The following is a 105723-nucleotide window of genomic DNA, read 5'->3' as shown; positions in this document are numbered from 1 at the left end:
GTTTGCCCAGAAATAAACAAGCCTACTTTCTTGTATTGCAAATTATTTCAAGTGAACTTTTTTCATAATAAGACTTTTCTGATAAACAATATATCTCGTTTGTTTAAAAAGAATTCTATTAGTTAATATGAAAACGATATGAAATGTAATTTATTCAAACTGTAAATGGATAGATTATAACAAATTTTGTTACGAGTTCCAACTCCAATGAGATACCGAAGTAAAACAAATAGAGGGCAATTTATTTCCAGAGAGCGTGTTATAAAAATCAGAAATTCTCTAGTCTGAGGGAATATTTAAGACTGTTTCTTCAGGGTTGGACTGTTTCCTTAAGAAATCGTTCTGGAGGGTCTCTTTAAAGCGAACCGAGAATAAAAACCAGTTTTAAAAACAATAATAACTCCAAAGCAATTGAGAAGTTTCTCGATTTTTTTTTTTTTAATCCTTACAAATCCTTAATTATTTCCAGAGGTACAATTACGCAGATTCACTTAAATGTACTGAGAAAAATAGAAGTTTACAACAACTGTCTTTCATGTTTGCAGTCTAAGTACTGCAGGGATTACACTTCAGAGGTATGTCAATCTTCAAAAACGTTATTTTTGCAACTTTTAACCCCCATTTAACATATAACACTAACCGAAAGGATTTGGGTTGTGAATTGACCGATATTTAATTGAACTTCAAAGAAAAAAATCTGGTGTAAACCCCGCGTTACTTCCTTTTACGTCTATAAAATAATCGATTTTTTAATAATTTAAAAGAATGGGTGAGAGTTAGAAGCAAAACTTTCTAAATGAATGGCTTTTTAGACATTTTCCTACAGATATGATATTATAGTGTATGTAGAGCATTGTACTTTCAAAGTACAGAGAAGGAGTGTTTTTAATAGCGTCTGTGATCTAAACTTGCATAAACTTGTGTGAAACTTAGAACGTGTATAAAAAAAATCAATAAAGTAGTGCATTAGAGTAAGTAAGAAAACACTTCAAATGATTGCACTCCTAGTTAGATGCGAACCGATGCGAAAAAAAAAATGTTTTAGAGATTCATTTTCTAAATATCGACAATTTTAACATGATTCAATAGATTATTCGCTGAATATTGCTAATAGCGTCAAATTAAAACCTTAGTCGAAAAATCAATTTTTCGCCAGATTTGTCACCAAAAGCTTGGCGATAGATCGCCAAATGGTCGCCACATTATAGCTTCACTCAAGTGCGCAATGAGTGCACCGATTTGCGCCCAAAACGTGTAAAAGACAGATTTTGAAACATCCGAATGCAATCATAAGAGAAGGTGCACAACTACATCCCACTCAGGATCTACATGCAAAAATTTCAACCTTCTATGACATACTGGTTTTGAGTTATGCGAGATACATACATGCGTACATACACATAGACGTCACGAGAAAACTCGTAGTAATTAACTCGAGTATGATCAAAATGGATATTTTGGCTGCCCATGCGCTTTCAAATGCATACGCGCGTAAGTACAGGCCAAAAATCCACTCAACATTCATTATGGGGTGAGTAAAATTGGAAATTTGGGCCGGAATTTGAGGGGGAAATTTTTCGCGATTAAAATAAATACTTCCTTTAATATGTAAACGGAAGTAATAAACTTGTCAATCCTAATTAATTGTTTGAAAACAAGTACAATTAATTGCTGTAACTGCTCAATTACGCTGCATGATTTTCCCCATTAAAAACTTGTCATTTAAGTTGCTACAATACCAACTACTGATTCAGCTTTACGAAGACTTTAGAATCATTTTTTCGTAAAGAATACACTTTTTGTGAGTTTCCCGCTCCCTCAAGTCAGGGATTATTATTTCACAAATGTGTTATAATATCCGCTTTTAAGAAAGGTATCTAGCCAATGAAACAGCTAATTTTTATGCCTTTCGTTTTATTTACTTGTTTTAACTTTTAATTTTCTTTTATTACAAGTTTTTAACCAATGTTACAAGTTTTGTCACAAGTCATTAATATAAATTTGAAATGGCTCGAAATGTTTATTACTTGGCAGAACCTATTTGGCATAAAAGTGACACGCGACATAATTCCCCGGTTTTTGAACTAATTGGCGTATGAACCTCCTGTCGAGGCTCATGGCTCTCTAAACTACACTGGTGTGCAAAAATTAAGGACGAGACGGTTTTTTCAATATAACTTTGTACAAAAACTTTCCAAATCAACACATTTAATACCGTAAGATCCCCAATACGTAAGGACATGTGTAATGTAAGCAACACTTACTAAAAGAGAAATCAGAGGGATAAAAGAAGCTTTATTGAAAAAGTAGCATGGAGCGCAAGGCGACTGAAGGCCGAAACATCCCTGTGATGGGTGTCCAGGAAGAAACATCCGGTCTTTAGTAGGGGATATGATCTCCCCCGACTGCTAGGCAGGTTTCACAGCGTCTGCCCATGCTGAGAATGAGGGTGTCAATGAGTTGTTGAGGCATTGCTGCCCATTCGTCTTGCAGCGCCAATCGAAGCTCCCGAATCGTTACTGGTGGTAAAATACGAGCTGCCAAGCGTCTGCCTAGAAAATCCCATACATGCTCGATGGGATTGAGATCCGGAGATCGTGCCGGCCAATCCATACGTTCAATATCCTCACTCTCTAAGAGCTGTTCGGCAGCTACTGTGCGATGACATGGTGCATTGTCGTCCATGAAAAGGAACTGCGGACCCATAGCGCCTCTAAAAAGACGCACATATGGAAGAAGAATCTCGTTACAATAACGGGTCCCGTTGACTGAACCTGCATCGAAGATGTGAAGGTCTGTACGACTACCAAGCATGATGCCTCCCCATACGAGAACACCGCGACCTCCATGCCTGTCCCTTTCAATGATGTTCCAGGGATGATTGCGGCTTCCCCGCTCTCTCCAGATGAGTATGCGATGAGAATCGCTACTCAGACTGAATCTGCTCTCATCTGTAAAGAGCACTCGTCCCCATTCAATGTCTCTCCAATTCCGGTGTTCTCGGCACCACAGAGAACGCCTTCTCCGATGGGCAGGCGTTAGAGGTACACACCGTATAGGGCGTCGTGCAAACAGACCACCACTGTGCAGTCTTCTGGCCACGGTAAAACGCGATATCGGTCGTCCAGTCGCCTGTGTCCTGTGTCAAGCGATTTCTCCCGCTGTCTGCCGCCTGTTTCTTCTATCCTGTAAGACAATATAACGGTCATCTGCGGGTGTGGTTCCTAGTGGACGACCACTACTGAACCCCCGGATAGCTGTTCCTGTAGTTTGAAATGTTGTTCTCCAAAGTCGTGAAAAGATGCTGTGAGCAATTCCGAACTCTGCAGCCACACTTGTCACAATGCGACCTTCCTCCAACTTCCCAATGATTCGACCTCGGGTAAAAGCATCCAGATGTCGTCTAACAGATTGATTATTCACCTTTTCTCGCTGAGGCAGCAACTCGGTGTGATTTTAACTGCTATACGGCGTGCAATCTCTTTTCCAGAAATACTGATCTTACACCGACATCATGCTTTATACTACTCAGACACTCCCCCATTACGTCTGCCTGCATATCTGCGCATGTGCTACCGTATATCACCTTACTTAATATCCTGATTGGTCTTTCTGTCCGCTCTGCCTCTTCGTTCAGCTGATATGCTAATTTTTCGACTTCGTCCTTAATTTTTGCACACCAGTGTATGTAAGGGAATGTGGGGCAAAATGAAAAATGGTTAAGATCACTTACTTTTTACAGTATGAACAAACTGGAATTTTGTTCTAAAATTCATGGTTCATAAAGAAAGAACAATATATTTTACAATAAAACTTGCACTGAACATTATTTTTTATTTTTTTAGCTGTAACTTAGTACCTCCAAAAACTGGTAGAAAATGTTCACTTTTTTTTCCATGAGGCAAAGTGAAAAAAACGAAGTTTTTTTCAATTGAAAGATTTTTTAAATTAATTGTTAAAGATATTTTTGATCAAATGAAAGTGAATAAAAGAATAAATAAATAAATAAAAATAAAAGGAAAGATAAACAAATAAAAAAAAATAATTAATTAATATACGAGAAAAATAGTGAATGAATAAGAAAATAAGTGAATGAATGATAAATAAGGCAATTATTAAATGAAGGAATGTAAATGAAATAATTAATAAATAAACACGCAAGTGATTTGATAAAGGATTAAATAAGTAAACGAAATGAGCTATTACCACTTTGCCCGTCATGTACTTGAATAACTGTACAAATTGTTTAAAATATAAATAAGCTTAATATTAAACAACTAAATACTGCACCGAATATTAGTAGATCTCATTTAATATTTAAAACGTAAATAATAAGAGCTTCATCATTTAATAATAACAAAAATAATTGTTTACTTACAACCAACATGAGCATCAATGTTTAAAAATTGTTTTTATTATCTTATTCTTTGATTTTTAGAGGTAATTTTTTCTTGACTAGAATAGAGTACACAGTTAAAATATTATCAGATAGGTGTTACAAAAAGGGGAGTAAATATTTCACCATTTCACTTTAATGGATTAAAAGCCTCAAATATTAAAAACATTGGAATGTGTATTTGAAAGTAGCTTTCATTTCGTGTTCACAGATTTTATCATTGCTAATAAGAGAAAATATATCATTTAAAAGAAAAATCATCAAAAATTTTTGTGATAATGATCTGAAATTAATCGCAAGAAAGGAGCATACTTTTTTCGAATTATTAAAATTTTGATTCTCAGTTTTCTAAATTATTCTCCGGCTATTCTAAAGCATGCTTTGCAATTCGATTCGCCCTAATAATCCCCCATCCTCTTGGAAACTTCAAGTGGAACAAAAACCGGTCTCCTCGTTAAAAAAAAGGAACAAAAACTGATTCGAAAAAGTGGGTAATCAAATAAAAATTGCTTCGAGCGCTGCTCACGAAGCGTTGTGTTCCTTTTCGATTTACTGTCAGAGCAGCACGTGCGGCGGCAAGTTCTACTTTTTTTCGCGCTAGATTGTTCGAAAGAAAAACCGGAAGCGGCGACAGCGGGAGATTTCGGACGCTCACGATATACATTGGATTTATAGTCGTGGTGGACAGCACTTAGTTTTGATGTAAACAATGGCGCTCAAAAATTTCATCTTGAAGAGTGTTGTGATATGTTTAATTATAGTAATCAGTCATATATGTGCGGCAGACAGAGATCCAGAATTATACGATATAGGTGTTGGAATCGCAGATGTCACAGGTCCTGCAGCTGAAATTAATATGGTAAGTAGTTAAGTGCTTTTAGAAAAAAATTTCATACTTGTTACCTAATATGTACAGAGGAAATCCCGATTTTACGTTGTTCATTTCATATGTTATCCCATTTCCAACATCATTTTCTGATCGTCCGTGAAAATTGCTGTATTAATAATGTTAAAATATTCCGGATTTGACGTTATACTTTTTCAGAAAATCCGCTTATTGGGCCATCCCACTGAAAATGACCATTTTGTCCCGCAAGTGACACTTCGTATATTTCATTATTTAAAAGGGTATTCTCATTATTTAAAAGGGTAATGATAAAAATTTTATTGCCTAATAAAATACAATTGAATGTGAGTCCTTAAGCAAAAGATTTCGTCATTACTTTTTTAAATAATTACTTTTAATGAAAATGAACCGTTACGTGCAAGACCCCCTCACGTGATGGACACTATTCCGGCGGAGCACATAAATCGGGTTTAAACTATATAACCGGGCAAGACCAAAATTGGAGAACGTCGATGTTAACCAGTGATTCATTAGAATTGTTTGATCTTTAGTCATTGCCTTTGGCAGAGGGGCCCACCTGGGAGCGGGTCATGGCACAGACTGCGTCATTAAAATTTTTAGTGGGGGCGGGTTGAGGGGCATTTTTTTTTTTCTTTTTGGAGGGTACTTGCTTTTGAAAGGGATCTTCGCGACATTTAGGGGGGGGGGTGCGCCCTTGCTCTTGGGGCTGAGCTTGTCTTTGGGGTGTGAATGTTTACATTCACCGGCTAATGTTAGCAGATTTCGGATTTTCACAGAAACATATAATGCATGGATGGTTATAAGGATAAGATTACTTTGATTTTAATGTAAAAAATAATTGTTTTCACTTTCTCATTACACAAGCATACAGCAACATAGAAATTTATGCAATACCGATGAACCTTTTAAACACTCGCAAGCTTTTGGACTAGCTCTTTCGTATGATAATCATCCGAAGAAATTCCTTTTAAAATATTTAAAAAAATGATAGAATAATAGAAAATCATATTAAAATAAATTGTAGCTACAATTTCCTTTTTGAAAAAAAAAAAAAGTTAAAAATTATTTGTTGAATTTTTGAAAAGTTCAAGCTTTATTGCAGTTTAGTACTTTTTTTTGCACTTAAACTTCCATAGTTTCAATCAAGGGCGCCCATGTAGGCGGAAAGGGGGGGGGGGCTCGAGCGCCTCCTTTGAAATTAGAACTTCCTTGCTTTTAGTACTTTTTCCTTTGCAAAAATGTAAAAACATTTCTTCTCCAGCCATTAATGAATAAGTTATTAAATATGTCAAATTGTGATGACTCTAATCTGCCCCGGTTTCCACGTGGAAAATATCCAGCTAAACCACGGGGAAAATATTTGAGCCCCCCCTTTCAACTTTGCATATGGGCGCCCATGGTTTCAATTAAGTATGTTCAGTTTACTAAGGAAACAGTTGTGGGCACTATTAAATGTTATAAATGTTATATTTATGCTTCACAGTTGAAAATCATCTTTTAAGATCATTGGCGCTGCAAGGAAGTAACCCCCCAGAATTCTTGGTGCTAACACATGCTGTCAATCCCCGATAAGGTATTTGATATACCTGTAAGAACTGCTATGACCAACCCCTCCGCCTTTTTCCGCTCAGAAGGTAAATTCTGGTTGTGTTGGTGTCTGAGACCGATAGTTTATAACGTTGTAAAATGCAATATTTAAAAACCCCACATCAAATAGATTGAGCACATTTTTAACCCCCGACACACAAAGGAAGGGGGTTATAAGTTTGACGTGTCTGTGTGTGTATCTGTCTGTGGCATTCTAGCGCCTAAACGGATGGACCGATTTTGAAAAACTTTTTTTGTTCGAAAACAGAGCTGATCGAGAATGTTCTTAGCTAGGTTGCTTCTTCGGATGACATTAATTAAGGAAGATATTAATTAATAACCTCAAAAAAGTTTTTCGCGACTTTTTCAGCGAAAACATATTGAAACATTTTTAAATTTAGTACCAAAATAAAGAGTATTTTTTTCTGCGTCTGATAGAATGTGTTTGGAACTTCCATGTTATATGGAATTCGAACTATAACGCTTTTTTAAAGCAGATTTTAAGTACGGCTAAGCTTTTATTCAAGGTTGGTAACCGAATTCATTGTTGGCCGACAAGGAAATTAGAAGCAATGATTTAAAATTTTTGTCTGTTGCCTGTTTCTATTTGTTAATAAATAAAATACTTGTAATTGATTTCAATAGTATAAGGCTTTTAAAAGGATTTTAAATTTTCCCCTCTTGATTCTATATTTGCAACCCAGTCGGGTTTTTTTTTTAATTTTAGTTACTTGTGTATGTTTATTAAGTAAAACAGATATTAAGTTAAAATAACAGAGACATTCAATAAGAAAAGGAGATAAGAATGTGACGAAGAGTAGGTATTAAATAAGGGGGAGAAAAAAAATTAAGTAGTGTTGGATGCACGCGATATCTTATATAAGTGTATATGCATTTGACAGAATTTTATAATCTTACTGCATTAATAATATACGGTTAGACAGATGAATGGATAATGGGGTGGTTTCCTTCAGTCAAAAGTAGTACTTTTAGTCATTGAAATGGATAGAATGAGCAAAAAAAAAAAAAACAAGGGCACAGAAAATACTTTCATTTTCCCAACAGTTTTTTTTTTTTTAATTATTTTTTTAAATGTCCGATTTTTCAAACAATCCGTGGTCTTTATGACGTCACAAATGATGCACTTGGCCGCATCTTTCTACTACGTTTCCACGTTATGATAATCAAGCAGCGAATTAAAATTGCGCTCTACCCTTGCTATCAACCATAACGTTGCCAACACACGTGTGTAAAGATGAGAATTAAATGTTTTGTTCTGTGAATGGCAACACAGAATGGCATTTTATCATTTGTGATGTCATCGCCAAGAAATGTAAACAATAAAAGCTCACCGATTAAAGTAGTTTTTTAAAAATATTGAACTTAAACAAATTATTTAAAAAATTGTCAGATCCTATGTTTTTAAGCATGCTCTTTCAGAAAAAAACACTTTTAAAATTTTGGAAACGACCCCATAGTGAAAAAGATCTCGTGCAAGATTTTATAATTTTACAGGATCTAATTTCGAGCTAAAACATAAACAGATACCCATACATAAATAGAAAACCCTAAAAATAAATAATAAAAAGTACCGTGGTGTTTTCCTTTACTCTCTCTCTCTTCCTTCCTTTTTTCAATGTCAATGTCATTCTTTCGTTATTTTTACTCTGCTAGAAAACTTTAAAAGATCTTTAACCAGTCATTCTCCCAGGCATCCATTTAATTTTTGTGATGGAAATGAGTTTCTTTTTACGATTCTAGAAACCTCATCATTTAATCACACATTTTTAAAAATGTATGCAAGCAAAGAAAAAATGAATTGATTCTTCAGTTGACATGATTTTCTTACGCATTACACACATGTTATTAGAATGAATCTTGTCAGGCTTTAATGCAACAAACAAATGTAAATTGTCTACTAAAAAAAAAAAAACAACTATTGAGGTTTTTTTTTTTTTTTTTTTTTTTTTTTTTTTTTTTTTTTTGTATTCAAAAAGATTTTCAAACGCAGTGGCATTGAAAAATTATGACGTGCTTGCGTAGTTTCGCTTTTTATCGTCAAGCATTCTTGAAATACTCCTTTTGTGTTCATTATTCTTAATATCTTTTTTTTTAACTGATACTTTTCGCTACATTTATTTCATCAACCTCATACGTCTATCCTATGCTTCATTTCGTTACTTGTCTGTTTTATCTTACACAAGTTCGTCACGGAAAAAAGGCGCAAAAAATACAAGAAGGTATTCATAAAAGAATAATAATGATTTATGCCCTATAGTTCCCTTTTCCTTCTTGTTTCCACTAATTGTGGAATTTAGTGCAAAAGTTGGATTATATGTTGAGGAGAAAAGGTTTGGATTGATTACAAAATACGTTTTTTTATCTTAATAACCGAGTCAAAAAATATACCAAACACATTTTTAAATATTCTCTCTGTTTCATTTCTCAGCCTAAGATCCAAGGCACAATGGATGGGGCAGCAAAAAAAAAAGATAACTGATTTGTTTTTCGGTTTTTGAGCTTTCCATTCTAAACTTTCATTTTAGGGAAAGTTTAACGTAGAAAAGGGCGAAATAGCAAAACACGGAAATTAAGTTTAAAGAACGCTTGACCTTTCTGCAAATGCAAAAAGTGTACGAGTGCATTTCTGACTGTCTACTTAATCCCTTTTAAATTTAATTTCAGATAGACAACATTGAATAAACCTTTCTCCGAGCTTTATTCCGAAGACTTGAATTAGATACACAAATAAAAATTGCAATTTTTTTCATCAGTAGGAATTTTCTACATTTTTGCTTTGTTGTTTCGAATTAAGTCATTATTTACTTTAATATCATGTATTAATGAAACTTGTTGATAATTTTTTTAAATGTCATATTGGTATGTTTATTTGTACCATACACTATATTGTTCTCTTCTTTGCAACTCCAACATGGTAATAATGGATAATGAGAGTGGTAAGTTAGAGACACTGTCTTACCCTACCTTAGTGAAGAAAATGATACAAATGCTTGCATTAATGAAAACATATTAAGTTCGTAATGTTTTTAGGGATAAGTATTTTTATCTTTTTGGTTGATTTTTACAGCTTTTTAGTAATTAAAATTTCTCTTTCGAAAAAAAAAAATTACGGTTATCCAAAAGAGAAAAAACGAAGTCAAACACTTTTTCTTTTTTTAATCAGTAGGGTATGGTAAATAACTAAAATTTTTCCCTTTGCCCTGTTAAAATTCTACTCCAAAGAAGAATTGTATAACGTAAAAATGTCTTGATGAATACTAATGAAGGGAAAAAAACGCTGAAAGCTTTAAAACATTGAAAATTGTTTATTTTAAAAAAAAAAATCAAGGTTTTTTTTAAAAGAATGTTTGAAAATTCACATACTCTTTCTTTTATCAAGAAGACATGAAGAAAGCGATCAAGGTATTTTCTGTTCTGCACAGACATTTTCTATGTTCATGTTTTGTCTCTAGTTACCCCGGCCCTTTCTCCCGTATGATGTCCCGTCATAACTTTCCCGTAACGTTATGAAGTCCTTAGTAATTTTCAGCAAAATGAATTTCACTCTATCGATAAAGCGATAAAATATAAATCACGAACCATGTTGAAATATTTTAAAGTTTTAATGTAAGAAATACAGACAGCATCCACTCGTCCACTCGTGGGAAATCTATCGGAAATATCTTTAGGTCACTGTGTCAGTCAGTCGGTATTTTCGTTTCGAAAAAAAAAAATGCTTACAATCCATGCTTCAATGATTATTCTCTATTTAGAATCAGTATTTGCATGCCAAATGTTGAAACTTATGATTTGGAAGAAAAAATTACTCTTTCATCCGGAATGGCTAAGTCGTTGTTATTCATACATGTAGGTTTCTTTAAGTTATTTGTAAAGAGGAAAGTTTTGTGCCAGGCTATTTAAATAGACTTTTTTGCCCAAGCTAATACTAATTAACTTTGGTTTCCTAATCAAACTATGTTCCTACTTCTTTACTTTTTTTCCCTCTTAATGTCATAGTCTTATGATCAGTGGTTCCACCGTTACGTATGAGACAAACTGGACTGTCTTTTAATTTGCATTTTTTATTCGAACATTTGTCGGAACTCAACTCCAAAATCAGGCAACGTCCAAAAAAAAAAAAAAAAAATGCTCACATCGCGAATAGATCATTGACAAAAGCACTAAGTCAGAAATGGTGAATTATTTTGTAGTTTGCGCACTGAATTTGATCATTTCGCGATGCGGCAAATCAGTAGTGATCCAAGTTCGATTTCACACCTGTGGATGAGCCCTACATCGATATGATGACGAGCAAACTATTAAAATATTTTTGCCACACTGGCGAAATTTTTCAAGCTATTCATAAAGCTCATATGTATTTGTGTCACAAATGAATAAAATACATGGAACAGGAACTACATCAGAAACACTGTAATGCCTCGAAAAGTGTTTCAGCTGTATCTTTCTTTCTGTGAACAATGTTACTTGAGAAAAAAGGGTACAAAAAAGGCAGTCGTTGTTAAACCAATTCTTACAAACGCATTCCGAAAACGCGGATAGGTTGACCTCATTGACATGGAGTCAAGGCCTGATCGCGAAGTTACTGCATTTTTCATAACTTGTTGCATTATTTATTATTTTATCCTGCTTGGGCTTGTAGCTCAGCAACTAAACCACTCAGAAACTTCGAAATTTCACAAAATGATTTGTTTAATTTCAAAATACAACTTAAAGCTGAAAAATTAAATTTTTAAATAAAATTATTATTTCGGTTAGGATGAAAAACAGTAAATTTCATGTCATTTCCCCATTAAATGCAAAACCCATTGTTACAAAAATTCATTGCCTTACAACAGCAATATTAATAGCAATCATAGTGAAAATTTTGAATCAAGGCTTCTCCGAAGCAAGCATAAAATTTATTCACTATCATTGCTCTCGTAGAATATTTATCCTCATCTATGCCAATAATAGATAACGGAGATAAGTAAAAAGACATAAGATCTTTATCACAAGTAACTTGTATGTTGTGAAACATAAATTAGTTTGGGAAGCCTTTAATATTCAATTAAATTAACACAAATAAATCCTAGAGAGGAGCAAGGATTAATTTTTAGTGTCACTTGCTTAACGTTTTTTGTACCTATATAGGCTTTCTTCCCTTTTAGTATGGAGCATTTATATGAAAAAATAAGGTGAAATTTTGTGATGGTAACATCACACTATTTCTGGAATACATTTATATTAAAAAAGAATAAAATAACAAAATTATTTTTAAAATACTAAGCACTTTTCATAATGTACTCAAAAGGTCAAAATAACTTTTCTGGAAAAGAATGGACAACTTAAGTACTCCTGTGGTTTTCAATTAATCCAAGAAAATGACACCACAAACGAAGAAAAGTGCGGCTCAAGTCAGGTAGAAAATTTCTTATCGTTATCCAGCTTTCATTCATAAATTTGAATGTTAAAACATGCACATTTTTCTTAACGGGAAAGTTTGGTTTGAAATGACTTGAGCCGCACTTTTCTTCGCTTGTGAAGTCTTTATCTTGAAATAATTGAAAACTAACGGAAAACTGAAACTGTCCTTTCTGACCAGGAAAAGTTGTTTTAATTAACAATAATTATTTCACAGTTAAAACCATGGCGTCAGAGTCGGCGTTAATCTCATTTTCAGATAAAGGAGTCGGAGTCGAATGTTCCAGAATCGGAGTCAGTCATTTTTCCTCGGTGTATAAATTTTTGCCAAAGCTACGAAGTCAGAGTCGAAGACCAGGAGTCGACTAATTGTTGAGCACAGGAGTCGGAGTCGGAATCACACGCCCCTAAATTATCGGAGTCGGAGTCTGGCGTTTGTCGTCAAGAGCTATTTCCAACAAAATTTGTTTGAAGTAAATCCGCCTTCAAGTACAAAATCTTCATTGACTTTCAGTTTCCCCGTAGGGGCTAATATTAAAGGATTTGAACTGTTCAAAATTGAACGGAAAATTGTTCAAATCAAAAAGATATTTTATATACAAGTTTTTCATCAAAAGCTTTTTCCTACAAAGTTTGTTAAAAGCAAATTCGCCTCACAGTTCGGAATTGTCTTGAATTTCCCCGTAGGCGCTAATGTTAAGTTCTTTTGAACTGTTCAAAATTAAACAAAAAATAGTTCAAATTAAAAAGTCAAATATAGGAATGTGGTGTCCTCGCCGAGATCTTTCGAACCAAAAGATTTTTGTCCGAATCGGACGATTCACTCAAAAGTTATTGGGGGGGGGGGGGCAGACAGACAGACCGACAGACATTTTCTCCCATGTTAATACCGTACTTTCCAATATTTAATTTTTCGATATTTATTCAATTATTTTCTTTATTTTTGAATTTTTTTTGTTTTTTGGAATATTTTCAAGATACATTAAGCGTTCTTCCATGCTTTTTTCTTCTTTCTCTGACTTTTACTGGGAAAGTAGGCTAAAAAGTAAAACTACACTTGGGGCTTCCCCTTTTCAGGCAGAGCCTTCGTGAAGGCATAAAAGTGGTGTGTATAGAAGGGTAAGGTCGGCAACCCCTTAACTTTTGCAACTGCATATATGAGCATAAAGAGATAGAGAGTGGATTCAGCTTCTGGTTTTGGAGGGAGAAGGAAGGTACTATAAGATCTAAATCTAAGTGTTAGCAATATCAAGTTCATCACGAATTAAATATTCACTCAGAAATAGGGAGTTTGGCGGATACTCTTTTCCAGTAAAAAATTTTAAAATTGTTACTCCCCATTTCCCGTAAAACTTTTGAAATTGTAATTTAAAAAATGCAGTTTCAGAACATCTTTGGTAATTTAGGTGCTCTAAAAGAGAGGTTTGAGGACAATGCCCCAGCAAAGGTTTCGAAATTGAAACTCTAAAGACGCAATTGTAGCTTCGTAGATTATCTTCGTCCATTTTAGGGAGAGGAGGCTACTGGGGGGGGGGGGGCTCTCCACCGGAATTTTTTCAAAATTATAGATCGAAGCAAGTAATTTTAGACGATTTTTGGCGATAGGGGTAGGAGAGATTCGATGCCCTCTCCGGAAACATCGAAATTGAAGCTATAAAAACGTAATTTTAGCTGATTTTCAAAGATCTTGTTAGAATTTTCGGGGCCCACTCTCAGAAAATTTTCGAAATTGAAGGCAAAATTTAAGACAATATGTGATGCTATTGGCGAAAATGGGGAGAGGTGATTTTTGACGTTGTCGTTTTAAAGACTAAAAACGGAGGTTTTTTTTTTTTTTTTTTTTTTTTTTTTTTTTTTTTTTTTTTTTTTTTTTTTTGAGCAATAGGGATTGTTTCTTTTCCCCTTCCAGCTCTACTCTTACTATTTTTTTGCGAAACAATTCATCCAAGTATTTTATTTATAAATCATATTTTTTGAAATAATCTAGACAAAGGCCATCCATCTAGTTGCTGCGCCATTAGCGATAGCCATTCCTGCCAACCCCTTTGTACACCACTGATTAAAATGGAACTAATTAAGAAATAAACTAGTATCTATTTTGTTAAATGTATTAAATGGAATTTTGCTTTGTTTTAGTACAAAGTTTCCAAATGTTGTTTAATATTAAGATATTCGATGTATTTGAGCATTTGTTGAATAATTTACTTTTACTCTTTATATATATAACGATAATTTCTACAAATTCTACTGAAAATTTTCAAAGAAAACATAGTTGGAAAAAACTACTAGATTAAAATAGAAGTTTTACATGTTTTGTTTTACAATCTATGCTGCGATAATAAGAATGTATTATTTTTGTCCAACAGATGGGGTACGCAAAGATGGCACAGTTGACGAAAGGCATTCACATTCGACAATACAGTAGAGCATTCATTATTAGCGACAACAGCTCAAGGGTTGTCATCATTACCATAGATGCTGGAATGGTATCTCACATCGTCAAAGCAGAGGTAAGAGATGTGTTGGAAAAAGGATGTTCTCTCTCGTCTCCCAAACTGTTTCCCTTTCGTTTGCTTTTTTAAAAAAATGAGCTTTTTCGTTGATAAAATAAAAGCCTGTGAGATGTTAAGTTACAGAAGTGTATATCAAGCTGGAAAGGAGTTTACTATACAAAAGATAATCCAAGATTAACGTAATAAATTCTACATTCCGTCCTTTCTCAACCTTTGGGTTACCAGTTATCTGCAGAGAATATTGCGATTTATTACGAGTTTACTTTTACTAAGCAATGAAAAAGCGCGTTAGAAATGAAAATATAAGATTATTTATCTTAAGTGTAAATATTCTTGGCAATGTTGATAGCGTAAAACTTTTATAAAGGTAAGAATATAGTGCTATAATCAGGGATTTCGTAACATTTCCGATCCGCCACACCCTTTGAAGAACTGGAATTTTCTCACAGCATCCCCATCGTGTAATATATATGGACACCGTGAACACTTTGGAGCACCCCCCCCCCCGTCTCTCCTGGGGCAACACAAGGTGCTGCGGTATTGACTTTTAGAGCCCTTGTACTGTAAGGGGTTGCAAAGTTTTTCACATAATATTTGGGCGTTTAAGCACGTCGCAACACTTTAAAAAGTTGAAAAACGATGCTGTATTTTAGGAAAGGGTAGCCTATACATTGATTTGGTTTTAACTCATACAAGTGAAAAAATACATGCATAAAATTTTCCTTTTATTTCATTTATTGTGAAGTAAACATGTATAGGATATGCAAAAGAAGCAGTCGAAACCTTTTTACAATGAAATAAGCAAAAATGGATGACAAAGTGCATACATGTACAAATAAAATCGATTTAAAATAAAGGGTGTTTTTTTAGAGGTAGAGAACTTTAGATTAAAATAAAACACAGTTAAATGTTGTTAATTGCCATGAATGTTGCTTTATTCGAAAGATGATTCTTTGCCATTTTTATTTAAATATGATTTCTGGCATATGGTCACCTCGGCTGGCTCGGAGAAAGTCCAATTGGAAAGTCCAATTTTCTCACTTTTTGCAGCAATAGAGGCCGTATGTCAGTAATAAGGTCGCGAATGTTATCTTCCAAGGCGTCAATCGTTTGTGGCTTATCGGTGCAGACCAGAGACTCCACAGTCCACATAGCCCCACAAAAAGTAGTCCAGCGGTGTTAAATCGCATGATCTTGCAGTCCAATTCACGGGTTCATTACGCGAAATTATTCGTTCACCGAACGTCTCTTTCAATAAATTAATTGTTACACGCGCTGTGTGGCATGTTGCACCGCCTTGTTGTCTACTCATGATGAAATGGCAAACCGAACTGAACACAAAACAAGTGACAGCTATCAAAATGGCACACATATCAAACAGTGTTGCCAACTTAAAGTTCTATACCTCTAAAAAACACCCATTATTTTAAAAAAAAAAATCTATCTTTTTAATTAATTCTATTTGCACACGTATACACGTTGTCACATATCTTTACATATAAACATGTATCGAGTTTATGAGTAAAAGTATATAAGACAAAAAATAAGTAAATAATAGACTTATAGTTCCATTAATTATCCGAGGATGACTGAAGTGGCTCTTTTCAGATGTCTCACTGGAAAGGACTGTCTCCGAGACCATCTCTGTTGAACAGAGTGGTGAATTCCCCAGAATGTTCTTCATGTGACTTCAAACAGTCAATGACTTTTGAGCATTTACAAAGTTGTATTGTGTTATCTCAGTATGAGGACATTGTCAAAAAATATTGGAGAGCTCTTGAACTAATGGCTCAGGCACCGTTTAAAAAATAACTTAGTCGCATTACTAGACGTTCAGAAAAAGGTTAGTATACCTTACGTGGTTTAAATCGCTTTTAGTAGGACGCTACGATAATTTGGAGACGTTCGTCTCATGTAAATAATCTTCAATACGTATCGTACCGCAGTTTTAGTATGAATAAATGGTTATGGATCGATGGTTACAAAAGATCGACTCTGGCGAAAAGTTGAATATACAGTCAGTTATAAGCACACACCAAACAGCTCGCATACGCCTTCCAAACTAATGATCTCTAAAAAAAAAGTGAAACTGCTGTCTCTTCATTCAGACATATTCTCTTCTCTCAACATATTCAACTTATCAACAATTTTCTCCACGTAAGCGATAGAAACTTAATTTCACTGATGTTTTAGACAAAAATAGTTGAATTTTACACCAAGATACTTTTATTAAATCTTTTTAACTGTTAAAAAATAACTTTTAAACAACCAAATCAAAGAGTGCATATTTTCAAGCATTCTAGATCAAAAGCTCTTTCTTGTTAAGGAGGTAAAAGCTGAACTTGAATTCTTCGAAGTTCAATGATTTTCCTTCTTTCCAATGTACTTACTCCACCAACGTGCGTCTTAGAATCTCGCCCGGAGTAGATCGTTGCGCAATCGCAAAGGGAGAGAGAGGGGAAAATTAAGGGTGCAACTCTTTTTCTGATTGACATTATGATCCAAATTGATTCGTAATTTCAAAACAAAAGATACTTCCGGAGATGTTTTCGGGTCATTCCTTTTCCTGTTCCGAGTCAAACCGGTTGTTCTTCGAACACCAGTCATCATTTCGCACGTGATGTCCAAATTTTAGGTGAGAGGAAAGGTTTCACTTCCGAAATTCTAGACTTTTCATTTTGGACATCGGGTGTCCCAGTTATGGATGGGGCCAGTGGGTCGATCGAACCAAAGAAAGTGGACTCATGAGACGAAGAAAGACATTAAAACAGAACTTCTTTGATTCCTTGTAAAATTATTTACCTAAATTAAAAATGTTTTCGTTTCGTTGTGCACTCTGCGGTATAATACAGACAGAGTTTTTACTTTATGAATATATATATATATATATATATATATATGTAACACTATCCTTACTATATAAATGCGAAAGTGAGTTTATTTGTTTGCAATGTTTTCGCGCTGTAACTACTCAATGATCATCATAAAATTTTATATAGATGTTGTAACGGGCGCAGAATAGAGCATATAGCCTTTCATCCAGAAGACTTTAGCCAAGGGGATGATTGTGAAGTCACAGTCCCTCCTCTCTCATTCTTTGAAACAACAAAATTATATGTATGAACACACAACCAAAGACCTAAAGTTGTGCTTTTCGGTCTTTAATTTGGAAAAATTTGGTATGACCCCACCCCATAAAAAATTTCTCACTACGCCGTTGATCATAAGTATGAGTTAATGAATTTATCTATGCATACTGATAAAGTTACGAATATTCAGAGCTCATCGTTAGATGTACTCAGTATAATTACAATAACACATTCCCTGAATAAATATAAAGATTACTGATTGCATGTACTGTTTCAAGGATGTAAGGCTGCAATACTTAAGTCAAATGTTAACAGGTTACTAACTGCATCTGTTCGATCAGGAAATTCGGGACTGTTGGACTACTACTACAAACGACAATGCTAAAAAATAAAAAATTACCTAATGTAAGCTTTATGTTAAAAAAAAGAAAGAAAAAGAAAGAAGACAAAGAGTCGGCATGGCAAGAGAGTACAATTGAAGAGCAAAAATGTGATATGCTGCATGACGTGAATTTTTCAGGAGACCAATTTCCAACTTATTATTGATCAAAAAGTCACTCCTTGTCGACTTTGATCGAATAGTCACATTTGGGTCATTCTCCAGAAAACGTAACTTTTGAACGCAGATATTTTTCCATTTCGAAACTTTTTTTTTTTTTTTTTTTTCATTCATACATGAAAGTGTTAACTACTAGGAGTAACCATAAACAATGACCCAGCTAAGTTCCAATTATTTTACTCATAAATAAAAAAAATATTTTAAAAATGCCTTGTTTACGTAGATAAAAAAAAAAAAAAACTTTTAATATCTAAAAATCGAGGCTAATTTAATATCAAAGTAGTAATTTTGTTAATTGAGCGAAACATCAGCTATTTTAATGATTAGGGGGAACATAATATTAAGCTCTCTTAATTAAAGCAAGGCTTAGTTAGTAGTTTCAAATTTATGTTAAAAAATAGTATTTAGTAAATTTGAGGATATACAGGCAATTTATAATTTTGGTAGAATGCCTATTTATTGATGTATAACCCCTATATCATTTATTTTCACATCAGAAATAATGGCATTGATAAAATCAGCCACGGAGATTAGATTCGGGGAGGTGAGGAATTTTTCATTAATATAGGCCTAATAGATACATTTTTTCAGGGAAATTTTTTTTCATCGTTGCTACAATCTGTCCATGTTAAGCATATGAAAACGTGTTCACTTCCTTTTTTGCATTAATTTACATCTCAAATTCAAGTTCACGGAGGTGAGAAGTCAGAGTAACCACACTTAAGTTTTTAAAGCAAAATCTATATCTTCTTGTTTTTCGACAAAAATCTCACAGCTTCAACTATCTCTAAAAATAAACAAGGGGGCTCCCTTGTATTCTGGAAAATAAAATTTGATGTCATTACTGCCACGTGGTAATGAGGAATGGCATTTTGCGTTTAAGTAACGGAGGTGAGAATTTATTGTGTGACATGACTTCTTGTCCTACTAAAACGAACTAAAGCACATTAAATAATTAGTATTTGAAACAGTTGTGACAGGAATAATAAATAAATGAGTATATACTTTTAACTAAACAAGTTATTAAGCAACATAAGCAGTCACACCAGGTGTGTGACATGCCACGGAGGTGAGAATTCACATGTAGAGAACCAAAAATATACTAAAATCAAAATTATTCTTAAAAAATTGTTGGCAGGTTTAAATAGATATATTTTTGATGAAATTAAAAATCACTGTTAAATGAATTATTCCTTAAAGTTTTTACTGTAAAAGCCGTGTGACAGAAAAGTTACACTTTTCGAAGAATGAGCCATTTCTGCCCCGGGCCCTTCAATTCCTTTCCACCATTTTTTTTTTTTTTTCAAAAGAACGTTCGAAAGGAAAGAACTCGGAACAACTGATATGATAAAGGAAGATCCAGAGACCGCAAGAGGTTTTTGAACGTAGTTCAGCGAACTCCCCAACTTGGATACACTTCTCCACTGACCCGGATGGGGCCCGTCAATGACCTTTCACATTGACCTAGACAGCAGAGGAAAGGAAATGTCTTTAACGATTCGGAATATCGCTCTAGTTTGATCCAAATTTGATAAACACTTCCCAGTTTCGTGATCACATGGAGATCATGCAAAATAGATAGTTGAACATAAACTATGTTTTCCAATGTTTGCTTCAAAAGAAGTTGAAAGTTTATTTTTTAAATAATATTTTTGGTAAGCAGGCTAGGGGGTCAGGGGCGCAAGTCGCTTAGGGTGGTCTGGAGAGGCAATTTCCCTACCACGTAGGTTTGAGAAATCAGCGTATTTCAATATATGCTGAGTGGTTCTGTTGTTTTTCGGTGTAATCTGCATTGAGTTCATTATACCTTTTGAGCTCACTTAAGCCTGTCATTTAGAGGGGCCAGGGGAGTCAGTTGCCACCCTGGATAGGAAAAATTCATGTTTTTGCATAAAAAATGGCGCGATTTTTACTGCTTTCAGAAAAATTTTGCATGTAGTAATATATACATCCTTTGCTTCTATATTAGGGAAAATTCAAACTAATAAGCCTACCCTTAATCCCTCCCCTGCCTTTGAGAAATCAAAGTATTTCTATGTACGCGGCTGTGGTTTTTGTTATTTTTTCAATTTCATATACACTGAGTATATTATATCCCCCCCCCCCCAGGAATAATTTGAAATAACAGACCTGATTGTAAGCGAGTATTTTTGTAACTTTTTTTTTTTTTTTTGTATTGAGTAGATACGGAATCATTAGGCTACCAAATCTTTTACGACATTCGATTGCAATGTAGATGCAATATTATTTAATATAGTTCTTATATATTGCCATAACTAAAAAATTGCTTCTTAGAACAAAATGTTTTATGCTCAATTTTATTCGCTTGCGAATAATTTTATAAGTGCTTTACTCTTAGATAAATAACTCTGAGTCCTTTATGTGTCCGGAGTCCTAATAATGTCATGATTGGCCTTATTTGAGCTCCACTGTCAGCGAGGGATCGGGTAGTGCAGCGGTTCCCAACCGGTGGTTCGCGAACCCCTGGGGGTTCGAAAGATTTTTTCAGGGGGTTCGCGAAATAAATACTGTAATGGCGGAGTTTTAACGTGCCTGTTTCTGATGAAGTCTCATTTTCAAGCGGTTTCAAGCAAATTTTGCTCCTTTTTTATTCATTTGTCTCTCGCACATTCGATACATTTAGCATAAAAATATTTGCATACTTGCTGACACGTTTTGCATTTAAAGAATTTAGTCTGTCATTGCAAAGCGTGGGTTTTAGCGCTTTCATTGAGAATGATAGTCCTGAAGCCAGGCTGAAAAAGCTCTTCTTATGAATACAATGTCCTTAGATAAAAGAATTTGAAAGCATTCGTTTCCTTAGAAGCTTTTGATCGGAAAAGTTGATTTAACTTGATGAAAACATTATATGGAGCATCTGCGAGCGTCTCAAATATTTTCATGTTTAGTTTCTTTACCATTTGACGCCGACGAAGAGCTATTGCTCTTCTCATGTGTTGAGTCAAAAATGCATAGAAGTGAGATCGCACAGTTGTTTGTTACTATAAATACACAGACTACAATTTACTTCGAGCTTTATTGTCGAAAAAGATTAAGAATGGCTAGCAACCCAAAAATACCACTGGAAGTATGGAAAATTAATTACCTTAGAAAATTTTCGTGGGTGAAAGTTTGGCAGTGTGAGGTTTTCGCAGTAAACAAAAAATCAACGGAATCAAACCATGCAACTTAATTTGTGCTATACGTAAATAAGGAATTTAAGAAATCTGTGTAAAAAAATTTCTTTTGTAGTAAGTGAGTTTAAAAATATTTGTTTTGTTAAAAATCCCCTTTTGAGTAAAAATTAGAGTAAATGGGTATATTGAAAAATAGGCGCTTCTCTTATTTTTCAATATACGCATTTTACTTCGCACTTACAACATAATTACAAGAAAATTCTTCAGCAATCATACGATTAATGCGCGCAGTATATCCTTATCAAATCGCTAGGCTCATAGTCCTTTTCAAGAAGACAGAAACCTAGAGATCTTTCTCATTTTACTGGAAGAAAAAAGTTCATTTAGTTAATCTGAGGCAGCTCCCTGAAAGGTAGTTTAAAAATAATTATTTAATTGACTTCTGATTTAGTGATAGAGATAAATGTAACCTTGTGTCAGAAAAATTTCAGCCATACTTTGAGCCTCTTTGTTCCACAAAAATTCCATTTTTTTCCCCAAAGTTGTTTGAAGTTCAACACAGAACAATCACTGTGTTTAGTTTTTGGTGAATTTGTTTTGCATTTATTTATTAGCGATTATTTTTGTTCGTAGCAATATTTGTAATTCTATATTTTGCAATTATGTTTTCGTTCCTGTTGTTCACTATGGAGTAGCATCAAACTAAAAAAAAATATCCCAAACTTTATTGTCTCTGTGTGTGTGTGTGTGCACGCTTTTTTTTTTTTTTTTTTTTTGCTTATTACTTATTACCTAGTACCCAAGGGGTTCGCCAACTTCTTTCGGAGTTTGGAAGGGGTTCGCAACGGGGAAAAGGTTGGGAACCGCTGGGGTAGAGGATATGATCCTGAGCAGCAAATGACTGCATTGCCCTTTTTCCTTTCCGTTTAAGTAAAAATAATTTTTTTTTTCTTACTTTGTTAGAACTTTTTGGCGTTTTTTCGGAGTTGGCCTTATTGGAATCCTATGTTTCTAACGAGACCAAATTGCCTTTCTTTGTTAGAACTGCTGAAAAACATGATTGAAACTTAAACTTTTAAATATAATTATTTTTATAATCTTTCCTGGGTCATGTGATGAATCTTCAAAATTTGGAGCCAATTCAAATCAAAATGAGCGAGATACTAGGCCATGAACCTTAGAGTGACCTTATTTGGTGCACTTACCTTGTATATTACTCCCCCGAAAATATATAATTATTCCTTTTTTTTCTTCTTCACGGTGTTGAGAACATTCTTCCAGGTATGACGAGTGCGTGGAGAAACATCCGCAACATGAAAGAAAGTTCAGTTCCTTGTATAAAGCTACAAGCTCACCGTTAGGTGCAAAACGGTAACCACTGACCGTAACAGCGGGGGGAAAAAACAGAAGTTCGTACCAAAACCTGATATTTTTCTGTTAAAAGGCTTTGTAGCCACTTATATAGATAGTCTGAAGCTTTATTTTCAGTGACCTTCCTTGTCAATTAAAAATAAACGAGATTTTCTTTCAGTTTTATAACAATTTTGAAATTTTTTTTGAGCAATCACGATTGCTTATTGTTCTCATTTGACTGTTTTGAATTCCTATGATTTTATTTTCCCACCACCTCCCTCTGCCAGCACCACCCATCGCGTCGACCGGCCTCACGATGCTGCTCCTCTTGCGAAAACCGTCTCCAGGTTGCCTCCATATCCTACACACACACACGCATACACACAAACGCCTACAGCCTACACACACATACACACACTCAGCCTGCGCACAGACACAAACACACACTCCTACACACACATACACACGCTCATGCCTGCACACAGACACAAACACATATGCCTACATACACACATGAACGCTTACACACACATACAGCACTGCATACACAACACGCACACACATGCTTATATACGCACACACGCACCCACACACATGCGCCTACACAAACACACACATGCGCCTACACAAACGCACACGCGCATTCATACCACACACGCTCATGATTGCGAAAAACATAATTAGAATTCAAGATGCCAAAAATTCAAATTAATATTTTTTTTTTTTTGAGCAATCACGATTGCTTATTGTTCTCACTTGACTGTTTTGATGTCCTATCATTTTATTTTCCCACCGCCACCCTCCGCAGCATCACCGTCGACCGGATCCTCACGATGCTGCTCCTCTAGCGAAAGTCGTCTCCAGGTTGCATCCATATCCTACACACACGCGCATGCATGCACAACTACACACTCACACGCAGACATACACACAAACTTACACACACACACACCTACACACATACACATACACACACGCATACATACAGACACCTACACATACACACACACACAAAAACATACACACAACTACTCACACATTCATGCATATATACAGACACTTACACATACACACACACACAAAAACATACACACACATACACACAACTACCCACACATTCATGCCTGCACACAGACACAAACACATATGCCTACACACACATACACATACCTCCCCTCCCACACACATTCATACACACAACTACCCACACACTTATGCCAGCACACAGGCATAAACACACATGCCTACACACACATACACATATCCCCCCCATCTACACACACATTCATACACATAACTACTCACACACTTATGCCTGCACACAGACACAAACACATTTGCTTACACACACACATACACATACCCCTTCACACAACACACATACCCCTACACACAACACACATACCCCTACACACAACACACATACCCCCACACACAAACACACACGCCTACATACACACACTCGTGATTGCGAAAAACATAATTTGAATTCAAGATGTCAGAATTCAAATTAATTTTTTTTTCAAATTAAGATGACTTTATGTTTTAATTGTTCAAGGGTTGGAACTTTTAATAGTGACAACTATTTATTTTCATCTAATAAAAAAGTCATACATGCCATCAAGTTTTACAGTACTTCAATATAGTCATCAGCATTGTGCACAACCGATTTCCAATGCTTTTCGAGTTGTAGGGCACCTGCAGTAGCGCTAATTCTGCTAAGTCTCTGGAACAGTTTTGAAGCTAATGTTACTAAGCGGTCCGTTCATTTTATTAAGTCAATCACAAGGACTAATGTCTTAATGACTTTGATGTATATTCCGACAGCGAACAAATGACCCTTGTCAATCATTTGAGAAAACGAATACCTACATTAGTTAAAATAGGTAGAGAAGGAAGAAAGGACGCGTGCCATTCTTTGGAGTTAAGCAACATTTTGGCGATTTGAAGAAAAAAAAACTCCTAGTATGCTTTCGTTATGTGATTATTTTAACCTGAAAGATTTAAGCTGCAGCAATACCTGCATTGAGCTGGCGAAAAAGTAAAAGTGACAAACTTTGCATTCTTTATTGGAACCCTACTCTCGCCAATTTTCAATTGAAATTAATTAAAGGAGGCGTTATCTCTGACCAATGGCTGCTGAAAGAAGTAAGACCAAGACCCGCCCCTTTACGTAGGATGTGACCTGTCCGTCTGTCTTGACCGCACAAAATTAAAGTGTTTCACCTCTTTGGCTAATTTTTTAAATTCCTAAGTGACGTATTCAAGCTCTCCAACCAATGACGCACTTGTAAATTCCGTTCCAACTTTCCTCTCTATATCTCCCTTTCACGAAAATGGATAATTCTGAAACGAGGTGGAGCCAAGGGTCAACTCTTTGCGGTCATACTTTATTTCCTTCGGTGAACGAGCCACTTCGTGGTTGTGGCATCCGCTTCAGAGCTGTTCCAGCAGTTCCTGCGGCAGTAGACCGTTAAATTCCTACGTTTAGCAGAACAGCCGCAGCTCTCGATGCCCGGGGACTGCCATATAATTTTACACGGGCTGTACACAATACTGGTGAGTATATTGAAGTCATGTAAAAACTTAGTGAGTATGGATCACTTTTGTATTGGATGTAAATAGAAAGTTGCCACTATAATGTTCCAACTCTTGTTTTAAACACGAAAAAGTAATGAAGAAACTGGGAGCATAAACAACGCGATGCTGCGACGTGCGTCGCAGATCCTTGAGAAAGACTGCAGACAGATTCATAGATGTGAAGGGGAAAAAAACTAAAATTTTTAAATAAAACTGTCTTAAATTTCAGCTAATGACGATATGTACCGTATTTTTGGTGCAATCAACAGATGGTATGCTCTCGCATTAACGTCTTATTCTTAATTGTTTATCGGTTCCGATTTAGACTTGACAATTAATCTAATGTTAATTTATCTTGCAAACTATTTTTTGATTTTTGATTTGCGTCGCATACTGGATAAAAAGTTCTGCTTCTGGGATGGAGAACAAATGTTTGCCTAGTTAAGCATGAATTCTACATCTCAAGCAATAAAACAAGCACTGAAACTAAAGTTTAGGTACAGATGTACCTTAACAAGGACTGGCACTATGCTAAATTCTCATTACAGAGGGCGCAATCGAATATTTTCATGTTTAATGATACTAAGGTAACGGCACTAGTAACAGATATGCTTAAGATAACACTCTCAGGTTAACTCAATTTTCTGAACCTTTTCATTGTATTTAAATTTTTAAAACTTTTTTTCTCCCATGCAACAACATCTCATTTGACGTTTGGCTGCTTCTGGATCCTCTGAATTAGTCAATTCTATTTTTATTTGCTGAATTTAGAAGAAAGCTCCGAAGCCCAGTAACAGACACCGAAAAATCTTATGATACTCAGTAACAGACAGGTTAAAAGGATGTGGAAATAAAACTACGTGGTAATTAGTCTTCTTCGTAATTCTTCACCTCCTTTGAACTCGAAGCTGGATGCCAAAATTTCGTGGTTTCGTTATAGGTTTTTTCTGTTCTCTGCTTTTCTTCATCTTTTCCTTTGCTTTCTTTTTCTTGATATCTTCCTGTCTTTCTGTTATTGAAATCTTGCTTCAGCCCGTATCTTCTTAGCCTCTTCTTGTTCCTGTTTGTATTTTTGTTTTTTCAACACCTCGCTTTGACACTCTTGTGAACTAATAATTGCTACTTGTGTTCCACTGTTGCTGTTATATTTTATATTTACACTCTTGGCAGGAGCAGAAGCAGCGGGAGTCCGAACAAGGGCTTTTCTGAAGGAGCCTTTGAGTTTTTAGCCATGGCTGAAATACATTGGCCAGAAATTCAAAATACGTCTTGCTTGTCATCCATCCTGAATCCGACTTAATCCCGTCCCTCCAAATCCTCAAGCATGGGGTGTACTGAACTTAATGCTATTTGGGATTCTTACGTATTTATGGATCACTGTTGGTGGTAGAAGATGCCCAGCAGCGTTTGCAGTGAATAAAGCTGTGACACATTCTTTTTCATCATTGTTCACAACTTGGTATACATTTTTGTCACCTTTAATTTCAAGCACTCAGGATCCCTTTGGATTGCGAAAAAATGCAGTTTCGTCGCAATTAAAAATTTGGTTTGAATTTTCTAAAATGCCAAGGTGATTGGTGTCTTTTTCTTTTAAATAGTTCTGAACAACTTAAACCAGTTGCCTAGAAACTTTTGTGCGGGACAATGTGAGGTTTTCATTGGTCCTATGAGCGACTGAAGGGTTCCCGTTTAAGAAAACCATTATACCATGATTTCCCAGATCTTCCATCAGTAAAATAGTTATTTCTCCTCAATTCTTTTAAGAACAGCTACACACTATCTAAAAATTCTTCTTTTATTGTCAGAAACCCTGCTTTAGGTGATGAGATTATCCAGAGTACCAGTATTTTCTCCTCGTTCTTTGAAATCACTGGATTTGAACCCATCATGCTTATGCTAAAATAAACTCCTTTTACTTGGTTCAAAAGTGTAACTCGAGGGACTCTATTTTTCCTTACTGAAGCGTCAACACTCATATATTACTATTTATATCCGATACGGGTGTTTGCATCTGTTCTTCACTGTAATAAAATTTCCTAGCAGGGGGAGGGGGTCATCCTGAACTGAAAAAAAAGAGGTGTATTCACTATTCTCAGGTTCCGAAAAACATGAATAACAGACACCCTTTTGGACCAGTAACAGACACCCTGTCTGACACTAGTCAAGTTGTTCGATTTTCAATATTGAACCTGTAGGCACAATCAAATCAATGAATAATCTCTTCTGGAGCAAAAAATAAAAAAAGGAAAAAATAAAAAAAGGCTTCGAAGACCAATAACAGACATGGGTGTCTGTTACTAGAAAAACGAGTTTTCTGGGAATGAGTAACAGACATAGATAAAACTCACATTAGAACTTAGAAGTGAGTGTACGTGAAAAACGATGTGAAAACCGAAAAGAGCATAGTTCAAAAATTATAAATATCCTCCAGCATGCACTCATATCGACATTTTACAATGAAAAATGATGGTTGAAAACACTCACCTTCTTAAGCTAAACAGCTAGCTTCGTGGTAGCTATTTATAACCTTCCACTACTGCCACGTAAATACCAACTGACTCACAAAATTCACTCTGATAACACTGCATGGTTGCACCGTATTCATTAGCCACAGTAGCATAAGTTTAACCCGCCTAAAATTCTTATTATTTAAATCAAAACTTGTGACTGTCTGTTACTGGTGCCGTCACCCTACTGTATCTCTGGAAAGTAGGTATTCTTTGTCTTTACTAATAATAAAGCTGAAAGTCTCTCTGTCCGGATCTCTGTCTGTCAGGATCTCTGTGACGAGCATAGCTCCTCGACCGTTCTGCCGATTTTCATGAAATTTGGCACAGAATTAGTTTGTAGCATGGAGGTATGCACCTCAAAGCGATTTTTTAAAAATTCGATTTTGTTCTCTTTCTATTCCAATTTTAAGAAAATTTTACCGGGCAAATTATCACAATGTGGAATAGTAAATTACAAAATTATCATAACGTGGAACCGTAATATGGGCGAGCCATTTAACATAGCAAAGTTGCAAAAAATTCATCATCCATTATTTGTAAATATACAGGCGAACCAAATGCCTTTTTAATTTTCTACTACGGGCAAAGCCGTGCGGGCACCACTAGTAAGGGAATAAAGCGAAAATTGGTCTAACGATGAACCACAAGAAAAAGTTATTCAGATTACATTTTAGTGCCAATTGCTAAGAAGGTGAAGAGAGGGGTGGTGGAGTCCTAGCGAATGCTTTTAACTTTCCACGTAAGAGGTGTTTCTGAAAAGTAATGTAAGGATTTTGTTATAAATTGCCGTAGAGCTGGCTCTCAATTTAACTGATGGTCATTAATTTTTAGCTCCAATCGCTCAAAAAGGTCCGCTTTGATATTTTTAAATAACTCAGTGCATATATAAGTAGAAGAAAGAGTATATATATCCGAAGAGTCATGAAGAGTTCTTAAAATCGATCGGCAACTCCATTCAAATATTTTGGATGTAAACTCAGATGGTATAGAGAGAGAATTTAAAAAAATCTGACTCATTATTTGCACACATTTTAGATTATTTGAAAAAAAAAGAAAAGTTAAATTGCTTAGATAAAATGCTGCCTTTATTTCAGGTCGTCAAAGCTCTTCGTGAGAAGTTTGGTGACACTTACACGGATGACAATGTGTTAATAACAGCCACTCATACTCATGCGACTCCCGGAGGATATCTACAGTATCTTTTATATTTGATACCTTCTCAAGGATTCATTCGCCAAACTTTCTTCAGTTTAGTGCAAGGCATCGTGAAGGTAAATAAACTATTTTCATTTTTTGCGCCAGTGATAATTTAAATCACCTGTAGTTTACTGTTTATCAGTTAAACACACGCCAAGTTTTCCTTAGAAGAGCAGAATGTTTTCTCTATCAATGAAAGTTTTTAAATAAATCTTAAGTTAAAGGTGTAGTTCCTGTGCTGTAAATAAATCTGAAAAATGCATGCAAAAGAGCTCAAAGTAACTGCATTTATTGCGTATATTTATTGTTTATTTTTTTTTCTATGATTAATTTTCAAAGTTCTACTGCCACAAAAATAATTTATTAATATTTTCTAAAGATTTGTATGCCATATTTTTTTGTCAATTCTTACTGCTTGTTATTCGCCAAGAAAGAGAAATGAAATGTATTCTTTCGGAAGAAACATTTGCCGTCCAAATCATTAGGGCCTGAAAGTATGTTGCTCACTTCCAAATTGAAAACAAGTCGATGCTATACTCGCTTACAGAAAAGATCGACAGAAATTAGCTAAGATTGCCAGAAGGTTTGATACTATGCTATTTTTGAGGATTTTCTTTAGCATTATAAAAAATAGATCAAGTATTTGCATTCGAATTCTACTTGGCTCCAATTTGTTCTTGCCCAAGCCAAACGCGTGATTGAGGTCGCCAAATGGAGAATTTTTTGTTTACATATAATCGATCTTTCCCGCTAACGTAGTATAGATCAAATACTATCGTTGCAAATGTGATAAACTTTCAGGAAGAACACGTGTTGATGTTCTAATTTCCAAGAGCAAATATGAAAGAGAAACACAGCGCTCAAGAGCGCTTTTCTCCTCCTCGCTTCATAAGAATGGTTCTATGTAAAAAATGCTTATCAGCAAATTATATTTTATATAGTTATATTAATGTACTTCTGTGTTATACATTTATTATCTAATAAGGAGCAGAAATGAATGTTGTCTTTCCGCAATTTATTTATTGATTTATTTATTTTAAACTATTTTCTTACGAAGAGACCCATAAAATTTTTAACTTGAGTATTCATTAGTTCAATAATTTATTTTAGCACAATTATTTAAATTTAATCATCCATTAATTTATTTATGAACATACACACACAATACAAGTGTAGTAATATAGTGTAAGTGTGTGAAATATCATTAGTACATTAATGTTTCCATTTGAGCATGTTTTGTTGGTTTTTAAAAATTTCAAGAATAGTAATTAATAAATTTTCATATTTAGGTCAACAGTTTGAAAATAGTAAATTATCCATCGTGATTCGTGTTTCGGGAAATAGATTTTAGAACGTTCGACAATAGAATGAAAATTAAAAATTCCGGAGGTGTTGAAAGCTTAATTTTTAATAAGGAATTTTCCAATTTTAACTTATTTATCTAATTTTTACTTCTGCTTTTCCACATTAAACAATGAATAGTTCAGACGCGTTTTCAACTCTTATCATATTATTTCCCTACGATGGCTAAGAAAGTAATTACGAAATGAAACTAAAACAATGAATTTGTAACCTTCTTTATGAGTTCATACAATTCGGAATTTCAAAATGATTTTCTCTGTGAAATGTCACATTATTGATGTATTTGTTTCGCCATTGTGTTTTAAGAGAAAGAGCTTTAAATAAAATGCATAAATCTACTGATTCAATGATTTTTTTTCCTTCCAAATTCTGTGCTGTAAAAGAAAATCGCATGTTGCCTTCGTATATATTTTCACAATTTTGAGACATTAGTATTGTCTCTCTGTTTTTCTTTTAATTGAAGCAAAACATTTTCATTAAATTTACAGTAAAATCGTTAAAAACTAATAAATAAGTAAATACATTGTAGTTCATTACAAATCTTCTGTTTAATGTTTAAAAAATCGAGCAAAGCCCATCTTACGTAAAACGAAAATATCAGAAATTTTGATTAGTATGAAAATTTAAAGCTTGTGATTATTTTTTGCACCCAAAATAATATCTCCATGCATTATATTTTGCCCCCATACTCGTATATTTAAGTGAAAATTTATGTGAAATTCTTACTTAACATTGAAATAAAGAGGGAACAAAATGGCGTTTCAAAAACTTTGCTTTTCTGTGCACATTAACAGCAAAATACATTTCGAATTATAAAACTTACCCTTCTTTCATAATTAATAATAATAAAAGATGATTACTGTTACATTTAAACAAAATTTGCCATTAATTACAATTTGTGTGGAAGGTCAGTTGTAGGTTGTTGCTACATCACCTCAAAAATTTGAAAACCGTGTCTACATGGATTGCCAAGCTGAAGGAAGTACTATGTTGATGCAGTCTTCCATGAAGAATATTTATCGAAGTGAAACAGATACATGTTCAACAGAATATTTCAACGAGTGCGTGAGGCAAAACTATAGTGAAATCAACACTGTTGAATCGTGGAATTATTTGAAAAGTGTGTCATTTAAATTACAATGAACAACGCGTTCTAAATTGATTTAAATTTTGCATAATTATGTAAAACAGCAAGAAAATAGATCCAAATCACATTTTTAAATAAACCGTAACATATTTAAAATTTTTAACTAATTTTTCTCTGTCCTGTTTGCTAAAGGAGAATATAATATTAAGGTTCTAATTTTTAATTAAATTCTTGCATAAAGAAAATTTTCGGAACATATCTTTTTCGTTACATCTCGGGAAAAGCTTAACGCACCTAAATGAATTCCTAATAGTTTTGTAACAAATTACTGGAAATCCATTTTTAAACTTGTTTCCCCCTTCAAAACCATTTTCTCCCAATTTCTTGAGTATCATTTCTTGAAAAGTTTTTGTGTTATTCCGTTTTGTTTCTAACCTGGTTGTTTCTCACCGGGTCTAGCACTTGGCTAGAAAAGATCCACGTGCCTAAAAGTCCTCAGAAAGAGTTCACAAGTAGAAGAGGATACTTAAAATTGTCCTTCTCATCCAAGTATATGCAGGGTAGAATATGATTGCGCTATTGTTGGGGCAAATCTAACCTGGCAGCATTGGGAAGGCTACGTAGATCCTAGCCATATCGATAAAATGCTGCTAGGTTAGGTTTGCCCCAACTATAAGCCTACTCCATGTTATGTTTAGGGCAGGATGGGTACACCTAGCAACGCAGCTCGTACACTGTTAAAACTGTGGATTGCATATGGTACCTTTTAGGGTGAAACGCTGTAACACCAGCAGCACCTCTGTAAAAATGCCATTTGGTTCCGTGTGAAACCCTTAGGGGAGGCTGCACCGTTTTCACTAAACGGTGCCATATGCATGCAACCCGCAGTTTTAACAGTGTGGCTGACATTTCAAGCGGGTCAATAACAAACCTAGTTATGGTACTTCGTTGCACTAGCAACACTCCTTTAAAAGTGCCACTTGGCTCTGTATGAAACCCTTAGGGGAGCCACAGAGAACTAAACGGCACCCTTAAGGATACCAGAGGGGTGACATAAGGAGACAAATTGCATCTGCAAGGGGGATACTGCTGGGCTGCAACGTTTCACTCTAAATGATTCCATATGCAACCCATAGTTTTAACAGTGTGGCTAAGACATTGTAGAAGCCTGTCTTAACCAATGCTAAGAATGCCACTCGAGCTGCCTCCGCTATTCCACTTATGTACTGGAGGAGTCTTCTTTGTCTGGAGATTTAAAAATTTTCGTCTTGAGTAATTCTCAAGAAATGTCAAAGAGCTGCTGCCAAAAGGCCATTCATTAATTACGTAAGGGTTCCAATGGGAGGGGGGTTTGAAAAATCTCTACATACCCTTACTTTGGGGGGAGGGGTGAAAAACCCAATCTTACGTAATATTTTCCAAGTCGATATTTTGATGGTATTGAGATGGGGAAAAATGTCTGTCGGTCTGTCTGTCTGTCTGTCCCCACCAATAACTTTTGAATGAATAGTCCGAGTCGAACAAACTTTTTTTTTGTTCGAAAGATCTCGGCGAGGACACCTCATTCCCATATTTCGCTTTTTGATTTGAACTATTTTTTGTTCAATTTTTAACAGTTCAAAAAAAACTTAACATTAGCGCCTACGGGGAAATTCAAGGCAATTCCGAACTGTGAGGCGAATTTGCTTCAAACAAACTTTGTAGGAAAAAGCTTTTGATGAAAAACTTGTATATAAAATCTTTTTGATTTGAACTATTTTCCGTTCAATTTTGAACAGTTCAAATCCCTTAACATTAGCGCCTACGGGGAAATTGAAAGTCAATGTGGATTCCGTACTTGAAGGCGGATTTTTTGCAAACAAATTTTGTTGGAAATAGCTCTTGACGCCAAACTCCAGACTTCGACTCCGAGAATTTAGGGGCACTTGACTCCGACTCTTATGCCCGACAATTAATCGGACTCCGACTCTGACTTCATAGCTTTGGCAAAAATTTATACACGGAGGACAAATGACTGACTCCGATTCTTAGATATTCGACTCCGACTCCTTTACCTCAAAATGAGATTGAATCCGACTCCGCAGCTATGGTTTTGACTGAAATAATTATTGTTGATCTGACTTGTTTTTATTTTTACGCTAAAGTTTTAATTTAGGTATTCAGTTTTCGGCGAATAAACTCGAAGTCATTTATGTTTCTACATAAAGATATGCGCAAAAGATTTTTTTTTTTTTGACAATGAAAATTATTTCTTTAAGTTGACATTTTATTGTTTTTATTTATTTTGGTAAGTGCATGGCAACAGGGGAACAAGAAGCGATTTTTTTTTTTTCGATATGATGTATTTATTTTAGTGAGAGTATTAATTTTAATTATTATTTTTCTGTTTTGAAAGCTGTTAAAGATTTTTTAATGGAAAAAAGTGTATTAGCTTCTTTGTTTAAAAGTTGCTACATTTTTTTTACGCATTTAATTTTTTTAGATGAATGAGGAATATTTTATTCCTAGAAATCAGCTTAAAGTATTTAAAAAATATGTTTGAAAAAATTTGCGATTTTAGCTATTTTTGAGAATAATGATCAGGTACTAGAATGTAGTATGGGTGTACGGGAAAGTAGGCTCGTCTAGTTCTAGACAGAACTTCTTGTATTTGTTTTACAAAGAATGAATAGTGTAAAATATAATAAAAGAAACGCACTATGTATGGCATGTTTTATTCTTAATTAGTATCGCATCATATACAAAAAATATCAAAAAAACAGTCAGTCTAAATCCTAACTTTTTAGTAAATATTTCTTTATACAAAAGGGTTTAATTTAATAATAATGAATTTAATTTTGATTCTAGTGATGTAAGATTCGTTATTTTATTATTTTGAAAAACGAAATGGAATCTTACGTAAGAATAGGGGGAAGGGGTTTGAAAAATCATACGTACCCTTACATGGGGGGGAAGGAGTCGAAAATTGCCAAAATCATCTTTACGCAATTAATGAATGGCCCTCAACATGTATTGGCGTCCTCTTTTGCTAAAGAATCAGCAATTTTTTTCTCTGTAAAAAATAGTAAAAAAGCAGCCGAAAACTTTGTACTATGAAATGAGTAAAACAACAACATCGTGCATAAAGTACAAATAAAGTAATAAATAGTAAAGTTAATAAAGTAAATTTTTAACTATATTTGATTACTTTATTTGTACTTTATGCACGTTGCTGTTGTTTTACTCAATTTATTTCTCTGTTTTATATACAGTCCCACGTGAGAAATATTCCACTGTATATAAATTCAATGACATTGATTGAGAAACATCACTCTCTTTTTTTTTTATCTGAACGGTATAATCTTTCCCAAAGATGTCTCATTCATCTATTCTTGCCCATATTTCATTAAATAGTCCTTTCGATGTTTCAGAGCGTGGAAAGGGCTAACAACAACTTGCAGCCAGGATACGTTTACTGGAACGTGGGTCAAGTGAACAACGCCAGCATCAACCGCAGCCCCACTGCCTACCTCAACAACCCCCCGGAAGAGAGAGAACGGTATTATGTTTTACAATTTTTCAAAACGCATGTAACAAGAACTCGTTACAAAAGAATGAATTTTGAAGCAAATGGAGATGGTAGCTGAGTTTTTTTTTTTTTTTTTTTCCCACCAAACTGAGGAAGTTATGTGCTTTTAATGTTGTCGCGAGAGCGAAAGAGCCGGAGGGAGGGGAAACATTTTTAAATTGGTAATCCTCTCCAATGAGGTCGAGAATGCAGCAAAAGGGCTAAAAGGGCTCACAGTATCCAAACGGGTTCTTTTCTCCTATAAGGGACCCCTTCACAGACTTCACGATTGTACTTCACAAAATATCACGATCACAAAAATGTACCTTTCACAAAGTTATTAACATTCATTTAGATAAAAACAGTATTTTTCCGCCATTGAAGCTTTAGGAAACTGATAGGTTTTTTTTTAAATAATTTTTTAGGAGGGATTCTCATTCTCGTCTGTCTCTAGTATTTGAGGGGGAGATGCGTCATATCAATTGGGAAGATGAGCACCACTGGATATCGGCAATAGAAACAAGCAACTTAATTTCTTATTAATGAAGTCATCTCATTTTTTAAGATTTGTCAAGGCTATTCAAAACTTTGTAGACTAATATAGAGAGGAAATCAATGAAAAAACGATGATATTTATTGTTCCAAATAATCTTTAAGTACAAGGAACATCGATTCTAATTTGCAGTTTAAAATTAAACGTTTATTTATTAAAAAGTACGAAAGATGTATTTAAATTAATTTATGTACTTGACATGAGAAATTTTTAGCAATTAAAGCAACGGGCAACGGAACTACTTAAATTAAATGTTCATGAAGACATTTCCACGGCATTATCTTTTAAAGTAATACTTTATGAAGATTCTAAATGTAAGACAACTTTTATCACCTTAAATTTTCAAATACCTTGGACTTCCAGCCAGGGCCCGATTTACCTCCAAAGCTAGGGGAAGCTTAGTTTCACTCCTTATGTTTCCAGTTTAACAGTAAGGAAAACTGGGCATGTAAAAATTCGGGCATGTATCTTTTAGACAAACATATCCGGCAGGGCATGTCAAATTTTAAAGATTTTCTAGCCTTGCTAGGTATAGTAGAAGCAAAAAATACTCAAGAAGATCGTCCGTATTTGAAATTTAAAAAAAAATTATCTTACCTTATACACTTTATATCTTCTGTATTTGAATCTTTCTTTCATGGAGAAAATGAGCAAGCTAATACAGAATACTTTCTTTTTCCTGTTATTTGACGTATTATCACGCAAGATATTTCACCGCATAAGGCCCCCCCTAACGACACTATAAAACACAGATCGACTAATCACCGCCATTTTGAAGCAAGAAAACAAGAGCAAACTACTATATTGGCACAGTTATCGCTTTTTTTAGATTTGGTTAAAACGTATTGGCTATTATAACGTTTTATATTTCTCTTTCAATTTAAAATAAAAATGATGACTCACATTTCAAAAAAAGAAAAAAAAAACATTCAAATGAAAAATTCAGAAAACAATTTCGTTAAATTTAAGTTAGATAAGCATAACATTCATGGTTGTGACAGTTCAATAAGTTTGAATGAGTGAAAGAATTATGATATTTTGTTCTAATTTTCAGATTTGGCAGCAATGTTGATAAAACAATGTTCTTGGTAAAATTTACAGATGCAAATGAAAAACCCTTGGGCATGATCAAGTAAGAGTTTTATACATATTTTTTTTCCTCTTAAAATTGAGTTTCTTTTTAAATTTGTGTAGAACTTTTTTGTGCATTTAAAGCTATCAAAAAGCTTTTTACTTTTGCAATGGTGTCTACTGTCTACACATTTAAACACATGGTTGTACTATCACGTAAAATTTTCCTTCGATAAATTCCCACCATACAAGACTAAGCGTGTTTTTGAACAAGCATCTGTTTGTGTTACCAATTACCAGGTGGTAAATATCCTGTGAAAACTATGATTTTTGCAGAAACTTTTACAGTTTAAAATTGCTTAGGTTTTTTGCAGGTTATTTTTATTTGCAATTCCAGAACTTGAATACGCTACATGGCGGTGATTTAAGAAACTACGGAAAGAGGTTTCAGATAGCTTATGGTGCAATGTAAATACAAAGGAATAGAGAAGAAAAACCTCAGAAACACAATAAAAAATTGCTATTATGCACTGAGTTTAAAAGCAGGTTATAAGTTACGGTATTTGTTTGTTTCACCTCTTTCAACCGCCATTAGCCAGAGACAGAGAGCAGTGCCTTCTATAATTTACAGGAGTTGTGAATTGGATTGTGTGCATAATCAAAAGCGCTGTTGCTTAAAAAAGCGTGCACGTCCTTGTATACGCAGTAATTTTTGCTTGAGCAAACATTTTGCATAGCTTGAGCAATCTTGCGAGATTAAAATTCAATCCATCCTCAAGCTACTTGCACAAGCGTCCTAGCTCGTCCAAAATTAGTCTATAGACTCTCAAGGTTGCTTTTACAAGAATGCTTGTCAAGAAAACTTGCGTGTTTACTGCTATCTTTGCATAACTTTTCTAAATCCGTGAAGTTGCTGTATAATAAGTTCGCTACTAAGATGTCGTTTTATTACGCCACTATGCAACTTCTGGGCTGTCGTATGATGAGACTGCACTATTCTAAGGCTGTTGTACAATTTTGTTATTTTGAGACTGCTTGCAGCATAAAAAATTTACTTATCAATTAAATTTGAATTTATGACTCACTTGTTGCGTCGGAACCCATTTTTCTAACATTGAATGCTATTTTAAAAGGACATTACATCGTGGTTTTTATACTATGATTTAGATATGATTGTACACAGATACTATAGACACATGTTTTAGAAGGAAGTCTTATACCTGAGAAATATTAATCAGAATCTATGAAAACAATTTAAGTAAATTAAAACTACTTTGAGGTCGTTTTACACAACGGGATTCCATTCTTTTGAGATCATTGTTTTAACGTGAATTTGCTGATAGGGAAGTCGTATATTGTAACTCTTACTTTTTTTGGTAACTAAACTCACTAAGTCGCTTCGTTCCGGACAAATTTCTTGTTTTCTGCTTATCTTTCTAGTTGGTTTGCCGTGCATCCTACCAGCATGAACAGCTCCAATCATTTGATTAGTGGTGATAACAAAGGTGCTGCATCCCTCATGTTTGAAGAAGCAGTGAATGGCTACTCAGCGCTGCCGGGGAAGGTATTCTCCTTCAGTAGCATTGCTAACTGCTCTCATTTATAAAATCAATGATATTAATATTGTTTATATGCAGAAATATGACCTTTCTTATAACACCATTTCAGGGCCCATTCGTTGCAGCGTTTGCTCAAGCAAATGCCGGAGATGTCTCACCTAATATTTTGGGTTCCCACTGTCCAAGTGATCCTAATGATGTCTGTGATATTGAAACTAGTACCTGTAGAAGTGGTGTGAGTAAACGCAAGAATTTAAAATAAAAAAAAACATTTTATATTTACATGCTATGCTACTGCTTCCTCTCAACCATTTTATCTGAAAAGCTATTATTTTTTTCAAAAAACAATTATGGTGAAAGTTGAGTTCGGTTTTTCAGATAAAAATTTGCTCGAGTCCTGAATAATTCTGTTCTTCATTGTGTTGCTTCAGAATGCATCAACAATCTGTCAGAGAGAGAATTCGAAAGAGATAAATTTGATTCGCACAAATCAACCCCAGTGGTATTTTATAGAACTAGCAACGAAACGTTTTCTTGTGTAAATTAGGAGCATTATTAGTTATTAAAGTGCACGAAAATGTTTGACCACGTTTGTTTTAAATAATTTTCCATTCCACAGAAATAAATGAAGTGGTAGCGAATAGGTCACAGGGCTGTGGAGTAGGAGTCGGACTGATTTTCGGTTCAAAGAGTCAAAATCAGGAATCAAAGGCTTAAAACTTCAAGAGTCAGAGTCTGTTATTATTCCTCAAAGTCCGCAACTCTGTCAATGCTTTCGTATTCGGAGTTGGTCTGATTTTGGGGTAAAGGAGTCGGAGTCAAAAGCTCTAAAATTCCAGAAGTCGGAGTTGATCCTTTTTTTCTCTCTCTGCAGTCCTAATAGGTCATTCAGGTAAAACCATGGTCTAGTTTATGTCTTTGATTTCCCATTTATTATTTCTGCACAAAAATAACTCTTAATTTTTAACCATGCAAGTTTCTGATAGTCTGTATTTATTTCAGAAAGAACGCTGCATTGCACTGGGTCCAGGAAAAGACATGTTTGAAAGTACATGGATCATTGGCCGTAGACAGTATGATACGGCTATGGTGAGTAGGAGTACGAACTAAAATGGGTATGTTTTGTAATTCTATTATGATGAAAGTGGATATCAAATCGCTGTGGGCAAAATAACAGACTTGATACTGTAGTGCCCGACTTCGTGTCTCGTGGAAAATCGGCAAGTGGCCATAACTGGTCCAGAAAAGACTCTTTACTTCCTTTTTCGAAGTAAAGGAAGTATTGTATTAGCAAAAAAAATTTCACCTCAAAATTAGCTTTAATTTCCATTTTGCTCGCTCCCAAATGAATACCGATTTTTTTTTTCAACCCGATCACACGTGGATGTATGCCTAAGAACGTATAAGCACCCGAAATATTCATTTTGACGATCCGCGAATTAACTACAATGAGTTTTCTCGTGACGTCTGTATATACGTATGTATGTGCGTATGTACGTACGTGCGTATGTATCTCGCATAATTCAAAAACTGTATGTCCTAGAAAATTGAAATTTGGTACGTAGACTCCTGGTAGAGTCTAGTTGTGCACCTTCCCTTTTGGTTGCATTCGGATGTTCCAAAGGGGGTCTTTTACACCTTTTTTGGGGGAAATCATTGTTAATTTCAGTGCAAACTCAAGTGGTGTTATAATTTGGCAAACACTTGGCGATATATCGCCAAGCTTTTGGTCACCAAGTTTTTTCGCCAACTTGGCAACAAATTTGATGTTTTTTTTTTTTTAAATCTGGTTTTATTTTGGCCACTAATGGCGATATTTAGAGAGTTCACCATTGAATCACATTAAAATTTCCAATATTGGGAAAACTAATCTGTATAAAACTTTTTTTTAACTTCAGTTTCAAGAAACTTGGGGTAAAAATATTTAAAGTTTCTTTGCTTACTCCAAGGCACTATTATCATTAAATTGGCGTAAAAGGAAGTCATGTGATTCATACAGCTCGTTTCTAATTACATTGTTTCTCATAATACCAGGATTTAATTTACGTGGGAGCTCACTGGAGATCAGCTCCTTCACTCCTCTTCGACCTAATGTAAATGTTTCTATATTAAATGGAATTCGGGTGGTTTAAGAATGAAAAAAAAAACGGAAGACTCTAGGACTGCCGCACTGATTTTTTAGAAATTAAATCCTGTAGGTGTTGCGCCAATGAGAACTGAAGATATCGATTTCAGTACTATAAAAATATCATCTCCGCACTAACCAACTAAAACGGGGGAGGGGGAGAGAGTTTATTTTCAAATAACATTATTGATAACGCGTTTATTAAAATTATTCAACTGATCAGCTAAAAATAAATTGAAAATGGAGTACAATTTATTAAATATTGGTATCGCGTGTGGCTCGACACGATTTTGGATTGGTCCGACATGACATTTTCTCCTACTTGTTGATTGTTTACAAATCTTAAATTTTTATCTTTATATGTCATAGACGCAGCTTTTGGACGACTTAAATTTGATTTTAGAAAGATGTAAAAAAAGTTATCATTGAAGAAATTTTAAATTACAGTACAGTTTGCTGTCTTTTTGACGGCAATCAGTTTTTGAATACACGCTCTAATTAAGACACGAAAATATCTATCATAAACAAAGAAAAAGCTCCTTGTAACTCCGAAGTAGTACTTGTGTTCAACTTTCGATGCAAACTTCTGCCCAAAAACGTTGTTTGTTCCTCTATTACTCATTTCAAAGTTCCTATTTCATTCATATCTTTTGATTCAAATGGCCTCTAATTAAAGTATTTTCTAATTTCAAAAGGTGAAAATAACTGTTTTTCATTCATTTTTTAGGCGTTATTTGAATCAGCTACTGAAAGACTGAGAGGACCAGTTTTGTTCATTCATCAGTACATCGATATGTCGAACATAGAACTCTCGGATAACGAAACTATAAGAGTAAGTAAACATCTTCTGATTTACATGAAATACACTGATTTGTTTTCCGCATGAAAATGATTTTCTTTCATACTACCGTAAAATGGTACAACTTTGTACCAAGGGGGCAACAATGGGCCACTGTTGCATTGCTGATGATTTTGCTGTCTAATGGCCTTTTTTCGAAATTACGAGCTCCAAAAAAATTCCCCAGGTTGGGTAACCATTTAGGTAGCTAAATACGTTCTATCAGAGATTGCCACTGTTGTTGTATATCTTAGATAACTTTCGTTCTGCGTGCGCGATTCGACTCACTCGTGAGAGAGCAAAAGATCTCCTTTGGACAAACCACTTATACTATTTTCCAAGATCTGGTAAATTCAGATTTGCTTTACTATTTTGTCAGTTATGAGTTAAGCCACTTGTTGACTTAAAATGTTTCATAGTGTTTACAAGCTCTCAATTTTATCGAAAATTAGAGAACCCGACAGACGTTGTTCTGTTCAAACTTTGTAAATTGAAAAGTTGGAAAATTTCAATAAACTATCAAGTGTTTGAACCGTTTTGTTGAAAAAAAAATAAGTAAAAAGAAAATGTTTTAAGCTGTTTGGTCTCAGAATGCGTATATTTATTACAACTTGATTTATCTAATACCCACTGAGCAGTTATTTCGCTAACTATTTTTTCTGTCGTACTTGATGGTTTGTTCCTTCAGCCATACTCAAAGGATGATAAGCGTTCTCAGATATTAAGTGTAAAAAACTATCTACCCATTTAGAAAATCCCGCTGCAACATCCTTCATATGAAAAAGAATAAAACAATCGAAAGGATATCGTTTAAAAAAAATGATAAAGGTAAAACCAGTTCTCTGAGTAAGCGAAAATCACTCCCCCCTCCGCCTCCCCCCCCCCCCGGATGTACAATAAACACATTCTTCAATCAAAGTGACGAAACACTCTTTAAGAACGAAAAAGAATTCTTTGCAATTTGAAATATTTCGCCAAATAAACAAAAAATACAATAAATTACATTAACAGTAGCTTTTAAATGTAAACAAATGATTACGCAACTCTATTGTTTTGAGCCAAAGTCGCCAAACCAGCAATTTACTGTAATCCAGCGGATCAGAGAGCGAAGCTAACTCCGACCGATTAGCGGTCCGATCTTTTGAACGAAAACTTTTAAGACTTCAAATATTGCCTAATTTGTTCTTTCCACCAAAGATAAAGATCTTCCACTGCACTGATCTTTTGTGTACAGAACTATCCTGTTGTAATTTATCTGGACGAAAATAAAATTCGTCTCTTCTTTAAATTCCATCATCTTTTCGTTTAATAATGTACTGATTAGTTAGATGATCCTTATTCTTGACATTGGTGCCAAAACTCAGATGGATTTGAGCCGAAAAACAAATGTTGCTATACGGTACTTGCTATAGGTTGCTATAGTCTCTCTCTCTCTCTCTCTCACACACACACATGACTTCTTCCCAAATTAAAAACTGGATTGATTAATAAGTGGATAATTGTAGTTTTAGATTATGGATATGGTTCCAGGTTTAAAAGGAAATATTTAGTAAATTCTCAAGCCAAAGAAAAAAAAATTCTGTAGGACATGATTCTGATGCTGAATTTATTAAAGTTGAAGATGTTGATAGGCTGCATTTTTCACAGAAGACTGGATCGAAGGACATTTTTTGAGGTTTTACTACATCAATTCCTGTTATTAAATTTGTTATACCTATTCGCAACTCCAGAGCTCGAATACGCTACCTTGCGGTGGTTAACAATACTACAGAAAAGGGTAAAACATTCCATTCCACGTGTTTTCTTTGGGGTAAATTACAGGCTTAGACAGCTTGTGGTGTAAAGTAATTTCAGAAGAATAGAAAAGAAATCTTCCCACAAATACGATGAAAAATTGCTGTCATTCACTAAGCGTCAAAGCTAGTTATAAGTTACGGCATGCGTTTGTTTTACCTTTTTCATCCGCAATTAGACAGTGGCTGCAGCGTCCCATATAGTTTATTGGAGTTGCGAATTGTCCTTTGGCCACGGGTTAGATATTATTTCAGTTCTCGCTCAACAATAGGTTAAAATAAATATTAATCGTTTGGAAGATATTACCATCCAATGTTTTAATTAATTAATTAATTAACAAAAACGTTTCTGATTCGATCCATCGCGCTTCGAAACCATGTTTGTCACAACTTAATTACATCACACAAAAAATTTGATAAAAATCGGTCCAGCCGTTTAAAAATCTTATGGTGACAAACTTCCGCACAGAAGATTTTTATATATTAAGATAATGGCAAGTAAAAGACAGAAGAAAGCTTGGGAGTCGCCCTATCGCCCGTATTCATGGGAGTTTTTGCAGAAGGTGCTGACTGAAATCCGAACCAAATATAAACTGAGATAACTTTAAAAACTACTTATTTTGATGAGATTTGAAACGTAAAATATGATTTCACTTTCAGTTTTCAAAATTTTATTTGATCTCGTTTAAAACTTGTCTGACCTACGTATTTTCTGAGACTAGATATAGGTACCTAGAGGTATAGTACCTTCTGAGTATAGGTATCTAGCCTTGGTGAGATTTTTCTAGTTTTCAAAGGTTTTCTATGTCAAAACCTAGGAAGACAAAAAAGAACATTTACCATGTTGAACTTGATTGATCACTCAAGCCGACAAATGATGATTAAACCTTAAAATGTTTTTTAAAAAAGGTAAATGATGGACTCTAATAAAATTCTTTATAAAGTTTCAAGCAGAGGGCAACTTGTAGCCTCAGACAACAATAGGTCAGATCAAGTTTTGAATGTGTTTTCTAGGTTAAAATGAGGTGGCCCATAGTTTTACCCCGTAGGAGTATAACTATGGGCCACGAGAAAATCCTCTTTATACCTCTTTATTCCAACTTAGATTTTTTTTAAACATTTTCTTTTTACCGGACTGCGCGTGCGCGACGCAAAGGAGGGTAATGTGTTTATAGTCTATGTATGTATATCTGTTCCTATGTGGCATTCTAGGGGCTAAACGCCTTGGTCAAATTTGGTAATTCTTCCATCAATCGATTTGTCTTAATCTTGGGAGTGTCACTAAACACATGACAGTAATCAAAATTCACCATATCAACAACCAGTTGCCATATTTTGTCAGTTCGGGATCGGCGCACGTTTGGTGTTGCACACTGTGTCGCACGCTACCTGCGTGAGACAAATGCAGGTAGTTTTCGCTACCTGAATTTTTTTTTTACTAAGTCTGCTAATTGGGATCTCAGTGGCCGAGTGGTCTAAGCGATTGCTTCTCCCACTTGAGGCGGTGGGTCAAGACACCCTCGCTCCGGATGTACTTTCCCCTCTTTCTGATGTAAATTCTTTCATGTGTTCTTTATTTGTATTCTGTACTGTAATAAAAAGTATATTATGCGTAACGAAGGCAAGACACTCAGATTGTAGTCCTCATCAAAATAAACCCGAGCAATAAGCACCAAAAGAAAGAAAGTCTACTAATTCGATTTTTATCACTAACATGTTTCATTTGTTTTTGCCTTGATTCAAGGAACTGAGTTTCGCGACGTGTACTTTCTTGAGAGGCTTTTTCAAGACAAATCATAAATTAAAAAGCAGAATAGAAGGATCATAAGTCGGGGCTCATTCAAATTTTACGGAGTTCCTTGAATCAGAAAGGAATCGGTCCCGACTGTTGATCCTTCTATTCTGCTTTTGAATTTATGATTTGTCTTATCTGTGTACGGTTATAAAACTATTTCAACGGTGTAGTTATTCAGTAGTGCTTAATAACATTTTAAACTACTGGACTTATACATTTTTCTTTTTAGTTTTTTTTTTTTTTTGGTTTTTACGCAGTCGGGTTTTGTTTTTAATTAATAATTTTTTTTTTGAAATATGAGATATATAGCTACCATTGCTAAAGTCCTCAAATTTCTAAATCAAAAATGCACTCGGAATTTTCATTGAAAACATCGAAAAGTGGCCCATAGTTGGACCATTTTACGTTAATTCTGCTAGTTTGCTTACAGCAGAAATTTCTACTAAAGTTATTTTGCTCTTTACAAATATAATATATCGCTCCCCGGCAAGGAAAGTGACAAAACTCAAAATTTGTGAAAAACGTACTGACTACTGAATTAAAATTTAAATTTAATGCTCTTTCTTACCACAAAATTCGCATAAAGTTAGCTTACATAACTGGTGCGTGGTGGCGTAAAAACGATATCATCAATAATGACACATCATTAAAATTTCATAATTTATAAGAAACCATTTTCCATCTTCAAGTATGCATCATTAATTTAGAAGACAGTAAATACTAACCTCTAAACATCACATTAAAAAAAATGCGCATATTGTAAGATTATATATATATATATATATATATATATATATATATAGAGTTACTTCCTTTGCCGGCGTGCAATTATATATAAAAATTAAAAATTTGGGTAATTCAAGTTTAATACGTTTCACCGTTTTCGTAAAGGAAAAAAATGATATGCAAAGGCAATCTATTTTTTATGCTGCTATATGAGTAGAAAATTGTATCAACGTAAGCTTATTTACAAACAAATGGGTCAATACGAGTTTAACTCATTTCATGATTTTCCTGTATTTACGTTGACGCAGTTTACTTCTCAGAAACAGGATGTAATTAAGTAACTTAAGCATGTAAAGAACATTTCAAGCTTCACTTTCGTAATTTGTAATCATAAATTTGCTTATGTGGCTTTTGTGTGAAAAAATGTGTTGAAACAATATGATAACTAACCAGACTACTGAAAGAGTCGAATAAGAAAGCAATCTTACTTTTTTTTTTACTGGACAGAGGACTACATGCAAACCTGCTATGGGATACAGTTTTGCAGCTGGAACAATTGATTGTCCTGGAGAATTTGACTTTTTGCAAGGTAATTAAATTTCACAACTTAACACCTTCTTTAATTTGAATTTAATTATTCATCTTCAAAATTCGTAGTTTTGAATCTTGTGTCTACCTGCAAGTTCTGACTTTAACAACTAGTGTAATTACTTGTTTATGTTGGTTCCAGAAGGAATGTAATGGTTGCATTTATGCCCCGAAATAAAGTTTGAAAGTATACAGGGTGTTTATAAAGTCTTGCACTCAGTGCCGGATCTGAGGGGGGGGGGGGAGGGGACATTTAACCCCTTCAATCGGAATTATGAAATATTAGACCAAAAATGTTGATATTTGGTACACAGTGTACTGTGGTAAAGGGTATCTTATAGACAAAATTTTGAGTTTGTAGGAGAAAGATTAAAAGAGTTATGGCACGTCCAATATTCCGGACTTATATTTTTGAAATCAATATTTCATATACAAAAACGATAAAATACCGAACAAACTTCATTAAAAAATGTTCTACAAACGATTATGAAACATAATATAAGCGTTTGAAACGATTAATTAAAGATTATATATTTTTAAAAAATCAGGAAAAAAACCTCGCTTTTCAGATGAAAATCCATGGTTGGAAAAATGAGCCACTCTCTTATCTCTAAATCCTTATATGTCAGTGTTGTCAATCCCAAAACGAAAAATTATTTCACAAGATTATAATAAGTAGAATGTAAAGAGTCAACTACGAAAAAAATCAACTAATTATATCAATTATTAAATGATTAGCAGCTGTTTAAAGTGTATGTCCGGTATACCGGACACCAGGCCTGAAGGGGTTAAATATTACTACTGCGCTTGATGCAACAAATTTGTGAATAAATTATTCTTGAAGTAAAAACCACAATGATTTTTATTTACGTGAATCAAAATAAACTGCATGTATTTCTCAGCATGTGTTCCATTTTTAGGTACGACAAAGAGTTCAACGCTGTGGAACATTGTAATTGATTTCATACGTCGTCCTTCAAAAGCTTTGAAGCAATGCCATTTTCCAAAACCTATTCTGCTTGCAACAGGAGAGGTAAACTTGAAACATTAAAATATTTTACTAGTTCAATTTCTATAATGTGCAAATTCGTTATTTTCGACATTGAAATTTAAATTTTCTGAAAATTTTTCGAAGTTTAGTTCTTGATAGAAAGCGATGGAAGGAGCGCGATATTGAGACAGCGTTTACAACAACCTATTAGGGTAACTTCACCAGTAATATACAAGGGTCCAGTAACAGACAGTCATAAGTTAAGATTTACATATAAAGAATCTTTGGCGGGTAAACTGTTGTTGCTGTGGCCCATGAATACGGTGCAACCATCTAGTGTTATCAGAGTGAATTTTAGAAGCCAGTGAGTATTTACAAGGCAGTGGTAGAAGGTTATGAACAGTCATGACGAGGTCAGCCCGTGTTTCATGTTCATTTGAAATTAATTAGGCTTTGGTTCTAAAAATATAGAACTTTTGCACATTTTGAAGAGAAAAAAAGGAATTTTGTGCCTTACTCATCCATTCATCCTCCTGTCTGTTGCTGGGTATCTTCAGATTTTTCGGTGTTTGTTACTGGAAATCGGACCTTTTTTTCAAAATGGAGCAAATGAAAATAGAATTAACTACTCGTAATTCAGAGGATCCAGAAGCAGCCAAACGTTAGATGAGATGTAGTTGCATGAGAAAAAAATAGTTTAAAATGTTTAAATACATTAAAAGTATCAGAAAATTGAGTAAACCTCAGAGCGATGTCTTCAGCATGTCTGTTACTGGTGCCGTTACCCTAGGTGCTGTTGTGATTTTGAAGAAAAATGGAACTTGGAACGCAGCAGTATTTCGTATCTCGTAAGTCTTGTTTTCAGTAATATAAATTTAGTTTTTTTCTCCATTGGGATACAGAATAAATCATTGTTGGACAGTTCCATTTTGATAGAAACATTATTTGTTGCACAAAACACCCCATAAAGAGTCTGAAAATGTTAAAATCTTGTTTCATTGACTGATATTTATGCAGAACATGGGCTTTGACCGTGGAGAGATGGCGGATGAACTGGAAATGGACTGATTCAATTTGTAATAGGTAGAAACAGTGAGATCGCGCTAGCAGTTAAACCTTGACTGCTTGTGCGTTCTACGTTAACGTGAGCTCGCTGATCATACCTACTGCAAAATGAATTGGTCCGTTTCCGCTTCCAGTTCATCCGCCATCTTCTCGTGGTTAAGCTATAATACAATTAAAGTTTATATGTTCTCAGAAATATTATTCAACCCTTTACAGGGCCATTTTTCCCTAGTAATGTAATGTTAAAGTATTCTTAGGATTGAGATTAATTCGCAAAAAGATATCCATTTAGCTTTTTACCTAATATCTTTTTTTTTTTGGTTGGGAAGAATGTTTGACTCCGTCCATTGAGTGATATACAAAGGTAGAGAGAGCATATTCCGCTTTGAATTTCTAATTTCACATTAAATTACATTTATAAAATATGATTTACAAATACTTAAATCTATAAAAAGAATTATGAAAAAAATATTTTTTGCATCCAAAAATTTAAGAATTTTTCCTATTACTTTCCATGAGATTTCAAAAAGCAAGAACATAGTGCAACATTGCAAGCTGTAAAAACGTCTTTTCATATGCTTTAGTTGAACACAAATGGCAACACTAGATGTTTTTTTTTTTTTTTGAAATTAGCTTATGGTTACCAACTTATCTTATGTTTTCTCTCTGCTCAGGAAACTTACAGGCTTGCGTTTGCCTTGCGTTTGTCCTTTGCGTTTACGACTTGAAAAGCCAGAAATCAGTTGTCGAGCAAACCGAATTCGAGAACCACTACTTATTTGTAGGAAAACGGCTTCTCGTAGACATTCAAAACTTAATGAAATTGGATGGAGAACTCCTCCCACGGCTTTATAAAGGGTTTAATAATCTTTTACGGCTCACTAAAGGACTTATAAAATGCATCCGTTACTGAGCAAAAGCAAATATTTAGATATTGTTAATGGAAACTTTCAAAATTTAGTTGCATACTCAACACATCCTGACTAAAGCCTCTCTTACTATTCTTTTAAGATAATATATATTGTACCCACACACATTTATTTATAAATTTCACCTTTCAAGCTATTTTTATGTGCAATTTAGGTGTTTCCACTTTCCCCATAAATGCTGTACTGAACCCCTGTACTCTTTTAGGGTGGGTGGAAAATAATTGTTAAATCTTCATATTTTTTGGAAAACTAAATGTTGATATAAATTACATTTTCGTGTGTGAATATGAATTCAGCCGGTAGAATTACTGTAAGCGGGTCGCGTTGGCGTATTTTTTCAAAAAACTGCCACATTTGGCACCTACGACTCAATGTAAACAAAGTACGACAATGTAAACCAAGGAATTTATCCAACGAGAGTTGATCCAAAGAAAAGGGGCGGAGCTTCGAATTGCTCAAACCATCACCTTGGTAACTACAACTGTTTATTAACCTTTTTCTTTCTCTGATCGCAACCGTAAAGTAACAAAAAAAAAAGCATTAGAGCTTCTTTTTTCCTTTTTGAAATATTGCAAAATATGGAAAGAAACAAATGATTAAGTCCATTTTTTATAGAACTATATTATTTTTCTTACTTTGAAATTAAGTTTGCAGAAAAGGCAAATGAGAGATAACTTTTTTCAAGATGTTAACATAAACGTGGGAAGATAAGGCTCAGTATCTACAGAGATGAATTTTTGAGACATTAAAAGAAGCGTGTTTAGCATTCGATACTAAGCTTTTACAAGAAAGCTAAAGTACAACGCATGACAAAAATGCGAAAAAAATGTTGAAATAAAAATTTGCCGATACTGCTCGTTACGTTCCCATTGCAGTAATATTGCACTCATTTTTCCCTTTAATTTGATGAATTTTTTAAATAAAAAACATATTGAGAAACGGAGGTGTAGGAAAAGAAATAAAATATCATGATGTATGAGAACGAAAAAGTTTATGACGTTATGGTGTTACACTTTTTATCAACATGTTTAATTTCCTAAGGAACATTAAAATGAAGCATAAATTTCTACTGAAATGTTACAACAGTAAAAGTTGGATAGAACACGACATTGATCTGAAATAATCTGAGAAAAAGCCATTAAAAATACTTACTGTTTAATTAATACTTTAAAACGATGTGCTAAGCAAGTTAAATCCCACCAAAAGATCCATTCAGAGATCGTTATCATAACTAAAACTATAATTCTAACTTACTTAATAAGTTATTGAAATAATTAATAACTTTTAACTTTAAGATAGAACAATAAAACATGAAGGAAACAACTTACTGCGAACACATTCCAAAAAAGTATTCAAAAGGTATGAATCACTAATACTTTAATCTATAACTTAAAATGTTAAAAGTGACAAACATTTCGCGATGTAAAATTTCATAAATTGTTTCAAAGATTTAAAAATTGAAAAAACACTATGTTGCCAATTTTCAGAAAAAAATTACCTCTGAGAAAATGAAAAATATTATTCTATGGAATTTAAAAAAAAGATTTATTGGACAAATAAATTACAATTTTGTAAAGATGAATTCTGAAATAGTTAATTGGTCAAACGAATAGCAAATCAGCTTTGGTGTAGGGTTATCAAAATTTCTCCGTCGCCAAGATAAGGTAACGGGTTGACAGAATGAAATATTTATCGCCGCGATCCGGTTACCGTAATTCTACCATTCAGCTCATTCAAATTTTTGTATGATTTTTAAAAAATGATTTCAAAGTAAATTTGCAGAATTCAACGGAGTGTAAGCGATCAATGGGTCTTGGATATAAAACAGATTGAGGTAAAAGTTGCTAAATTAATTGTGTATATTGCGTTCATCTACCTTTATAATCAATCTCATTGGGAAATAAATCGTAGTTTCCAGTCTCAACTAGTCTGTAGGATAAAAGGAAACACGCTAGCGTAAAAGAAAGCATGATTTCATTCGCTGGCACACTAGTCATAAATTCAAATTTTTTCCTACAGTTACTCTCAGAGTGTGTGGTCCTAGCAGAGTTGGGCAAATTTTAATTGCATTGACAATTAAAGATTAACAATTGATTAATTGGTAAACGTAACCACAACTAACAGTTGATCAATTGTAATTGTGAAAAGTTGCAATTAACAATTAACTAATTGTTAATTGTATTTTGCTACAGTTAACAATTAATTAATTGTTAGTTGATGTTTACCATAGTTAACAATTAATTAATTGCTAATTGTAGTTTACTACAATTAACAATTGTCAATTGTTCTGTGAATTTTATTTAAAACTAACTCTTAAAATAAATACTGGTTTTGTATAATATATTCTATAGGCGACAGGTCTACCTGGGACGTGGACGCCGGACGTTTACCATTTTACTTTCTAACTATTTAAATAAACATGTTAGCAACTAATAAAATATCAATGCACAACAGTAACTTTATTACGAGCAATAAATTATTTACTGCAGCATATGACTTTTCTCAAAAAATCTTATGGCTCCAGCAAAATTTCCCCAATAAAGGAACATTTCCATTAAAAATTCAAAAATATATTTTTTTCCCGCACTCGTAAAAGTCCAAAGAACATCTGAGAAAAATTACAGAAATGCATCTTAATTACACGATTAAAAAAAAATTAAAACAGAGCAGTCTCTGAGATCTTATGTCCCCTGTTATGTCCTTCTTTCTCACCTCCTCACGGTTAAAATCAGTGGCGGCTCGTGCCTTGAAAAAGTAAGGGGGCCAAATCATGGGTGCACGCACCCCCTCCCTCCCCCACCCCCGCCGGGTTCTGAAAACAAAAAAAAAAATCTTAAATATTCTTTTAATATTTAAATTTTCTCAAACTAGTTATTTGTGTTAAATTAATAAAGTTAAATCCTTTTTAAACGAGGGACAAGCTACAAAATACTTAAACTACTAAGTAAATCACGAAAGATATTAATCTCATGCTTATGTCCATGATCGCCACCAGGGTGGTGCACTTTCAATCCCTGACTTTCAAAATTAAAATTTAAAAATCAGATTGGGAAAAGCTACAAAATACATCACGAAAATTATTGATCTCACGTTTATATCCAGTACACTTTCCGACGCTGCAGTACGTCTCCCCCTGCAGGACCGATAAAGGGCTGCAGAGGAGGCTTTTCATAATAAATAAATTTTAAAAAGCAATATTAATCTAATATTTTTGATAGTAATATTATGTTCAATCTTTTAATAACTAATTGTTTTGAATGAGTAAAATTAATTTTATTTTAAGCAAGACCAATTTACAAAAGTGCAAAGATATTGTTATCAGAGTAATATGTAAAAATTATAAATTAAAACTCTTTAACAAAGATGAAAATACATCTCAGTATACGCTTTAAAATAAATAAGATAAAAATAGATAAACTAAATTTTTAAAAAGGAAAAATAAATAAATTAAGAAACTAGGTAGTAAAAAAAATTCTGAGCGATTCTCATGCGAGTGCACCTTCAGCATATTATTCCATGGGCCAGATGCAGAATTTTTTCGCAGACAAAAAAAAATCTAACTCTTTATTTTCTTCGAAAATTATTGATAACTTCTCACATTTTCTCTAAAACTACATGAGCAGTAACTTAAAACAAGTAATAATTTCTGTGTAACAATGGGAAAACATTTTTTTGAATTAAAAAAACAATATTTTGACAATATACGCACTCATATACAATACAACACACAGCAGTGGCGTAACTAGAAAATAGTTTTTATGGTGGGGAGGGGTACAATAGGAAAACAAATGATTGATTTGATTTGCTCATCAAATCTCTCAAAGTTGAAACTTTTAGTAGTTTTTAAAAACGCAATTTTAGACTGTCTTTAGTGATGTTAGGGGAAATACTCCGCGGAAATTTGCAGAAATCGAAGCTTAAAACGCAGTTTTAGACCATATTTATTGACGTTACGCTAAGGGATGGAGCTTCAGGACTCTCCCCGATCTTTTTTTTTTTTTTTTTGAAAAATAAATAGAAATCAATTCCTCCTCCCCCCCCCCCCCCCAATTTTTCGAAATTACAGTTCCAAAAACGCAATTGTAGACAAACTTTCAAGATTTTTACGAAAAGGGGTACTGACGATCGCCCTTGAAATTCTTTTCAAAATTGAAGTCATAAAAACTTAAGCACAACATTCTATGGTAATATGAAGAAGAGAGACTATTCCACTTAAATGTTTCGTAAGTCGCTGTTTAAAAAACCTATGTTTTGATGATATTAAAGGAAGGCGGTTTGGGGGCCCTTGCCCGAATCTTTTCTGAAAATGAAGGCTCAAAAACGCGATAGTAGGACCATAATTGTTAACGTTTGGGACATTCTTTTGAATCTGAAGCTCCAAAAAATCAATTTTAAGCGATTTTCGAACGCAATTTTAAGCGATGCTGTAAATCTTTCGGAGATTTTCCCTGGAAATGTTCGGAAATTGAAAATCTGGAAATAAAAGTTGAGATGTTTCGTAATGCTTTTGGCGGGAGGGGGGGGGGGGGATTCGGAGAGACTTTTATTTTTAGAAAAACTTAAAAAATGAGAGAAAGAAATAATACGGAGTGGGAGTGGGGAGCCAACTAGCTATAACTATTGAAAATTTTAAATTCAAATTTTAATTTCCCTCTTGAAGAAAAATTTGAGAATATTAGGAGGAATCATTTCATTTCTGGTGGAAAATGCAACAAGGTAATATCAAAAAAATATACTCCCTTTTCCCTCCCACATATACATACCTTTTTTTTTTTTTTTCAAGCACGCACGGACCAAAAAAAAAAAAAAGGAAATAAATAAAAAGTGTAAATTATTGTCTAAAAAAAGTGAGGGGGCCCGGGCCCCTCCGGCCCTCCCACGAGCCGCCACTGGTTAAAATATATAAAACAATGATTTGAAAACTTGAAACACTTAATTAAAACACAAACATTTACGTGTGGAAAAAACTTGCCAGGACGAGAATATTTTACGCGGCAAGCGAGCAATCAGCACTGAACGAAAATGCGATATCGAATAAAACTTTGAACTCTGTACCCTGCGCTGTACCTATTGATACATTAAGTTAATCTTAGTTTTAATTGTTTCATAAAACGATTTAAAAAATAATTGCAATTATTTTAATCGTGAAAAGCGATTAACGTACATTAATCCAATTAAATTAATTGCAAAGTACAATTAATAGTTTAATTGCAATCTATATATATAATTCTCTTACGTGCCGGCAAATGAAGGGGTGAATTTCTAAACCTCTGTTGGCAACACTTCGCCGATAAATCATGTAAACAAACTTCTACGTTGTTTTGAAATCTTGAATCACAGAATACTCAACGAACTTTTTTTTTTTTTTTTTGAGATGAGTTTGAGTCGGGCTGTGGCCCATTTCAACCTTAATCAGCAAAGAAAAGCTCAAAGAAGGCAGGAAACCGTTCTTGAATCCAATTTAAGACGAGCCATTTCCAGAGTTGTATTCTCTGATTCGCTGCCGATAATTTTTAGCGGCTGGGGAATTTTCAGTCAGCAGTTCCTTCAACAGATCAGGTGCGTCACACAATGCCGGTAACCGCACCTTTCCGTCATGGCAACATTTAGTATATTTATTTGCAGTATTACGCTCTTTCTGCCAATAAAGAGCACCACAAAATTCGCATTCTTCACACATTGCTCCACAATCATGTTCATCGGCAATGTTGTTTTGAACGCGTAGGCGCTTTGAGCGTCGTCTATTCTCTGCTTCAGTACGACAGTTCAGTTCAAAATGAATAACCGAGAAAGAATTTACTTTATTCCTTTTATTCTCAGCTGAAAGGTTTCGCCAAATTTGTTTAGGGTTATAGTAGTTTTAGTATTGTGCAAGCAAAGTAGCCTTGGCGAGTTTTCGCGTTTTTAGTTAAACCATTTTTTGTTCGTGACGTGGCAAGGATTCAGAATAACAACAAGAAGGACAAACGTTTGAGAAAATATGTTTGGTGCTCTCTGAGCCTGTTTTTAGTCATGGCCAGCTCTATGTGGCATTATCAAGAACAAGATCTTTTGAAGCAGTGTCAGTTGTGGCTCCCAAACGGGACATTTTTAATTGTGTATATGAGGAAGTTTTCTCAGATTAGAATATATAAGAGTGTAAATATGTAAATATATAAGAGTGTAAATATGTAAATATATAAGAGTGTAAATAATGTAAATACATCCCTCGGGGGAGCCTGTAACCCCTAGAGGGCGCGTCCCCAGGTGGCGGATAGGGGAATGCCTTCATTGGTTTTCCAATGGGTGGTAGAAGGGAAATAAAATACCTTCCGCGGACCAACAGGTAGAAGTGCAATCTCTCCAAAGCAATGACAGACACTTTTGTATCTATAATGGTAAAGTTGTGCACATTGCCAAGGCAGTCATCTTACATACAGCAAAGTTAAACTGTCGAAAATCTGGCTAAAGCAGACAAATTAACATTATGAACGTAATTTTCATATTGGTTAAATGGATGGTGACCTAAATGCAATTACCAACTTTAATTTTTACGGAAAATTTTAGCTAGGCTAATGTATTGGCATACAGCGAGCGAGCGAAGCGAGCATGGATCGCGAAGCGATCCACAGGGAACTGCGTAAGCAGTTCCGGGGGTTGGCGAGCGATAGCGAGCAGGGGGCGATAGCCCCCTAGTTAATTTAATTGCAATTACTTTTTCAATCAATTAACAAGGCAATTGAAAAAATAATTGATTAATGCCCAACACTGAGTCCTAGACACAGTGCAAAGAAAAGAAAGGGAAGGATTTAAAGTGGAAACATTGAAATTCTATTTCCTTTTACCCCAACTGACGCTACTGCAATTGCAATGGTAATTGTGTAAATTTGTTTCCGAGTTACAACTCAGTGCTGGTTCAGAAAGAAATTTCAAAAGAAAATCCTTTTTAAAATGTTATAAATTCTTCAAATGCATAGCTTATACGTATGTAATCTTAAATTTTGTTTGTCTTTCTTACCTACAGATGTCATTGCCTTACAAGTGGCAACCTGACGTGGTTCCAACACAAATTCTCAAGATAGGAAATTTGGCTATTCTAGGAATTCCTGCAGAAATTACGTAAGTTTAATTTTCATCTTAAGACTACGCTTTCCATCACTGACGCAACATTGCGTTGGCCTCATTCGCATCTATATTAGTGATGTGCCGGATCATTAAAAAAGTAGATCCGCGGATCCGGATCCGGATCATTAGTGTCAAGATCCGCGGATACGAATACGGATACGGACCTCATTTTTTTTTTTTTTTTTTTTTAACCCAATTCAACTATCCAAGTGTAAAATTTGTTACGGAAGGTATGGCAGTTTCTTCAAAAAATGTCAACTGCGGCAAAAATATAATCAAGACTATGATTTACTCTTTAAAGAAACCTCCGTTAAAATTGAGGGAGAGTTGGAAGGAATGGGTCAGCGCTGCATTAATGCTTTGATGGAATGTGAAAAATTATTTCTAGCTTACTCGGCAGATGTAGGATACAGGAGCAATAGTGTAAAGCTGCTACTGGACAGGCTAGAAATAATTTTTCCCATTTTATTTCAGCATAAATGCAGCGCTGACCCATTCCACCGAACTTCTCGGACCGATGAAATACAGAGCCGGGAACAGCTTTACAAACAGTAAATAGAGAATTTAGTCTCATTTTTTTTAAGGATGCCGAGGAAAACAAAAATGAAGAATAACAGAAACCCCAAATCAATAACAAAAACTAATATTAAATTAAAACTTTGAAAAACAAAACATATCCCAGAGAGTCGACCTCATATTAAGATGAATTTCGCGGGTCAGAACACACATTTGTTATCAAATATGAACTGACAGCAGGTAAAAGTTTTAAATCATTGAGCTTCTTCTCCTTATCTTCCGACTATGAAATCGCTACTAATCACGCGTATAAAGGCTTAGAATTGCATTTAAAGTTTACTTAACAAGATTATAGCTCCTACTGCATATAAGTGGGAAAAATGAACTATCAAAATCGGTTCATCAGTTTAGGAGCTACGATGCCACAAAAAGACACACTGATACATATATTCAGTAAATTACCGCCCATTATACAGTATTCAGTAAACACATATTCAGTAAATTACCTTGCCTCGCGTTCAATCTTCGAGTTGAACCGAACCATTGCTTCGGTCACTCGTCTGGTCTGCTAATTTTATATTAGCTACCAGTTTGTTTCGCACTCTTTTCTTCCTTAAGAGGTTTTCCATCTCCAGATCAGTCACTTTCCTATGCCGGGCTGATGAGCGCTAATAAGCACGAAACTGCAGTCCTCGCCTGGAAATGTGCTGAGCTGGCGGTGTATTTCACACTGATACACACTTTTAAAACTTATTTCCCCTTACTTTTTGCAACGGGGGGGGGGGGGTACAAATTAGTTTCTGAAATGATACCTTATAATTTAAATAGGGAATAAAAACTAATTTAAACGGAATTTAAGAGCATTTTATTTAAATATTTAAAATTTTTTAGAATAGAAATAATCCGTTTAAGATCCGTCAAAAAAGTAACGGATACGGATACGGATACAGATCTTTATTTTCCTTCGGATATCCACGGATACGGATATCCGGAACATCACTAATCTATATTCGTCGAGTTCTATTCCGACCTTTGCTTCCACATTACAATAAAAAGATCTGATTTGCATTTTATCTCAAAGGTAACGTAAGCAATATCTTCATTTTAGAGAAGTTATATCAAAGAAACAACAAAAACCACGCCCACTTTAATGTAATTACATTAGTTTTCAAAAATCCCTAAATGTATTTTCGTTATTATCATTAAAACAAAGAGCCCAACTTGAAAGATGATAAAAATCTGGAAAGTGTGCCCTTTAAGTTGATTTTCAGCATTGTTTTGGAATGGTGTGCCTGTCTAAAAATACTTCCCACTCTATGGTACATTCCTTCTGTACCATATTTCAAGAGAAGTGATGGCAGAGTAGAGATGAAAACAGTCGGAAAAAAACCCGGAAATTTTCCGAAAAAAACGGAAAAAAACCGTTTTTTTCCGAAGGAGTAAATTTCCACTTCGGAAAAATTGAAAAAAAAAATTAACTTTTCAGGGTTTTAATTGAAATTTTCAGCAAAAAGTGATTAGAAATTTTTCCCACTTAAATTCTGATGCAATTTCCTCCTCCCCCTCCTCGTTTTGTGTTAAAATACTGTCTAACCTTAATGCAAGTTTTTGTATGATAATATAATTTGCATATAGATCAAAAAACGTTTAATAATATTTTTTGCAAACAAATTAAACCAATATCCTTAGTGAAGAATTTATTTTCCTTCTTCATGAAACAAACAAGCATAACATGAACCACAAAACTATGTTTCTGCTGACTGTGCGAATCAAATGTACAGGGTGCGGAAAAAAAACCGGGCAAGCAATTTTCCATGAAACTTATTAAAAATGAATAAATTAACAAAACACAAAAAATAATAATGAGTAGACCTTTAGCAATCAATAAATTTAATTGGTTTCAAACTAGCAGCCTTTTGCAGTAATACAGAGATGCAACTGCTTATTGAATTTTTCATTCAAGGGCCACAAGTCCTTTAATCAATCCTATTCCCTATAAAGCAATTGGTTTAGAGAGTACGTGTAGTTTAGGGTAGAACTTCGACACCTAAATAGGCCATACAGTGTAATAAATGGGATTGAGGTCTAGCGAGTAGAGCATCCACTCAAAAGATAATACATGTAAAAAAAAAAAAAAAAAAAAAAAAAAAGCGCCTTGTACCACTCTTGTCTTTTTGCCCATATGAATCGGTGTGGAGTTCAAGAAAAATGTCCAGTTTACATTGCTGAAGTGTTCTTAGGCCCACAGAAGTACAATATCTTCTAAAATGCCCTTCTGGTTCACTTTTTGATTCATTTTACAGCTCTCATCCACAAAAAACTAGAGATTTTTTTCGCTTGTGCTGATTCCTTCACAGACCAAGCCTGACTTCGGATTTTGGCGATATTTAACATTTTTTAATGTGCTTGGCTACAGATCAATTCTTATTGTTGTGGGGGATATGAGCTGGTTGAATACTATATCTTTCAGCGCGGCCTTGCGGCCCGTCTCAAACGTTTTTGGCATCTTTGGAGTCATACAAATGCCTGAACTTTTTGGAACTCGTAAAGCTTCCGTTTGAGTTGTTTTTTCCCTTAGTCGCACTTATCGGTCAGAAATTCCCATCTTACGAACGACTGCTATCGTGGAAACCCAAGGATTTCATTGAACTCACTTTTGGATGGCCTAACGATTAACTCAAATGTTCATTGTTCATTTTGTCAACTTTTCGGACATCGACTATCATTTCCAAGCCACTCGAAACGACATACCGTTTAAATTCTGTTTGCTGGTGCACAACAAGCAAACGGACTGTGGTTCTACTTGGTTAAACAACTTAAAATAGCAGGTATTTTATTTAAAATTGTAAGAAAACCGAAAAACAATACATAAACTAGGAAATATATTGCAAACTATCTTTACTAATATTATAAAGAAAGAGGGCGGATTTTTGTGTGTTTATATGTTCGAGGTAATCTCCGGAACCCCTGCACTATTTCAAAATTCTTTCACTATATGAAAGGTGCTTTCTTACTGAGTAACATAGGCTACAGTTCGAAAAAATCCGATAAGTAGTTTTTTTTTTTTTTAATTTCAATTTAGGCCCAAATTTAACGTAAATTGCCTATTATTGGCTATTAAAAGGGGTGAAAAATTATTTGCACACATTAATATTTTATATCGTTGAAAAGGGTAGAATTTTTCGCGTTCTAAGCAATTTTCTTCAATGCTCTAACTTCATTACGACGGGAGTAATTTGCGTTTTTAGCTCGAACTTTTTTAGGCTTAGCTGAAATTTTGGCAATACTTTCTTCATTGAATTTATCAATAAAAAGTGAAGGAATTGTCCCACAGTTTTCTTTTTGACACCGTTGGAAAATGCGACATTTTTTACTCCAGGAATACTCGACCTATGGTCGGAAAAATAACCTTCTATTTCCAAAGGAAAAAAAGTTACAAGCCGTTAAAAATAAACTTCGAATAATAATTCTAATCTCCATTAAAATTGCTGATGTTTTGTTTTGCATTGCCATGGTTACGTCTTTTAGCTTCGCTTCATTTTAATTTCTTAAAGGTCCACAAACTTGGCGCCACGGAATTATTAAGCAGTGGGGAAATGTTTTCTCCAATTCTGCATATTTTACGATCTACATTGTGATAATTCCCCCGTACAACGTCGAAATTGTGGGAAGAGTTTGAAAACTAGGAGACTTAGCAATTTTCCCAATTATCGCCAAATTTGTGGACGCCAAAGACCAAGAGCTAATGTATTTCGGCCATGGCCTTGCTGATAGTGACAGAAGCGAACGATTATAGCCCATAATTGACGATAGCGCCAAAGCCCCAGTTATCGAAATATTTTCGAAATTACTAATGAAAAGAAACCAGTGCATCGAAAAAGCAGGAGGGAATCGAAGCTGTATTTGTACGCGCTTTTACATTTAATTGTAAAGAAGAACATTACTATGATTTAGCTTTCAAAACTTAATGATATCCAAACAAAATATCAATGTGAAAAGTAGCCAAGTTCGATCGAAATGAGGTTCTGGGTAGACGGTGTCACCGACAAGATTCAGATCTGAACGGATAACAAGTTCCATAGCAGTTCCTCGTGGAAATTGGATTGCCCCGTGTTCTTCAATTCATTCAATTCATTTTGAAAACATTTTTTTTTTTTACTTTCTTTCATCCCGGATTTAAATTTGCCTAGTTACTGTATAATTGGAGTGGGCACATGTTTTGGAAATTGTTTTTTGACGACCAAAACTTGACGCAAGTTTAAAATCCGGAATCAAAGAAAATAAAAAAATTGTTTTCTGAATGAGTTGGAAAACATGGGGCAATCCAACTTCTGAGGAACAGCTATGGAACTTGGTACTCGTTTAGATCTGAATTATTTTATTGGTGACACCGTCTACCCATGGCCTCATTTTGATCGAACTTGGCTCCTTTTCACATTTATGTTTCGTTGGGATTTTATTTTACAGCGATCCATAGCGTACGGTAATGTTCACAGCCCTGCTTATTTTAATACAATAGAGAAAATAATGCCTTTTAGTTCAGAGCAATTTCATATGTAACGGAAAGACAGTTGTTTTTTTTTTAAGGTTTAAGCGATTACAGTGAAATTATTTTCATTTCAGCTGTCTTTTTTTTTTCTCTGCACTTCATTGTTAAAATATGAAAAACGAGACAGAGAAAAAAAAATCTATTCCTTTTTCCTGAATGTTTGCGCTATTTTCTGCTCCGTGATGAAATGACACTTTTCTTAACCAAGTTTTTGGACTTTTTAGATATTTTTGTGACATTGTGTATTAATTCAATCTTTTAACTGACGAATATTTTCGTGATCGATAAGTAACAATAAGAAACTGTTAATTTAAATAATTCTTTATGCACTAGGTTAACAAAATTCAAGTTTATGCGTTTTGACGGAATAACTGCGGTGGAGTGGCTTTTAAAGTCCATTCATTGCTATAAAAAAGACCCACGTTTACCGGCATTGGAAGCGCTGTACCACAAAGCGACGAAGGCCCCCAACGCATAATGAATGATATAGTTTACAAAATCATTCCAATAAATTAATGAAAAAAAAATTCTTTCGAGAGAATTTTGACGGACAGGTGTAATCTTTATATCAGGATTTTTCTTAAAATTACTTTATGGACTATGTTTGGAGCTCAGACAAAATTATATGTGCACATAACTAACGAAACAGGATCTTTCTTTTTATTTCGGAGTGGAAAGAGAAATTTACACTTGCTCTAAGAGTTTTTTTTTATTTAGTTTTATAGCACGAGCAGAGCCGTGCGGGGTACTCCTAGTTTTCTAATAAAACGACAGACAAAAATAAATTAGGCACTTATTAAAATGAAATTACTTTTCTTTTATTCGATGATACTATTTTCGTCCGATATTTTTTTTTCTTTTGCCGCACCCTGTATACTGCCGTGCTAAGCAAAAAAGTGGAATTTGAAGTTGGGCTCAAGCTGAGATAGTGTTTTAAAGTTTGGCTCTTCCATATATTTGATTCAGATTTCTTTGTTTTTCTTTTTTTAAGTTCTTGATCAAATGACCCTGAGCAATTTTATTTATTATGTAGAATACGAAACAGAGAACAACTTGGTTTTAATAACTCAGTTTTGTTCAAAAGTACTGGTATCACTACTTTTACTACTGTGCTTAGCACGGTCATATGAATAAACTGAAACTCCAGTTTAAGTTTTGGTTCAGCTAAGGAAAAACAAATTTAGTTTTCATTTGGACTTAGACTGGGTTGGAAAAAATAAAAACTTAATAGCTTTTATTTTCAGGCAGTAACATTGTATTATTTTTCTTTCACAAAAAACATCATGTTTGAAAGTCGAAAATTTCAATTAATATTTCAAATTTCAAAGGCAATCTAAAATATAAAATGTAATTTTTATGATTAGACACACATTACCCAATATTAATAGTTGAATGACGACTGGACTTATTTCTGGTGTTTGACCATGAAAGCTCTCAGTTATAAAACAAAAAGGTTTTTTTTTCTAATTAGTCTTACCTTTATGAGTATTTCTGTCAAGCAGAAAAAGAAGATGTGTGTATAGCATATATTTTTTAATGCTTAATCCTTTATATGTTCCAAGAAACACAGAGCTATTAAGAAACCCTAATTTTATTCATAAAAAAATCAAAATTTCCATTTTTTCCAAATTTTCCCGAAAAAAACGGTAAAAAAACCGGTTTTTTTTTCCACCACTTCAAAATTTCCGGAAATTTTACATCTCTATGGCGGAGTGAATATAAGGGGTTGCTATTTTATCGCCAGCACTTCCCACATTTATTGTTTGCTTGATAAACGTATTTTATAAAAACCGAAAACCGTATTAAGTTTCATTGTGATTTTGGAAGGAAATCGCAATAGTCAAAACAGCTTTATGTCTGAAAAAGTGTCATTCCTGGAAAGCTTGCAATCTGCCCAGCGCCAAACAAAAATATCGCCAAGTGTATTGTTAGCGTCTGCTATTACTTTTTGTTAAATAGAATAGAAAGTCAGAACTACAGTGGCTCCCAAAAGTGTTCGTACACTTTGAAATTTTTTAGTAAAACCAAAATAACTCAAAACTGAATTCGAATATAAAGTCAAATATTTTTCCACATCATTCCTATGTCATTCTAAGTATAACCCATTGATTTTTTTCAAAGTATTGACGGATCTTCTTTTTGAAATGGGTCAGAAAACGAAGACCCAGAGAAATAACACGCACAAAAGTCATCGTACACTCAAATATTTTCGAATAAATTCATGATTAAAATTATCATATGCCGTTTTATTAGTATTTTTGCATTGTGTTGACCCTTATAAGTCATTTGGCTTTAATTTTTTTGTTTATTTATTCCATAATATATTGCTTATTACTACAAAATGGCTAGTATTCGTAAACAACCGCAAACTCCATTCAAATTTGAATTTTTTTCCCACAGTAGTGGTAAATTGGTTTGAAATGTCTCTAAATTAGTTAATTTATTTGTTTATATAGTAAAGTGCTTGATAAAATGCTTTAAAGAAAGGAATCGGACCGAAAACAAGGTAAGAAAAGGTCAACCGGCAAAGTTGACAAAACGTGATCGTAGATTTAAAGTTAAAAAATTTATGAAAAATACACATTTGAGTACTGTAAAAGTTTCTACAGAGTTAAATGAAACATTTTACATTTAATTTTCACCTAAAATTGTTCGCCAAGTTCTTTGATTAGCTGGATTAAATTTGACCTCTTCCCGCAGAAATTTTCTTGGTCGTGCGAAAAACAGAAAGCTTACGGTTTTCGTCCCAAAATCAATGATAAATAAGCTAAAAACAGTTTAGAATCATATCTTACTTACAGATAAAAAGTAATTCAACATTTTTGGTTAAATTGTTCTATGACTGTAAGTAGAAGAAAAAATTAGGAACTTAATCTGAAGAACTTAGTTGGATCAGTTAATCAGGACGGTGAAGGTGTTTTAGTGTGAGGGTGCATATCAGCATCAAGACTTGGTAGTTTGTAATTTTTTGATGGAATAATGAATCATGCTGTTCCTTTAAATATTTTAAAAACCAATTTTGAACTCTTAGCCAAAAATTTGGTTATTGGAAACAACTTTGTTTTTTATCAAGATAACGATAAGAAGCACACGGTTTTCAACGTTTGCGTCTAGTGCCTCGAAAATTGTCCTAAAGTTTAGAAAATACCACCTCAATCTCCAGATTGTAACGTAATGTAACGTATTTAGAGATATCTGGAGGCTAGATTACGAAAATAGGGCTTTAAAACGAAAATAGAGCTAGAAATAGTAATACTCGAAGTGTGGTAGAACACTTACTCAGAAATTAAGCTAAAAAAAGAAAGAAAAAGAATGAAGTCTATTCCCAGACGTTTAAAAGGTGTTATGAATACTGTATGATATTCTACTAATTAATAACTTACTCAAAAGTTAGATTATTCAATAATATATAGACATTTTATAAAGTGTACGAAGACTTTTGTGAGATAAAATTTCGGACACTTTTCGGTTTTTGATTTTTAAAAAATTAAGTTTTAATATTTTTTGAAAACTTTTCATGCAGTTTTGTTAAAAACTGATCATAGATCTTATAATTAAATACCTATTCCGAAATATTAATTCTAACCAATGATTTAGGGCCTATTTCGTTGAAAGTCGTAGGTGTACGAAGACTTTTGGGAGCCACTGTATATAAAGCCTACTGAAGGTAGTGACGATCCTTTACTCCTTCTTTCATGCATTAGAAGAATAACTTCTGACGTGACATAAGCGCGAGTAGGGATTGCAATACCGGACCAAAAATTCAATACCGGTATTCGATATTTTAAAACGTGTACCGGAATACCGGTATTAATACCGGTATTTTAAATTTTTCAAAAAATGCTTGAAAACAGCTCGTTTCGTTGCCACATTACATAATGTTGTACAAAAAATGTATTATTATAAAAACATGTAGTGAACAAATATAAAATGAAGGAACAAATGTCATAATAAAAAATCAGTACCAATATAAAACATAATGCACCTATTGAATTGTCTCTAAGCCTGGAACTCATTTTAGTGCTCAACTTTCTTACAGTTGAAACTACTCTTTCTGAATTCACGCAGGTCGGTGGTACTGTTAACAATGCGTGAGACACCTCCTCTAATTTAATTGCCTTAAAGTATTTTATCTTCAAAAAAATTCGGTCTGTTGCGTGTCATTTTTGAATAAACTCTTTTGTGTGTGTGTGTGTGTGTGTTTCTTTCGAATTTTGTGTGTATTTCTATTACTTTTTTTATTTAAAGCTAGTTGAAATTTCTTTCCTGAGAGACGATACTTTTCCAATATTAACATCATTTTCTCTTGAACAGGAGGGGTTTGTGTTTACTTTTTATTAGCCCTCTGATTTGAAATTTACGATACACTTGACTAAATTTGATCTTGTTGGTTTTTCTTATTCGTTTTAGCTTTCTTTTCAAAATTCTTTGCAACTATAATTATGCAAATATCTGAAAATATCTTTGAATTCTTGGAACATATTTATGCTTTTCCTCTATGCAAATTTTCAAGGCAATAAATAGTTTCTATATATATTATCTTGCTAAGTGTGAAGCCAAACAGCAAGACGACACAACAAACCAATACTGGTAAAAACAAATTGCCATTTATAATGCTAACAAGAAACAGTTTTTGTCAAAATTTAGTACAGTTGAGACAAATATTTAAGAAAAAAAACATAAACCATTCCTGCAATTGACGGTTTAAATAAATTGTTTATCGGACAAAGGGCGGGGGCATCCAAAATTACGCTTGAAATTAACTTTCCCATGGGAAAATGAGCAATCAGTTAAATGGAAAAAATAAATACATGGTGCACAAAATACTTTTGTTTAATGATATTCTATTCATGCTTTTGAAGCTAAATTTTTACATCAATAGATTGATTTCGGTTCTGTATCATGGGAAAATAAATGCACAATTAAAATATAAGTAGATATTTAATGAGTTAAATTGAAAATTCTGGAATTAAAATAATTTCTTATTTTCAGCTAATACCGAAAATAATTGCAAAATTGTACGAAATACCGGTATTCGGTATTGAAATCCCTAAGCGCGAGGTTTGACGTTACAAGATAGTAATTTATGACTAAGTGCACTATGAATTACTTTCTCTCTTTTTTAGGACAATGGCTGGACGAAGGTTACGAAGTTCTGTAAAAAAGGTAATACTTACATTTTTATTTGACTTTAAAAACTTATTTTATTCATATCGTTACCTAAAATTTGTGAGGTTAAAGAGTGCTTCCGCACGAAATTTTGAACCTTCTAGTACGTAATATTTTTGAGTTGTGAGGAGTGCGCACATTCGTGCGCAGCACATACAGACGTCATAAGAAAACTCCTGATAATTAATTTGATGCTCAGGATGGCTCTTTTGTTTGTCCGTACATTCGATGTTATACATATCATTCATTTGGAAAAAGAGTGCCACAATACGAAGAAATGAAATTTTACAGGAGAAGCGTTTGAAGTTGAACTCTTCAGGACCCAGTGGTTGATATTAGAACAAAAAATCTCTCATTATTTTCCAAAAAAAGACAACGTCATTTGAAGTCGTTCCCATTATTTTCCAAGAAAAGATAACGTCATTTGAAGTCGTTCTCATTACTTTCCAAAAAACGATAACGTCATTTGAAGTCATTTAAGCGAAAAAAGAAAATTAAAAATTTCGTATTATGGCACTCTTTTTCCAAATGAGCGATATTTATGCGTTTGCGGACGGCCCAAAGACACCACCCAGATTTGTTCGGAGTTGAATAAAATAGAAATTTATGCTGAACTTTAAGGAAAAAAAGTTTTCGAATACATTACTTGTTGTGCTTCCTAAAAGGAAGAAAAAAATACATGAAATAAATGACATGATAAACATAGCTCTCTCTCTCTCTCTCTCTTTTATTATAATAATCGCAATTCTGATTTGTGCAATTTTTACTCAGAATCTTGCAGAGCAGATAAAATATTCTACCGATCATTTTGGAAACTTATTTCTCTGTTAACATTATTTCTCAATCAGTGATCCGCTGACCATTGCTGAACCACTCAAAAAATGTTAGTTGGTTCGTGATTTTTTTTTTCTATTTATTGCATAGTTTTTACAGAGTAATGTTGCTCATTTTTAATGGCAATAAAACTAGTCACAACTTAGAAAACACAGACGTGCCTATTCAAAACCCTCCTCCTCCGGGGAAAAAAAAAGAGAGAATGATGATGCATCCTCCAACTAGACCCTCAAAAAAAGACAAAAATTCCCCTTAATAAATTCCTTCCCCTCTCCTAAAAATTGCAGTGGAGCAGTCTGTGCCATGCTCTCCTGTGGACACCTTTGGAAAGCAGAGCATATGTTTATCCTTAAAAGTTTTCCGCCATTCTCTTGAAATGAATGGTTAAATTCGGTTAATAATATTCGAAAATAGTTCTGTACTCTCCTTCTATAGAAGCACCTTGAGCGCGATTTTTACTGCTTTTCTCATTTCCAACGAATTCGTTCTTTTTGACTCTTCCACCGAGTGGCAACAACGGTGAAACAGACTATAAACCTAGCTAATATATCATATCATTAAATTTTTGAAACCAGGAGGAATACTTGTGACTAAGAAATGTAGCAAAATCAAACTGATCATTCTATCTTCAATATATTTGTTCGCTTCCTCGTACCGAATAAAATATTTCTTATAATTCCGAAACCTATTCGTAAAATGTTCATTGCAGATTAGCATGTTACTGCTTTTGTACGTTAGAGATGCCATTTTTAATTTTTTCTTTGTTTCAGGTCTTTGACGAATCTAATTATCACTCAGATGACACTAACGTCGTCATAGCCTCTCTAAGTAATGCGTACTCCTCTTACGTCAGCACGTACGAAGAATACCAGGTAAATGATTTTGTGTGAAAATTGTTAAAACTGTTTGACAACACTTTTGAGCTAACGTCAAATAACTTAATGCCACTTTCTTCAGACATAAAATGAAAGGGTTCTCCTGAAGCTTCCTATGCAATATTCTGGCTACTTTTACAGTGGTTTCATCTCCAACTTATTTAACAGAGGTGCCAAATCATTTTTTTAGTAAACACGAAGTACAGATGGTAGCTTTTACACGAAGTGAAACCCAAATCCAGTATCTATCATCTCATACTAGTCAAAACAGGGCCGCTGAGAGTCAAAGCGTGTCCCTTGTCATTATGGTCATCGGGCCCCCCTCCTCTCATAAAACTAATCAAATTTATACTACTTCGATTCCGAGCCTGATCCTCAAAAAAGGCGGGTCTTTAGTTTCCGACCAAGCTGTGGCCTCTTGTCGGGCACGTTCTTGAATCGAAACTATTTATTCTGCAGCTAAAAGCCACAAACATGTTGGTAGTTACAGTAGGATATCGGAACCATACTTGGCACATGATTCATCAAATGATTTTCTGCACATCGTTGGGCACCTCTGAGGGTCATTAAAAAATTTAACAGCTTTTATAATTCAGTTCTAATTTAATTTCATAATGCTTTCTTTTCGTAAATTCGACAAGCTTTTTCGTTTTTAGCTTTATGATGCATATTCCTAGGATTGGAGGCAGTTTATTGTCTGCCTTATTACCTGGAAAAAATTATTAAGTTTGTCAGGAGTTGTGGAAAGCATGTCTTGTTCAGGATGTCATTGAAATCTCATTGCTTGGATTTCGTTGTCAGAGCGTGATAGTCAAGCGAAATTAAACTTAATAATTATAAAACCATACAATTGTGAAGTTATACATTTTATGCCATTTATTAAACCTTTGAACGCAAGATATCGAGTTACAATTTCTGAGTAAGATGTTTTACACTAACGATGTTTATTGCTCTAGCAAATTAATTTCAAACTTGCTACTTGAACTGTGAATGAATTTGACACAAAATTTGTATTGTAAACTTTTCATTCTACATAATGTTTTATTTTATGCATGCGCAAGTGCTTCTGTATTCAAAATGAAAGGTGAGTCGTGAGAAAAATTTGCCATTCTTAGCGGAGAGCAGATATTTTTTTTCTCGGGTTATGAGGTGGCTGGATCAGAAGAGACAACAATCGTTACCGTCGCAACAGACCGTCGCAACTGCAGCGCAACAATCCATTAAGATTGTATTTCTGATTTACTTATATTTTTCAGAGTTTATTCAGTCCTTTACAATCGGAATCCACCAAGCAATCGATTAGCTATCAAGTTACTGTAATCATAAAAATTGATAAAATAATTGAAGTCTTCATTATAGTTACGGGCAGAGTCAAACATTTTAAATAAACTAAATGGCACATGATTCTTAATTATGAAAAATGAAAGAAGTGAGATTTTATTTGTTGCATTGCGCTGAAGGCCTTAATTTACTTTTTAAAGAAAAGATTGCAGTTACCACTGTTATGCAATGCTAAAGCTTAGGCGAGGTTTTCACTATGAATTGGTAGATTTATTTCTTGCCTTTTATGATTAAGACTTATTTAAAATATTATGGCAATAACGACAAGTATTCAAACATGCGAAAGCACATTTTTTACTTCTTTTCTGTCAATTGAAAAAGAGTATTATCTTTAAAATCTGCCTCAACATTTATTTTCAGGTGCAGCGCTATGAAGGAGCATCTACTCTATACGGCCCTCATACCTTGGAGGCTTACATTCATCAGTACGAAATGCTGGCCGATAACATGCTGTTGAGGAATGATATTGGGCACGACCTGCAGCCAGTAGATCTGCTCAATCAGCAAATGAGCTTCAAACTCAACGTCATGTTCGACGGAATTCGAAGGGGCAAAAATTTTGGAGATGTCGCTGAAGATGCTCAACCCGAATACACAGTAGTAAGAGCACTTGCTATGTTTTATAAGGGTTTTAAAATAATATTTAACACATAAATCAGCTAGATTCTACATTATGCTCCAAATTTCGGCTTATTCTGAATATTTTTACCTCTTACTCAGCTCGTGCGACTCTGGTAGCAATATTCACGTGTCTCAAATCTAGATTGATTGATTAAAATTCTTTCACGACTCGGGAAAAAAAATCTCGCAAATTGTTCAGCACGACACACGGCTGTTCTTTCCCTCCTTACCTCTTTAAAGTAATTCGAGAAGATATTTAAAAAATAATAATAACTCTTTAGAGGTGTTTTTTTTAGGTACATATGATTCTTCATCAATGGACCCATAAAACGCGCTACAGGTGCAAATTACGTATTGTGCATAAAGGACACGAGTGTTTTCAAAAAGGTCCTTTGCAAAGGGTTCTTTCATTTCTCCTAAAGTGTTTCTGCGAAATAATTTACATCCTGAATTCCTAAATTGCAATGATTCTCTTTTCCATAAGGAGAAAGAGAAGCTAAAGGAGTGCATTGTGGAAATACTTATCACGTAAAAAAATATATCTAACAAAATAAAGTTATTCTCAATATTTTTACAAAAATTTTAGGTATGAAGCGTAGTAAAAAATCAGTTTCCTTACATCAGGTTGTAAGAGCCGAACTGTTCTCAATGATGAGGGTGACAGTAAAGAGAGCGTTTACTGGGCACTATGCTAGTTTTTACACCGACGGCGACTGCGACGCAGTAGTCGCTGCAGACTTTTTGTGCATGTGATTGATTCTGCACAATTTAGTGAACACACCCTCTGGTTACCGATCACATACCCACAATACATTTTTAATTCCATCGTTAAAAACTGCTTCTACTTAGTGGATTCGGATTTGTTTGATGCGCTATGACGTAATATGGAATCATCGCTTTTGGTGTCACACCCATAGCAATAGTCTTTGCAACTCATAAGAATCTCGTTACCCGCCGAATCAGTTTTACAATTGAAAATGAAGCTGAGATTTTATCGTCCCTAAGGAGAACCCTGTCTCTGTTCATCTATCAACAAAAGAATCGATTGTTTTTCGAAATCGGAAAACCGCTACTTGCTATCGATTTCTCAAAAAATGTTGCGAAAAAACAAGTTTGATGAATTGTATTTCTGCGAAAGAGACACATTTTGGAATTTTAACAGAAGAAGCATAAGGAAAGCTATTTAGAACATGACATCATCCAATAGTATTTATAATTAATTTTTATGTTGAACATCCATCTAAGTTGCTTTGAAACAATCCTTTTGTTTCACTTTTCAACGAACAAAGTTACTCAATGAGTTACTTAGTCAATGCACTAAGTGCAATGAATTGAATCTATGTATGTAATGAATAAAAAACACTCTGTGATGAGAACATCATCAATGTTAAAACAAATCTACCACTAAAATACGTACGTCTTGATGAAATATTGTGTGGACTTGAAGAGTATCTTCACGAAGCGAATTATGAACTTAATAAATGTCTTGACAAAGTAACATGCTAAATTGAAGAACATTTAAATGAAAACATCGGTCGACTAAACATACTTGTCGACAAAGTCTATCGAACGCATCTGTCGATGAACTGATCTATTGACTAAGCGTGATTTGAATGTTTGGGGGCCATTCATTAATTATATAAGGATGATCTTGGCAATTTTTTGACCGCCCCCCCCCCCCACCTACCCCGTGTAAGTATATGTAAGATTTTTCAAACCCCTTTCACCCTATTCTTACGTAAGATTCCATTTCGTTTTTGGAAATAATAAAATGTTGTTGGAAAAGGATCAGTTACACTACAACTCCCAGTTTGATGTAAATCAAAGATTTTTATTTTTCAACAGATAAGTTACATTATTTTAATGCTGTGGTTTATTGTGGTTGGTTCGTGTTAACCAAGTACTTTAAGTACAGTTCCGCGCAGCATAGTTAAATACGCCTTGCGTAACGTAAACAAACATTTAAATACAGTTCTTTGTCTGATGTATACGAATCTTACATCACTGGAATCGTTATTAAATTCACTATTATTAAATTATTTTTAAAAACCTTTTTATGTACTCTAAAAAGTTCTACACTACAAGAATACTAGTACATTAAAAAAAATTAGACTGAATGTTTTTTCGACCTTTTTTTTATATATGACGCAATACTAAGTAAAAAGAAAACATGCCATGTATAGTGCGATTCCTTTATTATACTTTATACTATTCCTGCTTTGTAAAACAAGTAAAAAACAGCTCATCCTAATACTTTTTTACCTTTCAAACGCAAATGAAATATGATCCCTGCCAAAACATTTAACCACGCAATTCTAATATAAAATATCGACTTGGGAAGTGTTACGTAAGAATGGGTTTAACCCCCCCCCCCCTAAAGTAATGGTATGCAGAGGTTTTTCCAACTTCCCTCAACCTCAAGACCCTTACGTAATTAGTGAATGGCCCCTTATCACCAAACGTACCTGATGAAGAAATAAAGCTTCCTTTTACTGATTTATATTTGTTTTGGATGATTTACAAGAAAAGGATTTTTTTAATAGTAAAACGTTATTTATTTTCTGTTCAGAGATTTTAATTGATAAATGTATTAAATAATGTGATTCTGTCCTTATTGTAAATAAAATAATAGTTTAGAAAACTAAAAAAACACGCTTTTGTAGCAAAATGAACTAAAAAGTGAAAAATAATCTTTGGATGATAGTAGTTGACCAATCACTTAATTTTAATGTAATACAAAAAAGCGTGGGGTGCTGTCTATTTACATTTTTGCTTGGACAACAAATGGAAGAAATTAAAGACAACTGATAAGAAGCCCCCCACGCTTTTTCGTATTACATTAAAATTAAGTGATTGGTCAACTATTATCATCCAAAGATTATTTTTCACTTTTTAGTTCATTTTGCTACAAAAGCGTGTTTTTTTAGTTTTCTAAACTATTATTTTATTTTTCTGTTTTTTAGTCCTATGTTGGAGAATTATCAGGCGACGAAATTATTTATAAAACGAGTGCGAGGAAATATCTTAAAGTTAAGACAAGGACACCCCGATGGGAAGCTACTGTGAGTCATCGATGTATGTTTGCGGAAATCATATATATATTACTTTGAAAATTTGAGATGCATTTGAATAAAAGTTTGTTCAACAATGGTCTGATCAGCAATGAATTTCCAATTGAAGGCTCACCTAAATTTTGGCATGAAATTAGTTAACAACAATTATATTTCATTTTCTAATTACCTTGGAACATTGGAACAAATTTTGTCTGATGCAGAAAAATTAAAGGTTTTTGTAGATATTTTGAAATAATTTTTGCGAGCATTTTTTAATGTATTTTTTAAAAATTTTCTTTTTTCACATTGTTGGATTTATGCCAAAATATTGATTAAAATTGGAGGAAACTAACAATTAAAAGATTTAATTAATTAATTTCATTATAGAATATTGCATTGTCATCGGGTCTGAGGTCGCGTGCCAAATTTCAAAAGAATCCGATCGCAGGAAGGGGGCGAAATTTGAGCTGCAAGATTCCGTTACAAGATACATACATACATACATACATACATACAGGTGAAGCTAATAAAAGCGTGTTAAAATATTCTGCACATAAAACTCCGCATACATTAACTAGTTTTTTTTTTTTTAATTTATATAACTTGAAATACTTTTTATCGCATCATTTACTAAAAACATTTTTTTTTTTAATTTTCTTTTTCTTATAGGGTTCAACAGTTAAAGTTTCTTTCATCAGCGGACATCCAAGAAATGATATGATGGTAAAGTATTTTTTGTAATTTAAAATATTGCTTTTTCGGGGTTTTTTTTTTTTTTTTTTTTTTTTTTTTTTTTTTTTTTTTTTTTTTTCCTTTTTGTATTTAGATATTAGGCAATGAGACAAAACCTTTGTAGCATACTTTTATCCTTTTCACAATTAAAGAAAAAAGATTTGAAAAAATAGTTTCACACGAGCCAGACAAGACTTAAAGTCTTGTACTTGAAAATGAAACGGTTATAAGCTCTCAGTTTTAAAATAAGTTTAAATAAAAACGTGATCTCTGTACCGAAGTTTAGACTTACATAAATAAGTTCAGAACTAAAAAGGAAGCATTTAGTGTAAAAGTTCGTCCTTTGTTATAGGTTTGATTTCTGAACAATAGCTGTGTGCTATGCTTATAATGCAACATGTTTTTAAATTGTCTTTTTTGGGTTATTGTTATTTGACACAAAGACTCAAAATTTTAAATCGGCTACCTTTTTCATTGCTGAACTCGAAATCAAAAGTATTGAACTAATATTTCGGAATTCATTGCTTCTCTCAGTTATGTATGTTTCAGTTCAACTGTTTAACTTGCAATATTTAAATTAACATGAAGTAAAAGTAAATCAATGGGGTCGTTTCCGGCATTTTAAAAGTATTTTTTGCTGAAAGAGCATCCTTAAAAACATAGGATTCAACCATTTTTTAAATAATTTGACAAAGGTTAATATTTCTCAACAATTATTTTAATCGGTGTGCAGATTCAATTTCATTTTTTACGCTTCTGCAAATGACATCACAAGTGATGAAATGCCACTCATCGATGCCATTAGCGCAGTATTTAATTCGCTTCTTAATTATCATAATCTGGAAACGCGGTAGACAGCAAGCGTAAGCATTCAGTGCGCCAAAATTCATTACTTGCGACGTCATGAAGACCACGCCTTATTTGAAAAATCGGACATTTAAAAAAATTAGCTAAAAATTAAACGCTTTGAAAATAAAAGTTTTTCCTCGCTCCATGTTTTTTTTTTCCTCATTCTATTAAGTTCAGTGATTAAAAGTAGTACTTTTAACTGCTGGAAACAACCCCATTGAAACTTTTACAGTAACATAATGCAATAAATAACTATGTATTTATGCGTTTTGATTCCTCCTTTGCATTTCAAAACAGCTTGAGAGGACATTTCTGACAGTAGAAAGATGGAACAATGCCACCGAACATTGGGACGTTATTGCCACAGATGGTAATTGGGAAACAAAGTAAGTAAATGTGCTTCTGCTGCTTTATAAATACTGAACTTGCTACGTAATGATAGCGATTTAGGTCCTATAGCGTTATTTAAAGGATATTTTTAACTTTATAAGATTAATGCTCAAACTGACAGTTGAAGATCTTTATTTTTTTTTCTTTTTCCATTGAAATATTTTGTACATTACAATGGAGCACACTGGTACAATATTTTTCTACAAAATGAAAACGATTTTATTAATAAACTAGTGGTACCCGCACGGCTTTGCCCGTGTAGAAAATTAAAAGGTCATTTGGTTCGCCTGAATATTTACAAATAATGGATGATGAATTTCTCGCCAATTTGCTATGTTCATTTGCTCACCCATGTTACGGTTTCACGTTATGATGAGTTCGTAATTTACTATTCCACGTTGTGATAATTTTGCTCGGTAAAATGTTCTTAAAATTGGTGTAGAAAAAGAACAAAATCGAATTTTCGAAAAATCGCTTCGAGGTGCACACCCCCATGCTACAAATTAATTTTGTAAAAAAAATTTTGAAAATCGGACGAACGGTCTAGGCGCTATGCGCATCACAGAGATCCTGACAGAGAGAAACACAGACAGACTTTCAGCTTTATTATTAGTAACTAGTGATACCCGCACGGCTTTGCCCGTAATAGAAAAATCAAAAGGTCTTTTGGTTCGCCTGTATATTTACAAATAATGTATGGTGAATTTTCTCGCCAGTTGGCTTGTACCCATCTTACGGTTCCACGTTATGATACTTTCGTATCTCGCCAATTGGCTTGTGCCCATGTTACGGTTCCACGTTATGATAATTTCGTAATTTACTCGTTCATCTTATATTTTTTTCTTAAAATTGGAATAGAAAAAGAACCACATCGAATTTTCGAAAAATCGCTTCGAGGTGCACACCCCCATGCTACATACTAACTTTGTGCCAAATTTCATGAAAATCGGCCGAACGTTTAGGCGCTATGCGCGTCACAGACATGCAGACATCCTCCGGACAGAGAGACTTTCAGCTTTATTATTAGTAAAGAAGCCCGTTAGAAAATCGCCCGTCAAGATATGACGGGTGAAAATTTTGCTTCAACATTTCAACGAAGCTATTTTGCTTCTTTGGTGATCTTTTGATAGTTGATATTATAACCCTAACTTTATAGTGGATGAACCCTAAACTCCGGTAGATCGCGTTCGTTGTTGGCCACTCTTTCGTTTCTTCATTCTCCTAAAATGAATCTTACCAGTAAAACAGTTAAGATACCGGATCCAGTTCAGCCTTGTCACAATAAAGCCTTTCCCTGCATGTCAAACATAATCAAGACATATTATCTAACAACTATGTCATGGCACGAGTTGCACCGTTGATGACGTCAGGAGCGTTACTCGGACATTGGTTGTTATATATATGAGGATATGGACAAGCTCGTGTAAGGTAAAATAGCTTTAAAAATCAGGCGTTCTTCATATCGACCAATGTCAGAAAATATGCAGCTATTTCTTGTCACATAGCTACGAACGTTCAAATACCTCCTACTTTTCGTTACTTATTATCCACATATCGAGATATTATCGGGAGAAGAAATGAATAAAATATCCAACCCAAGTTACATTATTTTTTCAAAACCAACACATGTCAAATTTCTTTACATGTACTTGATTTTGTGACAGTCGATTAATGAAAAAAACTTAATTAACCGTTTTTGAATGCATCGATTGAATAATATATGTATTTAGTAAAATGCTGTTTGTATCTAACTTGTTTATTTATCTGAAATTAAAATGAATTATGGGTAATTGTGCATTCAAGAATCTTTACTTGATATTTCGATAACTCTTGTTTCAATATCCTGTACAAAAATGCAGAAACTAGGAATGACTAAAGAAATTCCACGAAAGTAACTCTAACCGTAATAAACAGAAAATAAAAATTTATAGAATTGAGGCTAAGCCAAACTGAGCGACTTATAAGCATTGAAGAATCCAACATAGTCTGATCCAAATTTGTAATGAATTTTGTATCTGCAAAATGTAATTGGCAAATGGCAAGTTGGGTCATATGCAGTGCCTGATTAAGATATCGAGGGACCCAAAACCAATCGCTTTTTTGGGCCCCCTAGTCGTTAAAACTTACAATTTTAGTCACTAGGCTAACACATATTTAGCCACTTGAGGGGACCTAGGCCACTGCCCAGTTGGCCTATTCAGTAATCGGGCCCTGGTCATGGTCATGCGGTGTTGGCTTTTTCACGTTTAAAAATAGTTTCTTCCAGAATCCAGAATATATTTTCAGTGTACTCATCTAGGAAATTAAATGCATTACAGAAACTAAAAGACATCTTTCTTTCGTTGACTCAGTCTCACATTTTTCCATTATCATGTTTATTTCTTGAAATAAATTTGTTAAAAAGCAATAATAAATAAATCAAAAGTCAATTGTCTTTTACCAAATTCCGTTATTCTTTGCTTCAGGTATTATTGGCAGCGAAAAAACACCTTGATTGCTGACAGCCTTTCCACGATAACCTGGGACATTCCACTAACAACTAAACCGGGCAGATACAGAATACGACACTTTGGGAACTCCAAAAACATTCTACAGATCATCAAGCCTTATATTGGATCTTCCAGAGAATTTAATGTTGTCAGTTCGTAGCCCTCTTCCCATCATACAAATTGCTCACATTGAAGGAAGTGTGGAACAAGATATGGTTAAGAATAATGGTCTTCAAACTTAGTTGACTCCGGTCCCTTACCAAGAACAAAACGAATTGTGTAGTAATTAAAAATATAAATAGGTAGCAATCGAAAGAGCATGATGGAACATTTGATTTTTTTCCCGACACATAAATAAATTATTTTTCCTCGTCTCCCCGATATCGATTTTTGAGACCTGAAAATCTGCCGAAGTTTGAAGAAAAGTCGCCAAATTTAAAGACTTGGCGAAGAATGGAAGAAATCAAGCGACTTCAACGTCTACAAGTAGAAGGACATCCATCTGCAAAGCTTGTAAAAGATGTTACTCAGCTAAACTCGCTAAATTTGGTTCTGTACTTAAAATTTTGGCAGACTTTAAGGCATATTTCGATAACGGGGAGATGACACTAAATAACTCATGCTTATAGAATCCTTTTTCACTATGTTCTTTCGATTGCTACTTATTTAGATTTGTAGATTATTAAACTCTCGTATGGTTTTCTGGTTAAAACTATGAATGTTTTTGTCACACAGAAAGTGTTGTAATGATCGAAATAAAGGGAAATCATACCGAGCAAACTCGGGAGAGTATTTTCTAGCCATAGTCAACAAAAAAGGCGTGATGCTGAAGCATATGGTTGTGAAATAATGCATTGTTTAAGAAGGACTCAGGTGGATTGTAATGAATTGCTGTGGCTTGCCTCACCCAATATTGCACCATCTGATTTCTTTTTATTCCGATCAATGTGTGACTTGAAAATTTTGCTGATATTCGAAATACAAAATCCAAAACTTTTGGCTCTAAAGCCAATTGACTTTCATCGGTCGAGGAATAAAAATGTGTATACTAGATGGCAAAAGTAGCACAAGGGAAAGGTCGTGTGGGTTATGAAATCCCCCCCCCTCAAACCGTCAGCAACATTATCCATGTTTGTGTTCAAATATTCAACAAATGAAATGTATACGATTGCAGTAATCTTTCAATTCATCAACTATTTTAAAAAGTAAGTATTTGAAATACTCTCTACTTCCTTTCATTGCCTTTGAAATTAATTAGTGACGTTTATGTCCTACTGTGTGCCTTATTCCTGACCAATTTGATGCTTTTTATAAACAACTAGACAGTATCAGAAACTATTCACACGCAAAACCCCCTATTCTCCTTCATGCCCCCATCCACCCACCCCCTAAACTGGTAGTCTGTACCGCCCCTGTATGTACCAAAAACAATCCAAGTGAGTTAAAATATACAATTGGAAAAAGAAGATTTATTTACAAAACTGAAATTTGCGATTGCAAAACGCAATTCTCAAAAGTGTTTTCGCTTGTTTCAACTACGAGTATATATTGCGATCCAGGTGTTTGTATAAGGTCCTAAATATTGCAATCATGATCTTTATGAAGCTCTTCTTCTATACTTTTTTGTCATTGAAAATATTTTCATTCACATTTCATTGTTGTGTTAATATATATGTTACAATGTACATACAACGTAGTGATAGATGCATATATGTTTTTTACAAACGCATAATATTTATGATTTCGTATTTGAACTTAGTATATTTTAAATTTGTTAGCTCGCCAAATGTAAAAAATCGACAATATTTATTTAACTTGTAATATTCATACGGTACTACTTTCTACTGTGGCGTTAAACAAAATTATTGAAATATAAAGTTTTCAAAGTACTTTTAAGTGTTTCGTGATAGTCTGTGATAAAAATAAAATGTTTAAAATCAACTCTGTTATCACTTAACTACCACAACAGGCAAGACAAATCTCTGACGACTTAGGAGTTTCATTTAAAGATATACAGTGGCTCCCAAAAGTCTTCGTACACCTACGACTTTCAACGAAATAGGCCCCAATCCATTGGTTAGAATTAATATTTCGGAATAGGTATTTAATTATAAGATCTATGATGAATTTTTAACAAAACTACATGAAAAGTTTTTTAAAAATATTAAAACTTAATTTTTTAAAAGTCAAAAACCAAAAAGTGCCGGAAATTTTATCTCACAAAAGTCTTCGTACACGTTATAAAATGTCTATATATTATTGAATAATCTAACTTTTGATTAAGTTATTAATTAGTAGAATATCATACAGTATTCATAACACCTTTTAATCGTCTGGGAATAGATTTCATTCTTTTTCTTTCTTTTTTTTTTTGCGTAATTTCTGAGTAAGTGTTCAACCACACTTCGAGTCTTGCTGTTTCTAGCTCTATTTTCATTTTAAAGCCCTATTTTCGTAATCTAGCCTCCAGATATCTCTAAATACGTTACATTAAGTTAAAATCTGGAGATTGAGGGGGATTTTCTAAACTTTAGGACAATTTTCGAGGCACTAGACGCAAACGTTGAAAACCGTGTGCTTCTTATCGTTATCTTCATAAAAAACAAAGTTGTTTCCAATAACCAAATTTTTGGCTAAGAGTTCGAAATTGGTTTTTAAAATATTTAAATGAACAACATAAATCATTTTTTCATCAAAAAATTACAAACTACCAAGTCCTGATGCTGATATGCACCCCCACTCTAGAACACCTCCACCGTCCTTATTTACTGATCCAAATAAGTTCTTAAGATTAAGTTCCTAATTTTTTCTTCTACTTACAGTTATACAACAATTTAACCAAAAATGTTGAATTAATTTTTATCTGTAAGTAAGACGTGATTCTAAAACGTTTTTAGCTTATTTATCATTGATTTTGCGACGAAAAGCGTAAGCTTTCTGTTTTTCGCACGACCAAGAAAATTTCTGCGATAAGAAGTCCCATTTAATCCAGCTAATCAGAGAACTTGGCGAACAATTTTAGGTAAAAATTAAATGTTAAATGTTTTATTTAACTCTGTAGAAACTTTTACAGCACAATGTTTATTTTTCATAATTTTTTTAACTTTAAATCCCCGATCACGTTTTGTCAACTTTGCCGGTTGACCTTTTCTTACCTTCTTTTCGGTCCGATTCCTTTCTTTAAAGCATTTTATCAAGCACTTTACTATACAAACAAATAAATTAACTAATTTAGAGACATTTCAAACCAATTACCACTACTGTGGGGAAAAAATTCAAGTTTTGAATGGTATTTGCGGTTTTTTACGAATACCAGCCATTTTACAGTAATAAGCACAATATTAAGGAATAAATAAACTAAAAATTAAAGCCAAATGACTTATAAGGGTCAACACAGTGCAAAAATATTAATAAAACGGCATATGAAAATTTTAATCATGAATTTATTCGAAAATATTTGAGTGTACGATGACTTTTGTGGCGTGTTATTTCTCTGTCTCTTCGTTTTCTGACCCATTTCAAAAAGAAGATCCGTCAATATTTTGAAAAAACCAATGGGTTGTATTTAGAATGACGTAGGAATGATGTGAAAAAATATTGGACTTCATATTCGAATTCAGTTTTGAGTTATTTTGGTTTTACTAAAAAATTTCAAAGTGTACGAACACTTTTGGGAGCCACTGTATTTATTCAGGGCTGAGGAGTCGGACTGATTTTAGGGAAGAGGAGTCGGAAATCGAAGATTTAAAATTCCAAGCGTCGGAGTCGGTCATTTTCCCTCAAAGACCTTAACTCTGCCAGTGCTTGTAGAGTCTGATTTTGGAGTAAGAGTAGGAGTCGAAGGCTCAAAAATTTACGGAGTCAGAGTCGGTCATTTTTCCTCCGACTCCGCAGCCCTGCATTTATTCTATTACAGTTTAAATATCCAGAACCTAAAGATAGTATGTCGCAACAAAAAATTATTTCAATACAAAGTTCTTTCAAATAATTAAATCTTAATTGGTCAAAATTTTATTTTGACAAATAAGATTTAATTATTCAAAAATCAAATCATGCATCTCGAAATCAGAAACTAGATAATGGGGATGTTTCCTTTAGTCAAAAGTACTACTTTTAGTCAGTGAAATTAATAGAATAAGCAAAAAAAAAAATATTAATAATAACATGAACCCAGAAAATACTTTCATTTTCCCAACAATTATTTTTCAATTAATTTTTTTAAATGTCCAATTTTCAAACAAGGCGTGGTCTTTATGACGTCACAAATGATGCACTTTGGCGCATTTTTCTTCCACGTTATGATAATTCAGAAGCGCATTAAATATTGCGCTCTACGCTTGCTATCAACTATATCGTTGCCAATACAGGTGAGTAAAGATGCGAATTAAATATTTTGCTCTGTGAAAATGGCATGGGCGGATCCAGGGAGGGGGCCATGGCCCCCTCCGACAAAATTTCAAGAATAGTTAAAATCCAGTTTTTTCGAGCAAAAATGCAAAAAAGTTCTCTTATAACGCATACAAAGTATAACAATAACAGATAATGAGAGGGGGGGCATTGTCACCCTGAGAAAGTTTCAAAAATAGTTTAAAACCTTTTTTTAGAGCTAAATGTTAAAAAAATCCTTATTATTCCTCGAAGTCTGACATGAATATGAAAACAATGCCAAGGAGTCATAAACCCACACTAAGGAAGTTTCAAGTAGGTTTTTAAAACCCTCTTTCCTAGCTTAAATTGAAAAAAAAAATCGAATCATTTTTTTTTTTTCGTTCTAAGTGAACCTCCGAAACTCTTTAAACCCTAAAATGTGTCTTTAAGTCTATATATTAAAAGAATTCTCTGCGATGGGCTTTTTAATCTCTCCTCCCCAACATCACCAAAATCCGTCTAAAACAGCCTTTTTAAAGTTACAATTTCTAACAATTTCCGGAGGAGTGCTCCAACCCTCCTCCCTTACCATTTCTAAAGATAATTAGAATGCATCATTAAGATTGTAATTTTAAATTAGAAAAATTTCCTGGTGTGGGCCCTCGAATCTTTCCTTCGCGTATCATCACGAAAAGATCGTGTTAAACTACGTTTTTAGCTCTACAATTGCTGTCGGAAAAATCTGCCCGAGAATCCCCGAACCTCCCTCATAGCATTACTGGAGATTATGTTTGCGTTTTTAAAGTTTCAATTTCGAAAAATGGGCGGGGGGATGGAGTCGCATCCGAGTCCTTAATTTTACGAAAGACAGTTAAAATGAATTTCTAAAATTACAAATAAAAAAAAATTTCCTTACATGCGCCCTCAAATCTCTCCTCCCTCTAACATCATCAAAGATCATCTAAAACTGCATTCTTAGAACTACAATTTCAAAAAACAGACAGGGGAGCGCCACCAAATCTTTTCTCCCCTAACATTACCAAAGATCGTCTAAAATGCGTTTTTAAAACTATAAATTCCAAAATATTCCGGGGGAGAACCCCCCCCCCCGGGCCCCTTTTTTTCCGAGGTAATATTATACTTACGGTTGGTTCATATCGGCTTCCTCTTAAATCAGAAGTCCTATACATTCGCCTCAGAACAAACAGTACTGATTACAGGAATATCACTTTGAGGCGACGATATATGCACTCGTTTGTTAAGAAAAGAGGGAAATTATTGGGACGGTTACAGCATTTATGTTGAACTTGTGTCGCTTAGTCAAAATTCCTTAAAAAATGCTCTGGTTAAAGGTGGGCTATATTGTTATTTATAATATTAAAACATTTCCAAAGCATCATATTTTTCCAAATGGCCCCCTCCGAGAATTCTGTCTGGATCCGCCCCTGGTGAATGGCAACACTGAATGGCATTTAATCATTTGTGATGTCACCGGCAGAAGCGTAAACAATGAAAGCACACCGAATAAAGTTTTTTTTTTTTTTAATATTAAACTTTAACAAATTATTTTTAAAAAGGTCAGATCCTATGTTTTTTTAAGCATGCTCTTTCAGAAAAGAAAATACTTTTAAAATTTTGGAAACGACCCCATTCAGTTCATCCGTCATGAATAAATCAAAATACTAATTAACTGAAATTCTTTTCTGATAAATTCAAATCTTATTCTGTGTATGGTTTATTGTAATTTAGTTTGCATTTTAATTTGATACACTCCTGTTTGTGAAAATTGCAACACCATGAAGGAAGCATCATAGTTGAATGAAATTTAATACACAGTTGAGTGGTAATGGTAGAAATAAATGATTACATTTTCAAACCAAACTAACAATAAAAGAGATAGAAATTAGTATTTTGTGTGGCTACCACGCGTCGCAATAAGAGCTGCTACACGACTCGGCATGGAATGAAACAAAGTTTGAATTCTACCTGCGGATTACAATATTCCATATTGTTTGTATGCGCAACCAAAGTTCGTCTGTCGAAGCAACAGGACGAGGATCACGAGCGAGACGCTGCCCAACGAAATCCCACACACATGTCAAATCGGTGACATATCCGGGGAATATGCAGGCCAAGGAAGAAGCTGTACCTGCTGCGAATCAAGGTAGGATTTGACATTCCTGGCGGCATGTGGACGGGCATTATCCTGCTGGAATACAGCCCCTTGAAATCCTTGCAGGAAAGGAATAGTTTGGGGCTGTAAAACTTCGTTTATGTATCGGGTACTGTTCAAATTGCCCACAATTCGTAGCAATTGTGATCGCCCATGATATGCTATGGCACCCCAGCCCATAACTCCGGGTGTTCGTACACTGTGACGTTCGATATTGCACTCCGGAATGTGCCGTTCACCGGCCTAGCGCCTGACATGAATTCGGCCATTATGGTGCCACAAATTGAAGCGGGATTCGTCAGAAAAGATGACCTGCTGCCAATCAGCACGCCAGCTCCTATGCACATTGGCTCATTGTAGCCGCAGGTGGCGATGGTTTTGCGTGAGAGGAATCCTGTATAAAGGAATCCTTGCGCGCAGCCCACGCTGCAGCAGACGTCTCCGAATTGATGAAGCATACAATGAAACACCTGTAGCTGTTGACCACTGTGCTGCCAATTGTCTAGAAGAAGCTGTGTGGACCGTCAGCGCTATACGCACCAGGTGTCTGCCATCGTGAGCTGACGTCACATTTCGGGGTCCACTCCCGGATTTCCGAGCTGTCCGACCCTCGTCCGTCCACTGCTTCCAAACACGCAAGATTGTGCTACTATTACGCTGCACACGAGTGACTACTGCACAATAAGAAAATCCAGCTTCACGAAGGCCGACGATTCTGCCCCGTTTAAACTCCAAAATTTGCTCAAATTTCGCTTTCTTCGTCGAAGAGGCATAGTAAAGATTCAGTTAACGTTTACTCTAGCATATAACCACCGATAATCGTACACGCCTCGCTACAGCTGTCTATATTCGGTTCGATCCGCCGTTCAGAGGGCGCTGCTCAGCATATGCATCGACAAAGAACTCAGTGCAAAACGACAGCAGGTTGAGTAACGACACAAGTAATTTTACACCCGTCATACTATGACTTTTTTTTATATTACTAGGGGGCTCTTCCCCCTGCTCGCTAACGCTCACCAACCCCCGAAGATTGGTTCGCAATCGTATTTGATTCGCAAAGATTTAAATCGTCAATTAGAAAGAAACAGATTAAAAACGCATTATGAGCTCCCTTTGGATCAAAAATCACCCCTTCCCCGGGTTTAAAAATAACTTGTACCAACTAACAGAGCCGTAAGGGCTAGGGGGCTTACGAGCATTGAAAAACTGCAGTTTTGTACGCTTGAAAAGTCTCTTTCATATTCGTGGACTCGTGGTCTCTAGTAATATATTTTGTTCTTTAGCTCGGGGGGTGAATTGAGTTGAGCCTAAGATTTTCCGTTAAAATCGAAACCCTTAAAGTTTGTGAATAAGAAAGAAGAAACATGCGAATCGAAAAGACGTAACTATAGCAACACCAAATAAAACATCAATGATTTTAATGGAGATGAGATTATTCTAAATTGGATTTTTTTTAACGGCTTGTAACTTTTTTTCCTTTGGAGATAGAAGTTTAGATTTTCGACTAAAGGTCGAGTTAGATCTGGAGTAAAAAAAGTCACTCTTTTCAGTGGTGTCAAAAAGAAAACTGTAGGATAATTCCTTCGCTTTTTACTGATAGATTTAATGAAGAAAATAGTGCTTAAATTTTAGTCAAGCCTAAAAAAAGTCGAGCTAAAAACGCAAATAACTCCCGCCGTCTTTAAGTTAGAGAATTGAATCAAATTGCGTAGAACGAGGAAAATTATACCCTTTCCAACGATATATAATATTAATGTGTGCAAGTAATTCCCCTCCCACCCCCCTTTAATAGGCAATTTACGCGAAATTTGAGATAAAAAATGAATTACAAAAAAAAACTGTAGGTTCTATGGGGTCTCCTGGACGCACGTCCACCACAGACTTCCTTCCAGAATTTCTTTGAAACCTTACTTTTATTTACTACTAGCAAAAATACCCGGCGTTGCCTGGGTCAGTAATAATTATGAGAAACAATCGTTACTTTGACCTTGTTTTCTGTTTTAAGCGAAAGAATTTAAAACAAACCTTTTTGACGTGATTAAAAATTGAGCTTCTGCCTTACTCATTAAATTAAAATAGCAATAAGTATAAAGAGCAAAATAGTATTCAATTAGAAACGAAAGCACGACATTTAAGCATATACAAATTTGAAGAATTTCCGACATATGAAATTAAACTTTACATGTTTAAAAAGATTTATCTGTTAGTACTTTTTTTTTAAATCTAAAACCTTCTCTGTATGGCTATTGATGTACGAACTGTTTTAAAAAATGTAGCAGCCCGTATTCCCCTTACACTAGCTTTAGTTATTTTGGGAAATTTCAATTTTTGTGGGCACTTGGTGCGGTTTAAAATCTTATCAAATTTGCGAGAACCATTTTGGGACACTTTCGATAATATCCCCAGAAAAGCTCATAACACGTTTTTTATGCAACTTAGAAACTTCGAACAGATGCTATCTTCAGCAGAAAAATTGGCGCTTTCGATGGACATATAATGTTAATATGTGTACGTTTTTTTCCACCCCCATATTGGGACATTTATGCGAAAATTGGGACTAAAATTGGAATAAAAAGGGAACTATCAATCGGATTTTTTTCGAACTAGTCTATAAACCTTCCCAGTACCAAACTGAACAAACGGTGAAAGTTTCAGCCAAATCTGCCGAGTAGTTTCTGAGATCTTAGGGAACAAATTTACCAAACTCCATTTTTATATATATAGATAAAGAGGTTTGTTTCAGTTTAGTACTAAACTAGCTGCATTGCTCGTCCACCTTGAAGTAACTGTCGTATATTCGACAATCTATAACAAACTATAGGGGGCACTGCAGCCACCGTCTAATGGCGGATGAAAAAGGTAAAACAAACGCACGCCGTAGCGTAGAAAATGCTAATAAGCCTAGTAAATTTTTTTTTGTATGCATGACTTTTTTCTTTAATTCTTATTAAATTAATTGTTAATGTTTTGTGGATATTCTGGTCCACGTAGAAAGAAACGAAAATTCAAGGAGCATTATTAAACGTTAGAAATTAATGCAAAACATGTACAGTAAAACTCCTCTAATGCGGACACTAACGGGACAAATTTTTTGTCCGCAATAGAGGGGTGTCCGCAGGACAGGGGTTCAATAATGTTATTTGTCTTGGAATCGGGGAATTAAAAATTTTCCGCATAAGAGGGATGTCCGCACTTAAGGGGTGTCCCTTAGGAGGGGTTTTACTGTAGTTCGTTGTTCTAAAGCAGCCATTTCCACGACGTTGAATTCGATATTTATTAATTCTTGATGGAACTACATTTTTATTGTGACCATAAGAACACTAAAAATACTTCCTATAACAAAACATTTGTTTACCAGTGTTATCAAAAGAGGAAGATGATACTTCTTTGGCTAGCGCTAATTGTTTTACATTTGTAGCTGAGTTGTTTCCCAAATTGCCGAATCGGTCTGATTAATTTAAATTTTTTTAGTTTCGTATGGTATAACAAATTTACCTGGTATAACGTTAATCTCTTACATAAAAAAAAATGCGTCGAAGTCGAACAGATGAGAATTTCATGCTAATGCGAAATTTGTTAATCCAGAGTTTTGTTGTGTTTACGCTTTTGCCATTTACGTCAATCATCTATCTCACTTTTTAGAGGGAAATAATGAAAACACTAACATTATTTTGAGAAGCTCGAGAATACCATCAAGGGACGAAAGATTTTCTGTTGATGAAAGCAGTCTAAGATACATCGAGTGCGTTAATAAATACTCATAAACTGCCTATGTTTACCAAAAGACACACGTGGAACGCAATGTTTTGCCTTTTTCTTTAATTTTATAAATCACCGCAAGGTAGTGTATTCGAGCGCTGGAGTTGCGAATTTGAATAAAAAAGATTTTTTGAACTTGATTTAAAAAGGCTTGTATTTTTTTTTTTTCCTTTTGAGATAGAAGCATTGGTTTTCGACCATAGGTCGAGATAGATCTAAAGGAAAAAATATCGATTTTCCCAATGGTGTTAAAAAGAAAACGGTAGGACAATTCCTTCACTTTTTATTGATAAATTTGATGAAGAAAGTAGAGCCTAAATTTCAGCTAAGCCTAAAAAAATTCGAGTTAAAAACGCAACTAACTCCCGCCGTAATTTAGAGCCTCGAAACAAATTGCGAAGAATGCGGAAAATTCTATTCTTTCCAACGATATGTAATATTAATATGTGCAAGTAATTTTTCACCCCCATATTCGGAAATTTATGTGAAAATCGGGAATAAATTGGAAAAAAAAAGATAGCGAAATCGACCGGGTAGTTCTCGAGTTTTGCACGTTCAAACAGATGCTTTTTGGAGACTTCATTTTATACTATGTAGAGATAAAGTATTCCAAAGAAAATTTATCTCAGAAAGCAAAAAAAAATATTCCTTCTAAATGAAATCTTTGCTTCAAGTTTAACTTTTAATCCCAAATAAGGTACATCAAAAATGGTAAGAACACGGAACATTTAACTTCATTAGATTCATGACATCTTTTGTGAAATGCCATTTCCAAGGGAATAATTCTGTAAATGTTTTTTCTCTGCTGGAGTAGTTTTATTGCAGTGGAAAAAAGAATCCTCTTGAAGCAAGGTTTGGTATCCACTGAGGATATTCGAAGCTTTCAAAGGGGGGTCGAAAAACCTCTGAGGCCGATAAGGGGTTGATCAATTAGCAAAGAAAATGTATGAAATTAGAGGTCTCTATCGAACTGCTTTTGAAATGGAACTATGAAGATTCGTCTTTAACCTAAACAGCCGGGGCTCGATTCCTGAAAGAGGCAGAACTTACTACAGCAACCAGTCGTTATTTCGCGCTTCTTTATTGCCTCCAAAATATTAAAAGTAATAATTAAAATAATAATGTATTTGAATTCTGAAATTTTGAATTCAAATTATGTGTTTCACAATCACGAGCTGTGACAGGACCCTACTCATTGGAGTTTCTAGAAACGGCTCCTGTCCCCCTAAGCCTGCCCTTCCTCTTGGGCGGTTACGCGTGTACAGATGCTTGTGTGTATAGGCTTGTCTGTGTGCATAGACCTGTGTGTATGCACAACGTAGCAGAGCATTTTTTAAGGAATTTTCACTAGGCGACATAAGTTGAAAATAATTAAATGTCTAACTGTTGCTATAATATCTTTTTATATCCGTCGTGAGATCAAAAACGTAGGGAACGTATGTAATTAGCTGCTCTTTAATTATTTCAAGCGTATCTTAAATACATACAAAGAGCATAGGTTCAGCTTCTGGTTTATGAGTAAACCTTTAATAGATCTAAATATTGACAAAAAGATCCTGATTGTAAGTAGTCGAGCTCGCTTATTAGATTACCGGGGAAAAAAGAATATGTCGCTTTATAATATTAACTCCGAAATAAGGGGTCCGGGGGTTTCTCCCCCGGAAAATTTCGAAATTTGTAGTCTTAAAAACTCATTTTAGACTATCTTTGGTAATGTTAGGGGAGAAGTGGCTTGGTGGCGCTCCCCTGTCTATGGAGAGATTTCAAGGCCCTTCTCAGAAAATTTTTCTCATTTATAATCCTAGAAATGCATTCTAACTGTCTTTCGTAATATTAAGGGGTCAGAGGACCCCACCCCCCCTCCCTCGCTCATTTTTCAAAATTCAAACCTTTTAAAAACGCAAATATTATCGCCAATTATGTAAAGAAGAGTGAGGTTTGGGGGTCCTCCGGCGGAATTTTTTTGCAATTGTAGTGCTAAAAACGCAGGTTAATACCATATTTTCATGATGTTACGTGAAGGAAAGACACGAAGCCCCACACCAGGAAAATTTTTTTCGAACTTGCTGCCTTAAAAATGCATTCTAATTATCTTTGGTAATGGTAGGGGAGAAGAGGTTTGGAGAGCTCCCTCAGAAATTGTTTGAAATTGTAACTCTGAAAATGCTGTTTTAAACGATCTATGGTGATTTACGAGGAGGAGAGATTTAAAGGCCTCCCATCCCAGATTTCCCATCTCAGGAAAATTTTCTAATTTGTAAACATAAAATCGCATTCTAGACTATCTTTCGTAAAGTTAGGGATATACATAATTAAAAAGAACACAAAACATACTGCATATTTTGAACAAAAGCAGTTTTGTTTGCTAAAGAAGTAATGCTGGAGTCAGATGCCCAGAGTGGCAGAATACATTTAACTCACTGGTTTCGAAATCAAAGGAACGTATTATCGCGATTCGTTCACTAATTTTTCCTTGATGGAATCAATAATATATTTATTTTTTTTTTTTTTAATGTGTAGTTAAAATGAAAGAAATCATTTGACAGTTTCCTGGAGACACCCCAATTATTAACGGAAACGGCACATCTTAACAAAGTCTAACCATATGTGTCGTGAGTGTTACCTAGTAAACAAGTTCTAAAATTCAATTCAAAAAAACAAAAGAAATGCATAATAATTCTATTAAAATTTGTAGTTTACTTAAAAGCAATGTTATCTTCCTAAAAATATTATTTTAAAATATTTTTTTCTTTTCTTTTATAATTTTGACAGGCAGTGAAAATATGATACTTGGTAACACTCATAATGATGAATATTGTGCATTTTTATTTAAAAAATATTATTTTTTTTAATGCGATTCAAGGGACAAATTTATTCATAAAATGTATGATTTTTGTAAAAATAAACACTTAAATACTTCGCAGAAATACTGTCACGTTATCCAGTAACACTCATGACATTGAAGGTGAAAAATTTACTTTTAAAGTAAAATATCTCTAGTTGTATGAAATACTAAGCTCAAATGAGGCAGTGAGAAGCAAAGGGATGCACGTGGACATTTTCAAGTTTCGAGTAAAGCGCGTATAAAGATTACGTCTTAGGTAGGCTTTCGTTTTAATTTTTTTCTAAATCATGCTTTACAGCAGCACCTACCAGGGTACTCTACTAGTACCATCTCTTGCCACAGAAGGGGTTCACCTACCATTTGCACTGGTTATCTCCAAATTTTTAATTTTGCCACTTGCATCCCTTTGCTTCTCACTGCCTCCAATATGATTATACCCTTAAAAATAAACTATTACAAGAAATTTTTCCTGAAAGAAATAAAACAGTTGATGATATTTATGTTTGAAATTTTTCAAATGTTGTTTAGGCAAAAGTTTGTAAAATGACCCTGGCAGTGGCGTATATATGTTTTTATTTTGGAGGGGGCCCAAAACCAAGATCAGCTCCCTCCCCCCCTTTTTGGCAATTTCCATTTTTCTGGGGGGAGGAGCAACAGTGTCTTGATCTTCTCAAATTTTTTCGAGGTGGGGCACGGACTTCTTACTGTCACCAAGTGGCGCAACCAAAGAAAAAGTTTTAGGAGGGCACTCTGAAAAAAAAAAAAAAAACTCTCGCTTCTAACGGGAAAGGGGGGGGGGGGTTCCGGTGAATTTCCCCAGAAAATATTTTGGAATTGCAATCCTAAGAACGCAGTTTTAGACGGTCTCTGCTGATGCTACGGGGAGGAAAAATTCGGGGGAGGCTTTCTGCGAAACGTTTTAGAAATTGAAATCTTAAAAACGCTATTATAGACTATTTGTTGACGTTAGGGTTAGGAAAGGAACGGGATTTCTTTAAATTGCGGTTCTGGGGTTTCCCCAAAAACTAGTTTGAAATTGAAGTCCTAAAAAAACGAAGTTTTCAAGAGGTATTCAGTAATACTAGGTGGACGGATTTAAGCCCTCTCCACTTTTCGAAATTTTTGTTTTTTCATTTTCAGATTTCATACGGGAGCAGTTGGAGTTCCTTCCGAAATATTTTCGCAACTGAAGTCTTAAAAACGTGATTGCAGACCTTATTTGGAAACGTTAGCGGTTTTCGTAACGTTAGCGTGATTACCTGATGAATAGTCAGCAACTTTTGAAATTTTTTATTTTAAGGTTCTTTTCAAAAGCAATTCAGATTTTTTTCCAACATTAGGCAATTTTTGGAAAGGAAGAGAGAATCCTCCCCTGAAAGATAAAACTCAATTTCAGGTTATCTTTGGAGACGTTCAAAAGTAAGGAGCGCTTAGAGATCTTCCTTCGAAATTTTTAAAAATTGAAAGCCTATAAACCTATTGCAACTGATTAGGTTTGGTTTTAAAGATTAATTTCGTGTTAGTTGAATTAGTGTTTAGCTCAGGATCCGGTGGGTTGTTACTGTGAGTTAGGTTATGTAGTAGCTTATAGGAGGCACCGACTTCAAAACGTGATTAAAAATTAAGAAACCGTATATAATTAGTTAGGTATTAAAACAATTTGTCGTATAGTATTTAAAATCAGTGTTTATTTTATAATTGGGTGCTTAGTTTAGTTGATTTTTGTACTGGAATTGTAAAATAAATTTGATTCATAGATTTGAGTAGGAAATCGTATGTAAATGTGACCAATTATTTTTTATTTTTTAGTTCCTAGGTGTTTTATAAAGGCGGTTTTTTTTTTTTATAATTTTTTTTAATTTTTTTTTTTTTTAGATTTAAAAATTTTTTGTCGTTTCCTTAGTGAAAGGATGTTGGTTCGGGGACCTTCCTCCATAATCGTTTTGAAATTGATGATCGAAAAGCGGCTAAATAAATGTGTTTTTAGTACATCAATTTCCATTATTACTCCAATAGAACAACTAAAATTTATTTTAAATTTCTTGCAGGGGACGAGGGTTAAAGAGAGAAACATTTTAAAGACCCTTCTTTTCAGACTGACTAGGAAAAAAAGGAGGGGTGGGGAATGAAAGAAAAAGAGGGGGAACTTAATTTGCTAAACAATAAACTGCATCTGTTAAATGTTTTTAATTTGTAGATTTATCTTTGAGAGAATCGAGTTTTTTTCTCCAACATTATTTGCTTTTCTTTTTGTTAACATAACTTCGCTTTCCCAAGACGTGTTTTTTTTATTTTTTATTTTCATTGTGTAAGGGGTACGTAGCCCCTGACCCCTTCTGAACACCACACCATTGCCTGTTATATTCTAACGCAGGGGTCAGAAACTTTAACGATTCGCGCCAGCTTTTAAAGAATTAGAATTTTCTCACGGCATCCTAGTCTAGTTTTATACGCATATTATTGTGACCATGGACACTTCGCGGCACCCCTCATTTCTTCCTGCGGCACACAGTTCGGAAATCCCTGATCTAATGTATTATAATTATTATTAGGACATTAGCATCATTATTTTTTCATTCATTTATTTGTTTATTTATTTATTTATTTGTCCCCTAAAATTTGAAAATTATCTGTGAGCAAACTGAAACCAAATAAGAACTACATTTAGTTAAAAAAATTTCCAGATTTTGGAGGGGGCTCGGGCCCCCTCAGCCCCTTCCTTATATACGCCCTTGGACCCTGGTGATTTATTTCTGCATAACCAAGAACAGACTCATCAAATATGCACATTTGAAACGAAACAGATGTGCTTGTTACAAATAAGAACATAGAACAATTAGTATTTTTTTAATATGTCGAGTTGTGATACAAGCGAACGTTTGGCTAGCATTTACCACTTTCTAGAAGTCAAATAAATGCATGGTTGGATCCAGCTTTCAGTTTCGGAAGGATCATATCCTCATATATATAATAGCAAGTGATCGAGTAACCCGCGTGTTTCAACAATGAAACTTGCGCCACGGCATGATAATTTGATAATATGTTTTGGTAATGTTTAACATGCAGGGAACGACTTTATTGTGACAAGGCTGAACTCGATCCGGTAACTTAACAGTTTTACTGTTAAGACTATGTCATTTCAGGGGAATAAAGAAAAGAAAAAATTGTCAACAATGAACGCTACCTACTGGAGTTTTGAGTTAATCCACTGGAGTTAGGGTTACTATTTTAAGTATCAAAATATCACCAAACAGGCATTGGCTTCGTTCAAATGTAGAAGCAATTTTCACCCGTCATACCTTGACGGGTGATTTTCTAGTTAGTAAATAATATTCATGAACTTTAGAAGTAGATTCATATTGACCAGAAGGAATATTTAAAAAATAAACAAATAAATAAATAAAACATTTTAAAATAAATTCATGAAAACTTTGTTATGAAACATCGAATGAATGTGTGTGTGGGGAGGGGGGCATTCAATTTACCGGGTCCCCTTCAAAAGATTTTCTGTATCCGCCCCTACCCCATGCTACTGAGCTTTATTCTAAAAAGAATTATGGATGAATGTGGCAGGTTGAGGAGGGGGGGGGGAGTGCGCACTAAACCATATGAACTAAAGTATTGTTGGCCCGCCTCATCTCCAAAAATTTGCAATGTGGCCCATGAGTAAAAAAGGTTGAAAACCCACACTCTAAACCATATCCCGACATTATTCTCCTTATTTATCCAGACATATATTAAAACAAAAAGCGTAAAATAACAAATTAAAATCAAAGCCTAATCATTTATTTCCCTTACCTTTTTGATAAAGGAAAGAACGTTTCATGCTGAGTGGTGGCGAGAAAAAAAAATTCTGTCAACGAAACTGCCCATTTTGTTTATAAGCCCTCAAGTTCCCGCTAAAAATCATCACACCCCGAGTGAATCACTGATTAGTCTGGAATTTACACCACTGAGTCTGCCCGATGTAGAATGATGACTGGATGGCGACAACGATTAGCACCCCTTAACCCGCAGGGAATGACATGTTTTCGTACCCAGTCGGGCGATTTTAAACTAGTAGGAAAAAAAGAGAAAAACTGCTTTTGGTTGACCGCTGGAAAATGCCCGATGTCTGTTGCTGAAGAGGAAAAAAAAAAAAGAAAGGTTTGAAATCCGTTTACAAAAATGAGGAGTGGAACCATTGTTGAATTTTCCAATGTCGCCCAGTAGTTTGATTTTGCATCTTCTAGGCGACAGAATTTTTTCACTACGCGACATTGGTGTCGCGTAGTACCTATGTTAAAAAATGCTCTGCAACGTAGGGGAGGGGGGGGGTTATATGTGTGAAGGCGTGTGTGTGTATGAGCGTGCATGTAGGACATGGACGCCACCGACTAGGAGAAGCGGAAACCGTGGGAATGTGCTCAGGATCAGATGAGCCGCGCCTGCAGAGGATGGTGGACGGTGGTGCTGCAAAGGCCTCTGGTCCAAGCTGAAAAAAGCACGGACACCAAAGACGGTCAAATGAGAGCAATAAGCAATCGTGATTGCTCAAAAAATATAAAAAAATAAAAATAAACGTTGCTTTAAATTCGGAAAGGAAAAGTGTATCTGGTGTCTCTCAAGAAAAGTCTTCTTTCAATGAATGAACAAAACTGGTATATTTTGCATTCATCAGAGCTTATTTTGTTGCAACTTTTCATTCTCATTTTACCAGGAAAACACACAATCGGAACATCTAAAATTACATTTTTTCATCTGAAAGAACATTTGATAAGATAAATGTTTTTATTTTAACTAAAAATTGGTCCCAATATAATAAACTAAATTTGTTGTAGGCGCACAAGTCATTCATTTGGACATCATGTAAATAATTATTTTTTACATCCGCGGTTATATCGCGTTTTCGGATAGATGGTGCTTTTTTGTTGTCTCCTGACAAGCGCGATATAGCGAAGTCTTACTGTATTTCTTCCGCACTGTGTAACAATTCTAAAGCTTTACTTTACATGGTAAAAAGTCATTGAAGAAAATTCTGATAACGATCCTTTCACCAATTTATTCGCATAGTACTTCGGCATGAAAAAGGCCTTTCTTTCGTGCTTTTTGACTGTTTGAAAATAGTAGGCTAAAATATGTTTTTGCTTGGTTAAAATTTGAACAAAGGCTTCCCATTCCTGGCAGGGGTAACTATCCCAATCACTCACCCCCATAAAACAGCCACTTATCAAAAAGAAATTGCTTAGCATTTGAATAGGATCTTGAACCAAAATTATAATCCTCTTACAGATACTTTGAATAACAGAAGCCTTCAATACTTTATTTCATTTACATAGTTTTCACTTCGAGCCGACATAACCACTGTTGCTTACATCACTGCGAGAAGTGGTCCAACTTCATACAGATCATTCTAACCACTGGTTTATAGTGTTTTATTTTCTTGTCAAGAAGTGTATATTTCTCTTTAAAAAGAAAATGATCAACAAATACTTGTAAAATCCTTTATTTACAATGTATAAATTCATCAGACAGAAACTATCTTTATAATTCAATCAATAGGATATATATTCGGTACAGTGTAACATTGTTACAACAAAACTCTAAAAGTTTAAGAAACTTGAAGTAAAGAAGCCTTTAGCAGAAACCACCCAATTGATGTCAACTTTTTTAAAAACCGCAAACAATTGATATTATAAAAGTTAATTTTGGCTTGGTTTTCAATGTAATAGCATTTTCCCCCTTATTATTATTATTATTATTTCAAACAGGAATTTTCTACACAAGATGAATCGTTTTGCAGTATTGTATTTGCTAAGTAATAAAATCGATAAAAACATTTAAAAAATTAACTTTTCTTATCAACTATTTAAAAAATTTAAATACTAAAAAAAGCATACAAAATCGTTGATGCAGTGATCAAAAAAACTCTTTCTTTTAAAGGCATATTTTGTGAGTCGTTGAAACAAAATTTCAATGTAATCTTGAAGCCTAAGCGCCAACATTTCTATCTCCCCCTCAGTTAAGGTGACCATATTTTGAAACACGAATTGGGGGAAAGTTTCCGAATTCAAGGATGATTCGAAGACCCTAGGAAATATTTCTAGGAATCCATTTGAAGATATAAAAAAACAGTACAAATTCCCTAACGTAAAAATCTACTTGGGCACTGCAAATTGTATTTCCAACATTATATGTACATACTCATTTCCCAATAACCTACAGTTGAATATGCAATTTATTTAAACCATCACTTATTGCTTATCACAATACCAAACGGTTCGCATAACATTATTTGTAAATCCGCACCAATCTGGCTTGTTAATCTGCAAATGAAAAGAACAATAGAACATTAAATTTGGGGACTTGTTGAGCCCCAAGCGCAGTCAACTCTCGATAACTTGAAGTCCAAAGAGACCAGCTAAAACCTTCGAGTAATTGGTACTTCGAGTTTTTGGAAATTCATTTCCCAGCCCTTTGAGGAATAATTTTAATTTTCTTTTTCAAGAATAGTGCATAATGGATACATCATAACATTTATTGTTTAGATAAAACTAAATATAAGTACAAAGTAAAAACATCTTTATAGAAAATAAATTTTATCATTTCAAAAAGGAAGTTATTTTTGAATGCTTACTTTTTTTATCGCATCTTAAAACCTCATTAAGTTTATTTCGTATAGGTCCAGTTTCTTTAACTCTTTTGATTTCAGTCCATACTGCTTTCAAACATCTTTTTGTCCTAAAAGCAGATTATTTGAGTCATCCAGAAAATAAAGGCTGCTTTTTGTTTGTATAGATCAACTGGTTACACCAGTTGGTTGATTTGATGACGTTCCAGTGAGTATCCTTAGGATGTTTTCATTAACCGGTAGATCTATTAGAATGCACCTGGTTAGTCATCCGTTAACCGCGGCCGACCGTATACTTTATGCGAAAGTACCCAAGGACATATGGTCACCTTATTTTCAAGCCCTTGTTGCATGATGGTCTTTAGTGGTGGACAAGTGCTAAACGGTAAAGCATTCTATCGTTAATGCAGGTGGGGCCAAGAGTAAAATTAGGATAGGTTGCAAAAACGTTAAGAAAAAATGAAGTCTTGAAAATAAACTTCCTTATTTTCTTTTCGTGTGTATGAGTATATGACGGTTGAAATTAGACTTATCTGTGAATCCTTTGCCACAGACAAAACACGTATGTGGTCTTTCGCCAGAATGAGTCCTCATATGCCTCTTCCAGTGGTCAGATTTGTCAGAGGAATACGAACATTCGGGGCACTGATATCTCAAAGGGTTTCCATCATTTCTGTGCCCGTATTTTGCATGCTTGGACAGAGCTAAAAAGGAAGAAAACTCCTTCCCACACAAAAGACATTGCAAACCATTGGTTGCTCCAAAATAACCTGTAATAAAAAATACTTTCTCAATTAATTACTGAACACATTTTCCGAATCTTTCTTTGATTTTTTTTTTCAAAAAGTAACAAAATACTTTGTTACTCGCATTAAAATTTTTATTGGCTGTCGGAAGCGTTGAAGTTACAATTGCTTTGTATCACTTTAATATGTTAATACAAGCTCCTTTATTACGTACAAATAGATTAACTTATTTTTTGTGCAACAAATTTCAAGCGTAAGAGCATAATCTTCATTCACGCAAAAAATTGCAGTACATAAGGAGTGAACGATGCATTTTATAATAAAACTTACATTGAAATATCTGTACTTCAGGGCCAGATTTCTTTAACAGATTATTTGGAGAGTATTCACTGAGTTACAAATTAATTTTAAAACCTTAATACTAAACATACCACTAACCAGTCAAAAGCCTAGTTAGTATGGTAGTTACTATGGTAGAAGTAGGTATGTATTAAGTGCTGGTATGTTTAGTGCTACAGATTTGTTCCTTGAAATTTGAAACATCAAATGTCCACAAGTATGCCACTCATGCCAAACATGTTTGATGCATCAAGCTTAAGATACAAAAACCTCAAGAGATTACAGAAAAACATTCATAATTCAATGAATTGCATTAATATTTCACAAAATACTTTGTAAACATCTTTTTTTTTAATGAACAAAAATCAAAAGAGAAAGTAGAACCATTTGAAATATTTTATGCATTACTAGCTGCGTTGCCCGGCTTTGCCCGGTCCACCTTGAAAATAAAAATTGTGTCCAGTGACGTATATTCAACAATCAGGTGTAAAAAATAAGTAAAAAAAACATCATGATTTCCTTTCTAAACAATGAAGACAGATATTAAAATACTTTTAAGAAATTATATCCAGAAAGATGGATTTAAAATGCGTAACCATGGAAACACAAAATAAAATAAGTTTAAGGAATTAAAATGAGAAAGAAAATGGTTCACAATTTGAATGGAATCGAGATTTCTGAAACTTGATTTAAAAAGGCTTGTAACTTTTTTTCCTTTCGAGATAAAAGCTTATTTTTTCGACCATAGGTCGAGTTAATTCTGGAGTAAAAAAGGTCGCTTTTTCCAATGGCGTCAAAAAGAAAGCTGTGGGACAACTCCTTCACTTTTTATTGATTTATTTAATGAAGAAAGTAGTACCTAAATTTCAGCTAAGCCTAAAAAAATTCGAGCAAAAAATGCAAATAACTCCCGCCATAATAAAGTTAGAGCATTGAAACAAATAGCGTAGAACGCGAAAAATTCTACCCTTTCGAACGATATGTAATATTAATATGTGAAAGTAATTTTTCACCCCCATATTCGGGAATTTATGTGAAAATTGGGCCTAAATTGGAATAAAAAAAGAACTATTCATCGAATTGTTTTCGAACTGGTCTGCAAACGTTCTCAGGACTTAAAGGAACAAACTGAAAATTTCAGCAAAATTGGCCGGGTAGTTCTCGAGTTTTGCGAGTTCAAACAAACAGGTGCTTTTTGGAGACTTCATTTTATACTATGTAGAGATAATAATTACAAAAGCTTATGAAGAACATATCAAATAAATCTTACATAACGCTTTTGAAAACTTAAAATTTTTTCATGTTTCATACCTCAGATTTGACCAAATAATTTTTTCGAAAATCATACCATCAATGTGAAAAATATATCCTAAAAAAACATTTCATAGTGATAAAGCAAGCAAGACAAAAAAACATTTTTTGTAGCAAAGTAAAGAATCTTAAAATTGGATGGTTCTTTCAAGAATATTAATTCCAATGGTCAGAGCAAGTGACATTACCAATATGAGTAAACGATGAGAAGCAATGTGGCGAGAAGCAAAAGGACAAAAGTAGCAAGGAAATATTTAAGTGAAACAAGCATTAAAGTTTAAAATACTGTAGAGTCTCGAAAGTTCCGCTTAATTCGAGGTATTTTACTTATGATTCTCAGTTACATTTTGTAGTTAACAAAAAGTCATTTTCACTAAAAGAAGAAATTAAAAATCTTTTGCTAATGTTAAACTTATTTAACTACATGCAGCAAACAATAAAAAATGCACTGAGAGGTTGGTGTCAACACTCCCAAAGTTGCGCAAAATAGTATTTGAATTGGAAGTATGGATTAAGAGATGCCTTTTCTTCTAACGTTTTCTTACTTTACTCCTCCTTATGTCTATTGAAAACTAAAATTTTAATCTAGAAGAATTTTCCAGATAGTCCCGAGTTTTCAGTAATCCAAGCTGGAGTGAGCCCAGATTACCTCGGATTTTTGAGGCTCTACTGAACATGGGAACTTTCATGTTGTGGAAATTACGGTATGAATGCTAAAATAGGGATAGAGAACAGGTTTAAACTCAGAAAATTGGTAAATGAACTGTCTAATGAAGACTTGTTTACAGGGGTCAAGTGGGAGTAGGGGAGTTATGACAACAGAACAGAGTAATTTCAATCAGTTATTTTTTTTAAATGGGTATGGGGTAAAAAAAAGTTTAAAATATGTTTTCTCAAACTCTATGTATATTTCATTATAGAAACCTTTAAATACTTGTTAGATAAAAAATTCAACTCAGTACTCAAATATTTTTTTTAAACTATACCCGCCTTCGAAACAGTTTAGAGGCATGCTGATTTCAAATGATTTCAGGTCTCAAAGAAAGTATTTATAGTAAGTACAAAGATGTTTGGAAATAAGCCAGTGATGTCTTTTTCTACTTTTCGGCAAAAATTTTGTTTCTACTTAAGTTTAGTACCTGAAGGCACAAAATTACAACTACCCCCTTTTTAACAAGTGAGGCAATTATGACCACATGGAAAAGTTTAAACAAAAAAAGTAAATGAAAAATGTAAACAAGCCTCAACTAAGGAAATTTTAAAAAGGTTAAAACCAGAAGGCTATTGAGACTTACTAGTAGTAAAAGACATGAAAAGGCTGGAAACGGTTCAACAGACAAGAACTAAGAAAATAAGAAAGAAAGCTGGATAAATTTAAAATGAATAAATAAAGAAGGTCAAAACTCCAAAAAATGAAGAGAAGAAAAAAAAAAAAAAGAAGAGAGTCAGATGCTCCAAAATAAAAAAAAACAAGTGAAGAAGTCCTTAGAGTTTATCAACTTTTGATCCAGAAATCTAGGAAACTGAAGTCGATAACACCTCACAGTGATCTAGAATCAAAAGATGCAGAAAAAAATGAATTACCTGACACTAACAAAAAATTTTTAGTCAAGATCTCATGTTTCAGTCAGTTTTAAGGGAAGTTATAGGGAAGAAACTGAATCATTTAGTAGTTACTTGCTCCATCAAAACACATTCAGATAATAATTGTAACAAAACAAGCATTCACAATTTCTCCATAATTGTTCAGAATTATCCCAACTTTCATTTTTCCCCAGTTTTTGCTGAGGTAATTATAATGACTCCTTTAAAAAATGAAGTAAATAACTTAGTAAGTTAATTATTTTTCTCTGTTAATTATTTTTCTCTATGTTCTTAAAGTAAAAAAAAAAATAGCAGTGAACCACAAAAATATTTATCTTGATTTTTTAAAGTACAAAATTTGAAAAAAAAAAAAAAAAAAAAGAGAAGAAGAGATGATAATTACTCCAACTGATCCTTTATCTCTTACAATATAATCTATAGCTGCAACTGCAAATTCAATTTTTTTGAAAAAGATATTGCTATTTTTGCTTTCTATTTTAGGAAGATCAATATCAAACACAAAACAAAATTTAAGTTAAAAATCTTTACTTTCCAATATGTGACAAATGATATTAAAAAAATAATAATAAATGGCATAATAGCATACAATGTTATATAAATACAATTTTGTCACACAGCAAAATTAATTACATTTGTTTCAAAGAACTAGTCATTTATGTATGAAATGTGCAAAAAAATGTTCTTGCATGAATGAGAAAAAGGTAAAATTCGACAAAAGATGCATTAATTCAAAAATTTTGATATATGTGTGATCATGTGTGTTTTTAGATGCTGTTTCTGAATGAAAGTTTTTCCACACTGATTACAAGAATAAGGGCGAAGACCAGAATGTATGCGACAGTGATCCTGAAAATGAGATTTTGTTTTGGTTTTGTAAGAGCACTTATTGCACGCATACAACTTAAATGTTTTGACCCTACGTGCGTCAAATCTCGATGCTCCAGAAAACACCTTGCTTGTAAACCAATACTTTTCAATACCTAAAGTTTAAAAGAAATGAGTAAAATGAGCATTGAATTAAAATAAAATTAACTAACTCATTATTTAATGAAAAACAGAATGTCAACAATTAAGATGATTAAATAAACTAATAAACAAAGCAAAAAATGAATTATGCCTAGTGTGATACTTTTTACTAAAAGAATTAAATTAAAAAGCTTAAAAAAGCAAACACACTGATGTAATTGGCTTATTTATTTTTTACTCTCATAAGGTGAAATATAAAAAAAAAATCCGGACTTATTCAAACAAACCAGCAATAACTATTAAAAATATTTTTTTTAACTTTAAAAAAAATAGCAGCTTATGAAAGAACTTAGTAACTGCACTTTGCTTTCATCAATAAAAAATATTTGCAATGTGAAGCAAAATTTTCAAAAGATTATTGAATTTATACACAATACAAAAACAATATGTGAATAGAAGACACAAGGTCACTTTGAAGAGCAAAAATAAATTTTGGTACATTTTGAACATTTAGATTGTAAAGAGCAATAAGCTGTTTATCTAAGAAGCAGGACATTTAAATTCAAATGTGAAAAAAATTGCAATCCAAAAAAAAAAAAAAAACTTTCTTTAATGAAAAAGAAAATAGTTTTGGAAACTTGCAACATTTCTCTCTCTTCAAATTAAAAATTTTCTATACAATTCCAAACAAAATGTTCCATCCAGAAGGAAACGAGCTTACTTTCCTACGTACTAACAAACTATTTAGCATTTGATTAATATTCTCCTCATTAACAAAGACTGATAATCATGTCAAACATTACTTTTTAACAGTTAAAGATGATTTCTAAAAACAGAATATGTTCTCTCATCTTATGAAATAGATACACAAAAAATAAATCAACGAACAAATAAAGTAGTAACACATTTTAAACTATACAATTTTTTTTTTTTTTTTTGCTAAAATATTTAATAATTTTCAAAAAAAAAAGGGACAGAAAACTATAAAGCACATTAAAATAAATACATTTAAAAAAAAAGCAAAACGTTTGATGTTCTTTCTTTTAGGTGAAAACAAAGTGCATCTGGTTTTATTTTTACCTTTGCAAAAAAATAAATTGTCTGCACAGCTTTCTTTCTTTCTTTTAAAAAATAGAGCACTGAATTTGTATTTATTTACAATTGTCAAAAATAGCATTAATTAAAACTTTAGAATGAAAATAAAAGCAAATCCTCTCAAAAATAATTATTTCATAGTAAAAACTACGTCTGTGAAGTCTGAGTCGGGCTGATTTTGGAGTAAAGGAATCAGGAGTCAAAGACTTTGAAATTCCAAGAGTTGGGGTTAATCATTTTCCCACCCAGTCATATGCAGCAAATCATGCAAACATATCAAGTTAGGTTTTGCAAAAAACATGTGGAGGAGGAGAATTTTTTCAAAAAAAAGCTGGTTCAATCACTCATTTAACGAGTGTAGATGTAAAAATCGGGTTACAACTAGTCATGTTTTAGTTACCTTCAAAAACTAATTTCTTCGTTTCTTAACCCCTGCATATTGTTGTACCAACAAACATAGAAATCTGCAAAAGGAAGGTTTTCTTTTTACACGATATGTAAGGAAAAGAAAATATTTAATTGCATTTTATATTTAAACAATTGTGTGTAGGGGGGGGGAAGCAAGCCACAACTTTCTTTACAATTCAAAAGCAAATGACCAAAATGAATTTTATGTTTGTTCAAAAATTAAATACTGAATTAAATAGTGTAAATTTTATTGTTATTATTAAAAACCAGCACAAAAATATAACAAACTACTAAGTAATTTTTTTTAATATCTTTTCATTGTATTTTAAGTTAAAAGAAACACTACAAATGTTTTTGTTATGACAGTAATAATAAATTTTTTTCCAGTCAAGTTCCCAATAGTTAATTTCAAAACATATCACAAATAACAGAGTTAATATCAGTCTTATTTTGGTATCATTTAATCTTAAAGTATCAAACAAGACAGAAGTACACTAGAAACAATAGGCATTTCCATTCATATTACCTAAGTAAACACAAGAGAAAGCTACTTAAACATTTTTGATAGATGAGTAATCATATGAGTTTTAAGATGTTGCTTCTGAATAAAGGTCTTTCCACATTTATCACAAGAGAATGGACGAATACCAGAATGAATACGAAGATGAACTTCAAAGTGAGTTTTCTTTCTTGTTGCATAGTTGCAATGGAAACAATTATATACTTTGGCAGCTTTTTGTCCTTGGGGAGGATAGATGTTTTGAGCTTGATTAAAATGAGCCCTGGATTGCTGGTTTTTGAAGCCTAAAGAATTTAAAAGGAGGTAATGTATTTTTCATACAAGAATATTAAGATTAATACATAAATAATTTTACAAAAGTTATTAATTTTTAAACAGTATACACAATACAAAATAGGTTTTGAAAACAAACTCATGGGATTCTATCTTAAGATTTTAAAAATTAATAGGTTTAAACATGTTGATGAAGCAGTATTAGGAAAGATGCCAAATTGAAAGACATTTATTACAAATCTCAACTAAGCCCCAAAGAAAATTTAAACGTGCATGAGATGGGGCTCAATATTCTTCAAATTTGAGGCGTTCAAAACTGCAAACACATAATTATGATACTATGGATTAAAAAGTATACTGACTTTTGCTACATTTTTTATTAGTTTATTTATCCAATGCAAAAGAATTTTAGTTTTGATTTTAGAACAGGAGACAGGAAGTAAAGTTATAGTTTTTTGAAGGTTATTTAAGGATATGTTTAAATAAATGGAGTAGTTTGCATTAAGGAGTGAATAATTTTACTCAACACATAGGAACCAGTAAAAGTATATATCGACAGCCTGGTTATGACATCCAGAGACTGCTTTGTAATGGACTCATCAATCTGGAACAGTCAATAACCAAGTCGGTGGTAAAATGAAGTTAAGATTACCTTCAAACTGGTACCTAAAATTAAGTTAGCACACTAGCACGCTTCCACATAGTTAAGTTTAGTTTGTAAAATGAAGCTAAGAGCTTTAGACATTAAGCTGTGTGAAGTTACAGCGTATTAAGAACTAATCAAGTTGTGAACTTTCTTTGTTATAATTGTCTATTAAGATTTCAATATGCGTCAAAATAGTGAACAAGAAACAGCACAAACAAAATATTTATCAAACAAAAATTTTACACAAGAATTTGAAATCTAAATTTGCTCTTTTAAATTTTGCTTACGGTACACCATT

At 34.0% G+C, this 105723-nt stretch overlaps 1 protein-coding gene across 1 annotated transcript; it reads left to right on the top strand.

The window, feature by feature from the left end:
• Window positions 1-4947: 4947 nt before the first annotated feature.
• Window positions 4948-79694, top strand: LOC129217139 (putative neutral ceramidase C). The gene is made up of 18 exons (XM_054851399.1): window positions 4948-5255; window positions 14639-14782; window positions 29108-29284; window positions 35070-35197; window positions 36814-36891; window positions 38271-38394; window positions 38499-38624; window positions 39392-39478; window positions 41242-41346; window positions 46174-46255; window positions 47175-47287; window positions 56243-56337; window positions 66535-66574; window positions 68182-68283; window positions 69988-70227; window positions 73971-74024; window positions 75180-75268; window positions 77738-79694. The coding sequence occupies exons 1-18, from the start codon at window positions 5106-5108 to the stop codon at window positions 77919-77921; spliced, it is 2118 nt and encodes a 705-aa protein (XP_054707374.1). The 5' UTR covers window positions 4948-5105; the 3' UTR covers window positions 77922-79694.
• The last annotated feature ends 26029 nt before the right edge of the window (window positions 79695-105723 follow it).

This window comes from Uloborus diversus, chromosome 2 (genome assembly GCF_026930045.1).
Source record: "Uloborus diversus isolate 005 chromosome 2, Udiv.v.3.1, whole genome shotgun sequence".
Lineage (NCBI taxonomy): Eukaryota > Metazoa > Arthropoda > Arachnida > Araneae > Uloboridae > Uloborus > Uloborus diversus.
This window is presented reverse-complemented; position numbering and strand designations above follow the sequence as displayed.

What these genes read in the sequence shown, in the direction of transcription:
- LOC129217139 (XM_054851399.1), top strand. Translation starts at nt 5,106, where the DNA reads ATGGCGCTCAAAAATTTCATCTTGAAGAGTGTTGTGATATGTTTAATT. An exon ending in AAACCCTTGGGCATGATCAA is followed by an intron (nt 36,892 to 38,270) that starts GTAAGAGTTTTA and finishes TTATCTTTCTAG; the next exon opens with TTGGTTTGCCGTGCATCCTA. An exon ending in TTCTGCTTGCAACAGGAGAG is followed by an intron (nt 47,288 to 56,242) that starts GTAAACTTGAAA and finishes TCTTACCTACAG; the next exon opens with ATGTCATTGCCTTACAAGTG.